The 140,553-nt window shown below is 36.3% G+C and overlaps 14 protein-coding genes, 1 non-coding gene and 5 pseudogenes across 20 annotated transcripts; 13 read left to right on the top strand and 7 right to left on the bottom strand.

Moving 5' to 3' along the window:
* Nucleotides 1-20,772: 20,772 nt before the first annotated feature.
* On the bottom strand, nt 20,773-23,259 carry LOC143558733 (2-oxoglutarate-dependent dioxygenase DAO-like). Its single transcript, XM_077047512.1, has 3 exons — nt 22,866-23,259; nt 21,233-21,554; nt 20,773-21,154 (listed from the first exon to the last, which is right to left on the bottom strand). The coding sequence occupies exons 1-3, from the start codon at nt 23,204-23,206 to the stop codon at nt 20,900-20,902; spliced, it is 918 nt and encodes a 305-aa protein (XP_076903627.1). The 5' UTR covers nt 23,207-23,259; the 3' UTR covers nt 20,773-20,899.
* Nucleotides 23,260-24,468: 1,209 nt separating this feature from the next.
* Nucleotides 24,469-24,540, top strand: TRNAH-GUG (transfer RNA histidin (anticodon GUG)). Its single transcript has one exon. It is a non-coding gene; the product is annotated as a tRNA-His (tRNA).
* Nucleotides 24,541-27,535: 2,995 nt separating this feature from the next.
* LOC143558732 (uncharacterized) lies at nt 27,536-28,466 on the bottom strand. Its single transcript, XM_077047511.1, has 4 exons — nt 28,247-28,466; nt 28,054-28,141; nt 27,851-27,917; nt 27,536-27,779 (listed from the first exon to the last, which is right to left on the bottom strand). The coding sequence occupies exons 1-4, from the start codon at nt 28,368-28,370 to the stop codon at nt 27,726-27,728; spliced, it is 333 nt and encodes a 110-aa protein (XP_076903626.1). The 5' UTR covers nt 28,371-28,466; the 3' UTR covers nt 27,536-27,725.
* Nucleotides 28,467-30,775: 2,309 nt separating this feature from the next.
* Nucleotides 30,776-34,228, top strand: LOC143558750 (uncharacterized). Its single transcript, XM_077047524.1, has 14 exons — nt 30,776-31,372; nt 31,440-31,752; nt 31,821-31,967; nt 32,060-32,148; nt 32,238-32,330; nt 32,434-32,560; nt 32,652-32,716; nt 32,814-32,988; nt 33,072-33,257; nt 33,337-33,384; nt 33,465-33,611; nt 33,694-33,776; nt 33,911-34,026; nt 34,111-34,228. Exons 1-14 carry the CDS (start codon nt 30,912-30,914, stop codon nt 34,182-34,184), a joined length of 2,124 nt encoding a protein of 707 aa, XP_076903639.1. The 5' UTR covers nt 30,776-30,911; the 3' UTR covers nt 34,185-34,228.
* Nucleotides 34,229-35,561: 1,333 nt separating this feature from the next.
* On the top strand, nt 35,562-36,112 carry LOC143558731 (multifunctional methyltransferase subunit TRM112 homolog A-like). Its single transcript, XM_077047510.1, has one exon. It carries the CDS (start codon nt 35,679-35,681, stop codon nt 36,048-36,050), a length of 372 nt encoding a protein of 123 aa, XP_076903625.1. The 5' UTR covers nt 35,562-35,678; the 3' UTR covers nt 36,051-36,112.
* A 2,828-nt stretch (nt 36,113-38,940) lies between these two features.
* LOC143558751 (acetolactate synthase small subunit 2, chloroplastic-like) lies at nt 38,941-42,377 on the top strand. The gene is made up of 10 exons (XM_077047526.1): nt 38,941-39,208; nt 40,249-40,462; nt 40,540-40,623; nt 40,736-40,804; nt 40,894-40,977; nt 41,048-41,197; nt 41,270-41,359; nt 41,442-41,546; nt 41,640-41,915; nt 42,006-42,377. Exons 1-10 carry the CDS (start codon nt 38,958-38,960, stop codon nt 42,153-42,155), a joined length of 1,473 nt encoding a protein of 490 aa, XP_076903641.1. The 5' UTR covers nt 38,941-38,957; the 3' UTR covers nt 42,156-42,377.
* Nucleotides 42,378-43,926: 1,549 nt separating this feature from the next.
* LOC143558749 (protease Do-like 10, mitochondrial) lies at nt 43,927-47,796 on the top strand. The gene is made up of 7 exons (XM_077047523.1): nt 43,927-44,322; nt 45,841-46,086; nt 46,171-46,366; nt 46,446-46,705; nt 46,782-46,909; nt 46,986-47,240; nt 47,316-47,796. Exons 1-7 carry the CDS (start codon nt 43,929-43,931, stop codon nt 47,547-47,549), a joined length of 1,713 nt encoding a protein of 570 aa, XP_076903638.1. The 5' UTR covers nt 43,927-43,928; the 3' UTR covers nt 47,550-47,796.
* A 1,023-nt stretch (nt 47,797-48,819) lies between these two features.
* On the top strand, nt 48,820-50,712 carry LOC143558730 (uncharacterized). Its single transcript, XM_077047508.1, has 5 exons — nt 48,820-48,892; nt 49,891-49,956; nt 50,063-50,203; nt 50,288-50,361; nt 50,427-50,712. The coding sequence occupies exons 2-5, from the start codon at nt 49,912-49,914 to the stop codon at nt 50,560-50,562; spliced, it is 396 nt and encodes a 131-aa protein (XP_076903623.1). The 5' UTR covers nt 48,820-48,892; nt 49,891-49,911; the 3' UTR covers nt 50,563-50,712.
* An 82-nt stretch (nt 50,713-50,794) lies between these two features.
* LOC143558729 (protein FAR-RED ELONGATED HYPOCOTYL 3 pseudogene) lies at nt 50,795-52,572 on the bottom strand (annotated as a pseudogene). Its single transcript, XR_013139787.1, has 2 exons — nt 51,068-52,572; nt 50,795-50,833 (listed from the first exon to the last, which is right to left on the bottom strand). The product of XR_013139787.1 is annotated as a protein FAR-RED ELONGATED HYPOCOTYL 3 pseudogene (transcript).
* Nucleotides 52,573-53,928: 1,356 nt separating this feature from the next.
* Nucleotides 53,929-56,669, bottom strand: LOC143558746 (uncharacterized). 2 transcript variants are annotated; one of them, XM_077047522.1, is made up of 9 exons: nt 56,594-56,669; nt 56,256-56,539; nt 55,703-55,840; nt 55,082-55,207; nt 54,887-54,954; nt 54,705-54,774; nt 54,564-54,629; nt 54,404-54,481; nt 53,929-54,261 (listed from the first exon to the last, which is right to left on the bottom strand). In XM_077047522.1, exons 2-9 carry the CDS (start codon nt 56,505-56,507, stop codon nt 54,220-54,222), a joined length of 840 nt encoding a protein of 279 aa, XP_076903637.1. In that variant the 5' UTR covers nt 56,508-56,539; nt 56,594-56,669; the 3' UTR covers nt 53,929-54,219. The 2 variants fall into 2 exon arrangements, with proteins under 2 accessions (XP_076903637.1, XP_076903636.1); XM_077047521.1 differs by lacking the exon at nt 53,929-54,261 and having other exon boundaries at nt 54,268-54,481.
* A 1,719-nt stretch (nt 56,670-58,388) lies between these two features.
* LOC143558748 (uncharacterized) lies at nt 58,389-61,906 on the bottom strand (annotated as a pseudogene). The gene is made up of 7 exons (XR_013139795.1): nt 61,792-61,906; nt 61,446-61,469; nt 60,381-60,486; nt 59,732-60,294; nt 58,954-59,215; nt 58,667-58,875; nt 58,389-58,583 (listed from the first exon to the last, which is right to left on the bottom strand). The product of XR_013139795.1 is annotated as an uncharacterized LOC143558748 (transcript).
* A 2,996-nt stretch (nt 61,907-64,902) lies between these two features.
* LOC143558745 (serine/threonine protein phosphatase 2A regulatory subunit B''beta-like) lies at nt 64,903-71,675 on the top strand. Its single transcript, XM_077047520.1, has 13 exons — nt 64,903-65,340; nt 66,391-66,633; nt 66,739-66,844; nt 66,955-67,054; nt 68,047-68,152; nt 68,421-68,511; nt 69,360-69,501; nt 69,576-69,723; nt 70,407-70,516; nt 70,603-70,759; nt 70,840-70,965; nt 71,043-71,195; nt 71,284-71,675. Exons 1-12 carry the CDS (start codon nt 65,191-65,193, stop codon nt 71,181-71,183), a joined length of 1,620 nt encoding a protein of 539 aa, XP_076903635.1. The 5' UTR covers nt 64,903-65,190; the 3' UTR covers nt 71,184-71,195; nt 71,284-71,675.
* Nucleotides 71,676-74,393: 2,718 nt separating this feature from the next.
* Nucleotides 74,394-76,976, top strand: LOC143558744 (uncharacterized). The gene is made up of 3 exons (XM_077047519.1): nt 74,394-74,558; nt 74,659-76,305; nt 76,395-76,976. The coding sequence occupies exons 2-3, from the start codon at nt 74,755-74,757 to the stop codon at nt 76,779-76,781; spliced, it is 1,938 nt and encodes a 645-aa protein (XP_076903634.1). The 5' UTR covers nt 74,394-74,558; nt 74,659-74,754; the 3' UTR covers nt 76,782-76,976.
* A 7,456-nt stretch (nt 76,977-84,432) lies between these two features.
* Nucleotides 84,433-89,800, top strand: LOC143558743 (putative lysine-specific demethylase JMJ16; annotated as a pseudogene). The gene is made up of 13 exons (XR_013139793.1): nt 84,433-84,663; nt 85,300-85,646; nt 85,723-85,796; nt 85,867-85,944; nt 86,014-86,517; nt 86,783-87,004; nt 87,097-87,258; nt 87,343-87,710; nt 87,785-88,628; nt 88,702-88,805; nt 88,877-89,074; nt 89,144-89,284; nt 89,493-89,800. The product of XR_013139793.1 is annotated as a putative lysine-specific demethylase JMJ16 (transcript).
* Nucleotides 89,801-92,219: 2,419 nt separating this feature from the next.
* Nucleotides 92,220-95,671, top strand: LOC143558742 (histidine--tRNA ligase, cytoplasmic-like). Of its 2 annotated transcripts, none has more exons than XM_077047517.1 (8): nt 92,220-92,240; nt 92,388-93,696; nt 93,769-93,948; nt 94,023-94,277; nt 94,425-94,559; nt 94,660-94,941; nt 95,016-95,156; nt 95,248-95,671. In XM_077047517.1, exons 2-8 carry the CDS (start codon nt 92,395-92,397, stop codon nt 95,542-95,544), a joined length of 2,592 nt encoding a protein of 863 aa, XP_076903632.1. In that variant the 5' UTR covers nt 92,220-92,240; nt 92,388-92,394; the 3' UTR covers nt 95,545-95,671. The 2 variants fall into 2 exon arrangements, with proteins under 2 accessions (XP_076903632.1, XP_076903633.1); XM_077047518.1 differs by having other exon boundaries at nt 92,222-92,240; nt 92,393-93,696.
* A 1,331-nt stretch (nt 95,672-97,002) lies between these two features.
* Nucleotides 97,003-99,198, bottom strand: LOC143558728 (low-specificity L-threonine aldolase 1-like). The gene is made up of 9 exons (XM_077047507.1): nt 98,729-99,198; nt 98,156-98,267; nt 98,028-98,078; nt 97,895-97,966; nt 97,678-97,810; nt 97,543-97,601; nt 97,352-97,452; nt 97,209-97,275; nt 97,003-97,140 (listed from the first exon to the last, which is right to left on the bottom strand). Exons 1-9 carry the CDS (start codon nt 99,169-99,171, stop codon nt 97,099-97,101), a joined length of 1,080 nt encoding a protein of 359 aa, XP_076903622.1. The 5' UTR covers nt 99,172-99,198; the 3' UTR covers nt 97,003-97,098.
* Nucleotides 99,199-103,853: 4,655 nt separating this feature from the next.
* On the bottom strand, nt 103,854-106,024 carry LOC143558727 (pentatricopeptide repeat-containing protein At1g62260, mitochondrial pseudogene; annotated as a pseudogene).
* Nucleotides 106,025-112,132: 6,108 nt separating this feature from the next.
* On the top strand, nt 112,133-114,467 carry LOC143558726 (F-box/LRR-repeat protein 25-like). The gene is made up of 2 exons (XM_077047506.1): nt 112,133-113,290; nt 113,732-114,467. The coding sequence occupies exon 1, from the start codon at nt 112,133-112,135 to the stop codon at nt 113,246-113,248; it is 1,116 nt and encodes a 371-aa protein (XP_076903621.1). The 3' UTR covers nt 113,249-113,290; nt 113,732-114,467.
* Nucleotides 114,468-119,246: 4,779 nt separating this feature from the next.
* On the top strand, nt 119,247-122,311 carry LOC143558737 (F-box/LRR-repeat protein At4g14103-like; annotated as a pseudogene).
* A 1,931-nt stretch (nt 122,312-124,242) lies between these two features.
* Nucleotides 124,243-127,186, top strand: LOC143558725 (inositol phosphorylceramide glucuronosyltransferase 1-like). The gene is made up of 10 exons (XM_077047505.1): nt 124,243-124,473; nt 124,563-124,683; nt 125,324-125,509; nt 125,583-125,746; nt 125,824-125,931; nt 125,999-126,136; nt 126,213-126,320; nt 126,411-126,690; nt 126,780-126,897; nt 126,978-127,186. The coding sequence occupies exons 1-10, from the start codon at nt 124,243-124,245 to the stop codon at nt 127,120-127,122; spliced, it is 1,599 nt and encodes a 532-aa protein (XP_076903620.1). The 3' UTR covers nt 127,123-127,186.
* Nucleotides 127,187-140,553: the final 13,367 nt, after the last annotated feature.

Genomic DNA, 140,553 nt, shown 5'->3' with positions numbered 1-140,553 from the left:
ATTGCCCGGTCTACCTAAAAGAGCTAAAAGACAAGAGGAATGCGGCGCATACCTCGGGTAATGTCTTTATGATTAATGTTGAGCTAAATCTTATTTCTTCTAACACATGGGTATTGGATACCGGATGTGGAACTCATATTTGCAATTGGTTGCAGGGGTTCAAAAAGAATGAAGACTTAAAGAAGGGCGAAGTGAATCTTTTCATGGGCAACGGTGCAAGGGTGCACGTGGTCGCTAGAGGAGACTTCACTTTATCGCTTCCAAGTGGTTTGGAAGTTGTTTTGAGAAATGTTTTGTATGCTCCTAGTTTGACTAGGAACATTATTTCTGTGCACCTTCTTAGACAATGTAATTTTGATTTTAAATTTGTAAGATCAGAAATGCATGTATCATCTAATGGTATCTTTTATTTTAAAGCTGTACCAAACAACGGTATTTATGAATTGGTTCATGATAATACCTTAAATAGCTCATTATATCAAACTTCTACTAAAAGACTCAAAAAGGATTTGAGTGATTCCTACATTTGGCATTGTCGCCTTGGACACATAAACAAGAATCGTATAAATACTCTCCAAAAGAAAGGTCTTTTGAAAACAAACGAGTTAGGTTCGTTTGATGAGTGTGAATCTTGTATTCAAGGCAAGATGACCAAAGAGCCTTTCAAAGGTACAAATGAAAGGGCTAAGGATTTGTTAGGTATAATACATACGGATGTATGCGGACCTTTCAAGCCAACTAGTAGGAATAGTGAAAGGTACTTCATTACCTTTACCGACGATTTTAGTCGATATGGGTATGTTTATCTAATGAAACACAAACATGAAGCCTTTGAAATGTTCAAAGAATTTCAAAATGAAGTACAAAATCAGCTCGACCGAACAATCAAGGTACTCCGCTCCGATAGAGGAGGCGAATACCTAAGTGAAGCTTTTCAAAGTCATCTTAGAGATTGTGGAATTATTTCACAGCTCACTCCTCCTGGAACTCCTCAACATAACGGAGTATCCGAGAGGAGGAATCGAACACTGTTGGACATGGTTCGATCAATGATGGCACGAAGCTCACTACCGCCATCATTTTGGGGATATGCGTTACTTACAGCGGCTCGTATTTTGAATATGGCCCCGACCAAAAAGGTGGATCGAATACCCTATGAAGTGTGGCATGGAAAGGTTCCATCCTTTTCATATTTAAGGGTATGGGGATGCATAGTTTATGTTAAACGTGACACCCCAAATAAGCTTGAGGCTCGATCCATCAGGTGTATCTTCATAGGATACCCAAAGGATGATATAGGATATATATTCTATGATCCTAGTGAACAAAAGGTGTTTGTTTCACGCAAAGGATACTTCTTAGAAACTAGGTTCCTTATGGAAGGACCTAGTGAAAGGAGAGTGGAACTTGAAGAGGTTCAAGAATCACTGGATGATACACAATTGGTCGATACTAGCTTTCAACACGAGGATGTTGAAGATGATCAAATGGTTGATCATACACACGTTGCTCGCAGATCTAATAGGATTAGTCGACCTCCCAAGAAATATGGATTTCTTGTGGATGATTGCTACTTGGTCGATTCGGATGAACCGATCTCCTACAAAGATGCTATGTCACAACCTGATTGTGAAAAATGGCTTGAAGCCATGAGCGCCGAGATGCAATCCATGCACGATAACCAAGTTTGGGAATTGGTTAATCGTCCACTTAACTCCAAACTGGTTGGATGTAAGTGGGTCTTCAAAAGGAAAACTGATATGCATGGAAATTTAGATACTTACAAAGCACGACTTGTAGCAAAAGGTTTCACGCAAACTCAAGGGATTGATTATGATGAAACCTTCTCGCCGGTCGCGATGCTTAAGTCGATCAGGATATTATTTGCCATTGCAGCTCATTTTGATTATGAGATATGGCAAATGGATGTCAAGACCGCTTTTCTAAATGGATATCTTGAGGAAGATGTCCATATGGTTCAGCCTGAAGGTTTTGTCGATCCATCTAATCCTGATAAAGTTTGTAAGTTAAAGAAATCAATCTACGGGTTGAAACAAGCATCACGGATGTGGAATCATCGTTTTAATGAAGAAATCAAAGCGTTTGGTTTCGTCCAAAACGGTGATGAGGCGTGTGTGTATAAATGGGCTAGTGGGAGTATAATCATTTTCCTTATTTTGTATGTCGATGATATACTTTTATTTGGAAATGATATACCAAGTATGGAAAACGTTAAAGCGTGGTTAAGTAGTCGTTTCTCAATTAAGGATCTTGGAGAAGCGACATATATCTTGGGAATAAAGGTCTATAGGGATAGACAAAGGAAATTGATCGGACTCAATCAAAGTGCGTACATTGATAAAATCCTGAAAAGGTTCAGGATGGAAAACTCTAAGAAAGGTTTGGTACCTATTCCTAGAGGAACCGTGTTAAGCTCATCCCAAAGTCCTAGCTCTAAGGAAGAGCAGGATAGGATGAAGCATGTTCCTTATGCTTCGGCAATAGGATCTATTATGTATGCAATGATATGCACCAGACCGGACGTCTCGTATGCTTTAAGCATAACGAGTAGATACCAGCACAACCCAGGTGACAGTCATTGGATGGCTGTCAAGAATATATTAAAATACCTTAGAAGGACTAAGGATATGTTTTTAATATATGGGTCTGGTGAGGAGGAACTCGTCGTAAAGGGTTACGTGGATGCGAGTTTCCAAACTGACCGAGATGATTCTCGATCACAGTCGGGATATGTCTTCATTTTGAATGGAGGCGCTGTCTCTTGGAAGAGTTCGAAGCAGGATGTTGTCGCGTTATCCACTACAGAATCTGAGTACATCGCCGCTTCAATGGCAGCCCAAGAGGCTGCATGGATGAAAAAGTTCATCATGGATCTAGGGATTATCTCTTCCATTCAGGAGCCCCTAGAGATATTCTGTGACAATGAGGGTGCTATTGCACAGATCAAGGAGCCTCGTGCTCATCAGAAAACGAGGCACATTGAGCGCAGATTCAACTACATAAGGGATGAAGTTGAAAAGAGAAAGATATGTATTCATAAAGTTCATACCGATCAAAATATTGCGGACCCACTCACGAAGCTCCTCGATAGGCCAAAGCATGAGGGTCATGTTTGTGCATTAGGACTTCGGTATTCTAGTGAGTGGATTTGATCTGTGTTTAGTGTTTATATAAGAACGAATGTAATGGGTATCTCATGAAAATTAATTATGTTTTAATTATTCAATGATTTATGTTCTATATTTGCATGTTTAATCCATGAATGACTTATGTTGTTCTAAACGTCCGTAGTCGATTATGCTTGTGGGAACAAGTATGAAGGTAAGACTATTATGAACCCGGATTGGTTGATATTCATGTGATGAATATAGGGCATAGGTTTGCCACCAAGGTTCATAGATATTTGTGGGATACAAATATTGGACATGATCCGCTCTCAAGGATCACTGCATGGAGTTAGTGCAACTGATCATAAGTAATCCTTGAGTAAAGGCGAGTATCATTGTGTCCTTTGACCTGAGATGCATATTGGATCTGGTTTCTCATCAAGTCTGATAACTTGACTCTCTTCTTTGTTTTTCGGTAACACGATGACGTAAAAGAAAGAGCTCAGATATCATACGAGATGTCAACAAGGATGTATGCAGTCAAGATGGGATTTGTTCCTCTTATGTGTTGAGAGTTTAGATGTCTAAGGCCTGTTAAGTTAAATCATTGAGAGAATGATCACTCTGTGTCTCTTCGATTTGACAGGACATCTAGTAACAAAGAGATGTAATGATAAGACTTACCTATATCATATCAAGTATGGACTTGAAGGGGATGATGTTATTGAATGGCACTTAGTCAAACACACTAGGGGTGGTGACCTGTTGTTAGGCGGTATTCACCATTAGCATTAACTTCTTATGAGTCACGTGCAAGTGGGAGATTGTTGGAATACCGTATGCCCGAGACACATAATTAGGTTAATGTGGCTAGTCATGTTTGATCCAAGTCGGGTCATACCCAATAACGAGTTAGACACACACCAATTATGTATTTGTTAAGATAAGATCTATAAGACAAATACAGAACACGATACATTCAGAAATTCGGGTTTCTGAATATTTACTTGAAAGTGTTAAATAAATTAATCGGTTAATTTATTTATTCAAATAATTATTATTGGAATGATTATTTAACTATGTATTCTTTTATAAAATGGTTTATAAAAGATGGGGTGTTTATATATTTTATAAAGTATAAAATAAATAAAATAAAAAAAAAAAAAAAAAAAAAAATTATTATTATTGGGGCCGGTTTTAGGGTGGGCCCCACACCCCATATCTTGGTCAATTTCTTGTCACAAGGTTGAGTGTATTTTACTTAACCAAAACCTAACCAAAACCTAACACCATGTTAGTATGATGGTATGTGATGATGAGAAAAGATCATGATCAAAAATATATAAACACTTTCAAGTAACATAAAAAACACAACTTCTTCCTTTCTTTCTTTCTTGTTTACGGCCAAAAAGAAAAAGAAAGGCTCGGGTCTCGGGTTTTTCGTGTTCAAGCTTCCTAGCATAGCTCGGTGTGTGTTGGAGGCTCGGGGTATATTCCGTTTGAGGGTTTTCCTTTGAAAGTCTAACATTCACATCATCATCTTCTTCAACCATCTACTAAACTCTTAAAGGGTTAAGAATGTAAGTGTTTACTAGCTTGATAGTTTAGCTTTTCCGTATCATTTGATCCTTGCTTCGGGTTTCTAGTAAATAGATTATTGGTAATCTTATAACATGAATAAACTAGGTTATTCATGAACATATACATATATAAACACATGGATACATATGTTTAGTTTGTAAATATCACGCTTCCGCCTTAATTGTGACTAGTTAAATGGTTAACTAAGTTTATAAATTCTATGGAAACCCAACAGATCCATCACGCGTGATGGCACCACTCAACACCGCCGCCGGTGGGCTATCACGCGCGTGATGGCAATGTTGAGTGATGGAGGGTGATGGTGGGGTTGTCGAGGAAAAAATGACCGTTGAGCGAGATGGAAGTAGCCGTTGGGTACCGGATCCTCCGACTCAAGTTCCCGTTCCAGATGATGTCCAATTAGACTTGCGGGATGAAGATATTCATCATCGGTTGAGATGGGATATAGTTGAGCTTATAGGTTCTTTAGGTTTGGAATTTCCGGATTTAGACGAGGAGTAGACGTTTATTGTAACTTTTATTTTTTATTTCTAATTTTTAAGTTGAATTATGTTCTAGTAAACTATTGTTTTTATTTTTTAAGTTTTAGTAAAATATTGTTTTAATTTTTTAAGTTGCAAAAAAAACAAAACAAAACAAAAACCCTAATCCTTTCCATTTTCATACATCTCCACACCATAGCCTACACCATCAAAACACACACTTAACCCAATTTCCGTTTTTGAGAAAAACACCCACAAAGACACAAAGATTCCCGGAGATCTAGCCGTCGGATCGGTCTCAAATTTTAACCAAGTATTCCTGGAATATAAACGAAGTTTTCCACCGAAAAGATCTTCGATCAGAGGTAAGGAAGTCCAGTTTTTATCAGTAAAACCACAGCAGCTCAAAAATGAAGATTTCCGGCCACTGTAGCGGCAGTTTCCGGCGAAGGCGAGCTGATGGGTTTGTAGATCTAGCCAAGGCGGTTCCGTGGCCGCTTGAATCACTCAAATCGGAGTTCGTTTGATATGGTTTTGAGCCTCTCGAGTGATTTCAAACAAAAACTTCAAAGGTACGTTTTTGTTAAAAATGTTTACTTTTCATGAACAGATTTACATGAAAATTGGTAGGATGATAGATCGGGCCTAGACAAATCGTAAAGTTGCAAACCTGAAGATTTAAAATGGACTTAACGTACTCATGGTTAAGAACGGCTCGTTTAAAATAAACCTTAGATCTAGTATTGAACGTTTTAAGCTTAAAGGTCCAAACTTTATGTGTTTTCGGGCCGAGTCTTATCCGAAAATGACCATGGGAATGTTACGGGATTGGTTAACATCATATCAAAGGGTTACACGTTGAAACGGAGATGATTATGGGGGATGAGAACGAACCCGTAGCTGCTGCTACAAGTTCGCCTACTGTGAACTTCGCCTGATATCTAAGTTCGCGTGCAGCCAAGTTCGTCTGTAGCTAAGTTCGCTGCTGATTAACTCCGCCCAATAAGTTCGCGATGCATATAAGTTCGCTACTGTTAAGTTCGCCTACATGTAAGTTCGCTTACAGTTAAGTTCGCCTACAGTTAAGTTCGCCTACATGTAAGTTCGCTTACAGCTAAGTTCGCCTACATGTAAGTTCGCTTACAGTTAAGTTCGCCTACATGTAAGTTCGCCTACATGTAAGTTCGCCTACAGTATGTTCGCTTGCATTATGTTCGCTTACACTTGAAATTCGCTTACAAATACAAGACTCGGCTACATTAAGGCTCGATTTCTTTGGATTACCTTAATGATTCGAATACAAGGGAATAAAAAGGGAGATTACAAAAGAAAGAAAGATATTAAAGTAAACGAAAACCATGAATTCTTAAATAAAAATAATCTAATACCAGGCCCTTAAATTAGACCTGACTTAGCCATTCTTGGCTGACCTACAAATAGGAAGAGTATTGATACGTGTAACTATTATACAGTTAGCAGAGCTCAATTAAAGAAGGGATTAACAGTTAACGGAGAAAGAAACAGGATCCAGGTGAGTTTCTAGCCCCATTCCTTGTTATGTTTTCGGGGCTGTGTGCATACTCAATGTGATTTGTTAATACACTTACCCTAAGTGATAAGTGTATGCCATATGTGATATATGTGAACGGAATGAATGATTGCTTGTCGGCACGTGAACGATCTTCGTATATTGCACGTACTGTCAAGTTATAGTTATGAATATGAATGCTATGTATAATGTATGAATGATTGCTTGTCGGTATGTCACACCCGGCCCTGAGCGGCGGAAACAGCCGGGCGCGCGCGAGTGGGAATTGATACTTAAGCACGGGCCATTGCAAACATTCAAAGTAAGATTTTCATTGCGCATGAAAAGTTTAATACAAATACATTACATCGTTTAAAAATTACATAAAAACATCCAAGTATAAAAATTGTTGAAGATTTCCACGCCATATCCCCATGCGCGGCGGGAACAACCACGCGCATCGAAGGGATAGAACTAAAATCTTCCAAAAAGCTAGTTTAGATGTTCAGCGTGAGGTGCTCTAAGTGTGACTCCATGCGCTACCTAGTTATCTCCTGAAAGACACGTAAAAACATTTGAATCAGTATAAACTGAGTGAGTTCACAAGTCTTAGTAACTTGATAAATCGTATTGCATCATAATCTTGATACAAATCATTCTGAAACATAATTCTGATAGCATCATTAAAACACATGCTTGGTAAGACATAGTTATATCAACATATTCTGATAAAATCGTTCCGCGGGTTACGCGCGAACATTTCTGGGAACTGTGCTCGTCTATGCAAAGTGGCGCTGCCACTACGAGCTAAAATAAGTAATACCGTCCCGCGGGTTACGCGCGAACGTTTCAGGAACATGTGCTCGTCCATGCAAAGTGGCGCTGCCACTACGAGCTAAAATAATAATTCCGTCCCGCGGGTTACGCGCGGACGTTGTGCCGGAAAACAAGGCGCTCGTCCATGCAAAGAGGCGCGACCCCTACGAGCGGGTTCAAACCCATAGTACTGCCCCATGACCATACTAGGCACTCGTCCATGCAAAGAGGTGCGACCCCTACGAGTGGGTGGATCAAACCAGCAGTCCCTACCCTTAGAGTTCCAATGGTAAAGTGATCACTTACTCGAGTTCTAGCGCACATACATCGAAAACCTTAGATAACCGTTTGCATTGCTCATCATGAAACATAACTTAAACACATAATCGCTTGCATAGCTTGTAAGTATACCATGATAAAACATTATTTAAGTACGTGTCCCTCGCCCCGAAAACAGTTTAAAAATAGTGAAAACAGTGAAAATAGGGGCTGTGAGACTCACCTGTGGTTCTTGTTAAGGGATTAATCGAGATTCGGGTTTTCTTGGTGTTGGCCTCGGAATCGAAGGTCTAGAATACGATTAAATAACAAGTATATATATTAAGATCAAGAAATAGGAGAATATAAGGGTTGGATAGTAGGTCTCAAGGTTATATTCTCGGCTTACCTAGTAACAGGATCGGAGCTGGAAACAACGGATGCTTGGGAGAGGATTAGTGCAAGTTTGTAGTTCTTTGAAGTGTGTTTTGGGTGATAATTTAGGTTACAAATTTATAGGCAAACTCAAGGGAACACAATCCCTTGCTTTAGGGGATTGAAATCTTTTCATATCTAGGGGTAATGATGATAAAGTATGGAAATTATTATTGTTTATTGTTTACTTAAAAGTGGAGGAGTGGACAAAAGATCTTGATTTGATTTGGACAGGACATGCAGGTCTGGGGTTGGTGAGAATAGGGTGGCTGACAGTTGACTTTTCATGTTACAGTGTGCTTTTTCAGGTACTTTTGTCAGTGTACAGTAAAAAAAAGTGGAAAATCTCTGAAACACGCTACTGTTTCCTTTTGGGCGGGAGTAATCTCCTTATGTCTGGAGAATAGACTGTTCTGTGCGCATCACTTTGTGCGCATAGCTTTCTGCGTGAAGGACATTTCTTTGCTGCGGGTAGGTGCGTAACCTTCTCGCAGTTAGGGATATTGAGTTTCATTTGTAGATTCTCCAGGTGGTCTTGGTATTTCAACATAGTGATCAGTCATGTTGAAGTCAATTCCATCTTGGAGCTTCAGACAAACTAGCTCTCAATGTTCCCGCCATGCGGGGAGGTTAGTTCCCTTCCGCACGCGCATAAACGATGTAGGATGCACCCGCCTTAGCATCATGCGGGATGGTCAACCCATAGACAACATAACGTTTAAGTTACATGAAAACATAAAGCCAAAACATTCACGCATGGCGCATATAACATATGCTCACGCTGGTTCTTAACATGGTGCGCTCGCGCAGGGCGTACATAACAAATGCACGCGCTGACTAACATGGCGCGCTCGCGCAGGGCGCACATAACAAATGCACGCGCTGACTAACATGGCGCGCTCGCGCAGGGCGCACATAACAAATGCACGCGCTGACTAACATGGCGCGCATCATATTTACAATCACCTAATTATTAGGTTGATTACTTAGTTTAAGGGATTGGGAATTTACCGGGTGTCACATTCTCCCCTCGTTAAACGAATTTCGTCCTGAAATTTAGGAGACGTTGCTGGCAGAAGCCATGTTCTGAAAGAGGTGTGGGTATTTCTTGCGCATTTGGTCTTCTCTTTCCCAAGTGAATTCAGGCCCACGCCTCGAGTTCCATTGAACCTTTACTAACTTGATTTTGCTCCTGCGTAACTTCTGTTCTTTCCAATCGGTTACTGCTATAGGTTCTTCTATGAAGTGCAGCTGTTTGTCGATGTGAATCTCTTCCATCGGCAAAATCAACGTTTCGTCAGATAAGCACTTTTTGAGGTTGGACACATGAAACGTATCATGAACTCCACTGAGTTCGGCGGGTAAACGGAGTTTATAAGCAACCGGACCGATCCTTTCCAGGATCTCGAATGGTCCAATGTAGCGCGGATTCAACTTTCCTCGCTTGCCGAAACGGGGGACTCCTTTCCATGGAGAGACTTTCAAAAGTACTTTATCCCCTACTTGAAACTCCAATGGTTTCCTTCGCACATCTGCGTAGCTCTTCTGTCTGTCGCGCGCTGTCTTAAGGCGATCCCTTATCTGAAAAATCTTGTCTGTTGTTTCTTGGATCAACTCTGGACCAGTCATTTGCTTGTCACCTACTTCAGCCCAGCACAGTGGGGATCTACACTTGCGCCCATACAAAGCTTCGAACGGCGCAGCCTTAATGCTTGTGTGATAGCTGTTGTTGTAAGAAAATTCAACCAATGGGAGATGAGTATCCCAGCTACCTTCGAAATCGATTGCGCACGCGCGTAGCATATCTTCCAGTGTCTGGATTGTTCGTTCGCTTTGCCCATCCGTTTGAGGATGATATGCCGTACTCATGTCAAGACGAGTACCTAAAGCCCCTTGTAACGATCTCCAAAACCTTGATGTGAACCGACTATCTCTATCAGAAATGATGGACACTGGGACTCCATGTTTTGAAACTACTTCTCGAATATACAGTCGGGCTAACTTTTCCATCTTATCGGTTTCCTTGATAGGCAGGAAGTGCGCTGACTTAGTTAGCCGATCCACAATAACCCATATTGTGTCATAACCCCCAGGTGTCCTTGGCAGTTTGGTGATGAAGTCCATAGAGATTTGTTCCCACTTCCACATGGGAATTTCTGGCTGTTGAAGCAACCCTGATGGTTTCTGGTATTCAGCCTTTACCTTCGAACACGTCAGGCACTTACTGACATACGTCGCGATGGCGCCTTTAAGATTGGGCCACCAATACAGCGTTTTAACATCTTGGTACATCTTGTCTGCGCCAGGATGTACGGAATACCGCGTCTTGTGAGCTTCGTTCAATACCTGCTCGCGCAATCCTCCCTTGAGAGGGACCCATATGCGGTTAGCGAAATATAGATTGCCGTTCTCTTTAAGTTCCAAATTCTTAACCATACCCCCAAGGCATTCGTTTTTAACAAACTCTGGTTTCAAGGCTTCTTGCTGAGCGTCTCGGATGCGGGTAGAGAGATCTGCGTGAATGGTCAACCTTAGAGCCTTGACTCGTAGCGTTTTTATTCGCTCCTTCCTACTTAGCGCGTCTGCTACCACATTCGCCTTTCCAGGGTGGTACTTAATCTCACAATCATAATCGTTCAACAACTCCACCCATCTTCGTTGCCTCATGTTTAAATCCTTTTGATCAAATATATGTTGAAGGCTCTTGTGATCCGTAAAGATTATACACTTTGTACCATAGAGGTAATGGCGCCAAATCTTTAGCGCGAAGACAACCGCTCCAAGTTCTAAATCATGCGTTGTGTAGTTCTTTTCATTGGTCTTGAGTTGGCGTGAGGCATACGCTATGACTTTGTCTCGTTGCATAAGGACACATCCAAGTCCCTGATGTGAAGCGTCGCAGTAAACAACAATGTCATCCATCCCCTCGGGCAAAGACAAAATTGGCGCACTACATAACTTCTGTTTCAACATTTGAAATGCTGTTTCCTGATTCTCGCCCCAAACAAACTTCTTGTCTTTCTGAGTTAGCGCGGTCAGAGGTAGAGCTATTTTGGAGAAGTTCTCAATGAAGCGTCGATAGTAGCCAGCTAGTCCTAGGAATTGCCTCACCTCAGTTGGGGTTTTTGGCGCTTCCCAGTTTTCGATGGCCTTGACTTTGGAAGGATCAACGTGAATTCCTTTCTCGTTTACAACGTGACCGAGAAAGTGAACTTCTCTAAGCCAAAACTCGCACTTGGAAAACTTCGCATACAACTTTTCTTTCCTCAACAATTCCAAAATCAATCTCAGGTGTTGCTCATGCTCGGCCTTGGTCCGTGAGTAAATCAGAATATCATCTATAAACACAATCACAAATTTGTCCAAGTATGGTTTGCACACACGGTTCATCAGATCCATGAACACAGCCGGCGCATTAGTTAGCCCGAAAGGCATCACTAAGAACTCATAATGGCCGTATCTAGTTCGGAAGGCTGTTTTCGGCACATCTTCCTCATGGACCCTAAGTTGGTGGTATCCTGACCGTAGATCTATCTTCGAATAATAACTGGATCCCTGCAACTGGTCAAATAAGTCGTCAATCCTCGGTAAGGGGTACCGATTTTTGACTGTCAGCTTGTTCAGTTCCCTGTAGTCAATACACATCCTGAACGAACCATCCTTCTTCTTAACAAACAGTACTGGAGCTCCCCAAGGTGAAAAGCTTGGGCGTATGAAACCTTTATCCAATAGTTCCTGTAACTGATTGGATAGCTCTTGCATCTCAGATGGAGCTAGTCGATAAGGCGCTCGAGCTACTGGCGCAGCTCCTGGGACTAAATCAATACGAAACTCGACTTGTCGCGGCGGCGGTAATCCGGGCAAATCTTCAGGAAAAACTTCTGGAAATTCGCGCACTACTGGTAAGTCTTCAATTCTTCGCTCATCTCCTTTCTTTTCTACGACATGCGCCAGGAAGGCGTAGCACCCTTTCCTTAGGCACTTTCGCGCCTTTAGGCACGAAATCAGTTTCGTCGCAACTCCCCTTCTTTCCCCTTGAATTACCAAGGTTTCTCCGTTCAACAGTGGGATCCGAACCTGCTTCTCATGGCAAATAACTTCCGCGCGGTTCTCGACTAACCAATCCATACCTACCACAATGTCAAAACTTCCCAAGTCTATTGGCAACAAGTTAATATTGAACCCGTGACCTCCCATGACTATAACACATTGTTCAGTTCTTTCGTTCGCGCATAACTGCCTACCATTGGCTAGTTCTATAGTATATGGCGTGTCTAGCCTACTGGTTGCTAGGCCTAGGGAGTCTTTAAACTCAGCGGATATAAAACTTAGGTCAGCGCCAGTATCAAATAAGACAGATGCAAAATGTCCGTTAAGCAAAAACGTACCGGTTACCACATTCGGCTCTTCTTTAGCTTCGCCTGCGCCGATCACAAAAGCTCTCCCGCGAGCTTGGTTCCCCTTTTGCGGGCAATCCCGACTAAAATGCCCTGGCTTCCCGCATGCGTAGCAGTTGTCGCTTGCTCCAGCTTCTCTGATACGGCAATTCATCGTCTTGTGCCCTGGTCTGCCACATTTGGCACATTCGATTCTTGCGCATTCACCCTCGTGGTGATACTTGCATTTGTTGCACCATGGGCGAGGCCCGCTGTATCCTTTTCGTGGTGGCTCCGCGGCCTGAATCGCGTAAACCCTTGCGCTTTCCTGCTTCTTGAACGGTGGCTGCTTGGAGTCGGACCCTCGGTGGTGAGAGTTCCATTTCCTCTTGGGATCAGAGGTTCGCTGCTCGATTCCGCGCGTAGTCAACATACCCGCACGGATCGTATCCCTTGTAAGGGTGATGGCCCGCGCTACCGCCTCATCAAAGGTTGGAGGCGCTGCGGCGTTGAGCGGAACCCTAACAACAGGAGGTAACCCAAAAATATACCTCTCGATCTTCTTTTCCTCCGTGTTTGCCATGTCTGGCACCAACTGGCAAAGTTCGTTGAACCGGTTGTTGTAGGCGTCGATATCCGTTCCTACCATGGTGTGGTTCCAGAATTCCTGTTGTAGACTCTGGATTTCTGCGCGAGAGCAGAACTTCCTCATCATCATCTCCTTCAGTTCCTCCCAGGTCTTGTGGAGAGCAACTTCTCGCCCCAATGTTTTCGTTTGAAGCTTCCACCAAGACGAAGCTGCCTCTTGGAACATACAGGTCGCGTAAAGGACCTTCTGGTTCTCACTACATCCGCTAATGGAGAGAACTGTCTCCATCTTGTCAATCCAGTTGTAGAGCCCAATGGCCCCTTCGGTTCCCTTGAATGGCCAAGGCTTACAGGCCATGAATGTCTTATAGGAGCATCCTTTGTCCAAGGCTCCTGATTCGGGTTCTGGGGTCTCATTCTGACGACCCTGACTTGATTCGGCCTTGCTGGCCTCATGTGTCGCAATCGCCTGCGCGATTATTTCCGCGAGTTCCTCGGGTGTCATGGTAATTCCCTTGGCTTTAGTTGGAGGCATTCTCGCTTTAAAAGAGTGAAAATATCAGACTTAGCGCATGTACTCTGAGCACATAATGTTATCATTATTTACTAGACAGTGTGACCCGTGTTCCTAAGTGTGTGTATAGTTTCTTTTGAAAGTATTTTCTTTGAAAAATATTTCATGCGATTCCCCAACGGTTATAGTCTAGGTTAAAACTTCTTTTCCTAGTTCGCTATAACCAGTGCTCTGATACCAATCTGTCACACCCGGCCCTGAGCGGCGGAAACAGCCGGGCGCGCGCGAGTGGGAATTGATACTTAAGCACGGGCCATTGCAAACATTCAAAGTAAGATTTTCATTGCGCATGAAAAGTTTAATACAAATACATTACATCGTTTAAAAATTACATAAAAACATCCAAGTATAAAAATTGTTGAAGATTTCCACGCCATATCCCCATGCGCGGCGGGAACAACCACGCGCATCGAAGGGATAGAACTAAAATCTTCCAAAAAGCTAGTTTAGATGTTCAGCGTGAGGTGCTCTAAGTGTGACTCCATGCGCTACCTAGTTATCTCCTGAAAGACACGTAAAAACATTTGAATCAGTATAAACTGAGTGAGTTCACAAGTCTTAGTAACTTGATAAATCGTATTGCATCATAATCTTGATACAAATCATTCTGAAACATAATTCTGATAGCATCATTAAAACACATGCTTGGTAAGACATAGTTATATCAACATATTCTGATAAAATCGTTCCGCGGGTTACGCGCGAACATTTCTGGGAACTGTGCTCGTCTATGCAAAGTGGCGCTGCCACTACGAGCTAAAATAAGTAATACCGTCCCGCGGGTTACGCGCGAACGTTTCAGGAACATGTGCTCGTCCATGCAAAGTGGCGCTGCCACTACGAGCTAAAATAATAATTCCGTCCCGCGGGTTACGCGCGGACGTTGTGCCGGAAAACAAGGCGCTCGTCCATGCAAAGAGGCGCGACCCCTACGAGCGGGTTCAAACCCATAGTACTGCCCCATGACCATACTAGGCACTCGTCCATGCAAAGAGGTGCGACCCCTACGAGTGGGTGGATCAAACCAGCAGTCCCTACCCTTAGAGTTCCAATGGTAAAGTGATCACTTACTCGAGTTCTAGCGCACATACATCGAAAACCTTAGATAACCGTTTGCATTGCTCATCATGAAACATAACTTAAACACATAATCGCTTGCATAGCTTGTAAGTATACCATGATAAAACATTATTTAAGTACGTGTCCCTCGCCCCGAAAACAGTTTAAAAATAGTGAAAACAGTGAAAATAGGGGCTGTGAGACTCACCTGTGGTTCTTGTTAAGGGATTAATCGAGATTCGGGTTTTCTTGGTGTTGGCCTCGGAATCGAAGGTCTAGAATACGATTAAATAACAAGTATATATATTAAGATCAAGAAATAGGAGAATATAAGGGTTGGATAGTAGGTCTCAAGGTTATATTCTCGGCTTACCTAGTAACAGGATCGGAGCTGGAAACAACGGATGCTTGGGAGAGGATTAGTGCAAGTTTGTAGTTCTTTGAAGTGTGTTTTGGGTGATAATTTAGGTTACAAATTTATAGGCAAACTCAAGGGAACACAATCCCTTGCTTTAGGGGATTGAAATCTTTTCATATCTAGGGGTAATGATGATAAAGTATGGAAATTATTATTGTTTATTGTTTACTTAAAAGTGGAGGAGTGGACAAAAGATCTTGATTTGATTTGGACAGGACATGCAGGTCTGGGGTTGGTGAGAATAGGGTGGCTGACAGTTGACTTTTCATGTTACAGTGTGCTTTTTCAGGTACTTTTGTCAGTGTACAGTAAAAAAAAGTGGAAAATCTCTGAAACACGCTACTGTTTCCTTTTGGGCGGGAGTAATCTCCTTATGTCTGGAGAATAGACTGTTCTGTGCGCATCACTTTGTGCGCATAGCTTTCTGCGTGAAGGACATTTCTTTGCTGCGGGTAGGTGCGTAACCTTCTCGCAGTTAGGGATATTGAGTTTCATTTGTAGATTCTCCAAGTGGTCTTGGTATTTCAACATAGTGATCAGTCATGTTGAAGTCAATTCCATCTTGGAGCTTCAGACAAACTAGCTCTCAATGTTCCCGCCATGCGGGGAGGTTAGTTCCCTTCCGCACGCGCATAAACGATGTAGGATGCACCCGCCTTAGCATCATGCGGGATGGTCAACCCATAGACAACATAACGTTTAAGTTACATGAAAACATAAAGCCAAAACATTCACGCATGGCGCATATAACATATGCTCACGCTGGTTCTTAACATGGTGCGCTCGCGCAGGGCGCACATAACAAATGCACGCGCTGACTAACATGGCGCGCTCGCGCAGGGCGCACATAACAAATGCACGCGCTGACTAACATGGCGCGCTCGCGCAGGGCGCACATAACAAATGCACGCGCTGACTAACATGGCGCGCATCATATTTACAATCACCTAATTATTAGGTTGATTACTTAGTTTAAGGGATTGGGAATTTACCGGGTGTCACACGGTACGTGAACGATCTTCAGATATTGCACGTACTGTCAAGTTATAGTTATGAATATGAATGCCATGTATAATGTATGAATGATTGCTTGTTGGTACGTGAACGATCTTCGGATATTGCATGTACTGTCAAGTTATAATTATGAATATGAATGCTATTTATAATGTATGAATGATATGTATGTATGTTATGAATGAATGTAAGAGTTAGAAAGGTAGAAAAGGGACTGGACCCTAATAATATCCAAGGCAGAAAAGGGACCGAGCCCTTTAATAATATCGAGGCAGAAAAGGGACTGGACCCTAATAATATCCAAGGCAGAAAAAGGGACCGGACCCTAATAATATCTGAGGCAGAATAGAATAACGTAAAGTAGAAATCTGAATAAAGTATGAAGGTAAGTATATATATATATATATATATATATATATATATATACTATGAATGAAGTATAGAAGTATGAATGAAAGTATGTAAGTATGTATGTAATGTATGTATGTAATGTATGTTATGTGATTAACTAGAACTCACTCAGCGTAGCTGACTTTTAGTATGCACGCAGGTGAGTAGGATGAGACAGCTCGCTTAAGGGGAACATGTGGCATTGAATAAGAGGCTGGCATCTGAAGACTTAAGACGTTTAAGTTTAATGCTTTGGTTATTTTGAAAGACGAGAAGTTGTTTAAGACAAGTTATGGTTTGTTATAAAATGTTTTATGAAAGTTTTATATTCCGCGTAAAGTTTTAACTAACTCTGATATTAAGAACTGTGTTTATGAGTAAATCCAACGTCTAAAGTAGGGCACCGGTAAAGGGGTCTTACAATTTGATTGAGTGGGGTGTGTGATAAGAAAGTTCATTACATCCCCCCCCCCCCTCTTACAAAAGCCATGGAAATAGTGATATTGGTCACGACAAACTCCATTGATGGTTGGTCGCTCCAACTACCTTAATGATTCTGGTGAATTTTTATTGTCTAATTCAAATTGTATGAGCTCATATTGTTACATATAACTCATATTCCTTACTAGTCTACAGATAGCAATACCCTATTTGTTATTTATTGAATGCATACCAAGACATTTATTTGAGACTATGAAGTCATCCAAAAGTGACTTATTTGCCCGGATGATTCTGGGTATCCGAATTTCACTATTAAAAAGAACTAGTAATTTACCCGCGGTTTGTGCGGCTTCCAGGTGTTGAGTCGTTAACTCGACATGAATTCGGTCATTTTTGTGTTACATTCATTACAATACCATAACATAAACAAAAACAAAAACAAAAACAAAAAAAAATTAAAAATCAAAGAGGACTAATGAGGTGATGTCGGTCGGTAAAACTCGGGCATTGGTAAACTCCAAGCGGTGTCGGTCTCATACGTTGAGACGGTTAGTCTGTGCAAATTTGATGTGTTCCGGCATGTTCATTACGCTTTTGGTTACATTTGTTACGGTGACGGAACAAAAACAAACACAAACAATATAAATATTGATGTGGGCCAATAAGGTGACGTTTGTTGGTAAATCGAATGTTCGTAAAACCCGAGCAACGTCGGTCTCAGGCGTTGATGCGGGTGAGTCTACGTGAAGATTTCGATTTCCATGATCTTCGTTACGGTACCGTAACTAAAACAAAAAAATTCGTTCGGTTACGTTGGTTACGGTACCAGAAGTAAAACAAATAATATATATAAGTTGAGGTTGGCCTATGGGGTGACGTTGGTCTAACTCAGGCGTTGAGGCGGTTAGTCTACACAAATTCGGCCGGTTTCATCACATTCATTATGGTACCGAAACTAAAACAAAAGAGTTCGGTCGGTTAGCGTTACGTTTTGGTTGGTTTCGTCACATTCATTATGTTACCGAACCTAAAACAAAAGAGTTCTATCTATTAGCGTTATCTTTTTTGTTATGATACCAAAACATAACAAAATGATAAAAAAGAAAAACAAAACAAAAAGAGAAAACAAAAAGAAAAAAAAACAAAAAGAAAAAAGAAAAAAGAAAACAAATCAAAAAGAAAAAAACAAAAAATAGAAAAACCAAATAAATGGTCGGTGCGGCGCCAGATGTTTACTTCTATTAGATAATTGAAGCTAATTTAATTTTAACTAAAATAAATATTATCCTGTTAATATTTAAGTTTTGGTAAAGGTTGATATCTTCTAGAAGAATAATAGAACTATGAAAGCAAAGAATAAAATAATAAAAAAGTTAGAAATGCCAACATAATTATATGAATTGCTGAATTGGTAATAACTAGTGGAATTACCCTATGAGCGGGGGAGTTGGGTAGGTTTTGGTTTAGTGCGTTCCTCTATCGACACCCATTATAGCAACTGAAAAAGAAACGAAAATTTTTGTAAGGTTTTACACATACCGATAAGTATAAAGACTCAAAGACCTAGACGTCGTAAATGGTATATTCGGAATACTATTATGCTTCAATCATTTGACTTATTCCATTCCTAACAAAACTTTTGTCGTAGCGCTAAAGAAAAGAGACAATCATATTTGAGAAAATTTTAACAAAGCTTTTATGAAAGCATATATAAAAATAAACACGTTTCAAAGACACAGAGAACAACAAAATTAGTTTAAATTAATTTTTATAAGAGAAAAAAAAATCTTGAAACACAGCTTTAGAAAATAAAATAGAAAATACTAACAGTCATTGGATGGATGATATGGAAGTGTCTTTATTTACAAAGGGGTAAATTAAAAAAGAAATTTGATACAGTGTGAAAAAACAACATTAATAATACATGAAGTGCTTAAGAACCATATATTTTTCTTCATAACTGAAAAATAAATAGAGCGGTCGAGAATACTAGAGATAGACAAAAACATGTTTTAGAAACTTGTAACCTGTGTCTAAGAGATAGTAGTAGTAGAATGGTGTCTTATTAGACCATGTATAGTGATTTGGTGAGAGAGTTGTGGGTGGCGTTTCAGCCCAAAACTCTCTCCTACCCCCCCCCCCCCCCAGGTTATGTACATAACTTTGAAAGATGTGGCGTTGTAGGTTGTTTGTGAGAGACAGAAGGGGAAAGGGATGGAGGATAATAATGATTACATGAGAGTTATGGGTTTTTATTACTTTACTACCTTTTATAAAACTCTCTTAACGCTAACTGAACCGTCAAGTGCGCAAAACGCATAAGTGTGAAAAGTTTTAACTACGTATAGTCTTAAAAGTAAACTAGCATCTCACAGTTAATTTAATATTTATACATTAACTTCCCCGTGTTAATATATAGATATAATTTTCCAGCCACCCAACTTTAGCATTTAGTTGTTTTAATCATTTTTTTATAACACATGATTACTTTAGTACTGTAACATATGTATGATTTTATAATGCATTTTTTTTAACACAAATAATATTATATTAAAACTAGAAACAAATATAAGAAAATCATATCCTATTTTTCTATTAAAATATAATCTTTATGAACACATGTCAAGTTTACGTTGCTTCTCATGATTAAAATCCTGCTAAACTTTTTAACTTTGTCTACCCATGAAACATAGCACGACGGATCTAAAATATGATTTGACCCTCAGCCACTCTTCAATCGGTCGTCCTTTATGATATTAAAGATATGATTAATAATGGCGAAATCATTTTGTTAATTTTGTAAATTCGAAGTTAATCAGCCCTCCTCATCTGGTTTAATATGTATTATTATTGTTCCCAACGCGTTTTCATGTTTTGAAAATGATTCATGATATCTTCAATCTCGACTTTCAAAAGCACATCTTTTCAATATAACAAATGCAAGCATCATTCATATAGTGGATTGAAGCCTTGAAGTCTTGAAATAATCAAAGAAAGAGTTGACCGTCAGTTATTGTTGCATGGTTGAAGCCTTGAGGTGATGTTTGAAGCCTTGAAGTGAACTGCCGAATAGTCGAAGACGAGTAGACAGCGTCTAGACTCTGGACGATAGAAACGGAAATTGGTCATTCTTTTTGTTTTTTAAATTTAATTTTTTAGGTATTATGTTTAGTTAAGAATGTTAATTGGATTGGGCTTACTCACCATGAATATATTGACATTTAATGTTCGTTAATAATTTTGTTTTAGTTTTCTTAAAGCTATCTATATTTTATAATTTATAAAAAAATATATTTTATAAAAAATTTACATTACTAAAAGAATTTTAACTAAATTTTGCATAATCAATGGGCTCGAATGTTTTTTTAAAAATGATATTGGGTGCATTCGTCGAAAGAGAATAAGTTCGCTCGTTAAGTCGATACTATAGTTTATATATAAAACCGTAAAAAGACCAAGTTCGGCCGAACATTGTGTTTTCTATGTGGCTCCGCACTGGTTAGGATTGCTATCTTTGACATTCCTAAGTATATATATATATATGTCCATGTTCGGTTCGCTAGCATCAACCGAAACTATGCCAAATTAACACCATTGGTACCCCCTGGTTAAGTCTATATATTGGCACACCTTGTTGAGTGATTGAGTCTATTAAGGTTACTAAAAAAAATCATGCACTAGATATGATACTGTTTTTAAACTATTACTCCTCAGTCCTCACCATAGAAACCATAAATCAATCCCAAATCCAAAATTATTTATCTTGACATTTTGATTCTCCAACTTTCTATCACTTGTCCGACCCGGGTGTGTGCAAGAGAGCAAGAGCTTCACCTGCATGCAACTTTGTTGAGAACCTCATCTTCCTGACCTCTTCATAGGTGGTGGGGACATACTGCCGCGGATGGTCATCGTCCACCAGTTCTGGTGGCGCTACCACCGTCTCTCTTGGTCCCAAAAGGAACGACGCAATCGACACTCGTATCTTAGCTTCTTTGCATTGCACCCTGTGTTTCACATTACAAAACCTCCCATTGCTCCACACCTTCAAGTACAACCAAACACCATATTCTCAACATTGATCAAGCAAAAAAAACTTGAAATAGGTTGTATGAAAACAAACCGTTGCTAGGTCACCAAGGTTAACAAGAAGGGTGTTAGGCCATGGATCAACGGGGATGAATTCTTCGGACTTGTTCATGACTTCCAAACCACCGACGCCTTCATCATCTTGGAGGATGGTGAGGAAACCCGAGTCTGTGTGTAATTGGACACCGGAGGATCCAACGCTTTCAGGGGTGAACTGGTATTGGTTTATTCTGAATTGACATGGCCAATTGTCAAATACTGCATTTTCACTTTTCACTCCTAAACCTTCAACAAGCTTATTTCCAATACTTATAAAAAGCTTGTGTACTGCTTCGGCGTATCTCATAATTGTGTCTCTGTTATAAAAAGAAAACGAAACAACAAAAGCGAAAAATAATTATTCTTAAAGTACATAGTTATGACTTATGAGATATGTTAACCTTTAGCCGGGCATTTACGTTTACTTACGAGTTACGATCATAGAACATAATGCACAATTCTATACATGAAAATGATTGTTTAAACAGCTCGTGACTCGGAATTTAATAAAAAGTAGCTCGATTGAAGTTGTCAAGAAAACATACGAGCTGAGCTCAATTGGCTCGTTTAAATTTCAAGCCGAGCTCGAGCCATACGTGATACGCCCGCTTTTCTTGTTTGGCTTATTTAAATCAAGTAGGTTGCTTAAGAAACACATTGCCTGTTATATATTCATATGTAAAATTAACAATTTTCTATTGTAACGATAAAAATAATCGAGTTGGGTTGGGTTTTACTTGAGCTTCGATTGAACTCAAACTTCGGCTTGTTAAAGTTTTTGAGTCGAGCCAAGTTGACAAAATTAACTTCAAGCCCGAACTCAAACTAGAGTCTAGAGTTAAGGTGGCTCGCTTGTTAAGCATATGCATACTTAAGTACCGATAAACCACGAGTAGTATTAGCAATACTAAAGTAATATATAATATGAATATTGTGTATAGGAATTGTAATTTTCTTATATTATGCGTACTGTTTAGTATATATATATATATAAAACTCTTAACACAACAATTGGTGTAGAGAATTCACATTAACAAGTACGGTGCAAACGAGCCGAGCCTGAGTTCGACTAGGCTCGTTTAACTTACGCAGAGCTCAAGCTCGGCACGTTTAGATCTTCATTACTAAAGCTCAAGCTCGGCTCGTGAGTAGGTCTTCAAGTTCGAGCTCGGGTCGGGCCAAACTCGTTTACTCTTTATTACTTAATTGTTATACATTATAATTATTTTTTTTTTCAATTACAATTTTATATATAACATAATATATATTATTTAGTTATTTTTTCATAACTATATGTATATTTATTAAATTTAGGCTCATGAAAAAGCTTGACTGAGCCGAGCTTTAACATATTTTTCACGAGCTGATCTCGAGTAGCTTGGCTAGTTTACACCCCAAACTTCGAGCCCGAACTCAAGATAGAGCATATACATACTTAGATATATACAGCAGTTTAAAACTTTAAATCATTAAATAAAACTTTTTTTAACGGTAAAAATTAAAAAAAAAAATTAATAGTAGCCAACGACAAACAGTCAAACACTTTCTATATCCACGTGTCACATAGAGAAAAGAAAACCGTTGACTGAAATCCACGGTCAACGGTACTGATCGTTACTAAAATCTACCTTTTATGTGGCGATAGATCCAACTGAGAACAGAAGCTGTCGACGTCAGCAGGAGATGCCATATCGTACACTCCTAGGGCTTCGTACAGAGGATTTATGGGCGTGGGGGCCACATAGCCGCTGCCGGTGATGACGTGGAGGTTCCGGCGCTTGATCTCCTCCGGCAGGTCGAAGAGAGACCGGACGACGGCCTTCATGTCGGACATGAGAGCCGCCGGAAGGACGTGGTGGAAGTTGAGCAGCCGGAAACAGCCCCAGTCTTCACTTGCTGCGATCAGTTTCGATGATTCGTTGGGGAAATTGAGATAATCGATCACCGGAATATTACCCTGGGCGGACATTTTTGTGTGTTGATTGATAACTTGCGTAGAGAAGTAGTACTTTTATTAAAGTGGTGTAAAGTGAGCTGTTTTCAAGCGAACTGAAACTCATTTTAATATAAACAGATTCCTTTAAATAAGAAAGTAAGTAAATTTTACACGTCCATGAGGTGGGCAAATAATCTGGTTAACTGAACTGATTTGAAAATTAAACTGAAATCAAAACGGTTTGAAACCGATTATGTAGAAACCGGAAGGGCCGGCCTAAGGGTGTGGCAGGGTAGTCGACCGCCACATGCCCAACACCCAGCTAGGCCCAAATTTTTTATTTTTATTTATATGTATTTTTATTAATGTTTCAACACAATTACATAACCACTAACTTAGTCAAGTGGCAAAAAGATATGACCTCTAATCAAGAGCTTGTGAGTTCCTGTCTTATTTGAGACATTTTTATGTTTATTTTTATACAAAACTTATTAAACAACTCAAATTATAACCAAGTAAGTTCACTTAAAATTAAATTGTTTAAACTTTAAACCCAACAAAATGTTCGTTTTACTTAAGGTACAAAAAAATTTCGCCTTTGGTCTAAAAAAATTTTCGTTTTCTTGGAGCCGGCCCTGGAAACCGGTTTGGAATCGATTGAAACCGTAGATTTGGAACCGGTTTGTAATTTTCTCCACCAAAACCGGTTTCAAACCAGTTAACCGAAACCGATCATAACCGAACAAAAACCGATGGTAACATGGTAAGTAACCAGTTTCAACCTGAACCGAAATCAATCATAAATCGGTTTTGACTTTTGTTAACCAAACCGGACCGGTTTTAACCCAAACCAGTTTGTGCACCTCTAAGCTAGGGATTGGCACCGAGAGCAAAAATTCGGAAAAATAAAATATTGGTACCGTATTGAACCTTTCGAAACCTTAAAAAGTCTGTACTGAATCATTACTGACGGTACTCGATACCATTTGCTCATCCCTACAATTAGGTGAGTTGGTTTGTTTAACACTCGAGTTGACATTGAACGAAGGTGAGCTCTCTCAGGTGATTTTTATTTTAGCAAATATATGGTTGAGGATTTTTTGTTGAACCCGGCTCGCTTACAACTCGAGCTCGATTGTGACTTGACGGGTGGGCTTGAAATTAAAAAAAAAAAGAATAAATATTTGGTTGTTTGTATATCAAAGAAGAAGCGGATCTCATTGTTGATTGATGGTCGACAAGTGAGAGATCTGGCTCAAAGGTAATTAATTACTACATTGGATATCTATCATTAAGTGGCTGTAGTTTAGTGGTAAGAATTCCACGTTGTGGCCGTGGAGACCTGGGCTCGAATCCCAGCAGCCACACTTCATTTTTTTCTTGTTCTTGAAGCTTTGCAGCTTTTTAAGTAACGAACTCAAGTAGCTCACCATTCATATATCCAAAGAATTCAAATATATTTTGTGAACAAAAACTCCAATCAGAATATTTATTATGTGTATTGTCGATTAACCTTGCTTAACTGTGAATTGCATCGTCCATTGTGGCTGTTTTCTTAGCCATCAAGAGTAATATGGATCGTTGCATCCTGAACCGTCCATACTCCATTGGATAGCCAATTTTAAACCAGGATCGGATGATAGGAACGAACACACTTCCCTTTTTTGTTTTCTTTTTCTTTTAACAAAATAAACGCATAATTGGCTTTTCGTTTTTTTTTATAATTAATACTTTATTTAAGGACACTCTTTTTGGAAAAAAAAATCTCCTTTTACACAAATATCATATACACTTTCTGCAAATATCCTACCCCATGCAAATATCACTTGCTGCCAATAATTTGACCTTCAAAAGCTTGTATAAAGAGCCATAAAATCGGAATCAGTTCACATAACAAAATCAATATTTCAATTTTCCATACCAAATTGTCGATTTCTCACCGCGAAACCATGATCAAGGTGCGCTTCTATTTCTATACATGCAACTTTATAATTAACAGCTCCACAAAAGTAGCGTGAGTTTAAATCCTTGCAAATGCAAGTTAATTATGTGATATTTAATTTGAAATGGACGCCCTGCTTGCGGTGCGCGCATATAATGTATATATGTGTGAACCCTCGGGTGGGCAAAAGTAAAATTGCACTAATTTTGACGTTATTTTACTAATCTCGTGAAAATAACGTTAAAAGTGGCGGAAGGTTAATCAGGCATCATGTGGTGGCGTTGATAGCCGAAAGACAAGGGCACATGCACCGATCAGCCGGTGTACCGATGATTGAGTGCTATGTGCCTTATGTCCAAGGCTTGATGCAAAACTACTATCGAGCCGGGGGTCTCACCGGAAGCAGCCTCTCTATCCCTATGGGATAGAGGTAAGGCTGTCTACATCTTACCCTCCTCAGACCCTACCATAGCATTGCTATTGGTGGGATATACTGAGTACGATGATGATGATGATGATTAATTTGAAATGGTTAGTGGAATAGATATATTTTATTGAATTTATTTAATGTATGTATCATCAAACAGCTAAATCTGGTGCAGCATATGGAGGAGAAACCAAATGATGAAGTGCTTCATGGATGTCAAATGATCAGGGCTGTTGAAAGAGACCGTTTGATCAATGGTCTAGCAACGCCAAGGTTTGCTACTTATGTTGAGAATATGATGAAATATGAAACTAAGAAGTCAGAGAAGGCGTTGAGTTATGATCATAACGCAAATACTCTACAAAGACCGACTAAAGTAGAACGCAATTGAATAACACTTTCAGAGTTGTTCAAAAAAACTAAAACAACAGACGAAAAAACTAAATGTAACAAGGATTCTGCTTCACCTGATGAAAAACTGCACAAGGTACATTTTCATATCATGTCGCATCGAATAAATTTGAACTGATTGATGTAATCTAAGTTTGGTTCATATGTACAAATGCAGATACTCCAAATGGTTCATCTTGAAGCCTTGGCTATTGCTCAAAACATGCGAAAATATGTGAAGAAAAGCATTGCGGTCACCAATGAGGAGCTGGAGGGGTATAGAAACCGACATAATAATATGCTACCCAAAGATATTATTATTTTTCCTTATGGGTCTATTTCTGAAAACCGGACAAAGGGTAAGGTGTCCCATCCCACGTATGCCGTGAAAAGAGAACGTTGGATCAAATCAGGTGCAGAATGTAAGTATAACTGCACACCATTACACCATCTAAGACACTTAATTTCCTGCTTGTTATGTAATATATAGTGAGATTTATTAGCAAACATATTTTGTGTGCAGACCTGATATTGGAACTATAGAAGGATAATAGTATGTGACCAGTAAACAGTGAGTGAGTCTGCTGGAAACCACCAAGCCACCATTAGACACTTGGGCCTCTAGGATCTTACTTTATATATAAAATGTATGTGCTAGCTATCTCTAAAATGTAATTTGTTTGTGGTTTTATTTTTCGCAGCAATATATGAACACAAAATTAATGCTGCGAATACAAGAAAAGACAAGCATAACAGACACCTAAATTAAGCATCCAAAGCGGATATACCGGACTAAACACAAACATAACCGAATTAGCACCTTAAAACACCCTAACATTCTTAGCTTTCCATATAAACCAAAATGTTGTGTACAAGATAGCATAGAAAGTTAAGCTTCCTTGAGTTTGTCGAGGCGCACCAGCAATTATGTCTAGCACACTTTGTTGAATCTGTTTAAGATACCAAATGAGTTAGAAAACATTTGTTGAATAGGGTAGATGAAAAAAATCAGTAACTTACAATTATGCATTTTAGAAATCGAACTGACAGATTGGGACAAATAAAACTAACTATGACATGGACAATACAGTTTAGGACCGAGGGATCGAGGAGTAGGGATGCTTGATCATTTAGCATCACTACTTTAGGTCCAAAATAGTAATTTTTGTTATAATTCAAACAAGCACAAAGCGACGGGCTAGCTAAAAGATACGTGTTTGGATGAGAGTTACCATCATTGTGTTCTACATCCAGGGCATAGCCTATATATGTAGTAGATTGAAAAGCTCCAAAAGAAAAAGAAAAAAAAGTACGAAAAAACAAAAGGAACTTGACAACCTTGAGTCATGATCAAACTATAAATCTTCAAGGGAAGAAATTGGCTCTTCCCTTTGGATTGAGCATGAAAAAGATTCATCACAGGTAATGATACAGGAGCATCCGATCCGACATTACAACCCGACTCGATGGGTGACCTGTGTAGAGAATAAGTTATAGATTTATTTGAAATTTAAACTCATTTTTGGCTAGCTTTAGTTGTTTCTATTTTATGTGTAAGGGACAAATCACATAAATAAAAGTTGTTGAAACCTATAATCAAGATGGTAGAGCTGAATCGCTGATAAGTCATTTACCATCAAAAGTATATAAATGTTACAGCAATTGTATTTGATATTTTCACATAAGCTGCATACATAATCAGAATGTATTTAAATCTATTGTTTAAAGTAAAGAATGATATGTTCTATCATCTTTCCAATGCTCTCGGTGTCGAAATGTACGTGGTCTTGCATCTAGTTGTAAAACCCTTCTTCGACCCAAACGTCAACTAAAAGATTCACCACATCCTGCAAAAGTCAACCGTCACTTAGCAGACACGTTTGTTAGAAGAATCACATATAGAACACAAAGAACTTACAGTTAATGGAATTGGGTCCGGGAATGGTTCACCAGATGAGAGCAAATCTTCAAAACTTGTGGTCCAACTGTAGCAGATAGCATAACAAATTAACAACCAATTGTCAACTGATTATACTAAACAACTTCTTATGCAGATATCTTATTTTTATCATGGACGTGCACTTTCTTATCGTACCAAAAAGTCAAATAGAAAAGTTAAACCTCAGAATTGGCTGTCTAAACTTGGAGTGTGACTTTTGAGAACTGTCACCAACCCAAGCTCTTCTCATCTCACGCCAAGCCAACTCCGCTATGTGGTACGTAATAATAAATTCATAAATATTTAAAAAAAAATTGTTGGCTTATAAAATTAATGAATAAAAGAAGATAAAAATGCAGTGGCTAAAGGACTAACCGTGGTTAACAAAGAGAGGATTTGAAGCATCTCTTTTCGTAGACTTGTTTTCTTCTTTGACTATTTTAGAACCCTTTGAACTCTGGCTACTGTTAATGACAAGTTTGCTTTCATCAATATCCATCTTTGATGGTTAATAAAAAACCGTAAGTACGCCTGCAATTAGCTGCATTATGACATAGTAAGAATAACAATAATAAAGGTTACATAACAGACACAATTACTTTTAACAACCGTGCCTTTAGAGAAACTAACGACTGCTATCCTGTGTAACCAAAAGTCCACTCAAAAATGTCACAAAATTAAACCTAAAAAAATATATTCTACATGTTCACCTAAAGGATCAACATCTTCTTGCTTCTTATCAGTGGTGTAGAACTCGCTAGCTGCTAGTCGGGCGACGCTGACTAGCAATTAATAGGAATAGGGATTAATCAGATTGGAAATTTATATGTAATTTTTCAAAATCATATATATATACACAAAAAGGTTTGTATATAATTTTTCAAATACTTCAAAGATTTTGAAGGATATTCGACCAATATTTACCGATTTTGACCAATTTTGATCGAAACTTGACCGGTAGCGAATTTAAGGGCCGGTCAGGTGAAATCGAATGGGTAGACCTCCGATTTCAGATAAAGTGCGGATTAATCATAACTTTTACAACTTTGCTTATAAAAATAGCATAGAATTTGCTGTTTCAGTTTCAACTAATTTGAAACTGTACTTATACAAAATAATGAATTAGATTCTAGTTATACATTACAGACATAAAGCATCATTCAGTTACTAGCAATCCTTATCATAACGCACAAACAGTCAAAGTTTGACTTTTAACTTTAAATTTAACAAGAGAATAAGCATTTTGGAAGTAAATAAGTACAAGTGTTGGTGAAAATCAGATGTATCTGAAATGTTTACCTCTGTCTGAAGCTTCAATGGTGTTCACGATCTCCACTCATGTAGATGTAGGGGTGCACTTGTATACTTTAATATTATTATTATTATTATTATTATTATTATTATTATTATTATTATTATTATTGCCAGTGGATGGATGGATGGATGGATGGATGTTTTTTGGACTTTGGTGGAGTGTTAATTAGAGGGTTTTTTCTTCTTTTTTCTAGAAATTGATGTCTTAATTTATTTATTGTTATTATTATTATTATTATTATTATTTATTTTTTTTTCTGAATGTATTTTTTTAATAATTGTTACTATTTTAGGTGTATGTTTGATATTGAATAACCTATATCATCCAATCAATCGTACCCAATAAAATCTTACCATATAATATTGCTTAAAATAGAAGTTGTTATTGAGAATTCACTTTTATTTTTCTTATAACAAAAGATAATATCATTTTTTTATTCGAATATGATGACAAATGACATAGTTTGCTCTTAACAACTAAAAGTTAGGGAATAATAACTTTTTCAACTAAAATATTAGGGAATAATAACTTTTTCAACTCGTTTCTTATCGTGTTTAACAAGTTAAAAACGACATGATTAACATAAATATCAAACATGAAATAACTCGTTTAAACCTTGGCTTTGATTATTTGAGTGCGCCAGTATATGTTTTATGTATCAGGGAGTGATGAATCATAGCCTCCTAGTCTTAATTATTTTTAAAAACTACAAAATTGCATAACATACTTTTTTTTACTAAACATGTATTATCGTGTCTAAACAAGTACCCAATTTATCAGTTGAACATTGCAATAATTTTAGAGTGATACTATACAGCTTATTTCGAATACCAAAGCAATAATTTGTAAACTAAACGAGTTGATGAATTTGAGTGAATAATTTTGTGTAGTGTATTTTAATTATTTTAGCAACGAGCATATGCTTGGGTTCGAACTTGAAACTAACAATCTGGAATCATCGAGGAAACACTACACGTACGTATCTTCTATACTTTTCTACAGAATCTTATTGATTCCGATGAGATCCCACACAATCCACGGGTCTTCAAATTGTTAACAGATTGTGTATGTATTGTATACTACTCTCAATTACATATATAACTTATCTGTTTCTTCAACTCACTTGATTTGGTTTCTTATGTTTTACATCTATCTACTTAACATTTGTTTTTGGATTCAATAAAGCTCGTTTAGTTATCGAGCTCAAGTTGACTTGTTTAGGTTCGTTGAATTTAGCGGGCCTTGTGTATTATTTTTAAATTTTTAACTATATTGGAATTCTACATATTATTTTCACACCACACAGTCAACTTGAGCCGAGGCTCGTTTTAGCTTTTTCTCAAAATATTTAAAAATAATTTAAAATTGTATATAGATTAATTAATATTAACTAATAAACAATAATCAAGCAGAGCCCGAGTTTGAAAAAACGAGTCACGAGCCGAGATCTAGCTTTAGAAGAGAAGCTCAAAACTAGCTGAACTCGAACTCTCGTAAGTCAAAATGAGCCGGGCTCAGCTCGTTTAAACCATTCTTGTTCTTCTGGAGTGTTGACTTTCAGCATTATTTTGACTTATTGCCATATACTTTTTGTTTGAATTTCAGATTTTGAATGATTCTACCTGACTGCAGGGACATGATATTGCTACTAGAATTCAAATATATGATAATGTATTCCTCTAGGTGCTTGTGATTGTATGAAGCATTGTAATTAAGGTTTCGAAAATGGCTTCTGGATTAATACTCAGAAGGAAAAGATATACATTCAATTCCCTAAAGCAACCTGCATACTTTCTGCAAGGATTTTTACACTCTGACCTTAAGGGATCGCCGCATACTCGTCCAACTGTAAATAGAACCAATAATGAATTTGTAGCTTTTTCGGTGAGAGATTATCTTGCTCAGAATGTGTCCAGGGTTCCTAGAACTAGTTTATGGAATGTTCACACACCGTTTAAGGTAGCGGAATCCGTAAGATATTCATCCGCAGTTCCACAAAAGCAAGTAAAGGAGGCTTCACCTGCGGATTGTGACGAAGCGGTTGAAGATTTGAGCATGGTAAAAGCGAAAGCAAAGTCGAAACAGGTTCAAGAATCTGGAAAAGATGTTAAATTTATTGTGAATAAAGTGAAGGGTATGCTTTTATGGATCGGTCAAACTCTAAGAACTATTGCTTCAATGAGCAGGTTCACGATTTTTCTTTTGTCGTTTTCCTATTTTACCCTTTCGGTTTACTCACGTTATACAGCACAGGAAGGATTGGGTGATAAAGTTGCATCATTGGAAAGATGAAATCAAGATCACGGTTCAGCATTACTGGTTAGGTATGAGGCTTCTATGGGCCGATGTCAGAATAAGCTCTCGATTGCTGTTGAAGTTAAGCAGTGGAAGAAGTCTAACTAGAAGGGAAAGACAACAACTCACGAGAACTACTGCTGATATATTCAGGCTAGTTCCTTTTGCGGTTTTTGTTATTGTACCGTTTATGGAATTCTTGCTGCCAGTGTTCTTGAAATTGTTTCCAAATATGCTGCCATCGACGTTCCAGGATAAGATGAAAGAACAGGTAATGATAAATTGTATACTTTTAGTAATATATGTTTATATTTGTCTGATGTAAGTTTTACAATATAGGAGGCTTTGAAAAAAAGATTGAATGCACGGATAGAGTATGCAAAGTTTCTACAAGAAACGGTGCAAGAAATGGCTAAAGAAGTTCAAAACTCACGTAGCGGTGACATAAAGAGAACAGCAAAAGATCTTGATGAGTTTATGAACAAGGTAGTATCGGTTTCAGTGTTCTTGGTTTTAGTTAACATATTTACTTTTTGAGTAAGTACTAGGTATCATACGTGTTATGTGACATATATCAGGTTAGACGTGGTGCACGCGTTTCCAATGAGGAAATATTAGGATTTGCTAAGTTGTTCAATGATGAGCTCACTTTGGATAATATTAGTAGGTTGGTTGTTGTCGGTATTTACATTTTATTCAATGGATGCATTTTGTATTTTTTTCTTATAAGTATATACTTTGATATTATTATTGCAGACCTAGGTTGGTGAATATGTGCAAATATATGGGCATCAGCCCGTATGGAACAGATGCATATTTGCGTTATATGCTTCGCAAGAGACTACGCGAGTAAGTTACCAGAATACCATATCCATATCTTAAATTTATTATATAAATTTGAGTGTGTGAAACAGTAATAACTTACTGAAGACGAGCTTCGTAATTGTTGTAGAATAAAAGAGGATGACAAGATGATCCAAGCAGAGGGTGTGGAGTCCCTTACTGAAGACGAGCTTCGTCAAGCATGTCGGGATCGTGGGTTACTTGGATTGCTCTCGGTTGATGAAATGAGGCAGCAGGTAAACTTAAAGTCTTAAATATTTGAATTATTTTAGCAAGTTCAATGCGTATAAACTCGATACTAATGTACTCATATACTCATAATTTTAGATTCGTGATTGGTTGGACTTGTCACTTAACCATTCAGTACCATCTTCATTATTGATTCTTTCTAGGTAAAACACTAATTCTATGATGTTATCTTTTTTTATAAATTTGTTGAGTCATCTATAATATTGCTGTTTGTTTGGAACTTTGGAATGCATGTTGCAGAGCTTTTAGTGTGTCTGGTAAGGTCAAACCAGAGGAAGCCGTGCAGGCTACACTATCCTCATTGCCCGATGAGGTGGTTGATACAGTTGGAGTTACCGCCTTACCATCTGAAGATTCGGTTGCAGAAAAGAGGCGGAAGTTGGAGTTCTTAAAAAAAGAAGAAGAACTAATCAAGGTCTGTTTATATTTTTTCGTTACCTTTGATGCTATAAAACAACAAAATTATAATTTCGTTATTATTAATATTATCAATTTCAGGAAGAAGAAAAAGAAGAAGCCGAGCAAGTCAGGATGCATGCCTCTATCGAGAAACAAAAGGATGTTGCTTTAGAGGAAATGGTTACTTCCACCACAAAAGAAATAAAAGAACATTCTAGAAAATCATATAAACAAGAACAGCTTAGCGAGCTTAGTCGCGCTCTGGCTGTTTTAGCTTCAGCTTCTGTATGAATTATTTCATAAGTTTTATATAAACTGTTTTTTGTTGTCTAAATCAACATGATTACGATTAGCTTCGTTTCAGTCTGTTAGCAGGGAACGTGAAGAGTTCTTGAGACTCGTCAATAAGGAGGTATTTAAAGTTACGACCCTCGTAACTATCTAAACTTACGTAACGTGTATACATTTTGTTTGATGATTTTATGATTGTAGATAGAGTTGTACAATAGCATGGTGGAAAAAGAGGGTACTGATAGTGAAGAAGAATACAAGAAAGCATATCGAGCTGCCAGATCAGACACTGACCATGCTGCTGAGGTGGCACTTGGTCAAAAACTATCTTCATCTCTTATAGAAAAGGTCCTCCACTAGTTTTCAACTTTTCATATCAGTTCGTCGATCATTATCGACCCGTTAATTACTTTTTGTTACTCGTTTTAAGGTTGACGCGATGATCCAAAAGCTAGAAAAAGAGATCGATGACGTGGATGCCAAAATTGGGGACCGGTGGCGGCTGCTTGATAGGTATGTCTTGGATTTTTTTTATTTTTATTTTTTGGTTTATTTCACTTATTTGAATGCAAATAATGCTGTTATCCTTTTTTTTTATTTAAAAAAAATAAATAATAATAATAATAATGTTGTTATCCATGCAACAGGGACTATGATGGGAAGGTAACACCTGAGGAGGTTGCATCTGCAGCAATGTACATAAAAGATACATTGGGCAAGAAGGGGCTTCAAGAACTTATCAACAATCTGTCTAAAGATAGCGGTCTGCAACATATTTTAATAATACGCGCCCTTTTGTTTATGAAAACTGTTACTTTTATTTTGATAATATGTTTGTGTGTTTCAGATGGGAAAATCAATGTGGAAGACATCATCAAATTAGGAGGTCAGAAGGATGAAAGTGAAGAAGGAAGAATATAGAGGTGATGCTCAAAATTTGCTTGCAATGTGAAAGGGTGTTTTTATTATATATACAACACCTACCCATTATGGCTATCATTTAGTGATTTATACATCAAAGTTTAATAAAAAGATAGGCACATATATGTACCAATAGATTGCATATTGTCTTTGATATTTGTATTATTTATATACGTTGGTTCAATTCATAGTTTTGATTCTGGGAAAAACTGGAGCAGCATACACCTTTATGGATAAATAAATAAAAAAACTTATTATACAACATTTATTTTCTAGTTATGAGGGTTTCATTTTTTGAGGTTGTAATGTAATATCATAAAGTATTGTGTAAAGCAAAAAATCGTGTGCGACACGTTTAACATGACAAGTGATCATGAACACGACACATTTTTTTACCTAAATTCTAACACGAACATATTTAACGGATGGATTATGCCATATAACATAGTTAAATTTAAACCAATTCAATAACACAAATTTTTACATGACTTACTTAACTTTGTCAACAAATATTAAGATTATGAGAAGCCAACAAGGTAGAAGTTTTAAATGCAGCTTGGTCTACCGGGGGAAATTTAGTTATGAGACTACATCGTTTTGAAAACAATATATTAGGAGTGTCGTGTCGACCTATTAACTAATTTAATGCAATTAGTTAAACATGTTATGTGTGTTATAAATGTGTTAGATGGATTGACATCAAATCATTTATTGTCAGAGAGTTGTATTAAAAATTGTAGATTATGAAGTAATATGTTTAAAGTTATATGTAGTAGATGGACAATGACAGTTTATCATAAAAAAAAACTGCTATTCATAAGATAAACAAAATTAACTTATTATACGTGTGTAAAACATAATACGAGAGTTACAATTTGTTGGTTTTTGAGCCACCTGTGAGGAATTAGTATGGTTTTAAAGTTATAATACATAGTAAATGAAAAATGACAGTTTACTCACAAAAATCTACTATTCATAAGATAAACGTATTAACTTCTTACATGTGTGCAAACTATAAGATGAGAGTTATAATTTATTGGTTCTTAAGCCACATGTGGGCTGTGAGAAGTATTGGTTTAACTTTTTTTTTTTAATCTTTTTCAAGGTATAAACAACAATGCTTATGGTACAACCTGATGGTCCACCATCGTAGTTATCTCCGGTAACGTCCGGAAATGTTGGTTACCACCACATGATGTTAGCAGATCGACCATGAGTGAAAGCAAGCGGAAAGATGGAAACATCGTCGGGGGTCCTGTACAGAGGACCTAAGCAGTTCTCTATTTATTGGCCGTTTAAAAAATACGAAATGAGTAAATGTAAATTTAAAATATTTAAAGATGTTAATTTATAGTATTTAAAAAGTTTTAAAAAATTGATTATTTGAGCCAAAATAAATTACGAAACAGAAACTCTGACCACTCTCTAAACCCTAAAAACCCAATTTTCTCCTTCACCATCGCCGCCGCAAAACCCTAATCACCACCGTACACAATGAGACTCTTAACCCACAACATGCTCTCATCAAACATCAAAGGCGTAATCAACGGCTTCCCACTGCGTATCGAACCGGAAAGCGTGGTCGTCAAGCAAGTCGACTTCAACCCGGACTTCCTCAAAAACATGTTCTCGAAGATCGACTGGAAGGCCCTGGTGGACGGGTCAAAGGTCATGGGGTACGCTGAGCTTCCGGACGAGGTGCCGGACCAGTCCGTGGTGGAATCGGACGAGTTTTTGAAGAAGTTTCATCACGCGTTGCTTGAGCTGCACCTTGAAGAAGGCGCCCTTGTGTGTCCGGAGACTGCACGAAGGTTTCCGGTTAACAAGGGGATACCGAATATGCTGCTTCATGAAGATGAGGTCTGATTGTTGGTTGTTAATTGTTCGGTTTGGTGTAATTTGTGGTTTAATACTTTCTAGGGGTTTTGATATTATGAAATAATCATATTGTTATTATTATTATTATTATTTGATGATTATGTTTATATTACGAGAGCTCGGGCTAGTTTCGAGCTCAGGCTTGTTTCGAGCTTTTTTTCTAAAGCTTGAGCTTGGCTCGTGAGTTGTTTTTCAAGTTTGGCTGGGGCTGTTCAAAAAACTTGAAGCTCGGGCTCGTGGATCGCTTCATTTTTTGTAAAAGCTTGAATAAAGCTAGCTAAAAAAAGCTTGATTTGAAATAACCTGAGTCGACTCATTTTTGTAACCGAGCCAAACTTGTCCCAAGCTCGGCTTGGGTCATGGCTTGGCTCGTTGGCTTGATCTCAGGCTGGTTTAACTTCAAAATCGATCTAGAACCTAGCTAAGTTGCCTCGTTTAGTTTCGTGCTTGAGCTCGAACCCTGGCTTGGCTCGTGAACAGCCCTAAGCTTGGCTGGACTTGTTTGTTAGTTAATTTACGTAAGTTTTTAATTATTTTTGTATTTTTAATGAACCATTTAACGAGCCTAGGCTTGAGCTCATGTAGTACCTTAAACGAGCTACAGCTCAACTCGAGCTCGGTTGTGCTGTTGTGCAATGTAAAATTAATACATAGAAGTATTTAAAACTCGTTAGGGCTAAGGCTCAGGCTAGGCTAGGCTAGGCTCAAGATTGAAAAGCTTTGCTCGTTTTAAGCTTTTTATCGATCTGGGCTCAAGTAGCTCGCACTAGCTCGGCTCGTTTGCATCCTTAATAATTATTATTAACTTGGACTTCCGATTCTGACCATTTATTTTTACTGATTTAGTTGATGCATAATGGAGAAGTAGAACAATCTCTTTGAAGTGTTTTAAGGTCTAATTTTGATATTTGTTGGCTTCCTTGTGCAGTAATCAAGGTTTTTATTTTAAGTTTTAGTGTTGGTTTTTACTAGTTTTATCCTTAACATGTTTGTTTCAGCTGGTTTTATCCTTTTGGTAGCTTTGGTGTTCCTTTTAATACATGTGTGCATACTATACTTGTTAAACCAGGCAGATCGGGTTGTGCGAGGTGACGGGTTATAAACCGCTTACAAACAAATGCTGTTTTTGGTTTTGGTCGAAATCTGTTTTGATAGAAGCGGTATGGGAAAACGAGCCCATTAAAAAGATGGAATTCAGTTTTTAATGCTTAGGACACTGGCTAGACTTAATTCGTTAGGTAGTGTTCAATTCGTATCCCATTGTTACATTGGTAGGACATAATGGTAGTGTTCCAAGTGATCACATTTCTTGGAGACATATAGCCAAACACCTTGTGTGTACTATTTGATGCTTTCCTTCTCTCTTGTCAATCAAGAAACCCAAGTCACAGATTTTTCAGAGTATCTATTCCGGTTCCTGAAACCAGTTTTATTGATTAATATTGTCACTTTACACAGAAGGCTTGAATCTCCATTAAAATATTCAAAAACAGGCCTAAACTTGAGAATTATTGATTAACCTATAACAACTTTCTAGATTAAAAGTAGACACAAGAGTCATAGAGCCACAGACGGAATTAAAGGTTTGTTGATCGAAAGTAAACGACAGAGTCTTTGAGTCATAGATGGGACGAATTGTTTGTCGATCGAAAGTAGGCGACACAAGAGTCATTGAGTCACGATTGAGGAGTGAGTAATGGCATTGGTTAGAAGGCCACTCACATTAGTAAAAGAATGCTCAAAATTGTAAAAACAGAATAAATTGAAAAGAAAGTCTAAAATTGGCTTAAACTATTGATGGCTATCTTTTAGACTCCAAAGTCTAAACAATCTCACTGTAGAATAGGCTTAACCTCGTTAAGTTATTGAGCTTCTAGTGATGGTCTCGTTTACACCTCTAATATTAATTACAACTGTATTTATAATAAAATTTATATCGAAATACAATTATATGAAAAATGCATCACTTAGTAACTAAATTTATTCGGTAACCATGATCGGTTGCCTACTTAACCTTTTTAATAACATAAAGCAAAATGAGGTTTTTCCAGAGCTCTTTTTGAATTTCATATTACCATATTACCCCATTTAGCATAAGCATTAAATGTGAATTAGTTAATCACAACGCACATCTTGAAGAATTTTGAAATGCTAGTATACGTGAGAGGTGAGAAAGATCCAGCAACCACTACTTCTAAAGCGTCATTTTCGAACATAAAAGATAAAAAGAAAAACACTCATAAATAAATTTCTAGGGGTAGCAAATAAAGTGCACGACCATAGCCCGTTTATGTTGAATGTAAACAAAGCAATCTCGTCATCTGAAAATAAAGTGATCAACTTGAATCATTAAACTCAGAATCAACTTTAACCGACAAGGTTAAAGCATTTTATCATATATAATCATTGGAATCAATTAAGTTAACTATTAACACACAATATTAACTTAAATCCACTAGCAATCTATGCTTTTAACATAGATAAATGATTATATTGGAGAAAGTATTCAAGTTAAATTGGGTGACTGATTCTGACCCAAGCGGTCGCTTTCGATCAACCAGCATATCAGTCTAATTAACCGAATATAAGCAAGCAACGACACAAACCCTAATCCACATCAATCGAGTACCGTGCTCAAACAACCAATACCATTGGCAAAGTGGTACATAAAATAAAGTAAAAATAATTTATTTTTTTATAAAAACTGGTCACATCAAATTATGAAAAAATATCTATCTATAAGTCTATAACAAATACAGATTTGGGTACACATTAAAACATTTACAGTATTATTTAATAACATGAATGTCACGTGGACCATTAACAAGCATATGGTACCCGACACTCACACTCCTTCCGCCGCTTCAACTCATCCTTGAAAAGTAAAAACCACCAATGACAAAAACAGCCACCACTTGCACTCTCTTCACGGCGGCCGAAACGCCGTTAAGCTGCAGTAACCGGAGCAGAGTGCAACCGTTGGCAGTTCAACTCACAAATCTGAAACTATTAAATCGAAAATGTAAAGGTCTGGAAGTAGTGAATGCTGTTTCCGGTGCCGGTAATGGAACCGTCGGTGACGGATCTCCGGCGACGTTGCTAGGTATTCGCACGGGTAATGGAGCTGCCACGTCACTTAATTCCAAGTAATAACCCTCTTATTTATTTATCGCCTCAGTTACTTAGTTTAGTTGTTATTATTATTATCAATGATTTCTTCCATCCTTTGTAAATGGGGTTCAATTGTCAATTTCAGTTAAGTGTTTAATTGATTAATCAGTTAGTTACCTGTTAATATCAACAATTTATTCAAGGGGGTTCAGTTTGAGTCGGTTTTGGGCTAAAACCGAAACTTTTGGTTTTTAAATATTTAAAACCGTTTGGTTTTGCTTTTTAGGTTTTTTAATTGGGTTCGGTTTTGGTTTTTTTGGTTTGCTGTTTGAGCATGAAAATTTTAGGCAGAGAAACAAAATTTGGCCCAAAATAATAAATTTGGTCTAAATTATTTTTTTAATTAATTACTTATTATACATTTTGTGCTAAAATATGTAAGTTTCATGTATATTAAATATTTTTAAATTACCTAAAATAAAATTTTTAAATTCGGTTATGTTTTTTTTTTTTTTGTTGTTATTACATGCAAAACCAAAACTGTTCAGTTTTAACATTCGGTTTGATTTTTTTAAGTGTTTTTGGTTTCTTGCACACCCCTAAACTTTCAATTTGTAATATCATCATCATCATCATCGTACTCAGTATATCCCACCAATAGCAAGGCTATGGTAGGGTCTGAGGAGGGTAAGATGTAGACAGCCTTACCTCTACCCTATAAGGATAGAGAGGCTGCTTTCGGTGAGACCCCCGGCTCGATAGTAGTTTTGCATCAAGCCTTGGACATAAGGCACATAGCACTCAATCATCGGGACACCGGCTGATCGGTGCATGTACCCTTGTCTTTCGGCTATCAACGCCACTACATGATGCCTGATTAACCGTCCGTCACTTTTAACGTTATTTTCACGAGATTAGTAAAATAACGTCAAAATTAGTGCAATTTCACTTTTGCCCACCCGAGGGTTCACACATATATACATCATATGTGCGCACCACAAGCAGGGCTATCAATTTGTAATATATTAGTATTATATTGTCAATTTCAATGGATTGACTGGTGACCTTTGACCAGGGTGAAGCGCCACACAATCTCGGTGTTTGTTGGAGATGAAAGTGGTATTATTAACCGAATTGCAGGGGTTTTCGCGAGAAGAGGTTACAACATTGAGTCACTTGCTGTTGGTTTAAACAAGGATAAAGCTTTGTTCACTATCGTCGTCTCGGGAACAGAGAAGGTCTTGCAGCAAGTTGTAGAGCAACTCAACAAGCTTGTGAATGTCTTGAAGGTTGTATTCTGTTATCATTCAATAAGCTTGTTAGTTGTTATAATTGCAGAGTTATTAAATTATGTTTGGTGTGCTAGGTGGAAGATCTTTCCAAGGATCCACAAGTGGAACGTGAAATGATGCTTGTAAAGCTTAATGTTGATCCGAGTACAAGAGCCGAGGTGTTGGCAATTTACATACTTTTATGATGTTTCTTGCAATTTATCAGTCAATTATACAGCTTAGAAAAAGTAATGTATTTAAGTTTGATAAACTTTTGTTTTTTACTTTCAGATTATGTGGCTAGGAGACATCTTTAGAGGCAATGTGGTGGATACATCAGAATACTCTTTGACTATAGAGGTGAGTTCCTATCAATCAAGATTCATAATAAATGCATGTTTATGTCGTAATAATTAATAATGCTAATCTATCTCATCTGGTTAATTAAGGTTACTGGAGATCCCGGGAAGATGGTTGCTGTTCAGAGGAATTTAGCTAAGTTTGGAATCAAAGAACTCACAAGAACCGGAAAGGTAATTGTTCAAAAGGCAATATAATTTATAAAATGATTAAAACCTGTAACTGAATTTACTGCATTTTTAGATTGCTTTAAGGCGGGAAAAACTAGGTGAAACGGCTCCATTTTGGAACTTCTCTGCAGCTTCTTATCCAGATCTAGAAGCCCCGAGCCCAGTTGCTGCTGTTTCTAGTATTCCTAAAATTGTTGATGAGAATCCTATTACAATGTCAGGGGTAAGTTGTATCTTTGCAAGCCTCCTTTATAATCAATCATTTTCTCTAATTTTATAATTTATTTGAATGCAGGGTGATGTTTATCCTGTGGAGTCCTATGATGATAATTATATAATGGATCAAGTTCTTGATGCCCATTGGGGAGTGCTCTACGATGAAGATGTAATATATCACATTATCCCTATATTTACACTTCAATTCTTTATTATTATAAAAGTCAACTACACTTTTCAAATTAATGCAGTCAACCGGTCGTCAATCTCACACTATAAACATTCTTGTGAATAATGTTCCTGGAGTTCTCAACCTGGTTACTGGAGTTATATCAAGAAGGGGTTATAACATTCAGGTAATATAATAGTATAATTTGTTTTAAATTATTTTAATAGAATAATATCTGGTTGAGATGTAGCTAACCCTTTTGGCAATTAACCGGTTACAGAGTCTGGCTGTGGGTCCAGCAGAAATTGAAGGTTTATCTCGCATTACAACTGTGATTGCTGGCACAGATGAATCTATTGGCAAGTTGGTTCAGCAGTTCTACAAATTGATAGATGTTCATGAAGTCAAAGATATTACACACTTGCCATTTTCGGAGCGTGAGTTAATGTTGATCAAAGTTGCTGCAAGTGCTGCTGCTAGAAGAGATGTTCTAGACATTGCCACCATCTTTCGGGCCAAGCCTGTCGATGTTTCTGATCATACCATTACACTTGAAGTAATTGTTTTTCTTTTTTCAATTCTTGTTTTGTTCTCTCTCTATTTATTTATTTATCTATTTATTTATTTATCATCTTTCATGTTTCAGCTTACTGGAGACTTTAATAAGTTATTCGCCCTGCAAACGTTATTGGAGTCCTATGGAATTTGTGAGGTGGCAAGGACTGGTCGAGTGGCATTGGTGAGAGAGTCAGGAGTCGATTCTACTTCCTTACGTGGGTACTCTCTTCCATTGTAATACAGGCAGAGGCGCCATAAGATTACTAGCTTAAAGTTAATCTAACTTGGTTCGATTCTTGTGCGCCAATAGTTTCTAGGGTCCCCTTTCTGGCGGGCTACTTTTTGTTGTACTATGTGACATGGAAATTGCAACAGTCTTTACGTTTTGTTGTTTCTTATTTTCATGTTTAAAAGACAGTTTCGAGTAATTGTATGGATAATTGGTTCCTTGTAAAATATTGTTGGCTGAATTAGCGAGCACTTGAAGTGCCGTACAAAAGAATGTTGGTGTCCTGTCTTCTGATATAATATCTAGTGAAGAGATTATGTAGTCGCCATTTTTTGCTGTCGTGAAAGGGCTGAAACATATGTGAAGACTTGAAGAGTAGGGTGGTTAGTCATACAAATTTATGGCAAAACTGTTGATATATATTTAGGCCATTTTATAACGTTTACAAACTGTCATAACTGATACTGTGTGCCATGACTGCTGCCAATAGGAGAGTCTTCACGAACGTTTGCGACCACACCACCATCAAGGTGTGATGAAATGAGAACTAGAACCCAGAATTGGAAGACAAAAGGAACAAATGTGTTCCCATCAAAGCACACATTATCTTCATCACTCAATAACTCATCATGCTAACAACTCTTTCATTTGTTATGAAATTAATAATCAAGACGTTTGGATCATATGTGGGACAAAAGATTATATGTTTTTTTTGTTGAAGTTATATGGAGAACAACCATAAAGAGGCCCAAGTCACTGGAAGAAAGACGCCGAAAGAACAAATCCACAGGCGCACACCCTTAAAAGTCCAATCTAGAGACAAAACTTGGATAGAATGTACACGCGAGGACCACTAGACAATTGTACATTGGAGAGAAAACCCAACGGGGTAGCACCATAATTCAGGGCCGGCCCAACTCTTTTAAAGATCTAAAACGAAGCAAGAATTAGAGGCATTTTGAAATTTTGTTGTTTCAAAGCAAAACAAGTCACTACGAATATGTTTGTCTTTTCAAATAACTTAAGAGTCATTCCATAACCGAGTATATTTTTGGTTTAAATTGGAGGCCCTACGTCACATGAACATAAGGTACACGCAAGGACCACCATGACTGTTGTATACGAGAGACAATTCTACTACACAGTGAGAAAACGGCCTCCACGATCTCCACCGCGTAGGTCACAGAGGGTACAACTTGGATATTCCAATTGACATATGGCCCAATAACAATTCAAACATTCATCTATAAATAGGAGACTTCTCCAAACGGTAAAATGATTCGACCCTCTCGACTTTCACTCCATATTACTCATAACTTTCGGTACTTATCATATTGATTTCTCACGCCAAATGATTGTTATAGGAAGCCAGTTTCAGATGACAAGGCTAACGACATTGTTAGTTTTGCACATCCAGTTCACTCACTCGGATTCAAGGTCTTCAGTATCCATTTACCTAATACCCATCGGGACTCCAGTTTATACTTTATTTGTCTTCAGTTTCTTTATTTGTCATTTGAAAATGAAAATACTTTGTTTAGGTATACGTATAATATAATCTTTAATTATAATTTTACAAAGAAGTTACTACAAGTCTACAAGTATGTCAATTTCTTGTCAAGCAAACTAGAATAAGATTACTAGTGTTTGCCTTAAAAAAAAAGACAACCGAAGTAAGCCCATTAACAACTAACAAGCTTGTTTTTGCATAATAGCAGGAAGCTTTATTGGAGCGAGCGATTGATTGATTGATTCAAAAGTCAAAACCCTTTGGCTTTTGCTATGCTCCGACCAATCGGCCGGGCTCTTCGGCAGGCCACTTCCTCTTTATCCCACAACCTCCGCCGCCGTACCTTCTCCGGCGCCTCTGCCAGACACTTCAACACCACACCTCATCCACGTCACTCACAACTAAACCTAAGACCATGCTCTTCAGTTCTAACTTATTCAACAAGTTTTAATTTGAATCAATGCAGATACGTCACAACCGCCGCCTTCGCGTCCACCGCCGTGGAACAGTCAACTGGCCGGATTGACGCCGTCGCGGATACGATCGATGCGTATTCGGCAATAGAGCTTGCACTGGATTCAGTTGTTAAGATATTTACAGTTGCTAGTAGCCCTAATTACTTCCTTCCGTGGCAAAACAAGTCTCAGCGTGAATCCATGGGCTCAGGTTTCTTAATTAATTTATTAACTTATTATTATTATTATTATTATTATTATTATTAACAATTAACAACTGCTGCTTTTAATATGAATAAAATTCTCATAAATTAATATTGGGCTCGTTTTGACCGACTAGAGCTCTCATTTTGAGCTATTCTTTTAAAGCTCGAGCTTGTCTCGTGAGGCTTCTTTATTATTTATTATCTAATATCTAATTTATAGATGTTTTTAATTATTTTATATGTTTTGAGAAAAATCGTAAATGAGACTAAAGTTTGCTCTGCTCGGCTGTGCGATGTGAAATTAATATATAGAAGTCTAAAAGAGTTGAAACTAAATATACACAAGGCTCGTTAAGGTGTAACGAGACTAAATGAGCTTCCTTTACAAGGCTTGAGTTCGGGCTTGATAACCAAACAAGCTTTATTTAAGACTTGGGCTCGGCTAGTTGCGAGCTTTTTAGTGATCTGAGTTCAAGTAGCTCGTGAGCCGCTCGGCTCGTTTGCACCCCTACGCATAATATTTGTAAATTGGGAATTTGGGATACATTCAGCAATAATTCGGCACTTTTTTTTTGTTCATAACTGAAACTGCAGTTTTGTTAGGGTTTGTTATTTCTGGCAAGAGGATTGTGCTTATTATTTAAAATGTTGCTTCTAATATGAACTAGGTTAGTATCTCGTGTATTACTAAGGTTGAATAAACTTGTGTAGTACAAGATATATTTCTTTAAAAAAGTGAACTTTGACGTGATAGTTATAAATTCTATTAAGTTAATTTGTTAAACATATTTTTAATCTCTTATAAAATACAATTATTAATTTGTTATCATTATTCTTCTTTTCTGTTTTAATATTTCAACAACCATAATTTTGAACTTGGAGATTTTTGGAGACTTGAATAGAGGCTTTTAAGTAAAAAAAAAAGTAAAATTTTATCGATTATATCGGTGTCAACTCGGTAATTATATTCTTATTCATTGATTAGAATTGAATTAATGTTTAATTATGAGATTTGAAATATTTGAATTTTGAAATGCTTTATCAAAAAGAAAAGATTTAAATGATGAATTTTCGTTAATATTTACGGAAAATGAATTTTAATTTAAATTTTAATTTGAAACTTGGAAGTTATACATAATTATACTTGTTTGATGGAACTAAGAATATTTCAAAAAGAAATGTTGAGAATGATTGTGGTGGTGACAAGTGGAAAAATCCTAGGTGGATACCCTAGGAAGAGGACATGTAGCATCCAAGTTATTTATTAGAATAGGTAGATTATTCGCATAATATTTATAATTGGGATACATTCATCAGTAATTAGGCAATTTTTGTTCATAACTGAAACTGCATTTTTGTAAAACCTGTAGGGTTTGTTAGGTTTGGCAAGAGAATTGTGCTTATTATTTAGACTATTATTTTTAATATCAGTTATTCAATTAGTATTTATAAATGGGTACATTTAGCGATAAATTGGCATTTTTTGTTCATAAATGACACTGCATCTTTGTGAAAACCTGTAGGGTTTGTTATTTCCGGTAAGAGGATTGTGACAAATGCTCATGTAGTAGCTGATCACACATTTGTACTTGTTAGAAAGCATGGTTCTCCTACCAAATATAAAGCAGAAGTTAAAGCTGTTGGTCATGAATGTGACCTTGCTATTCTCACCATTGAAAGTGATGAGTTTTGGGAGGGTATGAAGTTTTTAGAGCTTGGTGACATCCCATTTATGCAAGAAGCTGTTGCAGTTGTTGGATATCCTCAAGGTATCAGTAATAATATTAGTCCTTTTAGCTATATGTTCTTGAAAATTGAAATAAAGGTTGATTTAACCGAATAACTATGTTTAGGCGGTGATAATATATCTGTTACAAAAGGAGTAGTTTCAAGAGTTGAGCCTACACAATATGTTCATGGAGCCACTCAGCTGTTAGCAATACAGATAGATGCAGCCATAAATCCAGGAAATAGTGGTGGGCCCGCTATCATGGGCGATAAGGTTGCTGGTGTAGCATTTCAAAACCTCTCTGGAGCAGAAAATATAGGGTGAGTCATATTCCATAAGTTAGACGTATTAATTAGAAGATATGTTCTTTTCACTTTGTGTGTTTGACTCGTTTTGTAGTTACATAATTCCTGTGCCTGTGATAAAACATTTTGTTGATGGTGTTGAAGCTAGTGGAAACTATTCTGGTTTCTGTTCTCTTGGCTTGTCATGCCAACCTACTGAAAATGTCCAACTTCGTGAATACTTTCGCATGCGCCCTGAGTTAACCGGGGTGCTTGTGAGCAGGATTAATCCACTTTCTAATGCGTATGATGTCTTAAAGAAAGACGATATTGTCCTTGCGTTTGATGGTGTTCCTATAGCCAATGATGGAACAGGTAAATTTCATCTTCTATTACATGTTTTGCATTCATATATCTAATTTTCTATATGTATATATGTTAAATTTTGCAGTTCCTTTTCGGAACCGGGAGCGAATAACCTTTGATCATCTGGTTTCCATGAAGAAGCCAAATGAAACCGCTATAGTGAAAATATTAAGAGATGGTGAAGAGCTTGAGTTGACAGTTACTCTTCGTCCAGTAAGTCATTTAATCTTTTTATATCATTTGCTTCACAATAGTGCGTACGGTGTCTAAACATGTTATTATTTTGCAGTTGAAGCCTCTTGTACCTATTCAACAGTTTGATAAGGCTCCAAGTTATTATGTTTTTGCTGGTCTGGTATTTGTTCCATTGAGCCAGCCATACCTTCATGAATATGGTGAAGATTGGTACAATACGTCTCCACGCCGACTCTGTGAACGCGCATTGAGAGAATTACCACAAAAACCTGGTCAAGAGCTTGTTATTTTATCTCAGGTTCTGATGGATGATATCAATGTGGGATATGAGCGCCTTTCTGAGTTGCAGGTATTATTTTAAACGAAAAATATTAGTTTGTGGTTCTTAATATGATTTTATGATTTGACTTCTTGTCGTGAGCAGGTTAAGAAGGTGAATGGTATTGAAATTGACAACTTGAAACATATGTGCCAATTAGTTGAAGATTGCAAAGAAGATAACCTGAGGTTTGATTTGGATGATGATAGAGTGATAGTTTTGAATTATAATAAAGCAAGAACAGCTACGTCTCATATCTTAAAGCGCCATAGAATACCCTCTGCCATGTCAAATGACTTACTAACCCCTGATACTTTATCTCAGGCGGTTTCCGCTTGAGCTGAGTTTCAAGTGCTATGTACCTTTTAAGTTATTTTCTCACATTGTAATACTTAGTCATTCATTATTTTAGATAGCAAATTTTGCTGGATGTGTGCTGTAATTTGTATGATTGCTGCAGTAATTTTGGGAATGGGGTGGAAGTGGTTTTACACTTTTACTCAAGGATGCAGTTGAAATGGATCCCCTTTTGGGTCCAAACCGGTTTTAAAAGACGTGTTTGCGGTTTGGTTTAGTTTGGTTTGGTTTGGTTTTAGGTCAAACTTTGAATCTAAACAAGTTTTAAATTGTTGTTTGCAAAATTAGAACTTGATCAAAATGAATGTTTTTGCCCACCTTGGGATACCAATTCTATTTTTGGGGAAAGAACAACTTCAATTTAGTAGAAAATAAATTTACATCAACAATTTCTAACTATATGTGATTTTAATATATTATTGTCTCTTTAAATTATAAGGATCAATAGTTCTCCATTTCCTACTAATAATTTTGCTATGGGTGAAATTTATTAGGTAAGTTTGTTAAATAGAGAAAAAAATAAAAGAGCCACTTGTGAAAAAATTATGTTAATTTTACCGTATGAATATCAAGGATCCTATAATAAAGATAGAGGGTGTGGGTTATTTATACACGACTGGTAAAAATGACTAAACGTTCAAAAAGACCAAGAGAGACTAGGAGAGAGTTTGAAGAGAGATCTATAGAAAGAAAATTTTATTTCTTTAGGAGGATTTACAAAATGGAGGCTATAAAACTAAGACATTATTAATTAAGCCTTACATATAAAAATAATACATAGAAAAGCGCTTGTCTTAATCTAGAGTGACTTGATGTTTACATTATTCTCACGTTACACTTGTAGACTTATACTAAGGCTATAAGTTGTGGGAAGATATGTTGCTGGCATTAAACCCACGTGGCCGCCAATGTAGCATCACTTTTGCTAAACACCGCGTCGAAACGTTGGTATCGAGGGGGTCCTTATTCTTATACTTAAAACGATTAGTGTATGTTATAAGAAAAGCGAAATACATGGTTTGTTTTGTTTTGGTTTTAAAAAATATAAACCTTATGTAGAAAAGTTTGTTATTGGATTGAAAAAGGTCTCCCTAGTCACATATATGAATTTTTTTGCTCCTCATAAGACGTCAATATGTTATATTTCATTTTCGTCAACCCCAACATGAAATGAATTTTAATTCCTTAGTTACAACAGATTAAAAAAAATAATAAACAATTGTTTTTTACGTATATAACCCACATAGAATGCGCGGTGCCGAGAAGCAACCAACTCTCAGTGGAAGTGGAAGCCGTCAATTCGATTTCTCCGTTCTCTGACTGAGGTACGCCTTAACATTTAATTTAAATTTCGAAACCGCCATTGTATCCGTATGTTATCTGATTATCATTCTGTTTGTGTTGCCGTACTCGTGAGTTTTGTTCAACGAATTTGTTGCTTTCACTAGTTTATCATGATACCTACTACTGATATTCTTAAATTCACGCCTAACATAAAATCGTACGATACATGATTTAGCCTTATTCTGATGTAATGCTGCTTGTGTACTGTTTTCCGCTCTATAATTCTATTCCGTTCACAACTTAAACTGCCTGTTGACCGAAGATCCGAAATGTTGACCGTCTAATGCAGATTCCTGTCGACGCGTGTGTACTGATTTGCTTTTCGGTTAGGAAATTTGGTAGATGTCGATGCCAATGGATTGTGTAGTGTAAGATCTAAGTAGCTATTACGGATTCGTTTAGCAGCTAGTCCTTACTGCTCAATGATCTAGAGGTTTTTAGTTTTCTAATAATAATTATCTAATCTGTGGTTACTATTTAGAGGTTAATTCTGGTGAGAAATTTTGTGTCTGTGATTTGCGCAGTTAATGTCACGTTTCAATTATCAATTTAAGAGATGTCGCGTCTCCGTTTTTTTACATATATATTTCATGCTGCTGTAAAACTTATTTTGTCGTGTTAGCCTCTGTTATTTCGGATTAGGATAATAAACAAGAGTTGTGCATTCTTGTTACTTGTAGCCAAAACCGTGAGACTCGCTAATTCAACTATAACTTTCAATACTTTTATTGAGACAAAGCGTAAATCGGTACCTATGTGGATCACTATCATATGGCCATGACCTGGCCCCTGTATACATGTAAAGTCCTGTTAATATGTCTGGTTTATAAGCCTATTTGTGCGTAGAACTTGTTGATGAATTTGTATATGCTAAATTATTTTATGTTGCTGCTAGCTTCTTTTGATGTGATTTTTCATTGTTGACAATTCATATGTTCTTGATCTCGTGTTTGTACTGTGGTTATCCAGTCTTTGACAGACAGATACAGATACATTTGAAATGGAAATTGAAAGGACAGAGTCTACAAGGAAACGTACCAAACTTGTACGTCTTTTTGGATCTTAATTTTGATTGTTTCCATCGTTTACCAAAGTGAAAAAAGAGGCATTATTTGCTCTAAGGTATTAGTGATGCATTATTCAATTTTCAGGTTGAAGAGAATGTACCAGTGACAGAAGGAGCAATAGTGGAGGTTGCAGAAGAAGATGCTGAAGCAAATCCACCGGTATCTGAGCACATGGAGGCGTACATGAATCAAATTCTTGAAAAGATTGATAGCTTTACTCAGCAGGTAATTTTCTCAAGGTTCATATCATCCAATATGATCTGCATTCTAAACTCGCTATTATAAGTTTATTTTTGTTCTATTATGAAGGTGTCTGAACTTCTTGAAACCGGAAAAGCATACTTCAGAGATTTGAGTGCTGAGTTTGAAGAACGGGTGATAGCGTGAGTAAAATTAAACATTTAAACATCTAAAATTGTTGCTAATTAATGAAACTTGATGCCCACAGGATACACAAGGAACAAATGGAGAAGTGGCAGGATGAAATCAAAAAGCTTCGGTTCTTAGATGCTTCAAATGAGGAGATCCATGCCATGCTGCAAAATGCTCAGCTTGTGCTTCACAATGTTCATAATGATTCTTGAAGGTAGAATTTATATCAATCATTTAAACCCATATGCTTCAAGACTTCCTTTAATCTTGTTATAGATAAACTAGTTAAACTAGTTACAAAAACTGAAGGTTTACAAAAGACGGTTCGGTTTTACTAGTTAATAAAACTTCATGTTTAAAGACATTACAATGTTTCTAGTAGGGATTTACCACATTTATCCGTTATACAAGCCAAGCCCTCTCAGTTTTACAAGTATGGCTATCATCAAATCGTTTCCAAATAATTATGTTAGGATTTATGTTCTTTCAATCATCATAGTTTAACTAACTTCTTGCTTTAAATACGTGGAGTTTGGATTGTACTGATTTGATTTTAGGCTTACACGTCGTTCTTAATTGAACAATTGCTGTTCGTTTACACACACAGTTACCAATTCTAGTTCAAGTTTAGAAGGGCTTCAACTCGATTATTGATGTCCAAAAGACAGCATGCTCAGCTGAGTGATCAACATTAGGAGCAATAGGACAAGGCAAAACTAAATTGACAAGAATAATTTTTGCTTCATTTTGCATAATAGATTCACGAAAATGTTGGCATTCTCGACCTTCTAAATCAATATACTAGATTAATCAAAACATTCACAAAAATGTTGGCATTCTTCAAGTGCATGAATCACCAAATTGTAGCTCTCTTGAGACATCGATCCTTCTTCACCCAGTTTTAACGGCTTTTTGAGTTAATCATTGAACCCGATGTTTTACGTCTTTTGTCCACCGCTTTAGAATATACTGAGATGGGATTGCAGAAGGACCAGAATAGAGTTGAAGAACAAGCAATGCATGTCTACAAAGATAACCCTTTAGTTCAAACAACCGACAACTACACGATACTTCAGAACTTGATTCATTATAACAAACATTGAAATCCAAATTCTTTACAGAATCAGAAACCCTATATGCAATAATCATATCCATTTGCGACTCCTTTTTAGGCATACAAGCAGAGGAACCCAAAACCTCGGTTTGAAATTTTGTGAAAACCGCATGCGTGTATACACCCGACATGTGTTTTTCAAACGGCGATGGTGATTTTAAAGTAGGCAGTTTTTTCAATGTATCAGAATCCCCTTTTGCTTCCTCTTCATATTGATCTTGAAGAATAGATTCATATTGTTTAACAAATTCTCGTGCGCTCGTTTCCTCATGTACATATTTGTCAAAGAAACGGTTTACACTCTCGGACCGTCGAAGAGTCGACATTCCTGCCAAACAAACATCCCTCATGTAAACCGGGGCCCACTGCTTACGGGTTTTGTATAACGAATTCACCCAATCAGAATCTCTGAGCCCGGGCCTATCCACCATTTCAAACCATCTTTTATCAAACTGCTCATCGGTAAAGGATCCATAAACGCATTTTTCAAACATTTCCATAAAATCACCCTGCTTTGAAGCGTCAGGCATCCTGTCAAAGAAAAGCAGTGTTTTGAAGACGGGAACACTTGTGAAACAGCAGTTTCCAAATTCTCATGTTTATCAGTAATAACAACTTTGGGAGCCCGCCCGCCCATCGCATTTAGCCACACCTGCATTGCACAGGAATAAGCAGACATACTGTCGTCATTAAGCAAAGCACACCCGAGCAGCATGAACTGATAATGTTGATTCACCCCAATAAAAAGAGCAAGTGGCATTCGATAACCGTTTACATTATAAGTTGTATCAAACGATACAACATCACAAAAATTGACATAATTATATCTGGCTTTTGGATCAACCCATATTATGTTTTTCAACCGTAGGTCTATCGCAAAAACGAAATGCGGATGAACAATCTGCATCTGTGTGAAAAAACTGCATAAAATATTCACTTCGCCTGCTTCTAACGCCATATTACCTACAAAAGAAGTCGAAATTTAACAAATAAAAAAACAATGGTGAACCTTTGCTTTAGAAACTGGTTGTCACTTATCAAAATTTTTGAATAATAATATCAAATGTCTAGCATGGCACTGAGTTAGCAGAAAATAAACCATGCTAATATAACCAATAATATTATCTAACATCATAAGTCATAAGACTCATAACTATAAAATAACCTACGAAACTACAAAAGTACAAAATTCAGGCATGTGTTTACCTAAAAACGATGGTAATGCTGAATTATATCACACGAGGGTTTGTAGAAGTATTTTTTTATAGATGTAACGTTAACTTGGTAACCAAGACATTACTATATTAATCATATTGCAAATAAGGAAACTAAACCAACATATTAATTAGGTCCTTCCATATTCACCAACTTGTGATTTAGTCCAGAATTTTGGTCCGGAATTACCGACAAATATGATTAGCCGAAAATTCCGTTAAGGTTAAGGTGTCTTCGTTTACTGGGTTTAACCGAACCGACAAATATTTACTTTTGGTGGAAGTATTTTCCGTATTTAAATGTTTACTTTTATCATGTGTATATATGTTAGTCAATGTGATAGAAGTATTTGTTGGAGTATTCTGTTATACAATTGAATAAACGAAAGCAATAATGAAAATAAACGAAAGCAATAATGAAAATTGAACATGTTAGTCAATGTGTAATCAAACTGCCTTAAAAGCGATTTAAGCACTACCAAGGTAAAAAATAGATGTTGTCAATCACTCTCCAATGTTAACACGTAGATTAATTGAAGTATTCTTGAATAAATAAATGATAAAAGCGTATAAAGAAACATGTGCTTTCGAATTACACTTACGACTTTGAATCGGATCACCCTTTTAACTTAAATCTGATTCTAACTATTGATAGCCGCCGGTTTAACCATACCATGGTTAACCAGCCATCGGTTATGGTTATGGTTAGCACTTTTCGATTAACTGAGACCCTCGGTTAATTGACTTTGCACACCCCTAAACGACATATTCCAAACAAGTTATGTTTTCCCACCATCCATTTAATTGGGTCGGGCTAACCCGAATATTTCATTAGTTTCATAATTAACTAATTAATAAAAAGTTAAATCACATCCTAGTGGGACAAGCCAACTCGTTTAAACTAAATTTAGCATTTAATCTAAGTAAAAATAATTATTGAAGCTGTCTTTAGTGAGATCATGGACCATATTATTTCAACTAATTTATAAATGGATGTGTTATAACTTTTTAAACATTAAAATGTGGGTTAACACGCGAGCTTCTCCTGGTTCAAGGTCAGCTTGGCTCGGCTTGTCTATAAACAATCCGATTTCAAATGAGCCTCAAGCCAAGAGGTTTTTAAACATCCCTAGTTCAGGATGTTTTCAACACATAATATAATTTATAGTGGTTCATGATGAAGTTTAAAAGTGTCATGAATTCAATAATGTGTCATTTGATCTATCCCTGAAAATGACCAATCCTGTTAATCACCATCAAAAGACAGTTACGTTTTAATGGTCAATAAAACTTAATGTTTAAAGGCATTACAATGATTCTATAAGGGTTACATAACCATCTCCTATTCTCGCTTTTTCCCCATTTAATCGACTATGGCCACCAAACCCAAACTGAAGCACTGGTAAGTGAAGTGGTAATACACCCGAGTCATGAAACCCAGTGACCGATGAGATTGCTGGAGTCAACAGAACTTCAACAGGTATATTTTATGCCAAGATCCTTTGAGATTTGATGATAGTTTTTTTAAGCGTGTGAAGAAATCATCTCTTGCGACATATTGTCATACCATCACCAACTGGTACCTAGCAAATTAACGGGATTGCACTAATTAGATTATGTGTGTAACACATTTAATACATAAAACAAAACAGTCAAAACTATGTTTCAAGTCAAACACTGCAACCTTTTATCGAATGCAGGAGGTTCAATAGCGAGGAGACGTACCATACTAATGCTAACACGCTCGTCGTCCATTAAAGCTCTGTTAAAACTTCTGATGCTCTCGGTTTTTTTGTCATCAACCTGTACACAAAAAGAACCTGTTATCTTTTTTGAACTTCAAATCTATTCACATTATGTGGTCAAGCTAGTTTATTAAATTTACCAGTGGGTCAGCAACTTTTCCATGCCAAAGCACGTTATCAATTACTATAACACCACCCGGTCTCACCTACAATATCAAACAAGTAACACTTAATATCACATTCCAAAACCCTGCATCAAACAACTGTATTGTGTTGCTAACCAGTTTTAGCAGCAACTCAAAGTACTCCTGATACATTCTTTTCTCGGCATCAACAAAAGCAAAGTCATAGCTGCGGAAAGAAGGGCAAAAATGTAATTACACTCCACCAAGCTTCACATGTCAATTAGAACGAAGATTTTAATATGTTAAACTAACAATGGTATTGGATGATCAATATTCACCTGCAGCCTTCCCCGTTAGCTATCATTGAGTTTAGAGTATCCACGGCTAGTCCGTGTCTTGGATCCACCTAATTATCAAACAAATATATTAATCATTAGCATCAGGTAACAAACGAACAACAAAAATAATATAATTCCTTTAATGTGAAGGGACATGAATTCCAAAAATATGTAAAACGAAAGACACGTCGTCACCTTGTGTGAAACACCAGCACGAACATAATACCTCTTTGCAACCTCGAGTGAGTTCATGTCCCTCTCACAAGCAACTAGGATCCCGGAATCCGGTAGGACTAGAGCAACAGCCAATGATGAGTATCCCTACAGCATAGAAATAACAGTTGGCAACTTGGCATTAGTAGTTAGGTACGTGCCCGGTGTAAGCTGCACTTCACCTAGTCAATGGCAAAGGTTACTTAGGGCCCGGGGTCCACCCCCCCCCCCCCCCCCCCCGTTTTTTTACGCAATAGTGTAAATTTACCCGTTTTCGTCCGAAATTTTTTATGCGTAGTGTAAAATTAGCCATTTTCAGCCCAAAATTTTTATACGTAGTGTAAAATTAAGCCGTTTTCGGCTGAAATTTTTTATACGTAGTGTAAAATTAAGCCGTTTTCGGCCGTAAATTTGAACCCGGCCCTTTTGTGAGTGAAATTTTGTATGCATTTTGAGTCACCCCCCCGGTGTCTTAGTCCAAGCTTCGTCGCTGCACCTAGTCCCACTTGACACCTGTTAGCTGCGTATTGGTGGGACCCTAACTGGTTCTCATGATAACAAAAAAATACATGTAAATGTCAAAATAGCGAAAATACTACATACAGTGTAGACTCCAACTTCTATGCATCTGTTTGCCCTGAGAATCTGGACAAGCATCGCAAGTAGTTGCGCTTGATCGGGAGACACCTGCATTTGACTTCCGCGCATGCTCGCAGTCTCCTCTCTAAGTTCTCTTAGAATCTGTAAACCGTATAAATATATTCACTCGTATTCAATTAATCAACTGAACATTTAACACAACACTCGAAGTAAAATGGTTTGACCCCTAGTCAGGGGCGGCTCAGAGGGTGTGCGAGCCCCACCATCGGCCGGGGCACATAAGTTTCAGGGGCGCAAACTTTTTTTATACATATTACATATATGTGTTTTTTGTTGTTAAAATAAGGTTATTTGCAATGGTTTAAGAGATAATTACATGCTCAGAATGGTTTATGCTTATAATAGATCATTAGATAAAAGTTTTATCCATGTACGCTAGCGAATAAAAAAATTTCTTTAAGGTCTACGGGCCTTTTTATTTTGGCTCGGCCGGGGTATTTAAATTATTGGAGACGGCTCTGCCCCTAGTTATTAAGTCTAGGTTCAGAAAGCTTACCGGTGGTTCTCTAACATTGGTGAGCAAGTAGTCGTATAACCGCGGGGTCACACTGATGACCTGCTTATTGCCATAGGTATAATCAGTGGCTACAGTGGTCACAGCAGTTTCACTCAAGCAATTGGCAGTCAAATGTAACAAGTTCTGGTGTCCAAATGGCCTAAAACTAGGGCTAGCAAAGGCAGTGGGTAATCGGTTCGATACCGAGGGGAACGGGCATCCGGTGACTCCATGAATAACAGAACTAGTCATGAATTACAGTTACAGCACCAGCTACCAAGCAACTGTGTTAAATTATATATAACTGACAGATTAAAAGAGTGTAGCTGCAAAATTACCTTGAAACGATTAATTAACTTATACAGGTTGAATAAAACCAAATTGAAATGAATTAAGGAAACTTGGAAGTGGTAGATAGATTTGTTCAAGTTCTGATATGTTGAACAACGGCTCAAAGACTGTATGCAAGCTTCGGTTCCTGGATTATTTGTTTTTTTTTTTATTTTTGTTAATTTTAGGGTTAAATGAAAAATACTAATATTGTTTAACGGTAGGAATGTTTGGGTTCTCCAATGCCCACTTGTATTAGTACGGGTGGGAAAATAATGGATTTGAGTTATGTCTTGTACAATGCTCTCAGTTTGAGTTTTGAGCTTACTCAGGTTTTCGTCTCACCGTGTGTTACGTTAGAGAGTTATGTCTTGTGGCGGCACATCGACTATCAAGTGGCAGCCGACGTTATTGTTTCTTGGAGGAACGCCCAAACCAAACTCTAAAGTCAGTGTGAGCCCGGTTAAGACATCATAGTCTGGCCATAGTGGGGCAACGGTGCTCTCCAATTTAGAGAGTGTGTTGGCCTAAACACAAAAAGAAAGTCGTTCATTTAAAAAAGATTTTGAATTTTTATATGTGACTCATATAATAAACTTCGTGAATAACTTTGACCAATTTAACTGTTTTCTTTTTTATTTTTGTTAGTCCATTAACTTAATTAACACGTTAACAACTTGATTATTGTTTGTTAATCTCTTTGACAAGCTCAGATTAATGAGTTAGATAGGTTGTGTTCGGCTACACTGTTTTAACTCATTAGAAATTAATGAGTTAGATGCACTTTTTTTATTTGAACGACCAACAAAGCTCAGCCACCCAGGTATACCCATTGACAAAAGGTCACTCACAAACGCAATCACTGAGATAGCACTAGTGACCCAGCCCATCACTCGAAGATATAGGGAGAGGTAAACTGTTATCAGCATATCATAAGTCAAGCCTTGTCTCTTATCGACACAAAAAAGAATGGGTATTATCATCAACTCGTTTTCAAAACATTATGGGGGTTTGGTTTGAGCTTCTTTCACTTATCAGAGTTTGGATTTAGTGTTTCAAAATCAGGAATGTGACACGTCTGATGAGGCTGTTCTTTTAAAGTTTGGCAACACATCATATCATTATGGTATCGTACATACAACATTTATATATGAGACCTGACAACTCATTCATTTAATGATGACAATATTTATACAAAGAAAACTTGGAGCACAAACTCTTCTACATATACTTAAATGAGTTGTTTTAATATTTTGTATGTTTGCAGAAGTGGAAGATATGATTATTCGAATCAAGACTCTTTGTGTTTTAATTTGTCCAATTTATCTTTATTGATAATAAATATTAGGGGTGTGCAAATTAACCATCATAACCAATAATAGAACCGACTTTAACCAATAACCAACATAACCAATGGGTTGATTTAGTGAATTTTTTTAAAACCCCCAAATACAGGTTGGTTTTGGTAATGATAATTTCAAATCCGTCAAAACCGAACCGCCCCATTTACAAAATTCTCAATTTTATGGAGTATAACTAGACACACGGTTGATACCACGGTTAACCGACTCGCTATAACTTTCAAAACCGATTAACCGAAACCACCATAACGGATCGGTTATGGTGATGGTTATATATTAACCAGCATATTGGTTATGGACTTGTTATGGGTTTGACTTAAAACCGACCCATGCACACCCCTAATAAATATCATGGGCTCCAGGATTTATGGTACATCTAAAATAAACTTTTGCTTAATCAAATACCATGAAGCCACATAACAAGACATTCAAGAACAAACAAACAAATACAGGTTATTAAAATCAATCCAACATCATAAAACTTTTGACAAATGACAACAGTTAAAACAAGATTAAAAGTAAACAGAAAATTTCAAGTTTCAAACACTCGGATTAAGGTGAAAAGATAGGCTATTCCTCCTCTTCCGCCTCTTCCAGCCACTTCACAAATGGCTCCAACGCCTTCACAAAGCTTTGCCTGCGATATTAAAACTCCAAGATTACACATTCAAGATCTCTAAATTCTTGTAAATTTTGCATAAAACTATCAAAATTACATACCTTCCTTTAGGATTGGTTCCTTTAGCGAACCAATGAAGAATAGTGTCTTCAGCAAGAACATCTTGATCATAAAGAGACCTCACAACTTCCGGAAACAACTTCATCAACTTCGTATCTTCATAACATTGAACTTGAACTTTGTAAAGCAGTTCCAACTCAAGCTTTCCGCTAGTGCAGAATGTGTTCTATAACTTTGCCCATGTTTTCACCTGCAAAAAACAAATATCCCCAAATTAAAATCAAAGTTACTCTTTTTTCGTGCAAAATCTTATGAATGAATGAATTACCTGGCGAAGAGCCAAATTAGCATTCTGCTGTTGGTTCTTGCCCGACCATTGAACAGCATCCATCAAAACATCCCAAAGAATCCTGATGACCTCAATGTCTGGCAATTTAGCATCTTTCACATGCTGTCTCACTGTTTCTATCACTTCTTCAATATCAGCGTCTTCTGATATCTGAGTCGTTAAGGCTGATTTCATTTCCTTCACTTTCACCTCAAAGATTTTCTTGTCATTATACTCAACCAATTGCACCAACCCTGCTTTGCTGCAGTTTCAACAGTACAAATAATGTAACTTGAATGGTTGAAACAAGATGTGTAAACAAGCCAAGCCACTCTTGAGCTACTCATTATCGGCCAGAAAATAGCTCATATCAGGCCGAGCTTAAACGAGCTCGGACAGCAAACGAGCCCGAGCTTCAGTTATCGAGCTCAAGCCAGCTCGCAAGCTTAAACAAGCCTGTTATTTAGATCATTTTATTTATAATATTTAGTACATATTTGTTTAGCCATTATTAATATATAGTTATAAAAAAATAACTACATAATATTATTATGTTATATATACCACATAATTATAATTAAAAAAATTTATATAAAATTAACTATGGATATATATAAAGTAATTAATAAACAATAAAGGAGCCTAGCTCGAGCTTGAAAAACTACTAGCCGAGCTCGATCTCTCAGTAGGTTAAACGAGCCTAGTCGAGCTCAAGCTCGGCTCATTGACACCCCTAGTTGAAAAATTAAAACCGTTTCAAAACAAACGGTTAACTTACGTGAAATGCTCAGAGAAAGCTTCTGCAGATCGTTTCCCGGACGGAAAGAACTCAAGCAAATTATCCTCCATTTTGCCACGTTTCAAGATGGATATAAGATCATCAAGGCTATTATCAAGCAAATATTCCTTGAAAAAATCTGTTATAAAAGTAAGAACAAGCCCTTTTCCAACTAGGTTATCCTTAAGAAGCGGGTGGAACACCGTCTCGGGTGGCAGACCCGATAGTTTCTGGGAAAATGCGAGTGCTGTGAAAATCGCCAACTTGATTCTTTCATTTTCCTCAAAAAACTCAAGCGATTGAAGAAACCTTCGCATAACATTTTCAAGATTCTTAATAAGAAAAGGCCTCCGCCTCAAAATCTTCTGTATGTAAATGACAGATGGCAAAATGAGGTCCCGTTTGGCTTCACAGTCTAAAATTGAGTACGGGTGGCGCTCGCCCTCATCAGGCTTAGTTGTTCCAGGTTGAGTACGCCCTCCGGTGAAAACGACCTCGAAAAATGTGTCACCGTATCTGTTGAAGTTAAGGTCTGAAGATTCGATGCTCTTAGCAACTACTTCCTGCAAATGGGAATATGTATGATGAAGCTGATATAATAATACCAGAAAATATAGTTGATGAAAGTTAACTGTTGATATGATAATACCAGATCGCCATCATTATCCAGGTAAATTTGAACCACTGCATCTGCAAATGCTGCAGGGTCTAGAGGGGCTGCAATGTTCCGTTTGCGGGTCTTGATCCGCTGACCACTTTAAGTACAAATAACGAAAACATAAGAGTTAATGAATTTCAGGTAATGAAGTGCAAATAATATATAGATATTGTATGCGGTAAATGAAAAAGAAGAGACACTGTGTGCGGGAAACAAAAAAAATTGTGTGCAGGTGTGTGTTGTCACGACGCCATTCAATTGATTAACAAAAAATAACATAAATTAGAGCATTGCTAATTTTATGCCACCACTAAAACGAGTTCTTGTTTCTTTGATTTAGAAAAAATAAAAACAAAAAACTTGAGCTAAAGCATAGTGAAGTGATGGTAAAAATTACTAATGAGGTCAAAATTGCTCTGGTTTCCTTTGTAAACAAGAATGATTACGAGAATCCTGAAGTTTTATGCAAACTGAGTAATTAATTAAAAACGAAGGCAAAAAATTTACGACTCTAGCCTCTCAAATTTGATTTAATAATATAGTTTTTAGCTTTCTTATGTAAGAAAACAAAAAAGAAAACTTTTTGGCTTCCAATCAGCTTTGTCTATAAAAAAATGACTAACAGAATACAAAAACATTAAAATATATATATAGAAAGAGAGAGACCAAATAAAAGAAAGAACATTTGAACTCAAAATATGATCTATTTAACTTCATAGCCTAAGACCATTACCATTGCATTATTCTAAAATCAATCTAATAAAGATTCCATCTTGTACAAAAAAAAATAATAATCTATAACTCACAATATTAACATTTACCTAACCAGATTTGTCACTAATCAAAATTTGAACAATATAAAATATACTTAAAAGATGTGTAACTATGAAACCACACCAAGAGTGAATGCCAAATTTGAATTTAACACATTCAAGAACTCATGTATTTATTAACCCTTAACAATAAACAACACAAAAAAACATTAAAATCAATTTATCTAGGTCTAAATATCATATCAAATAACTATAATAATAATAAAACAACAGTAACACTTACCCTAGAGTGGGCTTCTCCTTCGAGCTGCAAAATGAAAAAATATATATATATATATATATATATATATATATATATATATATATATATATATATCAAAAACATTGCATTAGGTCAAGAAAATGAATATTAATTCAACCCATCATCTCAATTCATGAAAAAGATTAAAACTTTATACATAATACCCACAAACAAAATCAAACCCACGTTCCGATTTTACCCAGAAACAAACCCCGTGTACCAAAAAGTTTGGATTTTTTTTTTTAAATAAAAAATCAATAATGAAAAAGCAGATCTGGGTATTGAAAAAGAACCAAGAAAGAATAAAGATTTGATTTGAATTTGATACCTCATAAACCAAGTCGGAGATAAATCGAAGATGGGGCGAGTCTCTCCGGCGATTATTATATGAATCGGAAAGAGGAGAGAGAGATAAAAGAAAGGTGTTTGGGGGTTGGGAGATATTTATTGATGACAAGGGTTGTAAACAAAGTACACACCCATGTCCAATTTTTCACCTTTTTTATTTTTTTTATTTCTTTTTAGTTGTCTATCTTTGGGTTACTTTCTTTCAACATCGGATTACTTTTATACGGCTGTGAAAAGTTAATGTATACACTACTTAGTTATTACATTTAGCATGTTAATTTAAATTGTATTTTATTCAAACTCTATATGTTTTTGTTTTAGATGTGTTTATTTTTTACATATTTATTTTGATTATCGATATAGATTTAAAAGTAGGATTAAATTTGTTTTGAAAAGAAAGTTAAGACGTTTTTTGTTTTAGTTATGTTGACTTGTCGTTGTATTTATTATTCAGATTAATTTGTAGTGTCCATATGAAGTCATTCTACCATTTCTTTAATCACTCATGTAACTCTTATGAATGAAGTAATTGGTTCTTTCATGAGTTTATCTATCTAACAATGTGGGGCTATGTTACTAATGTCTCTAGCTATGATGTGGTTTCGGATCCTTTGTGCTAAAAGCAGCAACTGTCACGAGAAAGTAAGTGACTGATTTAAGAATCCAATTGTCACAAACCATGAGATGGTTACTCGTTATGCCAACTTAATTATCCTTTATACTTTGGTTCCTCTCGTCAAACAATTAGATTGGCTACATTCTCATAACCACCTACAGTTTGTCGAGGTGACACGATTGTATGGTCCACTCCCCCCCCCCACCACCATTACCCTTAGTCATCGTGAGGAAATGCTAGTTAACTTCTCCCCGTCACCTCCAATTGTCTTTTAAACATTCGAGTTTGTTTACTTCATGATGTTTGAAGGCACAACTCGTCGTGATGCTTTATCATTGGGTCAAGTTGCACTCTTTCAACAACATTCAACTTCTTTGAAGGTGTGTCTAAGCATTCAACCTTCCATCTTTGAAGCTGCACCTTCTTTCAGCTTTGTCCTAATTAAGGAGCACATTTGAGTTAATGTGTTGTTATCATGTGGTTGTGATATCATCATATGACATGCATGTCAAGTTCACGTGGTTTAAATTACGAAAGTTGAAACTTGACAAAGTTGTAACTAAACAACAAAAGTTCAATAAGTTGAAACTTAACAGGATAAAGATAACAAGTTGAAGCCCGTTGTCCTAAAGTTTAACATACCAAGGCTAGCTAGGAAAAGAAAAGACATTTATCTAACTTAAATGATTTTTAGCTATTGTTAAGGCATAACTAGCCGCATGGCTTATTATTAACTGTTAAACTAAGCAAAGCTCACTATATCACCTTCGAACTGCCGAATATTCAAGTGGTGTGATTGTTTAAGCCATCGGTGGTCCATAACAGTTGAAGGATGAGCACACTTAATGTGTTATTAATGAAATTAGGTGCCCGTATTGATGATACTTGTTTATCATACTGTTTTTTATCCATGGGTAAACTTACATTTAATTTTGACAAGTGCAGAGATACTAAACTCCTAAACACTTTGTTTGATTGTTGTTGGTGGTTGCAATACTATCAAAATTTAAGAATCCACAAATTCTAGCCTATGAAGAGGCATACTATCCAAAAAAGAATCTACGAACTTCTTTGATAATAAAAAAATAATTCACAAGCACCTTTCACCCGGGTCATCCCCAAAAATATTTAAAAATTCAAGGACTCGGGTTAAATGAAAAAATAGGCTTTAAAAATAAAGACTTAATAACATGTATATAAAAGGTCAATATTACAACGATATTTATGATAAAACTAACAAAATAAAGTTTTTGTAACATTGATCTAATTATAACTCGTATACTTAAATAAATCGTGAGTCTCTTCTAGCGTTTTTTTTTTTATTTTAATGAAAAGTCATTTTGGTTTTTAAATACAAATATAAAATAATATGATAAAAAAAAAACATTAACAAAATATAAGACACAATGACTAGATAAAAGAAGGGCATATTAAATTAACTAACAAGCCTTCATAGTTAAGACCCCAAATTTAAGTGAGGCATGTGCTTCCCAAAAAATAAATCATAAAAACTAACAAATGCAAGAATCGAACCTGAGCAGGGAGCATGACATAATGGAATCCTACCAGTTGAACCAAGTTTTACTTATGAACCTACTACATTGGTTTGTTTTTATATTGTATAAAAAGTGCAAAAAATATGTATGGGCCCTAAATGATATTGGGTCTTGGGCTGTTGCCCTCCCTGTCCACCCTATAGGCCGGGCCTGTCTATCACTACGACATGACTGCTTGTGAATTTGGGGTTGATGACATGAGTACCCGAACCCCACTCACACAATATAGCTTAGAAACGAAAAAGATATAAAAAATAAAACTCAAAAATGCAAGAAGCTATAAGTAGTAGCTTATGAGCTCAAAAGCTCAAAAGATAGGAAGCTCATCATACAACGACTTATAGTTAATAAGCTTAATATCATCTTGCTAAAGTAATGCTACATTAACACAAAGTCATAAAAGACAAACAAACGGGACTTAAAGTAAATATCTTTAAAAGTAAATATGGGAAATACCTCCCTTGATTTATATAAACATGATACCTTTAACAAAAAATGGTAAAGTCATCCGCACAAGTAAAACAAAAGTGATGACCTTTACTACTTATATAGGCTAAGCTATCGGAAGAAAGCTCACATCTGCATATAAAAGAAGTATCCTCGCACTCGATAACATTCTTGATCGCTCTCGTACTTTCACACTACACTCCCTCATGTTTTTTACACTTATTACCTCTAGAGAATCGTTCATCTTACTCTCACATCGAAGGCTAGACTTCTTCCTACCGTGTTTTGTTGCTCTTAGCAAGTAGGTTAACGCTCAGAGCCGAGGACATCCTCCATACAGTCTTATCATCGTTAATTTAAAAATTAATTAAAAAAGTAAAAACAATGCTTGATTAAACGAGTTGCCGAACATAGTTACCAGCACACCGATAATTAAATTCTAACATCAATCCTTTAATTTCATTTCTTTGTTCGTCTGCCATTTGAGCTGCTTGTTTGCTTTCTGTAACCCTAACATCAATCACATCATATTATTATATCATACCTGCAATAATCTCTAAACTAATATTAATAATAATATCCTCAGTCAACATTACCATCCAAAACCCCAATTATTCACGGACTTATAATCCGTTACGATTTTATTCATTCTAAACCCTAACAACACTCGATTTGCTTTCCTACGGTTATTCACTTTCAGATTTCAGATCTGCTGCTGGATGATAGTTTGAATCAATCCCTAGGTGTTAATAACAATAATATGGATGTGGATTATGGCGGTGATTTGGCCTGTCTTGACCCGGACTTGTTGCAGTTGAATGAAGTGTCTCCGTTGGCCATTAAATCCAATCCGTATGTGCCCGAGAAGCTCTTCGACCAATGGCTTTCGCTACCGGAAACCACAACTTTGGTGAGTACTGTTGTTGTTCATGTGTATGCATTTGTGTTATAGGTTATTGGTGGTTAGGTTTAAGTGAGCAAATGCTAGTCGGTTGGTGCTTCTAGGTAGTTTGTAGTAGCTTATCTGGCCTAAACTAGGGTTCGTATGAATGGTTTACGTTGAATATTTAACCATGGTGGTTGGTTTCATTAAAATCAGATATTTATATAAGAAACTTTAATAATATGCATATGCAATTTGAGCAGAAGGTGTGAATGTAGGGGTGTAAATGAGTCGAGCTCAACTCATTTAGAGTTCTGTTTTTAAGCTGGCTGCTCATAAGAAGGTTTTCAAGCTTGAGCTCGGCTCGTAAGTAGGTTTTCAAGCTTGAGCTTGGCTTGTAAGTAGGTTTTCAAGCTCGAGCTCGGCTCGTAAGTAGGTTTTTAAGCTCGAGCTCGGCTCGTAAGTAGGTTTTTAAGCTCAAGCTCAAGCTCAAGTTCAGCTTGTAAGTAGGTTTTCAAGCTCGAGCTCAGCTCTTAAGTAGTTTTTCGAGCTCGAGCTCGAGCTCGCTTGATTATTGTTTCTTAGTTACTTAATATATGTATTTGTATAACTAATTACATATATATTTATAGTTATAATTCTTATATGTATTATAATATATACTATTTAAATTATTTTTATCATAGTTTTGTATATAATATTTATAATAATATTAAATGAAAAGTTTGTTTAGGCCCGCGACCAGGCTCGAGCTCGATATGTGAAGGTTGGGTTTGATCTCGTTTATTAAACAAGTCTCAATAAAAGCTTGAGCTCGGGCTCGAGCTCATTAAGCTTGGCTCGCTTCAAGTTTTTAACGAGCCGATCTCGAGTAGCTCACGAGTGGCTTAGCTCATTTGCACCCCTAAGTGTGATAGTTTTAACTAGTAGCTAATGTGTTTGGCTGGTTAAGCATTGTTTTGGTACTCTTTTTATTGTATGCACTTTTGTCTTGCTTTCTTATTTCATTTCACTTTCATAAGCTTAGTTTGTTAATTATACTGGAGAGCATTGATGTTGTTTATTCTTTAAATATAGGTTAAATCTTTGATTAACAATGCTAAGGCAGGCATTCCATTAAACGTGTCTGGATCAACTAACAGCCCAAAGGCGACATCTGGCAATGTGCTACCTTCCATGTTTCCTGCTGGCAGTGCACCTCCACTCTCACCAAGAAGTTCATCTGGCTCTCCCCGTCTTTCAAAACAGAGGACAGGCCCCTCGTTTTTAGCTTCGCCTTTGAGGTCGGTTAGCGAGCCAGCAAAAGAGTTAATACCACAGGTTTGACAGCAAAAGTCAGTTTAGTCAAAAGTAGTTAATGTGTTTGAATTATGGGTCCTTTTTAATGATCTAGTTTTGACTGAAGTAAATATGCAATGGTTGCAGTTTTACTTTCAGAATGGTCGCCCACCACCAAGTGAAATAAAAGAACGATGTTTGTTTAGAAGTAATCAGTTTTTCTATGGTCATGCGGATGGACTGCAATTGCTTGGTAAAGGGGCTACCTAATTTTAGTTATGCATATTATATAATGAATCATAAGGTAATTCTTTAACTGGATATGGATAGTTTAATTGTGCTAATTTTGCGTTGAATGATTAGAGTTCAAACCGGTTACGAAGGAAATTTGCAAGCTGCCATCATTTTTCTCTACTGCGCTTTTCAAAAGGATTGATGTTAATGGAACTGGTGTTGTGACAAGGTATATATTTATCTAATCTTTTGGGGCCTTGGGGGTAGTTAATTGTTATTTGGATATCCATATACATAGTTGGTGTCATGTATAGTGGTCGATTTAAACTACACGATCAGCAGCTTATCTGGTCATTTATTTTGAGTCATTTTTTATCAACAAGTAGTTGCTGATTGCTGCTAACTTTATGTCTCTATTTTATCTCTAATATGAGTATATTTGTGTGTTTATATGCATGTCTGCTGTTCTTTAAGGATTGGGTATAGCATAGAGAATATAGGAAAATAGTAATCTTAGCAATGTCGTCAACTGGTCATAGGTGAAAGAACTTTTGAGAATAATAACTACTTTTAATATTGCTAGCAAGCTAATCTTAAGCATGCTAAGTATTATTCCCATATTCTGGCTTTGGTGGCTGGTCTCTATTGCAAGCATTTTTCATAGAATAAGCATGATACAGTTTAGATTTACATGACTTGATATGTTGACTTAGACTTGGCAAGCACATTAAGTAGAGTATTTGATATTAGCCCTTGTATCTTAGCTTTTGGACTGTTATCTATGCTAGTGATTGCACCTACTCTATGACATGATAGAGGACCTAACATGTTATGCACCTCACAGCTCACGGTAAGTAAATGCAAATCAGTTATCAGTGAAGTTAATTTTAAAGAAAATTTACACAGGAAAACACATAGTTACTCTTTCCGGAGTGAAAATACTAAGTACAATAATAGAGGAAAGAAGTTGTATGCTTGGTTACAAACAGTCTCTGCTTTGTTTGTTCATATGCTACGTTTACCTGAAACACTAATGGATAATAGGTCGATTTTAAAGTCCTTGAGATATGTCCGTGTCTGTAATTTGTATTTGATTGATAAATTTGAGTTGGAACATTGTTATTAAATACTATATTGCATAATCTTCTAGCTTTTGACTGATATTGTGTCATTTATTTTGTGTTTCTGAACTTGGTTTAAACAATTAAACATGCCTTGCAGGGAAGCATTTGTTGAGTATTGGGTCCACAACAACATGCTTACGAAAGATATAGCTACACAGATATTTACAATATTGAAGCAGCCTGATTTGAGATACCTAACTCATGTATACGTCCTTACTTAAACCCCATATTGTCTCAAAAAGGATTATAAAAACCTTCCTTTTAAAATTGATGTTACAATGTGAATTACAAAAACTTTATTTTTGTTATGTTCATACCATGGTATTCTTGGTAACGTTGTTTCAACACAAAAGTCATCTCTGCTTTTGGAGTGAATGGGCCAATAATAAAAAATGTACATTTTTTTGGATTCCTATACCTGGTATAAGTTTAAGTGTTTAATGATGTGGTGGTTAAACAATATTGAAATAGGAGGACTTCAAACCCATACTTCGTGAACTTTTGGCAACTCATCCAGGTCTGGAGTTCTTACAAGGCACACCTGAATTTCAGGAGAGATATGGTAGGCCTCTTATTTCTTCATTTATTTAATTTTACATGTCATAAGATTGAAAAGGTGATGGTAAATGCTATTTTTTTTTGTACTTTAGTCTGGTGTGCCTATGTTTAACACTATGAGGTATGCTATATATATCACTGCATGCTCTTTAAAGTCCATGTAAAAGTTCTGTTGATTACTTGTAGGAATATGGAAAGAGTTGCATGTAATGTGGGTGTAGGAATTGCTTTCAAAGAGCGCTCTTAGTCTCATTTAAGTTTGCTTTACTTGTATTGCGTTTCACTTTTGCTGCTTAAATACCACATTAGATTGAATATTTTGATTATATATAACTTTATTAGCTCCGGTGTGGCTTTAGGGCCTACAAACGTGCATTAGGATCTTCTCAGAGGTACTGGATTACAACACAATGAATAACCACATTATACATAAAAGCTGTCAGTAGTTTTGTTTATTATATTGTTTTATGTTTTTGAAATATGGGTCAAGATAAATTAGATGTTTGATTGTCTATCTAGTGGTTTGAAAGGTTCTAGTTATTAGAATTTGGATTTAGCAAGTATTTTCAGTCATAGAAGGTTTAAGTTTGGGCCAGGTCGCTAGGTACAAATAGTTGATGGGGTTTATTTTTATGGCACGGTATTAATTATTAATAAGAATCGTGAGAGTGACCTCAAATATCCGATTGTGCACTGTATAGGTTGATTGTTTTTCATGTACGTACATCGGGCATCTGCAGTTCAAACTATTATGCAGCTTGCGTTAATGTTGTTCTTTATATACTCAAACTGGCAAGAAAAAAAAGGCATATTAAAGTAGCTATTAACATATAATTTAATTGCAATTGTCAGCTGAAACGGTAATATACAGAATATTTTACTACATGAATAGAGCGGGTAATGGTCGTCTAACCCTCAGGGAGCTAAAACGTGGAAATTTAATTGCTGCAATGCTGCATGCAGACGAAGAAGAGGACATAAATAAAGTTTTGAGGTAATGAAATTTTTTATTGCTGTTGTTGATGCAATAACAAGTGAGAATCTTAACATCATCATTTCTTTCCACAGATATTTCTCATATGAACACTTCTATGTGATATATTGCAAATTTTGGGAGCTCGACGCAGATCATGATTTCTTGATTGATAAAGAGAACCTTATAAGATATGGCAACCATGCATTGACCTACAGGATTGTTGATAGAATATTTTCTCAGGTTCGTGTAACCAAGATAATATATATATATATATGTGTGTGTGTGTGTGTGTGTGTGTATGTATATGTATAGACACACACACACATACAGACAGGAACACATTCCTTTCAGAACTAGTTTTCTATTGACAAGTGAGAACTGCGAGAGCCCCATAATGCACTTATACATTTTGTTTTAATGACTTAATGAGATAGTGGGTAAGCGGTTATGTAACCGTTTTCTGTATAACACTTAACACAAGAGGTACAAGTGCATTATGTAGTTCTCGCAGTTCTTAACATATTTCTTGGATCTGATTTGAACAATCGGCTATACACACATGTGCACATACATATACATATATATGTACATATAGGGTGAGGTTCGTTACAGAACAATGGATTACTGCGAGAACAAAAAGGATAAAACTACATATTTATACGTGCACACATGCATGTATATTGGGTGAGGCTTTTTACAGAACATAATATTATTCTGAGAACAAAAAGGACAAAGCTAGATCATCTAGCTCTTTTAAAACAACATTTAACTGCACACATGAAGGAATATAACTTACATTCGACTTGCATATGTGTAACTTCTATAAAGAAACGAAATTTGAAATTCAGGAGAGATGAATATAGATTGCATTTCAACCATTTTCTTATATGTTTTTTTAATATTAAGATTGAAAAAATGACCAGGTTCCAAGAAAATTCACGAGTAAGGTTGAAGGGAAAATGGGATATGAAGATTTTGTTTACTTCATTTTGTCTGAAGAGGATAAGTCATCTGAACCCAGCCTCGAGTACTGGTATGCATTAGGTTCATCCTTTCTCTATAAGTACATGTGTTTTGTAAGATAAAAACAAAAATGACAATTGCATATATGGTTTTAAGGTTCAAGTGCATAGATTTGGATGGAAACGGAGTGCTGACAAAAAATGAGATGCAATTCTTCTATGAAGAGCAGCTGCATCGCATGGAATGCATGGCTCAAGAGCCTGTTCTTTTTGAGGACATATTATGTCAGATAGTTGACATGGTTGGACCAAAGGTATTTTCTTTTTACTCAGATTATTGTTATTTATAACATTTTCTTTTGTTTAAGGTATTGAAATTGTATAATTGGTGCAGGACGAGGGATACTTTACTCTTCGTGACTTGAAAGGTAGCAAACTTTCTGGCAGTGTTTTCAATATCTTGTTTAACCTGAACAAGTTCATGGCCTATGAAAGCCGTGACCCCTTCCTTATCCGTCAGGTATCATACTATAATATCAGTTAGTTAACAATTTTATTTATTTAAAATACAAAATTAAAACATTATTCTGTGAACAGGAACGTGAGAACCCGACATTGACAGAGTGGGACCGGTTTGCACATAGGGAATATATTCGGCTTTCAATGGAGGAAGATGCTGAAGAAGCCTCTAATGGTAGTGCAGATGTATGGGATGAATCTCTAGAAGCCCCCTTCTAGTTACTAATTCAGGTAGTTACCTATATATGTAATTAAAAAAAATACATTGTAAGTTAAATCCCAAAATAACTGACAGTTCTTCAATCTTGTTTTGCTGCAGACAGGTTCAAACATTCTTTAATGAAGTTGGGGCGCTGAACCGAAGGCTTACCGAGTGTGATCAACGCTGAAAGGATTAACCTGCACAAGATGAATCTAAAATAGCCAAAAAAAATGAATTTTTCAGCAGCCAGTTTCCAAGTTTCATAAGATCAAGTCAGTCAGATTCTCAGGTGATTATGTTTGAATCATTTAGTGTTCTTGAGAAACTGCTTTCACAAAACATTTGTTATGTTCATAAGATCTTTAAAAAAAATATGTGCATTAACATGTTCTAAATGGCATAGGCTGGTGGTGTAGTTTTGATTTTGACTTTGGTTTTGATTCCCTGGACATATTTGTTTTGATGTCGATTTAGATTTTTGTATGTAATAGAATGACTTGATTCTGCAATGTTTCTTGTTTTAAGTTTGTAGTTTCGATTTCATTCTACCAACACATTGGCAGTGGCAGGATCTGGATCTAGATCTGGATTCAGATCTTTAATAGTGTATAGTTTTTCAAACTTATTTTAGGTTTATAACTTAAGAGCACTTGTTTTTTTAATTAAATCTGAAAATAAAGTAGAAGGAAGAGCGGGCGTAGCGATTAGAGGCGGGCATAAAACCCGGTTTCAGACTCGACCCAGTGTACCCAACCCGCGGGCATAAACCTGGATCTGGAACCGACCCGGGCCTGCTGGAACCAGTTCCCACCTCTAGTCAGGCAAAACTCGGACCTGACCCAGCCAAAACCAAACCATACCTAAAACCGGTTCCGGTTCCTGAAAAAACCCTATTTGCCCACCTATAGTGGCAATTAATACTTTCGTGATTTGTTCTGTTTTTTTGGCTTCGTTATGGTTTGATTATGTGGACTGTTATCAAGTTTGTCTGTTACAATTTGATGTGAGATAATCATAGGTAGTTACTGTTTCTTGTTTTTTAATGTCAGACTATTAGTTCTGTTTCAGGCTTTCAGGGGTTTAAAGTCTTCATTTTTCTGTAGAATTCATGAGTGTTAAGTGTGAAGTACTCTCTTTACTTCATCTTTTTGTAGGTTTGACTTTGTAGTTGATCATGATCCAAAACCATCATTCAAAACTGTAGTGAAGTTAGACAACCACCTGCATTTGATGATTATCAACTTTTTTCAACCATATTTGGGGCTAAAATAATCATTTTTTTAAAGCAAAAATCATCTTGGTTCAAAATTCATTTTGCATGCATGGTCTTTTCTCGGCAAGATAATACTAAGGCCATCATCAGTGCGCATTTGGTGAGGTGGAGGGTGATGTGGAAGAGAGAGATGGAAATGTTAAGGAGAGAAATAGTTCGAGTTAGGTATTTAATATACATGAAAAGGATGGTTTTATGGTTAAGTTGTGAAAATCGTTTGAACGTTGTATTGGTAATGGTCTAACGGATTGTTTCTAGGATAGCAATAAGTTTTTCCCTCTTCCAAAAATTACTATTAGTTGTCCAGCTCGGTGGACATCTAGAATTAGTGGTTATGTAAAAGTTTTCGGTTGATAAAACTATATATTCATTAGATTCAAAATACTCTTTAAGTTGTAACTTCTATTTAATCAACTTTGATGGTATGCTTAATTAAATTGTTTATATATTTAAGTTTGTTGAGTTTGACTATATTGTTCATGCCTGATATGCTACTAAACAAAGATTTTGCTGTTTGATGTTGTATCCCCACGTTTATAAAAGTAGTGTACATACATAATCAAATATGAAAAAACTATCAAATTCCAAAAAAGTGAAAAAGATGGATTATTAATGAACTCAATTCAATGTAAAAAGATGATGTGATATTCCAAAAGTTGTATTATATACAATACCATATGAATTTCTAGAAACATGTTAATGTCTATAACTAACAACTAAAGTTTCCTTAAAGGGCACTAGCACTAGACTTACCACGATGCTCGATGACTACCTATTTTATAATTAACCGAAATTTAGTCATGTTGGAAAACACAAAAGATTAAACGTTACAATGTCACATCTTAGACTTAACGCAATTAAGTATTAACTCTCGTCTTAAAATGCACGTGTCACGTCTTATTGTATAATCCTTGGACATACTCGCGCTAAAATGCATCATTAACAAACAAATAAGAGTTAATTTTTATCTGAGTCTATGATGTTTATCCGGTTAAACTACTATATTACATTTTTTTTTGGTCAAATCATGGCTTTGGGTTTTATTTTTTTTAACAGCTTTGGCTAACCTATTAAATTTATCTATCAAGTGGAGTGACATTTTAGATACATCTTAGTGGCAATTTATGCAAATTGCTAGTGATAACAAAAATAAACCTAAGCTGTAAAATGACTGAAATGCCCCTCCATCTAATAGAAATATTTAAAAAAGATGATCAAAAGGACTCAATTAGTTAAAAAATTAAATATGAAGCCATCAATATAGGAAAAAAAGAATCTTCATACTTAGATAATTTAATTAGATTAACTCATTAACTCAAACAGAAATTGTCTCTAAAATAATCATAACAGAAGACATAAACATATACATATGGTAAATGTTAGGGATGTAAATGAGTTGAACCTCAGCTCAACTAGACTCAAGCACGGCTCGTTTTAAATTACCAAGGCTCGAGTTCGGCTTGTTTCAGGCTACTTTTCTAAAGCTCGAGTTCGGCTTGTGAGTTTTTTCTCAAGCTCGGGCTCGGCTCATTAATTATCTATTATTTAAATAATTTACATACATTTTTTTATTTATCTTGAGAAAAAAAACTTTAAACGAGCCAAAGCTCGGTTGTAAAGTGTTAAGTTAATATACAGAAGTCCAAAAAAAGATAAAAACTTGAAAATATACCAGACTCTTTTACACTCGACAAGCCTAAACTAGCTTTCCATACAATGCTCGAGGTCAGGCTTATTTGAGCCGAAAAGACTTAACTCGTTTCAAGCCTTTTATCTATCCGACTTCCGAGCTCAGCTCAACCGGTTTTTACCCCTAGTAAATGTCTGTCCGGTCCGGTTGCCATCGTTGTCCTTTGAAGTTTGACCTCTGGAAAACAAAAAATTAAACCAAGTAATAATAATATTATTATTCTGCTTTTCAGCTTCTTCGTAACATTTATAAATTTATTATTATTATTATTATTATTATTATTATTATTATTAATCCAAATCCAGAAGAGAGAGAATCATAGAAAGAGATCTGAGCTGCTTTTGAAGAACACCAACACCAACATGATTCATAATTGCATATGCATCTTTTGAAACCCTAACTCTTTACACATCAATTCATCTTCTTCAGGTATACATCTATCTTTTGTTTGTTTGAATTCTAATTTAGTAAGTTACACGGATCTGTTGTACATGATGTACTTATAAACTTGTTTTATTTATATGTCCAGATTTGGGGGAATTGAGCCCTAATTTTGTTTTTCCCCCAATGTTGGTGTTTAGAAATTAGGTGAATTGATAGATTTGTAATTAGTCACATAGAATTGATGGAGGATTATTCGAAATACTCGCATAGTCCCGCTCATCTAGCCGTAGCTCAACGAGACCATGCCGGTCTTAAGAAGCTCATCGCCGCGCTCCCACGGTTAGCCAAGGCCGGTACGGTTAACACCGAGGCGGAATCGGTAGCTGCTGAGCTGGAGGCTGATGCGGTTTCGGCTGTTATTGACCGGCGTGATGTTCCGGGGCGGGAAACGCCGCTTCATCTTGCGGTTAGGCTTAAGGATCCGGTCTCGGCGGATATTTTAATGGCTGCTGGTGCGGATTGGAGTCTTCAGAATGAGAATGGGTGGAGTGCGCTGCAAGAGGCGGTTTGTAATCGGGAAGAGAATATAGCTATGATTATTGCGCGTCATTATCAGCCGTTGGCGTGGGCTAAGTGGTGTCGGAGGCTGCCGCGTATTGTTGCGTCGGCGAACCGGATTTGGGATTTTTACATGGAGATAACTTTTCATTTTGAAAGTTCGGTTATCCCGTTTATAGGACGGATTGCTCCTTCGGATACTTACCGGATTTGGAAACGTGGGTCGAATCTACGTGCTGATATGACTCTTGCGGGCTTTGACGGGTTTAGAATCCAACGTTCGGATCAAACTTTTATGTTTCTTGGAGACGGGTATTCACAAGGAGACGTGTGTTTACCTCCTGGTTCTTTGATTGTTCTTTCACATAAAGAAAAGGAAATAACAAATGCATTAGAGGGTGCGGGTGCACAACCCTCAGAAGCTGAGGTGGCACATGAAGTAGCCTTGATGTCTCAAACCAACATGTACAGGCCTGGGATTGATGTGACTCAAGCCGAGCTTGTTCCTCATTTGAACTGGAGGAGACAAGAGAGGACCGAGTTTGTGGGCTCGTGGAAAAGTAAGGTGTATGATATGCTGCATGTGATGGTGAGTGTGAAATCGAGGCGGGTCCCGGGTGCTATGACGGATGAGGAACTTTTTGCCAATGAAAACGGAGGCGAAAATGTTGACCATGATGAGTATGATGATGTTTTGACACCCGAAGAGAAGATGCAGTTAAATTCGGCTCTTAAAATGGGGAATTCTGAAAATGCTTGTGAAGATGAAGATCAAACCCACAATGGAAATACGGATTCTGGTTCGTTTGAAAATTCTGAATCCAACACGAAAGATAAGAAAAGTTGGTTCAGTTGGAACAAAAAGGGCTCAAAAACTAATGATCCCGAAGATTCAAAGATTTTAAAAAAGTTTTCAAAACTGAATGAAACTCAAAAACCATCAGCTGAATCTGTAACAACTGTAACGGTAACAGACGATAACATTACCGATTCTAAGAAAGGAAAAGATAAGGGCACTAAGAAGAAGAAGAAAAAGGGAGCGTCAACCGACACTAAACACGAAAGCGAGTACAAAAAAGGGTTAAGACCCGTTCTTTGGTTAACACCCGATTTCCCTTTGAAAACAGACGAGCTTCTTCCATTACTTGACATCTTAGCCAATAAGGTGAAGGCCATTAGAAGATTAAGGGAGCTTTTAACCACTAAACTACCTACCGGTACTTTCCCAGTAAAGGTACAATATTTTCGTCTTTAATATGTTGTTTCAACTGCCATTACTTTTTGCTGTTTTTAATGTTTATTAACATCTGTGTGCGAGTGCAGATCGCGATTCCAATTGTGCCAACAATCAGAGTACTTGTAACATTTACAAAATTTGAGGAGTTACAACCCGCATCAGAAGAGTTTTCAACACCATTATCGAGTCCAGCTCATTTTCAAGATTCAAAATCTAAAGAAGCGGAAGGATCAACATCATGGATCTCATGGATGAAAGGTAACCGTGGTGACCAATCAAGTGACAGTGAGGGTCGAAGTTTCAGGGATGAAACGGACCCGTTTCACATACCAACAGATTACACGTGGGTCGATGCGAACGAGAAGAAACGCAGGATGAAGGCCAAGAAAGCCAAGATCAGGAAACACAAGAAGAAATCTGCAGAAAAAAGTAACGAAAATGGAGCGAGACAGGTGAGTGAAGATTTGGAGTGATTTGTTGTTGGATTCGGGTTATGACATTTGTGTGGTAATATTTGATTTTTAGGGTTCTTGTTCGTTCGTTGGTTCTATTGATTGTTGTAACTTGTATGCAATCTTTGTTTCTTTGTTCCAATGGTTTTGGTAGTTCTCTCAGGAACAGTTCAACATGTTGTATTAATGTTTTAATTATTTATTACTGCTCTTAAATTTTCTTTACTTTTGAAATGTGACATTCTTTCATTGATTTAACATCTAGTTTTTACATACCCAGAAAATAAACTTCAACTGATGCATTAAATGATTAGAAATTGAGTCAAAAAGCACTAATATTTAATTAATTATCAGATTATGGGTGTGTTTGGGATTGCTTATTTAAATGAAAAAGGACTTTTGATTAAAAGGACTTATAAACTTATGAAATTTTGAAAAGAAGTTTTTAAAAGAATGTTTGGATTAGCTTATGTGTTGGAAAAACTAAAATGACCAAAATTGACACTTTTTTTTTAAATGAGTTTAATGGGGTTTAAGGGTGAGAGGGGTGTAATAGGTAAATCAAATTCATTAAGTTAATAAGTTGCATATTCCTAGCTTTTCAAAACCCCTCTATTTTGCCTTCACCATAAATTAAAATCCAAAAACCTTATGGTTTGCCAAACACCTTATACACCTTATTAACTTTTCAAAAAGTTTATAGGTTATAAGTTGATGAAAATAAGGAATCACAAACACCCCCTATAAACAAGCCCGATCTTATAAAATAACTTACGAGTCAAGCTCGAGCTTTAGAAACATAACTCGGAATGAGCCTCGTTGAGGTCGGTCTCGACTTGATTACACCCCTAATATTTCAAATCTAATTCACTTAAATAAGATAACGGTCGCTTAATTCAAAAATGTGAATCTGAAAACCCTAATTAACCAGCAGCTTCATTGGACCATCAATTCATCAGCAGCAGTAACTCTGGAATTGATGGGTCGATTCTTAATCTTTCCGTGTCTTCCATCTTCTTCCAAGCATTCAAAACTAACCAAAGCCGCTTCATCTTCTTCCTTCAAAACCCTAGTTTCCAAATTGAGGTAATTGATTGCCTTCTTTTGAATTGTTATTGATTTTATGTAAATGTTGGTATTGTGGTTGTAGAAATTGAGGTCTTTTATTGTAGTTTGTGTGATTTTGTTTTGGGGCTTTTTGTCAAACACCTTGCCTTCATGTAGGACTGTAAACCTTTTCGTGAACTGTTTGACTGGAAGATCGTTTACTTTCATTCGGTTATTAAATGGACGGACATGAACAAGAGACCGTGTTCGTTTAAATGTGTTCGTGAACATTCGATCATTTGTTAGTTTACGTCCATTTATGTTCGTTAATGTTTGCTCATTATAGGTTATGTATATTTTTAATGACTTTTTCTAATCTTATCATATAGAGTTAAGCAAAATTATTAACTGAAAAACAAAAATGTACATTTGAGTATTAGGTGATTAATTTATAAGTAAATTAATATATATATGGGGAGGGTTAACGTACAAATGAAATTAACGTGCTAAACGTGAGAATCAAGTAGAGTAATTATATATACAAGTAGTATAATTATCTAATTACATGATTTACATCATAGAGTAATTATATAATTACTCTACTTGATTTTCACGTTTAGCACGTTAATTTCATTTGTATTTGATCCAAACCTTGTATATATATATATATATATGAATGCAAATGTTAGCCAGACCGAACTGTTGACAGTTGGCACTGACCATTCTCAGTTAGCCAAATCAAATAAAGCATTGTTTGTGTTCGTGTTACCATTCATAAACAAGTTCATTTCCTTAATGAATGAACGCGAACAATAATTTTCGTTTGGTTAGGTGTTCGTAAACTGTTTGGTTCTCTGATAAAAACTTAGCGGACGAACATGAACAAGTCCTTGTTTGGTTCGATTCGTTTACAGTCGTGTTTCATTTTTCGTGTTATTGAACTTGTAGGTTTAATGGTGAAGATCAAGGGAGTGGGAAATTGGGCGCTCTTGTGGAACTTGAGAGTGCAAAAGAGAGGGAGGATGAAAAGAACAAAGAAAGTGGAAAATTGGGTGTTCTTGTGCAGATTGAGACTGAAAATGAAAGAGATGAAGCAAAACAAAATGATTTAGGTGTTCATGTGGAAACTGAGAATGAAAGTGGAGCCATCTCAGATTCTACTGTTTCAAGCTACATATCTTATCCACCAATGCATAGATACCATAATTCTGTAACCCGTGAAGATGAAGAATATGTACTGGTTCAAGCAGATTCACCCGAGTCCTTATTTTCTTTGTCAGTCGATCCAACGAGGCAATCAAAGTCTTCTCCAGTTGGAGCCGATGATAAAGAAGTCGTTGTCAATAATCATGATCATGATAAAAGCGTTGATTCTTTGTTAAATCCAATTGAGAATCTTGCAGATCGGAAAACAATGAAGGCAAGATCACCAATGTCTAGTTTAAATTTTCTCCTCCAAGAAAAAGAAAATTTGTCGTTAGAACAAGGAGTCTCTAAAGTTTCAGACCGAAAGGAGAGACTAGAAAACAACACTGTTGTGGCTGCAAGCCTTGCAAGTTGGTTGGTTAAGTCCGAGAAGTCAGCAACACCGAGCAAGGAAGAAAGTCAAACTTCTTTGAAGAGCGTTGAAGATAGACCCATTTTAGGAGCTTGGAGCATTGACGAAGTCAAACAGATATCTGCAAGGTCAACTCCAAGAAAGTCACCGTGCCACAACCCTGATGACACACCGATCATAGGAACCGTCGGGAGTTACTGGATCCATACTGGGCAAGCTACAGATTCTGCAAAATCCACAAGAAACAGAAAGGTATTATACGCTTTTTTCTATTCATTTTTAAAGTTTAAAACTTTATATAAGTAATTAATGTTTTACATATGACTACAGAAACTATATTATTACAAATAGTAAGAGTAAGCTTCTTTTTTTTAATTAAAACTGTTTAAGAGGTTTTATGCGTTTAATAAATTTAGACTTGTTTATATGTATATAGGTAGAAACTGACACCTTTTAAAGTTCACAGTAAGTGAATTTAGATAAATTTCTGATCAACTATATCGTTTTTTGTAGAATAATGGTTTAAGCTGTCACTCTTCCTCTAAGAGAAGGTTGGAAAGAGCATTCGACAAGAGTGATGTTTAGTTACTTTATAAATTGCATCTGGCCGACTTCGAAATTGATTCTCTATTGGATGGCCCTCTCTATCTCAGTATACATGTTCCCTTTTTTGAAACCTGTGAATACTAGAAGTTGGTTTATGCTTACTCTTGTTCTCTTTAGAGAATTATGTTTCGAATAATAAAGTCTTCCGTATGAGAAACGTTTTTCGTTGGCCTGTTTTTCTGTGTATACATTTTTGTAAAGGCTGTTTTGGTTATTTGGGAACAAAAGATTCCACAATGGTTCCAAAAGCTAACCATAAGATAGTGCACTTTTTGACATATTAGTCCCCATGCAAAAAGTTATGAAGATAGTCATTTTAGGGGTTGTCAAAAAGATTTTGGAAACCAACAAAAGCTGTAAATAAATGTCCATAACAAGGTTCTATATGCATTCATTAGTGGGAACTGAAAAACCATGGGGTGAAGAAGTATCACATTTAATAAGTGACTCTTGGGTTCAACAGAATCAAGTCACATTTAACTCACAATGTAAAATGAAGATAACATTTTTATCTTTCAACATGTAAAGATTCATCATTTTGTTGATGATTTGAGAGGGAAACACACTATATTGCTGTAATGTTGTTATTGTAATTTGTATTGGTTGGGAAACTCTATCTTAATATAGAGTTTATTATAGTTGAGTGAGTTCACTATCTTGACATGAACATATTTTGAAGAATTGTAAATCTAAGCATTTGATGTGCTTGCTAAAGAAGATGATCACTTCTTTTGAAGAGTGAGACAATTGTATCAGTGATCCCTACCCTTTAGAAAGACGACTAGTGAAGAAAACTCTCGATCGGTGAATCAGGGAGAAGATGTAGAGTGAATTAGTATGTTACATTCACTTGAACCTCTATAACCTATATCCCTAAACTTTTTGCTTATTTGCATTTATTTTTACTTATTTGTATATATTTTTATAAGTTGTGAAATAATCTAACAAAGTTATTTGCTCATTAAAACTGGATTAAATCTAAGAAAAACTATTCACCCCCCTTTAGTTTTCTACATAAAACAAGATTCAAATTCAAAGACCTAATGTATCTAAATCTTCATGCAAATAATGTAAAAACATGAAATTAATGAGAACATGATAAACAATTGATGGAAACGACGCAGCAAGAGGGATTTAATAGATAACCTATAAAATGAGGTTCGACTAAGTTAACCCTAATCAAGTAAATCAAAGGCACGGAAAAAAGTCACATGCCCTAAAATTAAACAAAAGGAAAACCAATAGTCTGTGATTGCGGATGAACTGAACATCACCGATGACTGGAGAAATCGAAAAAAAAAAAATCTGTTGGTCTACGCACGAGACGATGGTGGATTCAAATCGTAAGACGTGGTTTGACGACAATGAGTGGTAGATTAAAGCACCAATTTGAAAAATTATGTCACAAATGATGATGATGGATCATCCATTAGGAAACGATTAACGAATGTTCAATAGGATTATATCCGCAACTTAACCATAGGTGAGAACGAAAAAAACAATAAAAAGGATGAAGAACAAAAATATGACATAAAGGGTAGAAGGTCAGGAAATTAAGACACATCATATGCATCGTGACAAGAAACAAACAAAAAAAAAAGTTGTACAACACATGGTAAAGGTTGTAAAATCTTCAATAATGTAAATCACATATATATTCTAACAAATAATCAAATTGGCTGATTATTTGAAATTTGATTATTCAAAATTTAAATATAAGAAAAAGGTTAAAATACAAATGAAGAAATAATTGAGAAGTGTAAGAAGTATTCGTGGCATAAAAAACCCTAAAAACTTTAAGAAAAATAATATAAAAATTATAACTCAAAATATAAATAAAAAAAGAATTGCTTCCCCAGTCTTTTTCGTTAAAAAAAACACAATGTGAAGGAAATAAGACACAATGACGTAAATAAATAAAAAACACACCGATAAATAAAATAAAAAGACATAATAGACCCTAAAAAATAACACAATGTCGAGCAATGTATAACACAAAGTTGAACAATATAACACAACTAGCTTTATAACTTGTGTGATGCACATGATTCTTAAAATAAATACAATTAAGCTATAGAATTAAATGATTAAATTAAAAAAACATGTATTATATCAAATTAAATGGTTTTATAAGTTTAAATTATAATTTCTAATGTAATATTCATACGAATATGTGGTGTATCAAGCAATTTCTTCATAATTACGAAAATGATGCACCTAGTGATTTTGTAAGTTGCAATTATATTTTTTAATGGAATAGCAAATTCTAAGAAAATATGATAAGAAATTTCATTATGAATGACCTAAAAACGAACATTATATATAAATTAGCATGAATATTACATAAAGATAGATGAAAACTCTATGGATTCATTAAGGTTGATTAAATATGTGAGAATAAATTGTTATTCATTCATGGTTTATTATTGTTTTTATCATCTTGGGCCTATAAATATTGTTTATTGAAGTTCACACATTCGATCATCCCCTGCACTCAAAAGTGTATATAAATTGATTTAATAAAAAAATAGATTTGATTTCATTAAAGATAAGTATATATTATATTGACATAAATACCTGCCTATTTTCAATCCTTATAATTTAGGTAGTTAATTATTTGATTAAAGTATAGATTGATATGTTTTGATTACACTGACGTAAACATATTTTCATTAAAAACAGAATAATAGATTGAGTGAGTAATTTAGGCTAGGAATGAATCTCCAGTGATATATGTTAAAGTTATTTTATTTTATTAGAATAAGTATGTATCAAGAAAAAAAATACACGATATCAAGAAAAAGAAAACACGATCAATGACGATAAAAAAATACAATGATAAATTAAAAAAACACAATGTTTTTTTTTTTAAATTTGAAATTCAAATTTTATGAAACTTAATAAATAAATAAAAGATTATGAGATATACATGGAATGTATTTGTTTGTTTAAAACACAATTACTATTTGATATTAATCAAATGTTTGGAATCTAAAAATATATAATTCCAAAGAATATTAGGGTTGCTAAACAACTTAGAAACCCTAATCCCCTCTGAGCCGTCGTTGATCTGCCGTAGTCAATTCGATTTGGTGTTTCAGTTTATATTCAACTAAACCGAAAGTCGTTTAAGGTTTTAGTGTTCGAGTAGAGTACGTGTAATCCGAAAAGGAGTTTTTGGGTTTGATTTATGTAGGTGTTTTGGTTTACTTGATCTAGCGACTAAGTCATTGTCTCACAGTGTCTTAGTTGGTTCAGTCCACCAAACTTTACAAGGTAAACATTTGATCTCATATATAGTTTAACTTTTTATTTTATTCGTATCTGGTATCTTAGAGAACGTTCTTGAATTTGTCAATAATAGTTCATACATATCCATCCCTTACTATTAAATTAACTTTCTTTATTTAAAAAACACGTGTATAAAATCCAACCACTTCATCGGTGCTAGACATTATCGTCTCCTAAAACTCGAAACAATTAAAACTAATAATTTTTTTTATTAGTTACATTATCTTTAATTTAATTTCGACCTAAATCCCTATCCTAAAAATATGATAAACCCGAATAAATAAAAACCTTGACTAATATTATTATTATTATTTTAAAATCCATGAATTAATTCTTTTAAGGTTAAAAATACACACACCCCTTGCTTTATCTTTTGATTCTTGACACATAATATATATATATATATATATATATATATATATATATATATATATATTGCCCATGGTATTGCTATTGCACATGGGATATATACAATACAAATATTAAAGGTTCTTGAAACACTCATCGGGGATCGTGGCTCCATCTTGACCGTCGAAAAAGCAGATACATTTGGAGTAATGTAATGTCACAAGAAAGATTCAATTCCTTATTTCCTTTCACGCGTCCAAACTCATAATCACAACACAGGTAAACCAAATATTATTATTATTATTATTATTATTATCAAGAAAGAAAAAAATAAAATAACATAAACCATAAAAAACGTTACTACCCTCAATTCATGACTTATATTATTATTCTATTATATCAACAAACAAAATTAAAAGGTAATTAAAGATCTTGATTAAATTAATGCTTTATTAAGTTGTTGGACCAGTATACTATAGTATACCTTTGTTATTGTTATTGTTATTGTAAAAACATTTTTCAGTTTCTTTTTTATTTATTTTTTATTTTGTTCTCTAAAATTATAAAAAATCCAATCTAACCCCCCTCAAATTTTCAGTTTCCTACATATTATTATTATTATTATTATTATTATGTTCTTGATATCATCTACCATACCATAAATTAATTCATACCCAGGTATTATATTAAAAACAAGTTTTGTAAAGAGGGTTGGTTGTTGTGACTTTATGTGATGATAATAATTCATAGATATTATCTAGCTAGGGTTATATTATAATTATATTATAACTCTGGGGTCTATAACTATAACCCCTAAGTTAATTGATTGATTGATTGATGTTTACTGGGTAAATTTGGGGATCTGGGTTTGTTTCTGTTAGATCAGACTTATGTCTTTCTGATTTTAATTAACCATAAATTGATTGATGGTTTTGAGTGTCAGATTTTTAATTATTTATTTATCCATTTTTAGGGTTCTTGAAGTTTGCAAGTGTATTCAACATCTGGGATTGACCTGCATTTGGTCAAGAAACATTGACCTAATTTTTGAGGGTAATGTTTATTCATCTTTTTTGAACTTTCGGTTTCTTTGAAGTCGCGCATGCGTATATACATATCTTCGATCCGATCCGATGTAGCGAGATGAACAAAACTAGGGGTGCAAACCATCCTCGCCGCTTCGCGAGCTACTCGAGATCGGATCGATGAAAAGCTTGAAGCGAGCCGAGCCGCTCGCAAGCTACTCGAGATCGAATCGATAAAATGCTTGAAGCGAGCCGAGCTTGAGAGTTGAGTCTTGTATCAGAAGCTGGTTTAGTTATTGAGCCTGAGCTCGAGTCTTGTATAAGAAGCTCGTTTATGCTCGTCGAGCCTTAACACGCGTTGTGTATTTTTAAGTTTGACCTCTTTTTGGACTTCTATGTAATAATTTCACACCGGACAGCCGAGCTTGACCTGAGCTATGGCTTGTTTATGGTACTACACAAGCTAGAGCCGAGCTTAGGCTTGTTTAAGTTTTTTCTTTTTAGATATATAAAAATAATTAAAAATGTATATAAATTAATTTATAAATAATAAACGATCCGGGCTCGAGCCTGGTCACGTCCGGGCTCGGCTTGGCTCATTTGCACCCCTAAACAAAATGCATTATGAAACTCTAAATTATTTAAAACTTGTTGGACATTGCAGACAATTTATTCAGAATATCAGAGAATCTTGATTTTGTGAAGTTTGTATATACATGATGGGGACCAAATTCATCATGCATCATGTCAAAGAAGAGAGCATAGATATCCCTTCAATTCCACCCGGGTTAGAGTCATTTGCAGCCGTTCCTCTAAAACGGGTTGATGACATCACAAACGGGTCTAATTCTTCGGTTTCCACTAGTCCTGACCCACAACCACTCAAGAAAGAAGCCGAGGTTGAGCCCGGTAATAATGAAAAGATTAAACGGTCTGTTAGGCCCAGACCCGGGATAAACTATGGCTGGCTCGGTTGCAGTTCGGGAGACGAGTCTGACTCTGAACAGGTTAGTCTCATAATATTATCTTTTACCAAATCTTTATTTGTATCCTATTTATCTTTCTTGACTTACAGTTTACACTTCAGAATCACAAACTTCAAGCACTCAAATGTCTAAAGGGGTTATTCGTGGATGTGAAACGTGTCATAACTGCCAAAAGGTTGTTCAGTTTGTTACACTTTGTTATTTGAGGTTTGAATTATTATATTGTTTTATACTTTTGCTTTCAGGTTATTGCAAGATGGCGTCCAGAAGAAGCTCGGTTGCCTGATCTTCTAGACGCTCCTGTATTTTACCCGACCGAAGAGGTAATAAAAATCAACTGAAAACTCAATAATTTGATTATTAATTTGTGATTGACTTTAACTGGTTTACAGGAATTTGAAGATACATTAAAGTACATTTCAAGCATACGTGATAAAGCCGAAGCGTACGGGATTTGTCGTATTGTACCGCCTCCATCATGGAAACCACCGTGTGCCCTTAAGGATAATAATAGTATATGGGAAAATTCAACGTTTGCTACACGTGTCCAACGGGTTGATAAACTTCAAAAACGGGGGGCGTTGAGTCAAATGTTGAGATCTAATTTCCATAAGAAAGGGAAAAGGAGAAGAGACCAAAAGACCCACGGGTCAGAAACCGTAGCTCCGGTTGAACTGGTGGTTCGCGAACCTGATTTTGGGTTTGAACCCGGTCCAAGGTTCACGCTTAAAGAGTTTCACAAGTATGCAGATGATTTTAAGAATCAGTATTTTAGAAGAAATGATATGGTTACTGATGCGTCCGGTGACTCGGTTATGAAAGATCGGGAACCGTCTTTAGAAAATATAGAGGGTGAATATTGGCGTATGATAGAGAGACCCACTGAAGAAATTGAGGTATCTTGCTAATACTAGGCTTGTAAACAAACTAAGCTTGTTTGTGCTTGTTCGTTTAACTTAGCTGAACAAACAAATGAACACAAAGCAGTTGTACGAACAAATTATCTTGTTCATGTTCGTTTATTAAGAAGATGAATGCGTTTGTGTTCATTTATGTTTGTTCATTAATATTAAAACGATCGGTTCACGAACATACACGAACAAAAAAGCAATTTACTACAAATACAATAACAACACCGTGGTTTGTCTTGTGACAATGTAGGTGCTTTATGGTGCTGACCTGGAAACCGGTACATTTGGCAGCGGGTTTCCAAAAGAGGCTTACCAGGTGGCAGGTTCAGATACAAAGTACACTAAATCCGGTTGGAACTTAAATAACTTACCGAGGCTTCAGGGATCACTACTCACTTATGAAAGCAGTGATATATCGGGTGTTCTTGTCCCGTGGTTGTACATTGGCATGTGTTTTTCATCATTCTGTTGGGTGAGTAGATCTTGCTTCTATTATTCATTTAAATGCGTCACTAGATGTTACAATATATAATAATTATTATTTTTATTATTTTTTAAAAACAGCATGTTGAAGATCATCATTTATATTCAATGAATTATATGCATTTTGGTGCTCCAAAGATGTGGTACGGTGTACCCGGGAAAGATGCCATTAAATTAGAGGCTGCCATGAGAAAACATATACCCGATCTTTTTGCTGAACAACCCGACTTGCTTCACAAACTTGTGAGAAATATATCTATTTCGAAAATAAGAGATAAATATATAGTTCTAAATGAATACTAAGTGAACTTGTTTATTGTAATCTAGGTCACACAACTTTCACCATCGATACTTAAATCAGAAGGGGTCCCGGTTTATCGGTGTGTTCAGAATCCCGGGGAGTTTATTCTGACGTTTCCCCGAGCGTATCACTCAGGGTTCAATTGCGGGTTCAACTGTGCAGAGGCGGTAAATGTAGCACCCGTTGACTGGCTACCACACGGTCATAATGCCATTGAGCTTTATCGTGAACAGGCCCGAAAGACATCAATTCTCATGATAAATTGTTGCTTGGAGCCGCACGAGACGCTGTGAAAGCTCATTGGGAGCTTAATTTGCTTAGGAAACACACTCCCGATAACTTAAGATGGAAGGACGTTTGTGGGAAAGACGGGATACTAACACAAACACTTAAGGTAATAGAAAACGATAACAAGAATTTCAAATAATGTTTTGCTATCGCTTATTCAAAATTTGTGCAATTTGACAGGCGCGTGTGGAAATTGAGCGTGTGAGACGGGATTTTCTTTGTAATACAACGCAGGCGTTAAAGATGGAGGCGAGTTTTGATGAAACAAATGAAAGAGAATGCAGTGTTTGTTTCTTTGACTTGCACTTATCAGCAGCAGGGTGCCGACAGTGTTCACCCGACAAATATTCATGTTTAAATCATGCGAAGCAGTTTTGTTCTTGTGTTTGGGGTTCAAAGTTTTTTCTTCTTCGGCATGATATTAAAGATTTAGCTATTTTGGTTGAAGCATTAGAGGGAAAATTGAGTGCTATTTACAGATGGGCAAAGCTTGATCTTGGACTTTCGTTATCATCTTATGTATCTAAAGATAACAAACAACCGGGCTCAGTTTCTGAACCACCAACCGAAGAACAAAAGGGGCAAGAAACGGTTCATGATTTGTTGAAATCAAAGGAATCGTCGATTTCACATGAATCGTCACGTAAAGATGTTATTCTACTTAGTGATGACGAGGGTGATGACTCATCAAAACCGCTTAAACAAGTCATCAAAAGTGAAGTTCAAGTGAAAAATGATACGGATTCTTCTACCAAACCGCAAGATCTCATGGTTACAAAAGGGTCTAGTAGTGGAAGTTTGGAAGTACCCAAAAACGACGAGAAAGTTGTAATTATTGGATTGTATGCAAAATCCGGACAGGGGAACAACACACAAACCAACTCAGGGAAACAAAAAGGTCCTCAAAAAGGCCCTCGGATGGCAAAAGTGGTTAGAAGGATAAGCTGCAATGTTGAGCCGTTGGAATATGGTGTGGTCCAAGCGGGAAAGTTATGGTGTGACAATCGTGCCATTTACCCTAAAGGTACAATAGTTACCACATCAATTGTTGTATAATACCTGACGAGTGTGAGTTTGAATATTTTGTCTTGTTGCAGGTTTTAAGAGTCGGGTTAAGTATATTAACGTGTCAGATCTTACGGATTCGTGCTATTACCTTTCAGAAATCGTTGACGCGGGAAAGAATAGACCTCTGTTTATGGTAATTGAAAATCATCTCATATTTTAATCTATTAATAATTCAAAGTTAAAAGCATGTTTGTTTTCTTCCAGGTTTCGTTGGAGAAGGATCCGAGTGAAACGTTTATTCATTTCTCGCCAGTAAAATGTTGGGAAATGATTAGGGAGAGAGTTAATAGTGAGATATCAAAGAAACATAAGTTGAAAGTACCGAATCTTCCTCCTTTGCAGCCTCCCGGGAGTCTTGATGGCATGGAAATGTTTGGTTTTTCGTCACCATCCATCTTGCAGGTAAATCTTAAACCCTAACTTCATCAGCTCTGTATATCTAAACAAGACGGTATGATGTTGGTTTGGTAGGGTATCCTGTCAATGGATACGAATCGAGTATGCACGGATTACTGGGAATCGCGGCCTTTTCACTCTCAATCCCATAACAAAGAGGATAACATATTAAAGATTCAGGAGTCAAACACTAGATAAGGGTACATGCACCAATCAGCCGGTGTCCCGATGATTGAGTGCTATGTGCCTTATGTCCAAGGCTTGATGCAAAACTACTATCGAGCCGGGGGTCTCACCGGAAGCAGCCTCTCTATCCCTATGGGGTAGAGGTAAGGCTGCCTACATCTTACCCTCCTCAGACCCTACCATAGCTTTGCTATTGGTGGGATATACTGAGTACGATGATGATGATGATGATGATGAGTCAAACACTGCTTCGGATACCATCATTGCGGGCCTGTTTAAAAAGGCGAGTTTGGAGGAGTTAAATGCGTTTTTGAGTGTTTTGAATAATGAGGGCTCAACGAGCAGTCAACAAGAGGTAACAAAGCTTCTCAATGACGAGATTCTTAAACGACCCGGATGACTAAAGTTTCTAGTTTAACATTGTAAATACTTTCATCTCATTTTAGTTTCGGGTTTTTTGATCCAGTTTTAACGGTTCTTCACTCTAGGTGTTTTTGGTAGGGTTTAAAGTAGAGAGAAACCGGAAAAATTTTCCTTTTTGAAGATTAACATTCATTTAGTATGGGATAAGAGAAACCAAGATTCATTTTTTAGGTTTTATAATTGTTGTTAGATTGTTTTATTTTTGTATTTCTGTTTCATCTTTACTTTTATTAGTCTTATAAATATCTTTAATTCATTACAATAGACATACTGATGCAGGAGCATCCGATCCATTAAGTTGTCCGGTCCAATGCTTGTTTTAATTTATAAATAAGGTTGTTAGGTCTTTTGTTTAAGCAGCTGAATGATTTTAATAAAGAATTTGTAAGCTTTTAAGCTTGTTAACCGAATCATTCGGGTTGAATCGTTTGAATGAAATCATTGTTTTATTGAGCCATTTGATTGCTAGTCAAAACTGCTTCAGTTGGTATCAGAGCTTTTGTCGTCACCTTCATCCCACGCAACGGTGTTTGACTCGGTTTCCGCCTTACGCATCTCTTGTTGCAACTTGAGATCGCGGACACGTTGTGGGAGTCGTTTGATCTCCTCAAGATCGTGGACTCGTTGTCAGAGTCGTTTGATCTTTTCAACATCCCATGGGTCATGACAAACTCCATTGTTGCCTCGGGCGGCAAATCTACGAGTAGGTAGTCGATCTTCTCCACGGGCACGTGAAACACCAATGTTCTTTTTGATCCCTCGGTCGGCGACTCTTCGAATTAGAAAACACTCGCCTTCACGTAGAGCCATTTGAACAACCAAAAGCTTTGATACCAACTGATGCAGTTTCGGAAGCGATCAATGGCTCAAGAGACTCATGATAATCAAAGACGATAAAATCGAACCGAAGTTCCAAGAACAATGTTATTTATGTTAAAACTCAATCAACAACTAAATAAACAGTAAACTTGATAGCTCTATCTATACTAAATAAAAAAATAAAATAAAATAGGAAATTCAAATTCAAATAAATAATAAAAGATTTGATCTTCATATCTCTTCCCGCATCACATCCTTTAATAACTTTTTTATTCAGTCACAACAAAAATAATAGGTCGTGCTAAGCCTATATGTCCTAGAAAACCTGCTACTGTAGCACTGTAAGACTATATGTTATGAAGATAGGTTAGTCTATAAAAAGTGAGACCACACTAGCATGTAGGCGGTGGGGCATTAACTAATCTATATATTATTTGGTAACATGAGTTTTGGTCGTGTAATTACTATTTATTGTTACAACATGAGCAGCCCAAGTTACAAACTAGTCATGCAGCTTTTGTTGTTTCTCTCCATGGTATGTTTAACAATTTAAACACCAACATAAACGCATAAGCTTCCTAGCATCCAATCTTTATGCAAAGTGTCAAAAGAGTACAATGTAACAAATTTTTCACCGGTGGTCATCAAAGCATAAATTCCCATCTACCGCACTATGATATCTTTATAAAGTTTATAAATATCATTTTTGTTTTAGTTTTATTCACCAAAATTATTTGAAGCTATAATAAATACTAGTTTGTCAAATCACACTAAAAAGTCGAACAATAAAAATTTTATTTATTTATTTATTATTAATTATTAATTGTGTGCTCTAAAGTTCATGTTAAATGCATTTGAATGAATTCCCACTTGTGGCCTGGTGGTATGTGACATGAGAATTTGATCCCCGGTTATATCATTTTTGGTGGATTATGTTGATGAATGATTTGAACTCAGCCTTGCGAGGTTGTCAGTTCGAATCACGAGTCCATCCTGTTTTAGTCCAACATGTGTTACACTAGAGAGTTATGCCTCTTGTGGTGGCACAACGGCTGTCATGTGGTAGCCGACGATATGGTTTCCTAGGGAAATGGCAAGCCAAACTCTGAAGCCAGCGCAGGTCCGGTTAAGACAACATAGTCTAGCCGGATTAGGTCAACGAGGCTCTCAAAATATTAAAATTACGGTGGCCTAACACACAATAAAGCCGTCGTTATAAAACACACACAAATATATATAATAATAAAGTTACTTTGAAAAGCTTTATACATAAAAAAAATATTAAAATATATAAATATAGATAAAATTAATTATAACAATGTGATATTAAAAAAATACAAGTAACCAGCCAAACAAGTCGTGAAAGACACATTGAAGGCTAACATGTCGTGAAAGGCGCGTTTGACGGTTAAACAGGTCGTGAAAGACGCATTGACCCAAAAAAGTCTTGAAAAACACGTTGAGATCAAACATATCGTCAAAACCAAACGTGGTTATTGAGAATCATTCATTTTGTTTAGAGTTTTTTTTATAAAAAGGTTATATAACAAACTAAAATTAGAATCTTTCATATATTAGTTTTTTACAATAAAAACAATACAGAAACCCTACAAACATCTTTTCTTCACCGTAACTCACAACTACTACTACCGCCGCCGCAGCCGTCGTCTCCGATTGACCACGGCACTTTCTCCGATTGACCACCACTTCCGTCGACTCCACTGACAAAATAACATCTTTACAGGTAATTTCATTTCTAGGGTTTGCAATACAATATTTCAAAGTAATCATTATCACTACTTTCTCTACAACAATGAACTTAAATTGAGCTCATTTAATAATCCTATACACGAATTAACTTTTAATAATTTTACAATTTCAATTGACACAGTGCAGAAATGGCGGGTGAAAGACGAGTAATAACCCTAGGTGGAAAAGGCTTCTCATTATCTTCGTCTTCGGTATTCGAACTCGCTACTGCTTCGCCTCCTCCGGTTCTCCAACTAGATCTTTCCGCTCTTTCGAGTCGAAAACCGGACCCGAAGTTGTCTCCAATTAAGATTCAATTATCAGTACCTGAGTTACTAACTCCTGAGGAAGTTAGGGCTTCTATTGTTTTACTATTGTACAAGCTATTGCTCGGTGGACCGTCATTGGCCACGACTGCTTCTCAGTTATTGGATGTTGTAAATAGTGAATCGGGAACGGGAACGATTGACCTTGACTTTGACCGGAAAGAGGATGCTGAGTTGATAAGACAATGCTGGCCGGATACTGTTCTTTATGCGATAACTGCTTTGTTGGATTACGCTGCCACGGCGTTGAGTACTGTTGCTGATGCGGTTGCGGCTTTGTCTTGTGAGGCTTTGAAAGCGGATACATCAACGTTTAATTTGTTTGCGGACTCGGGTGATGGTTTTTCTGACAAGGATAGAGCTTCGGTTGCTAGTGATTTCAAGGTCTTGCTTAATGGATCGAAAATGAAAAGTGATTTGAAGTTTGACGAGGTGTTTGATATTCCCGAAGTTCACGGTCGGTTGAGGTCTTTATGCAAGTCGGTCCACTCGTCAACTCGGGTGGAGCTGAATTCTGCTCCCTTGGTACGTAGAGCTGCAGGCAAAAACTTGACCACGCTTTTGTCGTCATTTGCTTCTGCTCTTCAAGATCTTGGTGAGAGTAGTTGGCTCAGAGCAAAACATGTTGAAGGTTTTAAGAAAGACGGCAAATTTCCTAGTTTGGTTGATGAATTCATTGTTGGATGCCCGGATATTGATAATTTGAATTCATCCGCTGCATCTTTTCAAACATTCAAAACAGGAAAAGAGTACATACGGGCTGTGCATGAAGTTTATAGCTTATTTGAGGCTGTGAGAAAGATTCTTTCTTGGGAAGCAACAGTTTCTTTCATCTCGCTTGAGGGTGGTGAGGTGACACAGTCGCAGAATAATACTAATGGAGGAAGTGTGGTACCCGAGAAGAAAAAGGACAAGAAAAAGAAGGTTATGGGAAAAGGCACTACTGTGTTGATGCAGTTTTTTGCAGCAAGTATTGTAAATGATAGTTCATCGTTCACACAGAAAGTTGCGCAGGGGTTTCTTTCATTGTTGGACGTGAAATCTTCTGGATTTGAAACTCTATTGCAGAAAGTTAAAGATGCTGTTGAAAGCAATGAAAGCAGACGGCTTCCCAAGATTCCCAAGGTAACATCTTTGGTTGTTTTATTGTATGAATGTAAATAATTTGTATTATAATGCATCTTTGTGGTATTACAGGGGACTCGTGATTTTGCGAAAGAACAAATGGCTATAAGAGAAAAAGCATTCTCAATCATTGCCAATGTTTTTAAGAGGCACGGTGCCATGGCACTGGACACCCCTGTATTTGAATTAAGAGAAACTTTAACAGGAAAATATGGGGAAGACTCAAAGTTGATTTATGATCTGGCGGACCAGGTGACATATCTGTAAATAAGTATTTTAATTTATGTTGCTGTACTATGTTTGCTTATGTGATATTCTCTTTTTAGGGTGGTGAGCTTTGTTCCCTGCGGTATGACTTAACAGTTCCATTTGCTAGATATGTTGCTATGAATGGTATTACATCGTTCAGACGGTACCAGATTGCAAAAGTGTATAGAAGGGATAACCCATCTAAAGGAAGATACCGTGAGTTTTATCAATGTGATTTTGACATTGCTGGTGATGACAGTAGCGGGGCAGACTTTGAGGTGGTTAAAATTTTGACTGAGTTACTGGATGAGTTAAACATCGGTAAATATGAGGTAAGTTTTCTGTAGAGACTACACATATGCAATTCAACACTTAGGATTCTTGTAAAACAAATCTCATTCCATCTTGATGCTTACGTGTTGTGTTATACATTTTTTTCATCTGTTTTTACCAATTAAATATTCTACTTTTGCCTGCAGATAAAGTTGAACCATCGGAAGTTACTGGATGGAATGCTGGAAATATGTGGCGTGCCGGCCCCCAAATTTCGAACCGTTTGTTCTAGTATAGACAAACTAGACAAGCAAACATTTGAGCAAATTAAAAACGAATTGGTAGGTAAACTAAATTGTTTAAATACTATTCCATTGAATTAAGTCTGCAAGCATAGTATCCAAGATGAATAAATGGTACAACATTCTTTTTTGTTATTAGATTGTAGAGAAGGGATTAAACGTTGAAACAGTGGAGAAAATTGGTAAATATGTGACAAAAAGAGGTCACCCTTTGGGACTATTATCAGAACTTAAAAAAGAAGGAAGTGAATTTGTGGCAAACAATTCGTCAGGTCAAGCGTTGAATGATTTAGATAAGTTATTCCAAGCTTTGGACAATGCAAGATGTGTGGACAAAGTAGTTCTTGATTTGAGTTTAGCAAGAGGCCTTGATTATTACACTGGTGTCATATATGAAGCTGTTTTCAAAGGGTCTACACAGGTATTTTTGACTTTATTTAACGAGTTCTATTTCTTTATTTTTGACTTTATTATTATGTTTATTATGCTTCCCAGGTTGGTTCAATTGCTGCTGGTGGACGTTATGACAATCTTATTGAAATGTTTTGTAAAAAACACGTCGCTGCAATCGGTGTTAGTCTGGGAATAGAACGTGTGTTTGCAATAATGGAAGAAAACCAAAAGGAAGGGAACCAGGTAAAACAAATAAAAAACATGGGTCAGCCATAAATTAATCTGTGTATTGTGTCGGATGTCGTTTTAAAAGCATGTTTGTCTGGTTTTATAGGTTAGAGCCAGTGAGACACAAGTTTTAGTTAGCATATTGGGGGATGATTTATCTTTAGCAGCTAAACTGGTGAGCATGTGTTGGGATGCAAATCTGAAAGCGGAGTTCATGGTGAATAAAAGGTTGAACAAGCACTTTGACAAAGCCACAGAGTTTGGGATCCCATGGATGGTGATTGTAGGTGACAAAGAAATTAGAGAAGGAATTGTGAAGCTAAAAAATAAGGAGGCTAATGTTGAGAAAGAGATTCCTACAAGCAGTTTTGTTGATGAGCTTATCAGACTTATGAACAACTAGGTAAGCCATTAAGGACACTGTTTTATATTGGTTATTTTATATATTTGCTGAATGGTCCAACTTTTTTTGTATTGAACCATGTATTTAGTCACATGTTTCATTTGTTTTGAAAAGAAAGGATTATAATTTAAAGATATGAGTAAGATAGTGATTCTTATTTCAGTACCGTTTAAAAACTCATTGCGTGTTTTTGTTCGAAGGGTTTAAGTTGAGCTGTGTTAGTTTTTCAAAATTTTATTTTCATGAACACATACGCTAAATTGTGAATCCTGCAAGGGGCTAGTTTTCTACGTTCAACTTTGTTTGATCCATCTGTTAACGATGATAGGAAGTTAACAATTTGATCGTCTTCTGCATAAACCATTGTCGTCAAAGCTTTAACTCTCATTTACGTCAAAGCTGTGACTCATCTTATTATTGCAATCTAGAAAACTTTACCTATTTTTCATACCCTACCCAAAAAACAAACCATGTGAAAGTTGATTAATATAAAAACTGCTAATATCTTTATAAATTTATTACCAACTCCAGGATTTCTCTCTTTACAACTTGTTTCCTCTACTTATATTGTGAAGGTGTTATATACACCCAACTTAAACCTAAACTGGTACATGTTCACTTTAAATGACAAATGAGTATTTGATTCAAGACCATTTACCCATATCAAATATATGATTTCATTAACCAAATTTAGCTCATATCAGGATCAAAGATTTGGAGAATTTGGTTCTTGTATTAAGTTAGCTTACAATTAATCTTAGCATTAATGGTTCAATATTGAATGTTGACAATGGATTGTCTATAAAATGTATTTTGATCATATAGAAAACCTGTAAAGACATTTTGATTATATTTTGATAATTGAGTGCTAACAATGAATGTTCCATTAAAGAAATTGAATGCTATAAGAAAATGGATTTTTAATTGCAAATATTATAAAAAGAAATTTAAATAGAAAGTGAGGAGGTTAAACTTAAAAGTAACTTGCTTTTAATGCAATGAGTAATAAATTTTTTATTTTAAGAAAAATATAATTAATAGGTAAATATAAAAGGGTAAAATGGATAAATATGAAAATTTAAAGTTAAGAAGACATTATAGGTTTAGGTTGGGTATATACCATATTTTAAAAGTTTTTATATAAAAATCTACCATAAAGTTGGTATTTAATTGTTGTTATCATGGCATACAAGGTTTCTATGTGTAATATTAAACTTTATATAACCCTTATTATATCTTTTTTTTATAAACTATCATCAAACCTTGTATAACCTTTTTTTAAAAAACTTTTTTTATACACAATAAATATACAATTACCCCTTGGTTAATGCCAGTATATGTATACTTGGTAATCTTTATTGACGAGTTATATTATTAGTCGGTCTAAGCTTCAACGGTATAAATAACCAATAACGATATTAAAGTTAAAACAATAGACAACACGGTTTTAAAAACAAATTTAACAGGAAACTAATTTCAACACAAATTCAAATGATAAAATCACATTTACAGATGAAAGTGTAAATGATCTTCAGCGCTTGGATTCGCCTCAATTCAACTGCCACCATTTTCATCTGTCACTCCAGTCATAGCTTGCTGCAACCAAAGGCCAACCAGTCAACATAAAGAACCAAAAAAATAGCTTATTTAGTGACATATTGTACCTTTATGCATGACAATGTGTACTGCACATCACTTGCAGATACTTGGTGGTGAATAACAATTCTAACCCTGCACCATATTTTCTTGACTTTATTTACATTATACTTAACAACTGTAACTAGCAAGATAATAGATTGATACACACCTGGATGAGCTATCTGGCATCAAAAGTATTCCATGTTCCTCCATGATTTTACCCAACTTCAGCGCGGTAATATGGGACCCTTTTAATATTTCAAAATAAACCTGACCATGATCCAATATTGTTAAAATGTAATCATGAAGTTACACTTATCATATTATTCATATTACTATATGAGCAAGTTGACTGCTTACAATATTTGTCTCCACTGCAGCTATATCCACACTCAGACCCTTGATTTTGTTTAGCCCTTCTGCAAAAACAAGATGCATACTCAACATTGTTAATATGCAACCCGTCACTACGAAAAAAAAAATGTTATTCTTTACCGGCTAAAGTCTTGGCATTTTTGTGATCAATCTCAAGCTTTTGAACATTTTCTTGTAAGGCAACAAGAGCAGCAGCACATAAGATGCCAACCTGTCTCATTCCGCCACCTAATGTTTTCCTCAAAATCCTTGCCTATAGAAACAGAGTTTGATATTTGTAATTATAATGACATAATTGATAATTAACCAAAAGTTAAAAACTAATGTTTCAAGATACCCTGGCAATGAAGGCTTTTGTCCCAACAATAACACTTCCTACTGGTGCACCGAGCCCTTTCGACAAACATACCTGCAGACGCTTAATAAGTGAATCTGTATTCATCTTATTACAAAAAGTAAAGCAGCCCTACCGAAACTGAATCAGCAGCTTGTACAAGCCGATCAACAGGCACTTTGAGAGCCTGAAATAAATACAATAAAGATAAGTTTCTTTTCCTAAAAACTCAAAAAAGACGAGTGTAACATATGAAAAACTCACAGCAGCCGCATTAAAGATACGAGCCCCATCGATATGAAGCTTCAAACCATGTTTTTTCGCAAGCTCCCCAACCCGGTCCGTGTACTCTACAGAAAGACATCGCCCACCGGTGCTGCATTCATTAACTAATCTCTGTTAGACATTTCATCAAACAACATGTGAACTAGGGGTGTGCAGGAAACCGAAAAAAACAAACCAAAAGAAAAATAGACGGTTTGGTTTTATGTTTTTGTAAAAATCTAACTTACAGTTCGGTTTTGGTTTTCCATGAAATAAAAATCTAAAAAAACCGAACCAAACCGAATTTATAGATATTCAGTTTTTATTTTAAGTAATTTATAAGAATTTAATAGATATGTAAACACATTTTGCCCCAAATGTATAATAACCGATTAGTTATTTGGGGTCAAAATTTTTCGGCACAAAGTTTAAATCTCAAGTAATAAAACCAGAAACCAAACGGTTCTAAAAATTCAAAAACCGAATTTCGGTTTCCAGTTTGGTTTCAGCCCAAACCGAACCGTTCACACCCCTAACCCATAAGCATCAACAAAACAAACTCAAAACTCATACTTAGCATGCGAATTCTCAAGACAAATAAGTCTAGTTTTCGGGTAACAAATCTCAAAATTCGGGTTCCGAATGGCAGCCTCAATCAACTCAACATCCATAGTCCCATCATCATTATTCCTTATCGTCCGAGGATGAACACCGCCAATCGTCGAAATCCCACCATTCTCATAAATATGAATATGAGAATTATCACCAAGGATCACTTCACTGCCTCTAACTTCACAATGAACAAGTACACTTATTAAGTTGCCCATGGTCCCAGAAGGAACAAATAGTGCAGCCTCTTTGCCCGTTATCCGGGCCATTTCGGTCTCTAGTTGTCTAGCAGTCGGGTCGTGGATTAACACGTCGTCGTCCACCTCCGCTTTCGCCATTGCTAGCCTCATTGTTTCGGTTGGTTTCGTTACGGTATCGGACCGGAGATCTATTGTTCTTGTCACCATGGCAGAAAATATATCTACAAAATTTAATTATTTGATCAAACTGAATCAAAGAAAATAAACTTACAACAGATAGAATCCAAAATATGGTTAAGTAGAATTACGTCAGATGGATACTAAAAGATATAAAGGTGAATAGATGGCTCACAAATTAAATGGAGACATATATGAATATATATATATATATATATATATATATATATGTACACCCAGTGCATGCAGAGCTGCAATTAGCACCTTTTTGTGGAACTTTTTATTATATTTTAGGGTAAGTTACTATTTTGGTCCATGTGGTTTGATATATTTAATCATTTCAGCCGGAAAAAGAAATCTTTTGACATTTTAATCTCGAATTTTTTTTAAACCATTTTAGCTCCTAACAGTAACTTTGTTAATTCTAGAGGTATTTAAGTCATTTTGCACGTAAGGATTTGTGGTTACATAAAAAACGCCTAAAAATTTTTTTAAAAAAGAAAAAAAGCATAACTCAATAAATAAATAAAAAAAGAAAAAAATTAAAAAAACCAAAATGTTTCCCCCGACATTCCTGTTCCGAAAAAAAAAACCCGACGAATAGACACAATTCCGAGAGAAAAAGACAATGCCGAAAATGAACAAACAACACAATGATAAATAAAAAAGACACAACATATCGCAATATATAACACGATGCGAACAAAATATAACACAATATCAAGAAAAAAAGACACAATGTAAAGAAAAATAGATACAATCAATGACGAAAATAAACACAACACACAATTATAAACAAAATTCTTTTTCACTCAGCAGTGTGTCTTTTTCAAGTTTTTTTAAAGAATAAGGAAGACGGTGAAAACATTTTTGTGTTTTTACATATTTCGTTTTTATATTAAAATTTGAGTTGTGATTTATTTATTAATTTTTCATTATTTTTTTGAGAGGTTTTTTTTTGTCTACAAATTCTACTCGTTTTCTCATTTTTGTTCCTCTTTATTGAATAACTTGACACTCCAAACTATTATATAGGGTTACTAATTTGTAATTTATGCAAATAGTGTTTGTGTAAAATAACTCAAATACATGTAGACTTAGTACAGTTAATGTTGGAAGCTGAAATGGTTAAAAAATTCAAATATTTTTGGGCTGAAACGGTAAGGTGGCCAAACCACATGAGCTAAAATAGTAATTTTTATATTTAATTGAACAATGGGTATGATGGTCTTTTTAAAATATTAGTTTACGTGAATCATGTAGAATAGAAGTGAATAAATATATACTATTTTTATATACATCATTTTTAGAAAATGAACTGATTAGTAAAAGATGTAAATTAAACGTAACGAACTACTAACCTAAAAGAGAAATTTTAAAACTTGATCGTTACTAAAATTGTATATTTTGCTGTCTTATTAAATGCCATGATTTAAATTTAAAAATAAATAAATAAATAAATTTATAAAAGTGATAAAGATGCGTGGGCCAACTTCCACCTATGGATGAATCACCCAAGCTCATCTTTTGGACCTATGATCAACAAATGGGTGATGATCATATCTTCCTTTTGATATAAATCTTTAGGCTTTGGAAAGTTGCTTCGGCTAAAGTTCAAATGTCTGGTTTCAGTTCTATCAACATTAATATTAATATTATAAGTAAAGATACAAACTCAAAGTTGGAATATTTATAGGAATATTATCTACACATTCATCTAATATATGAATCATTCATCATTGTAATGTTTTAACAAATTCAAAGTTGCAGTGTTTTTAAAATTCAAAGTTGCAATGTTTTAAAACGTATGAATTGTCAATCCACATTGCATGGTCAATTAAAAACATTATTTAAAAAGTTATATAGCAAGACCCATATTAAACTAAACTAGTAGATTTCATATAAAAAAAGCTAAATATTATAAATATTTGAGACTAAAGAACTGTTTGGAAATTATTTTTGACTCATATTTGAAATAAAAAGAAGAAGAAGAATAAGAAAGAAATGCATCAAAGACCAATTATTTTTAGATTTCACTTTTGCTCTTTCATGAATTTATAGATTCCACGATTACAATTTCGAGTAACAAAATCCCTTTGAGCTGCTCAAAAAATAAAACAAAATTCTTTTGAAGCTTATTTTCTTTTTTGAAAAAAAGTTGTAAAAACAGGTTCCACTATTTATATTTCATGACTCATGATGTAGGTTATAAAGTAGTCAAGTAGAATTCGCCTAAAGTGAAGCTCGGCTTGTTTCAAATTTTATTTTGAAGACTCGTTTATTATTTACCATTTATTTATGTATATTATATTATATATATTACAATTGTGGGGTAGGTGGTGCAACAGAGTTGTACATTATGTATGAAGCTTTGTACATTAGAAAATAAACAATGGCTTCTCACTCCTTCAATACGTGTTCTCAAACCTACATTGTGGTCACTCTCTTTAACGCATGACACCACCGTCCTTTGGCTCCAAGCCACCTCTACTAGAATTATTTGGTCTAGCATAATCATCTTGGTCAAGCAACATTTATAAAAGGTACTAGTTTTCATACACCATTGGAGATAAAGATAAAAAAAACCGTTTACTTTTATGTATAGTACAATTTACATAAAAAGAGGGTGTATGAAAACTAATTCCCTTATAAAAACTTGAATAAACGGTGGCCCTTAAAGGACATTAACCTCCTAAATTAGATACTTAATTAAAGTGGTTAACTATTTTGTAAATCCACTCTATGGGTTGAGTTATAATAAGAAGATTAGTTTTCTTAGGAGGGATAGGAAATAATCTTGTCCATTCATTTAATAATTGAATGGTTGAGATTAGATTAAAGAGATCATCAAGTGTAAAACAAGGGTAAGGGCATAATAGGGATAACACATTTGTTGACTTTCTCTCTTCACATGCAAGGCACATGTCAAATACCCCCATCATTTTAAAACGCCCATGACTTTTTTATACGACATTTTTTTTTCAAAACAATTTCACCATAAAAACGAGTGTTTTTTTTATCTTTTATATGAGTACCATATTGCTTTATAAAAATAAAAAAAAAAATTCGTGGGTTTTTACAATGTGTGTTTTATCATAACTATGTTTTACAAAATTGTGTTATAGAATTGTGTTTTATTTTTTCATAGTGTTTTTTGCATTGTGTTTTTTACATTGTGTTATTTAATTGTCTTTTCATTGTGTTTTTGTCATTGTGATTTTATTTTCATAGTGTTTTTTCCATTGTGTTTTTTACATTGTGTCTTTTTCATTGTGTTTTATTTTCCGGCGAAATTTCCGAAGACTTTTCCGGCAAGGTGGTGGCGGTGGGTGGCGGTGGGCGATGGTAGTTGTAGGAGATGAGTGAAAATTTAAGTGGGTTTTAACTAAGTGTGTTTTAATTAAGTGGGTTGTTAGAAATTAAATTAAGTGGGTTTCAATATTAAAGTAGTAGACTAAAATACCCTCCTTCCTAGCCTTCTTAGGAAAACCAAACTTCTTATTTGATCCTTTCTCTCCATTCTATTATTAGATGAAAAAAGAAACAAATTTCGCAAATAAATAAATAAAAATAAAAATTACATAATGAAAGGAATCACATTTACCTTTGTTGTAACTTGTATGAGCAAACCTAGTTCACATGGGCACACTGATTAATCATACATTCATACACACCACTCTGCAATAACAAACAAACAGATCAAAGGAACCCTACAATGTTTTTGACAAATTCTCAACCCAAAATGGCCTATTTTAACATTTATTGAATAATATTTTTTTATAGTCAAATATGTATAAGACTATAAATTATAAGTTGAACTAACCTCTCTGCAGCGGACACTTGGAGTCTGGCCTTGCATACTCGAGCCCTTCAATGATCAAAACTGAAGTCGGCTGGCTTTATCATATTTCTATGAGGAGTTCGTATTAGTCTTTTGTTTATCAGTTCTTCAACTTCTTTGAAACACTGCAACATGCATGATAAGAATCTTGGAATACCAGAAGTAAAATGAAGATGAACAAGTTGCTTGACTTTAAATTAATATAATCAGCCATCTTTGAAGCTGCCATTGTTAACTCACAGAACATCTAGTCACATCCTATACAAGCATTTCTTGTATCAAATATATCAGCCTAGTAGATCATCTTATGTTTGGCATCGTCCAATCACATCCTATAGCAATATCAGCATCCCCATAATACGAACCGTGCATACTGTCGTGAGTACTATCCTGGTTTACAGGAGAACATTCAGCAGCAGGTTTCCAAACAGCAGCAAGTTCACACCAGAGTTATTCTTTTTGAATAGAATTGTCAATGATGTAAAGCAAATCATCTAAATAGATCGAACAATGAAAAAGAAATATCATTGTTAAATATTTAAATTTTATACAAGCACAGCTGCTGTAGCAGGCTCATAGGTATGGGTGGCAATTGTGACCCAATTTTCAGAAAATGGGTTGAATCATATTGTTCAAAGGAGTCATTTTATTTGTGAAACAACTCACTTTAACACGATTCCATTTGGTAAACCAATTACCAACCCAACCAAATTGATTAATTTTTCAGAACGTCCCGGATTGACCCAATTTATTTTGCTTAGAACGGGTTCTCACCAATGCTACTCACGTCACAATGTTCTCACACCCTTTTCCCTCCCATACCTAACACTCATGCATAAAGTAAACAGAGAAACTGGATTTATGAGCCAAAATATTTTCATTTGAATCAGATCAATCTTGTAAAATGAATACGGTATTAGACTTCGCAAATGACAACCTCAAAATTTTGAAAAAAAAAATCTATAAATTATTATTAGCATATAGTTGAATCATTACAGTACCTCAGTAAGATGTTGCAACAACTAACATAATCAACTGTGTCAAAATCAACTGGAACTTGAATCCACCAGACTATACCCTGCCGCCTTTTTAATATTATGCTTCTCCATTAAACTTCTCATTTCTGTTGCATCATCCCATTGTCCAATATCAACATACATATTATGTAACAACACATATGCAGTCGAGCTTTCAGGTTCAAGACGTATTAATGCTTCGGCTGCAACCCGAGCTAACTTAATATTATTATGCACTTTACAAGCACCCAATAACGCACCCCACACTGCCTTATCGGGTTCAATTGGCATAGCTTGAATCACATCCATAGCCTCATCAAGTTGTCCAGCCCGACCCATAATATCCACAAGTATGGCATAATGTTCAACCCTAGGTTCAATACCACAATCATTAACCATAGATTTAAAATGCATACGCCCTTCGTCCGCTAAGCCTTTGTTTGCACACGCGTTTAAAACAGATATAAATGTCATATACGTTGGCTTGACTAATTTCTCCTTCATCACACCAAAAAGTTCCAAGGCCTTATTTGCATATCCATGAGATGCATATCCACCAATCATAGCATTCCATGAAATAACATCTTTACGAGATTTCATCTCCTCAAAGATAGCCCTAGCCTCTGTTATAGCTCCACACCGCGCATACATGGTAATAAGTGAGTTATTTAATGGTACATCCGGATCAACAATCTTTATGACCTGTTGATGTATTTGTATACCGAGTTTGATATCAACAATTTCACTACAAGCACTCAGAATTGAAGACAAAGTGTGTCTGTCTGGTTTCTCTCCTTCTAACTGCATCTTGATGAATAACTCTATTGCTGTTTTATACTGCTTATTTTTCTCGCAAGCAGCTATCATGGAATTCCAAGAAACCCGGTTTCTTTCAGGCATTTTCTCAAAAAATTCTCGAGCTTTTTTCACTTTACCCATCTGGGCATACCCCGAAATCATTGAATTCCATGTATATACATCCGGGGTTGGCATTTTATTAAACAACTTAAAAGCTTCTTCCATGTCAGACACTTCAATGTAACCATTTATCATTGTATTCCATGTACACGTGTCCCGTTCCATCATCTCATCAAATAAAACTCTGGCAGATAAAACATCTTTTGCTTTCACATAGCACATGATCATAGAATTCCACGACACCACGTTTCTTTTAAACCTCACGGGTCTGTTGCAATCTTTCCGATACGGTATTTGATCAAAAAGACGTCTGGCGTCTTCTACCCTTCCTCTTTGACCGTACCCAGCGATCAAAGTATTATACGCATGAACCATATCTACTCTATCATCATTCTCACATAAAGTTTCAAGCAAAATCTTTCCGGCTTTATCCAACTCTCCATTACGAATAAGACCGGACACAAGCGCACTAACCGACGCAGGATCCCGCTCCGGCATTTTCTTAAAAAACCAAACCGCTTTCCCCAAATCACCATTCTGTAAAAACCCGGTAACCATCGCATTCCAAGTAACAACATTCTTAACCGGTGCCTGATCAAATAACCTCAAAGCTTCATCCATCCGTCCATTCTTCGCGTACCCGCTAATAAACGTGTTCCAGGAAACAATATCTCGACACGGCATTGTATCAAACAAGAGTTTTCCTTCTTCTGTACACCCGCAACCGACATACCCCGAAATCATAGTGTTCCAAGACACGGTATCTCTTTCAGGCATTTCATCGAACAGTTGGCGTGCATTTGCTAAATCTTTCCGTCTTACATACCCACTTAGCATTGAGTTCCAGGTTATTGTGTTTCTGTGTTTGGAGTTGTCAAACAGCATTCTTGCGTCATCCAGTTTACTGTTTCTAATCAAGTGTGTGATTTTGTTATTCAGTATGCGGATGTTGGAGGTGATTTGGGGGTTAAGTTTTGAATAAGGTCTGGTGTAAATGTAAATGTGCAGGTGGGGTAGTAGAATTGTGCGAAAATTGCACATTAATCTGCTCCATTGGATCATGACTTGGAAACTGAATCACCATCAAGTTGGACTTTCTTTTATATATAAAAGTTGTTTTTTTAAGAAAGACATACTTTTATGTCTTTAAGCTGCAGCACAACTCAAATTTGGATAGCCTTTTTTGCAGCTCTGGTTAGATTATAGATTACGCCCTGCTTGAGGTGCGCGCATATTATGTATATATGTGTAAACCCTCGGGTGGGCAAAAGTGAAATTGCACTAATATTGACGTTATTTTACTAATCTCGTGAAAATAACGTTAAAAGTGGCGGAAGGTTAATCAGGCATCATGTGGTGGCGTTGATAGCCGAAAGACGAGGGTACATGCACCAATCAGCTGGTATCCCGATGATTGAGTGCTATGTGCTTTATGTCCAAGGCTTGATGCAAAACTACTATCGAGCCGGGGGTCTCACCGGAAGCAGCCTCTCTATCCCTATGGGGTAGAGGTAAGGCTGTGTACATCTTACCCTCCTCAGACCCTAACATAGCTTTGTTATTGGTGGGATATACTGAGTACGATGATGATGATGATGGTTAGATTATAGATTATGTTATTTTAGCCAAGTTCACGATGGTTTTAGAGTTTGACTTGGACGTTTATCTGAGAAACTACTTGACGGTCGTTGTGCTGTCACAAGAGTGTAACTCTCTGACATAACACACGTCGGGATAAAAACTCGGGTGAGCCCGGGATTTGAACCGGCAACTTTGCAAAAGGCCTAACTCAAACCATTCATTGACATAATCCACCAAAAATAACACAAGTGAAAATCGAACTTGAGTTTTAAAGAAAAAAACAAAAGGGGCGTTTTATCACCAAATGCCTTCACACCGCAACGATGTGGGTGTTTTCAACTTATTTTTGGCTTACACGTTTTTGTGGTGACGTGTGAAGAGAGAAAAGGTTTAAACGAAATATGTATTATGCTATTTTACCGACCTATTTTCAATACTTTTTCAGGATCCATTATGTATAATGTTTTCTAAGAGACATCTTTAACGGATCTTCACTTTACCATCTTTATTAGCTACTCTAGTTCTCGAGAAAAGTTTACCTTTGAAATTGACTGATTTACCATACTTTAGACGTATCATTGACTCATCACCAATACGTGGTTGTTCTTCCAAAACACTTATTAGTTGGGAGCATAAGAAGTTGATTTATGTGTAGGATTGGCCCAACCCTTTTGGAGGCCTGGAACGAAATGAGAAATTAGGTCTTTTTCGAATTTTATTGTTACAAATCAAAACAACTAATTACGCATATGTTTGTCTTTCAAATAACTTAAGGTTCATTTATATCATTTAGTATTTTTTATTATTTTTTTGTCTATCTTTGGTTTAAACTAGAGGCATGTCCAAGTGGGATTTTAAAGCTCTAGCTTTAGTTTACTCTCCCTAAAACCGACCTTGTATGTAACTTACTTAGTCATTATGTTTAGGTCAATGAACACATCTAATAATTGATTCGAGAATATTTGTAAATGAATTATCCTTTGAACTTTTGGCTAACATCATTTTGTTTGATGATTAATGATAATTAGTAAATCTATTTAATAAATTTTATATTCCGGTTATTCGGTTCCATGTCTAGCACTGTCGGTTTTACTCGAACCGAACCGAGAACCGTTTAATGCAAGCACTGAGTACCGAGAATTGTAAGGTAACACACGTTAGCGGTTCTGAGGCATCGGTTCGATTCTGGCGATTCCGAACCGTTTCTTACTTAACTCCTGGTTTTTCTTCTTCTTCTTGTTGTTGTTATTATTATTATTGTGATTATAGGATTTAGGCATAAATGGATTTAAAAGAATAAATTAATTAAAAAGTGACTAAATAGACCAAAATACTCCCTGACTTAACGTTAAAAACTGATGGAGTTAGCGAGTTGTATATAATTGGCAAGAAACAGGAATCCGAATCCTCGATGATCTAGTTAAAAAAAACATTCTAAATGAAGGTCGCTTAAATGACCAAACCTCAGGATGATTTTGACACTTTATTCAATATCGGGGGTAAATATAGCTGGACAAGGCTTTGACGATAAACCCTAATCCATCACACCCCACTTTGACTTCCCTGCCGCTGGTAATCCTCACAGGTAGAAAATTTGTGTATCTCATGTTCTCTTTATGTGGTAGTTAATATCTTTACCTAAACGAACATGGTCAAATAATGTTACTATTTTTCTTTCAGTTTTGATTTTCGTTTTGTAGGTGGAGGAGTGATGGATCGGATTTCGCAGCTTCCTGGAAATACTATTGATCACATACTCTCGTTTCTTGATACTCCGGGAGAGCTTGTTCGAATGAGCGTGCTGTCTAAGACCTGGTCTCACCTAACGGCTTCTTTCAGGATTCTAGATTTCGATATCGATGAGTTTAGATCCCGAAAAAGCTTTTTTAAGTATGTCGAGGATACCACGTCTAGATTTTGCCGTCATAACTCCACTGCAAGCAGCCTCTATCTCGTTACAACTGTCGAAAAACATGCAGAATTAGATATCGTTAACAGCTGCATTGAATCACTTCTTAAGAATGGCGTGGAGAAGTTGCTGGTTGATATTACTTACATGACAAATCTCCCAAAGTACCTTAACTCGTTGTGAACTGCCTTCTCACTTTATGCTTGAAGCTCTCAAGTTTAAGTCTTTGATTTTTTTGGAACTATGGTACGTTCATATAGACGATGAAGTGATCAAATATCTCACAACTAGTTGCCCTTTTCTACGGACATTTTTTATTATCAAGTGTAATGGTTTCAACAACTTTCGTGTTTACGGGCATCAAAATTGAATATGTTCGGATTGACTATGACACTCTAGTTGAGAGAATAGATATTGAAATGTCAAATTTATCTAGACTTGTAGTAGTGGATTGTAATGAAATAGGGGAACCGCGAATGAACGTGGCTTCATGCAAGAAACTAAAAACAGTGACTTACTATGGGCATCTTTTACCAAACACGAATGGTTTACCAACTTCTTACCCAACTTCCCGTTTGTTGAAGATTTTAGTTTGTTTCCTTCATGTGTAAGCAACAACATGAAGTTGTCAAGTCATTCTTTGAGGAGATTGATAGTACACTCATATTGTGATTTGGAAGATATTGAGCTCAATACCCCCAACTTAGATTTATTTGTTTACACTGGTTGTCTCTATTATTTGTTTATGGAAAGGCATTTAACCCATTTAAAAGCATCTATGGAATGTGATCTCGATGACTATGTAAGTGCGCTTTGGTTCCACAAGTTGAGGCGGTTCTTGGGCAAGAAAAATGGATTTAAAGTTATGAACTTGTATATTAACACCACTGAGGTTGAGGCTCGTTTCCTTGATCAAATCATTCATGTATAATTTTGTTGTGAAAAGTTATATAAAATAATCAGGTTTCGGGTGTGGTTAGAGCTTGTTTTAGTTTGAAAGCGTATTATCTTTTTCTATGGTTCAACAGTCTCAATTTACATATACTGATTTTAACACCGAGTTACAATCAAGCAAAGTTGTATTCCAATTGTCTTGCAGAAATTCACAGAGTTAGAGGAACTAAAGGAAATTAAGTTGCCACCTTATGAACTCGAGCATGTTGAGCTACAACTAGGCTACCGTCGCCATGATCATATAGCTTTTGTGGATGCTGTACTCTGGTGTTGCCGTCCCCGATCTCTAACTTTAATATCATCCTCTCGTTTAACTGATTTTGGACAACAAAGTGATCTTGTCACGGTAAAAGTTATATTTAACAAAGATTATATGTTATTTTCACTTTCATTGCACTTCAACATAGTTTAGAATTTGGTCTACCCTGCAATTAAGTATATCTACCATTTTTTTTCATGTTTGTTTATTTCTTCAGTTTACATACAAGAAGCTACTTCAACAGGAAGATGAAGGCCATACCAATATTAAGATCGTGTCTTCTTTGTCGTCTTCTTCATTGTTGATGGAATTACCTCACAAAGGAAAAGTAGTTAGCTTCATAAAGGAAGAAGGTACACCTTTTTATTAGGTTAAGTTTATAGACACATGTATAACACGTTCTTTTTGTCCCTTGTTATATCGAAACAGTTCTCCAAGAAGCAGCAGACAATCAAAGGTTTGCGGGTTTGAAGATCTTCTGATGCGTTGGATTTAAGAATCTGTCTGTTAAGATGAGGTATGAAAGTTATGAGAAAAGATTAGACTTTTAACAAATTGCAGTTTCTGTTTTATAAATATTATGATGTAGGTATGGTTTTGAATTATGACAATCATGTATAGACAATATATATATATATATATATTGGTGGCTTTTGCTCCGTTACTCATTGTTCGATTTATTTGGCGTTCGGCCTTATTTGATGGTTTTTGAATCATGACAATGATATCTTGCAACTTCGGTTTATATCAGTTTCCTGTATATTTATATGTTAATAATACCCTTTCAATTTGGTTTAAATGACTGCTGACTTTTACCTTTGGATAAAAAAAAAGAGAAAATTACTATTTTAGTCCATGTGTTTTTTAAGCGGAGTCACTTTTATTTCCTGAACAAAAACTTTAACTGTTTTACTCTCCGAGGTTTTTAATCGCAGTCACTTTTAGTCCCTCCATCAATTTCACGTTATCTTTTCCATTCGAAGATGCTTGCATTTACAATTTTGCCCCTGCTTGATTTTTTGCAATTTTTTTGTTCAGGCATGTTTGTTCATGCACGCCTAAAAGAAGTAAAAAGTTCTAATATTTTCATGCATGTCTAAAAGACGTAAAAAGTTATATTGATAAAGGAGATTTTATAAAAATATTATAACTTTTTACGTCTTTTAGACATGTATGAACAAAAAAAAATTGCAAAAAACTTAATCATGGGCAAAATTGTAAATGCAAGCATATTTGGATGGAAAAGATAACGTGAAATTGACGGAGGGACTAAAAGTGACTCCACTTAAAAACTACGGGGACTAAAACAATATTTTTTTTTAAAAAAAATTATCAGTTTTAAGTTAATAATTTAGAAATGGTTAAAAGATCAAACTCAAAACTTTTAAACAAGTTAATATTATTAGCTCTCTTTCAAATTTTTATTTCCGTTTATAAGTGAAGTGAGGAAGGTTTTTATCTGAAGGGTAAAGTGTTATTTTCGTCCACGTGGTTTGATAAATAATGCGAATTTAGTTAAAAAAATATATTTTTTTGCATATAGACTCTCCACGTTTCCCAGTTCTTGCCAATTACATCCAAATCACTAACCCCGTTAAATTTAATCGTTAAGTCAGAGATAGACATGTCTTTTCACTATTCCTTTATTATAATACTTATTTCAGTGAACTGCGGTTTTCGTTCATGTGATTTGTCCAAATATGTGTTTTTAGACTGCAGATGTTTGGTCCATATGTTCTTCTACAGATATCTGCAGATACGATTCGCATACTGCAGACATTTTACCTCTTAAAAAGAAATATAGTTCAAATAACTAATATGATATCTTCTAATAATAATATATATTGTTTTGTTTTTGTTCTATGCAGCGGTTTCGTAACAATTAGAAGTTTTTCTTATTTTATTAATTTACAACAAACGAACCTTTTGGGAATGGAGCGGTTTTCTAAACGTTGCATATGCTTCCTTTGTGTTGTCACCGCTCTAAAACTCAATTTTTCTAGTAGTGGAGCCAACCTAATCGTTGCATCGGCTTCCTTTATGTTGTCACAGACAGTAAGACAACCATTAATTAAGTTACAACCATTAATTTAAGGTTATAAATTGCACAAAATAATATAAACCGAGAATTAATTAAGTTTACCTTTCAATTAGCCATCTGTATTTACCAAAACTTACGGGAGTAGACGAGCCGAGATGTTCGTGAGCTACTTGAGATCGATTCGTGAATAAACTCGATTGAGCTGAGCATAAACGAGTCCGACCTTAAAAGTAAGCTCATTTATCGAGCTTGAGCCGACTCGTGAGTCTAAACGAGCCTGTCATTAACATAATTTTTATAACATAAAATTTTTAATTAATACTGATTAATCTATTTGATATTATGAAAAAATAACCATCTTATATATATTATCTTAAATACAAAAATTATAATTGAAAAAATGTATAAAATATAGTTATGAACATATAAAAATAAATTAAGAAATAGCAAATGAGATGAGCTGAGCTTGCAGATGGATCGGATTTCACACCTTCCTGATTTCATTGTTCATCACATCCTCTCATTTCTTAATACCAGGTATGACCTTCCGAAAGAGCTTGTTCGAATGAGTGTACTCTCTAAGACCTGGTTTCACCTCACCGCTACTTTCCCGATTCTAGATTTCAATATCCATTATTTTGGATATCGAGAACGTTTTTTCAAGTATGTCGACTATACCACGTCTAGATTTTGCCGTCAAAATCTCACCGCCCGCAGGCTCACTCTCATTACAACCATCCACGAGCCTACGGAATTAGATGTTGTTACTAGATGCCTTGAACTAGTTCTTAAGAACGGTGTGGAGGAGTTGGTAATTGACGTTACCGATTCACCAGACTCCCTGAAGTACCGTTTGCCGAACACACTCTTATCTGTTTCCGTGTTAAAATTGCTGAACATTAGTGGATGTGAGTTGCCTTCTTCCTTGTTGGTTGATGTTGTCAGGTTTAAGTCGTTGATTGTTTTGAAACTCCGTGGCGTAAATATAGACGATGAAGTGATCAAGTGTCTCAGCATTAGTTGCCCACTTCTACAAACATTAGTTATTATCAAATGTATTGGTCTCAATAGCTTTTGTGTTTCTAGGCATCAGAGTCTTAGATGTGTTCGAATTGACTATAACACTCCAGTTAAGAGAATAGATATTGAAGCGCCAAATCTATCTTATCTTGACGTAACAAATACGAATAAAGAAGGGGCCCCACAAATGAAATTGGCTTCATGTCAAAGACTAGCAAACGTGTCTTACGGCTCCTGCGCCCCTCTCTTACGAAACTTGAATCGTTTTACCGACTTCTTATCCAACTTCCCATTCGTTGAAAATTTTCGTTTGATGGCTCCAAGTAAAGGCAACAGCCTGAAGTTGTCAAGTCATTCTTTGAGGAGATTGATGGTACACTCAGTTTGTAATTTGGAAGATATTGAGCTCAATACCTCCAATTTGGAATTATTTGTTTACTCTTGTAGTCTTTTGGATCTGTCTATGGTACGAAATTTAGCCCATCTGAAAGCATCTATGCAATGTTATCCCCATGACTCTGCAGATACTCTTTGGTTTCACAAGCTGAGACTGTTTTTGGGTAAGTAAGGTGGGTTCAAAGCTTTGAACTTGTATATTCGCACTACTCAGGTTCGTTTCTTTGCTCAAATCGTTCATGTATTAGTTTGTTGTGTACAATTGCATAAAATAATCAAGTTTCGGGTCGGGTTAGGGCTTGTTTGACTAAGCAAGATTTTATGCTATCAAACAAGTTTTAACTACAAAGTATTTTTTCAAGCACATACATGGATGTTTAATGTTTATAGAGAAGTTTAATAGAACTAAAATTGAATAGCAGCCAGCAACCATTTGTGGGTCAGTACCAAAACGAGCAAATGGGTCATCAAGATCTTGTTGTTTTACATAACTGATTAAAGATGGGCTTTCTAAACAAAATCTTAAAGTCATTTATTTTAGAAGTTCAAAATAAAGTCATCTGTTTACGTTGTTCATTAATCTCGTTTTATATATTGATTTTAACATTGAATTAGAATTAAACAAAGTTGAATATTCATTCCAATTCTCTTGCAGAAATTCACTGAGTTAGGGAGACTAAAGGCAATTGAGTTGCCACCTTATAAACTAGAGCATGTTGAGCTACAACTAGACACCTGTAGTCAGATAGCTTTTGTGGATGCTGTACTCTGGTGTTTCCGTCCTCGAATTTTAACTTTAATATCATCCTCTCTTTTAACTTATTTTGAAGGAAAAAGTGAACTTCTCATGGTAAAAGTTATATTTCACTTCCACTGCACTTAACCTTGTACTAGATTTACGCTGCGATTAAGTAAATTTTCCATTTTTTTTCCTGTTTATATTTCTTCAGTTTACATACAAGAAGCTACTTCACCAAGAAGATTAAGGCCATACCAATATTAAGATCGTGCATCCTTCATTGTTGACGACATTACCTCACGAAGGAAAAGCAATTAGCTTTATAAAGGAAGAAGGTACACTTTTTTATCAGGTTAACTTTATAGACACATGTATAACATATTCTTTATTTCACGTGTTAATATCCAAACAGTTCTCCAATAAGCATAGCATACAATCAAAAGTTCCCGGGTTTGAAGATTTTCTGATGTGTTTGATTTAGGAATCTATCTGTCAGGACGAGGGTATGAAAGTTACGAGTAAAGATTAGAGTTTTAACAAATTGTAGTTTAGAGTTTTAACAAATTGTAGTTTCTGTTTTATAAATATTATGATGTAGGGAGGTTTGCTTTATTACTCACTGTTCAGTTTATTTATCTTTAAGCCTTTATTTATTGTGTTTTTGCAATGCACGCAGCCTCTTAAATTGTGTTGGTTATCATGCAAATTCAAATAGAGACTTATGACCCATGACCCAGTTTGACCCGTCAAGATTAACCCGACAAATTGTTATATTTCAGTATATATGGTTATGAATGTAATAATATTGTGTTTTTAATCATAGTCAACTTATTCATTTTTATGCTTTTTTTAGCGGTCGTAGCAGGCCAACTCATGTGTCCCCCATTTAGACCCGCTCAAACTCACCCGACTCGGCCATCTTGCTGATTATTTCATGTGTTAATAGCCTTTTAACTTGGTTTAAATGATTGCTGACTTTTACCTGTGAGTTAAAGTTCAAAAAGAAATGTTTGTTTAAATAATAAGTTGGTTTATTATTTCGGATCAAGTGTGATTTTGTTATTCAATATGTGGATGTTGGAGCCTCCAACTTGGAGGCAATCGAAGGGGATGCTTTTAATTGAGGTGGTAGAATTCTATAAAAGTGGTGGAACTGCACATTAATCTGCTCCTTGGATCACAATGAGTTGCTTTGATAACATTTTAACTTATAAAAAGTGTGATAAAAAAGCTACTTTAATTTTATAAAGTGGTAGAATTGCACATTAGTATGCTCCATTGGTTTTCTTTTGTTACATGGTACATTTGATTTGGTTTGGCCTACTTATCATTTATGATAGACAGAATTACAAATTTTGTCCTTTAAAAAAAGCCAAAAATCGGTTCGTGTCCTTTTCTAAGTTTCCTTACAGGCGGTGTCCTTTAAACTTTTTTTTTCTACACGTTATGTCCTTTACGCTAACTGGGTTAGAAAAACTCAGTTAAATGCCCTCACGTGAGACGCATGTGAGGGCATTTTTGTCTTTTTGCCTACCCTGCAACAACAACTTCTTCTTCTTCTGCTGTTTCTATACCTTCACTAACATCATCACCTGCCATCACCCTTCCTCAACCACCACCCAACCTTAACCATCACCTGCCACAATCGAATCTAGCACCACCCTCCCATCTCCGATTAACCACCACCGGTATGCATCGTGACCACCACTGATTCACGGCCACCAGAACACCGGAGCTACCAACCACCGTCACCTAGGGTTTCCAAACAGAAACCCGACCCAAAATTAATCCCCAAAATTCCCCAAAATTAACATGTAACCCTTAAATCCCCAAATTGGACTTACTCGTAAGTTGTTAACGGAAGCAGTGGTGGTAGGTAGTTGTCGTCGGAAGTCAGAAGTAGCCGGCTATGGTTGTGGTTGGAATTAAGATGGATTTCGACGATGGTGGCAGAATCATTTGGGGTTTTCACGGCCACCAGAACACCGCCGCTACCAACCACCGTCACCTAGGGTTTCCAAACAGAAACCCGACCCAAAATTAATCCCCAAAATTCCCCAAAATTAACATGTAACCCTTAAATCCCAAAATTAGACTTACTCGTAAGTTGTTAACGGAAGCAGTGGTGGTAGGTAGTTGTCGTCGGAAGTCAGAAGTGGCCGGCTATGGTTGTGGTTGGAATTAAGATGGATTTCGACGATGGTGGCAGAATCATTTGGGGTTTTCACGGCCACCAGAACACCGCCGCTACCAACCACCGTCACCTAGGGTTTCCAAACAGAAACCCGACCCAAAATTAATCCCCAAAATTCCCCAAAATTAACATGTAACCCTTAAATCCCCAAATTGGACTTACTCGTAAGTTGTTAACGGAAGCAGTGGTGGTAGGTAGTTGTCGTCGGAAGTCAGAAGTGGCCGGCTATGGTTGTGGTTGGAATTAAGATGGATTTCGACGATGGTGGCAGAATCAGTGGTGGTCACGATGCATACCGGTGGTGGTTAATCGGAGATGGGAGGGTGGTGCTAGATTCGATTGTGGCAGGTGATGGTTAAGGTTGGGTGGTGGTTGAGGAAGGGTGATGGCAGGTGATGATGTTAGTGAAGGTATAGAAACAGCAGAAGAAGAAGAAGTTGTTGTTGCAGGGTAGGCAAAAAGACAAAAATGCCCTCACATGCGTCTCACGTGAGGGCATTTAACTGAGTTTTTCTAACCCAGTTAGCGTAAAGGACATAACGTGTAGAAAAAAAAAGTTTAAAGGACACCGCCTGCAAGGAAAGGACACGAACCGTAATTTGGCTTTTTTTAAAGGACAAAATTTGTAATTGGGTCTTTATGATATGCATCAAATTTTATGTACAAAGGTAACTCAAGATTTATGGACAATTATTGTTGTATCTTTTCATCTTGAGTTTTCGTTCGTTGGTTTGTTTAAATCTGCGGTTTAGTCCAATAGTTTTAACTATGTGATTTTTATTCCTATGGTTTCATTTTACTTGCGATTAAACGTGACTACACTAACCCCGTTAAGCTTTGTCGTTAGACCTATCAACATGCCTCTCATGTAAGGGGTTGGGTGTATTTGAAAAAAAAAAGAAAAATTTTGTTTAAGAAATAATTACAAGTTTGATACTTCAATTTCAGTCAAATTTTGTTAATTTAAGAAATAATTACAACTTTCATCTCTCATGTTTACCTAATTTTTACTCTAATGTTATTCTTTTTGGTTTTCTTGTTATATTTTTTACAAAAATATGATTAACACTAAATCTAAAAATACCCATTTAACGAGCTTATTTTTATTGACGTGTCAATATAAATTAAAAAAAAACAGATAAATGGTTTAAATTGTACATGTCATTAGTGCAAGGATATATGTATGAATGTACAAGATATTTTTACAATTATAAATTAATTACAGCTATAGTACCTCAACTTTATTCAAATTTTATTATTTTAAGGATTATTTACAACTTTGACCCTTTATGTTTATGTAAATATTATTATCTTTTGATATGTTTTACAAAAATGTGATTAAAAATACTCTAATCATTTAAATATCAAAATAATCAAGGCGAACTTGAGTTTAAGATTTTATCTTTAATTTCGATCTGAGCTGAGTCGGCTTAGCTAGGCTTGGCTCGCTAACAACCTTTTAAGTGTTGTTTCCCGTTACATCGTGTAGGCATCTGACTAGTTTTGTAATATATATTAGGTATGGCTTGTTGTAATTAAATTTTTGGAAGTTGTTGCACATTACATTAATTAGTTTGCGTTTTAGTTGTAATCCATTCGTTTCTTTAAAACTCTGATGGTTGAATACTTGAATTACAATTTACAACTAGGACCCTTCCGTAGTTCCGTTCACTTTTCTTATGGTCCATTAACTAAAGTTTCATTTTTAATGCGTCTTTGGGCTAAAAATGTTGGTTTATTGGGTTGAGTCATAAGTTACTTCTTCAACTTACCTTGTATCTCCTTCTAGACAAGAGTGTAAATGAGTCGAGCCCAAAGGCTCGAGTTTAACTCGTTTCGAGCTCTATTTTTGAAACCCGAGCTCAACTTGTAAGTAGTTTTTCTAGTTCGAGTTTATCACGGGTTTGACTCGTTTACTATGTATAGTTATTTTAATAGTATTTATACTTATTTTTCTATATATATTTTAATTATATTTTACGTACTACGTAAGACATATTATTTACTTATTAATTTCCGTCACAACTTTTATATATCACACAAATTATTATAAAACTATATTTAGTATGGTAAAGGATAAAATACAAAAATTGATTATCATACCTTAAGTACGCGACACCATCAACTCTATATTTCAAAAAACACGCGGTGGCAAATTTGTAAATTATATCGTTTCCATCCTAATTAACCGTTGCATCGATTCAACCATCATCACCGGCGTCATTTGCAGACACACACTTCAATTAATTTGAATTGAAATATGCCATTTGCAGAATCCCATTTGTAGACGCTCCATATTTGTTCATATGATGCAACCGATGATCAAATTGACGGTCGATTGATAATTATTTGATGATTATGAAGTGATTTGAGTGTATAATTTCATGTTACAGGTGCTTAATTTTATATATGAACTTCTAAACTTTTTAAACACCCAGAACTTCTAATAATTTGAACGTATTAGATGAACGTTTAAAGATGTCCATTTTTGTCAAAACGTTTAAATGTTCATTTTGGTCAGAACGTTTAAAGGTCTTCAGTTTTGTTCAGAACGTTTAAACGCAATATTTTGAACCCTAATCAGAGCTCGATTGAGTGCATTATTTCTGCAATTTCATAATCGATTGATGAATCTAAATACTTCTACACATCAATTTGATTGATTAAATCATCATTTTTGATCAATTTTGAAGATTTTTTTATGTTCAACGACGTTTGATTTTGATTTTGTTTTTGACTTTAGAGATTTCATACTTTAAATTGTGATTAGAGTTTAGAAATTGAATGAGATAGAGCGATAAATTCCGAATTTGGATCAGAGTCGATTTGTAATTAATGAATTTGATCGCGAGCTGCTATTGGGTTATTTACGAAACTGTTACCGCGTTTTTTAATCTAATGCTCTGAAAGATCGCGTACGTAATGTACAATAAACCATTATTGTATGTAACTCAACCCCTATTTAGTATATTAAATAAAAGTAAGATATGTGATAAGCTCTTTAGGCTGGCGAGATGACTCGAACACAACAAGTGAAGCTTGAGCTAGGGCTCATTTATCAAATAAACTTACATTTAAACTTGACCTCGAGCGCTTAAATAGGCTCAATTTAAGTTTTAATGAGCCATTATTTAGCAACTCGTGAGCATCTTAACTCATTCACACTCGTACGTCTACACCAAATTAACCCATAACCCTAACGAACTGATTTCCACCGCCGTACCACTATCTGTTTCTATGGATGATGCCGTACCACTATCTGATACTATGGATGATCGGATTTCGAAGCTTCCTACAAACATTGTTGATCACATCCTCTCGTTTCTTAATACTCCGAAAGAGCTTGTTCGAATGAGCGTATTGTCTAAGACCTGGTTTCACCTCACCGCTTCTTTCCCAGATTTATATTTCGATGACTATTATTTTATATCTGGAGAAAGTTTCTTAAAGTACTTCGACTACACCACGTCTAGATTTTGCCATCATAATGTCAGTGCACGAAGACTCCGTCTCGTTACAACTATTGAAGAGTATGCGGAATTAGATATTGTTAACAAATGCCTTGAACGAGTTCTTAAGAATGGCGTGAAGGAGTTGGATATTGATGTTAATATTATTAACCAATACCATACAAATGTCCTAAATTACCGTTTGCCAAACACTCTGTTATCTGTTTCTACGTTAAAATCTTTAACCGTACGTGGTTGCGAGTTGGACCCGCAAGACTCACCTCAAACAGGGACGTCTGCGCAGAAACCAACTGGATCCGCAGGACCAACCATGCTCAGAGACGTGACGTCCTTACGCGCAGTACGCAAGCTGGTCCCGCAGGAAATGCCTCCCAATGGTGAAGGACTCCGCCTGTCCCCGCAGCCTCGGATACAAGCCATTAGGGAAGGCCACCCGCGCAGCAAGGCTACACGCACAAGGCACTTAGCTCTCAATCGTTCAGTGTCACCTGAAGGAATGAGCGAAGCCGGGAACAATCCCGCACAAGGGCGGGAGGGGGAATACTCCCGCCCAAATAAGCCAGTCCGTACGATACGGGAAGATCTTCTGTACTGTACCTGACGAGGTATGGGAAAAAGATCTGACTAAAGATACGACAGCTTATAGACAACAGTATGGCGAGCAGCATGCTCCTACACCGTATGTCACTATTAGCCGCTGCCTACTCACCAACTCTTGTCATACCACGTGCGTAGCTGGCAGTTGGTGGAAAAGGAATAGTATACAGCAGGCCTGGTCGCTATCAGCCGCTGCCTACCCACCAACTACCAGCAGGGCACGTGCGTAGGCTACTGTTGGTGGAACAGGAACACTGTTGCAGCCGGCCATACCTCCTTGGAAACCTACCTTCGGCTATAAATACCACAAATGGTATGATCATCTCATCTTATCATATCTTATCACATTATCATCATATTATACCTGATATCTGCTCTAGCAATCTCTTAATATACTTTTATATTTAAAGAGCAATCTAGTCTGATTCTCACGCCGGAGGGTGGTCACAAGGAGGAACCCCCCCCCCCCCTTCTCAGTGACGAGCTCACGGTGTCTGTTTTGCAGGTTATCAGAAGAACCATCTTCCAAGGGTCTAACCCCTCGTGGGAAACATCTATCTAACCCCCAGGTTACCAGTAATCTGTCCGGGGTCTGGTTAGTGTTTCTTCACCAAACACTCTGTTATCTGTTTCTACGTTAAAATCTTTAACCGTACGTGGTTGCGAGTTGCCATCTTCCTTGATGGTTGATGGTGTCAGGTTTAACTCTTTGATAGTTTTGAAACTCTATAAAGTTGATATAGATAATGAAGTGATCAAGCATCTGACCGCTAGTTGTCCTATGCTACAAACATTTGGTATAGTCGAGTGTAATGGCTTCGACAGTTTTTGTGCTTTTGGGCATCAAAATCTTAGAAATGTTTGGATTTGGTATAACACTCCAGTTGAGAGAATAGATATTGAAGCTCCGAATCTATATACTCTTATACTAATAGATTGGTTTGGAACAGGAGCACCACGGTGAATTTTGATTCAAGCAAAAAACAAACAATAGTTACTTACATGGGGTGTCTGTCTGCGAAACCAAATAACTTTACCGACTTCTTATCCGACTTCCCGTTCATTGATATTTTGAGGTTGGTTTCGTTACGTCCGTGCAAGAACGTGAAGCTGTCAAGTCATTCTTTGAGAAGATTGATGATAGACTGTGATTTGGAAGATATTGAGCTCAATACCCCCAATTTGGATTTATTTGTTTACTCTGGTAGTCCTTCGGATCAGTCTATTCTACAACATTTAACCCATTCAAAAGCGTCTATGCTATGCTATCCCAATGGCTATGTAGGTTCTCTTTGGTTCAGTAAGTTGAGGCGGTTTTTGGGTAAGAAAAATGGGTTCAAGGCTTTGAACTTGTATATTCGCACCGCTAAGGTTTGTTTCTTTGGTCAAATCATTCATGTATTAGCTTGTTGTGTATAGTTACATAAATTAATCAAGTTTCGTGTCGGGTTTGGGCTGGCTTGTTCGACTATACAAAACCTAATGCGACCAAACAAGTTTTATCTAAAAAGTGTATTTTCAAACACATAAATGGATTCTCAGTTTTTTCCAAAAGTTTAAAAGAACAAATGTTAATTGATTGTTTCACAGAACTTACATAACTGATTACAACAAGGGCTTTCTAAACAACATCTAAGTCATTTATTCTAGAAGTCCAATATTAAAAAAATGTTTGTAATAGGTTTTAAAAGCCCTATTTTGTGTTTATGTGGTTCATAAATATCGTGTTACATATTGCATTTAACACTGAATTACAATCAAACAAAGTTGTATATTCATTCCAATTTCCTTGCAGAAATTCACTGAGTTGGGAAAACTAAAGGCAGTTGAGTTGCCACCTTATGAACTCGAGCATGTTGAGCTACAACTAGATGCCCATGAAGAGTCATCAGCTCAGATAGCTTTTGTGGATGTTGTACTTTGGTGTTGCCGTCCTCGATCTCTAACTTTAATATCAACCTCTCCTTTAACTGAGTTTGAAGAACAAAGTGATCTTGTTATGGTAAAAGTTTATCCGTTATTTCACTTAACATTGTTTTAGAGTCTGTTGTACACTGCAATTAAGTAGAGATATTATCCTTTTTTCTGTTTGTTATTTTTTTTTAGTTTACATATGAAAAGCTACTTCAACAAGAAGATCAAGGCCATACCAATATCAAGATCGTGTCGCCTTCTTCTTCATTGTTTGTGGCATTACCTAGCAAAGGAAAAGCAATTAGCTTCAGAAAGGAATAAGGTTCACTTTTCTATAACTAACCCCCCCCCCCCCCCTCCTTTCTTTTTCTTTTTTTTTTAAGTCGGTTGTTAACATCTAGCAGTTCTTCAAGAAGAGTACTGGTTTGAAGGTATTCTAATGCGTTGGATTTTGGAATCTATCGGTTAGGACGAGTATGAAGTCACGAGTAAAGATTAGAGTTTTAAAAAATTGCAGTTTTCATTTTTTATAAACATTATGATGCAAGGAGGTTTTGCTAAGTTACCCATTGTTCAATGTATTTATTTTTGAGACTTACATGATGGTTTATACTGCATGAGATGGTATTTTACAAATACTCAAATCAACCCAAACCAACACCATATGTATGCCAAATCCAAAGTCTATTTTTGATGCACACAACTGCCTACATTGTCGTGTTTCAAAATATATGGTTATGACTTATGAAGGTAATAATTAATATTGTGTTTTAAACGAAGATTAAAGTTTCAGCAGGCATACTAATGTGTCTCTCATTTAGACCTGTCCAAACTAAGAAACCTTAATCATTATATCATATAAAATAAAAAAGATTAAGTGATTAAAAATAAATATTTTAACCAGCTAAACTGCTAGTCATAATATCAAGTGGTTTTAAGTCAACTCGGCTAGAACTAGAAGCATTTTTTTCACTTAGTCGTGATTCGATTGAATATACATTCGTTCTTCGAGCTTCTATTGGTTCATTACCCCCCTAAGAAAACGAGACACAAGATTATTACTCATAACTCTATATAGCAAGATTTGCAACATCATTCATGCAAGTAAATACAATTTAGTGTCTTTTATATATGCCTTGTAAAACCAACTGCTATAAGTACAAATTTAGAACTGCAAAGGTTCTAAAAATTTTTAGATTAGGATTCAAACAATATAACAAAAATACTTTTCAACCTAGCCATTTATATATTTACCGGGACCTTACAAACATGTATTTCCTTTATGTATAAGAGCATCTTCAATAACGTTTGGGATTCTCAAAAACATGTTAGGTCATCACTGCCCAAGCCAATCCCAAAACAGTATTGTTATTGTGGAGGCTTGGGCTTGGTTTTAAGCCAGGTTAGTTGAAGACATGTTTTGAGTTTAATGAAGATTGAAGACGTATCAAGGTATATTTATGTTTTTTGTTGCTTAAGCTATAAACTCTTTAGTCTTAACTACTTTCTGTATGTTCATATCTTGTACTTTTTGATGTAGGTCACGAAGATCGAACCCGTAAATCATTGTGTGTGTGTTTTGCTAAAACCAAGATCCTAACAAGTATGTCTCTCTCAAAACACTCTTTCCGCTCCCACAATAATCCGTTTGAAGTCGCTCCTACACAAGAACGTCATCAATCCCACACACTATCACTCCATTTCGCCTACTCTTTCCTCTATGTCACCCTCTCTTTCCTTCGCAAACCCTTAACAAACATTCTATTGGAGATGGTCTAAGCATCTTAATGCACGTTTTTGGGACTTTTTATAGCTCACATAGAGGAGAGAGGGATGAAGCCCGAGCACGAAATCACGAATTTACGTAATTAACAATTAAAATTTAAAATTTAGTATTCCCTTTATGGTGCTCTATGACCATTTTCAAGGCAGTTTTAAACTTTTAATATTTACTAAGTAATAAACAATTAAAATTTAAATAGGAAAAACATGTAGAACGTCGGACAAATTAATGTTTTTTTCTTTTTTTGGTTTGCAGATACGAAGAACAAAAATCAAACGAAGAACATATATTCCAACATTAATTTCCCATACAAATTATAAAACTGTTGCTGATATTCGTGATTTTGGACAAGCCTCTTTAAAAATCTATCAAATGAACGTGACGTACGTTGCATGCAGTTATTAAAAACCTATAAAAAAAACTTCATTATTACGTTTCTGTTAAGAGTAGATTCTGATCGATAGATAATATGAAATTGAGGTCTATTTCGAGAACCCTTTTTGGTTTGATTATTATCTTGTCAGCTTTGAATTCGGCTTCTTCCGAATCAAAGGAAGCGTATGTAACGCTTCTATATGGAGATGAATTCGTGTTGGGAGCACGCGTTCTCGGGAAGTCGATTTGGGACACCGGATCCACCAAAGAGATGGTTGTTTTGGTCTCCGATGGTGTTTCGGATTACGCGAAAACTCTTCTCCAGGTTTTGCCTTGATTCCCTTTATTTATTTTCAATTTAATTAGGGGTTTCAGTCTTTTTAAAATAATTAACTTGTTACAATTGATTTGCAGGCTGATGGTTGGATTGTGAAGCCAATTAGTCTAATGGAGAACCCTAATCAAGTGCGACCGACACGGTTTTGGGGTGTCTATACAAAGCTAAAGATATTCAACATGACTGATTATGAAAAAGGTGATTCACAACTCTTTTTTACTGCATTTGTGAAGGAAATTGAATAGATATTCAAATATGATTTAAAACCCTAGCTTCTCGGCTATGTTAGCATGTCGGATTTGCCTAGAGTGACATGTAGAATGTTTTTTGGACGATGTTAGAAATACACATGGTGCGGGATGAGTATGCTTTGGTGTCTAGCTGATCTTCCATTTCAAATGGCAAATCTTGACATCGTTGCATAATGTGTCAGTATTTGTCAGGTCAGTTGGACAATTCCTCTGTGTTCCACCATTTTAAATGAAGGAACCACTGTGAAACACACGGGATCCGCCATTTCAAATGGCAGATCGTGAACAGTGCAAAGTTAGATAAGATGCTCGATGGGATGTGACTTGTACAATTTAATTATTACTTTAGTGGTTCCTTCATTTAAAAGACGGATTAGGTGTGTCTTATAGCGATTCCTCCATTTGAAATGTGTGAATTGTCCAACTTAACTAACAATTCTTGACATAGTCTCAACAATATTATTAGGATTCGCCATTTTAAATTGTGGATCGCCTGGAAACCAAAACAGTTTCATCTCTCTCCTAGAAATCATGAAGTTTAAAAAAATCAACATATATACTGATTACATATACTGAAACTACTGCAGTGGTGTATCTTGATGCTGATACAATAGTTATCAAGAACATTGATGTGTTATTCAAATGCGGAAAATTCTGTGCAAACTTAAAACATTCAGAAAGACTAAACTCAGGTGTTATGGTAGTCGAACCATCTGAAGAGCTTTTTAAGGATATGGTGAGCAAAGTGACAACATTGTACTCTTATACTGGAGGTATAATGTTCCCCTTATCCTCATATGTTGATATGTTGGTCCCATTTTGTTGAGTTTCTTGTTGTTTTGTTAGGTGATCAAGGTTTTCTCAATGCCTATTATGCTGGATTTCCAAGTGCGCGTGTTTTCGACCCTAATATTTCTACCGAAGAGTTGAGTAATAAACCGGTTGCAGAAATGGAGAGACTTTCCACTATATACAATGCAGATGTTGGACTTTACATGCTCGCTAACAAGGTATCGATCGTTTTAATTTCGTGACAAATTTAGTAGTTTTTGTTAACTTTTTTATCATCATATTGTGCATTATACAGTGGATGGTAGATGAAAAAGAACTTTGTGTTATACACTACACACTTGGCCCTTTAAAACCATGGGATTGGTGGACATCATGGCTGTTAAAACCTGTTGATATATGGCAGGTATTCTTTTCTACTGTAAATTAAAAATATTTACATGATAATATTCTAATGCTACCTTAGTTAACAGGAGGTTAGAGAGCATTTAGAAGAATCTCTACCGGGAACTCGAGGAGGAAGAAATCCTCGTGATGATCTTTTAGTTAACTTCTTGTTTTTGCTTCCGGTTTTCATTTTACTGTTTTGTTATTACAGATCTTTTATACAGGTCAGCATTGTCAATTCTTTTCTATGTTAAACTTTATGTTCATTATCTAAATCTTGATCGGTTTCCTTGTGTGTAGACGCGTTCGTTATGTGATCATGCTAGACATATATATTATAAGTTCAGATCAGTAGGTGCACTTGCTTATTCGACAGTATCTTCATCCACTAATAATTCTAATCAACAGGTTTAATTCAGAAAACTATAAATATTATCATATAAATGTATGTAAAAAGTATGTTACTATATGTAACATTTCTGTAATTGTGGTGTATAGTTTGCTAATGGTGCACACTCGATGGTACCGGGCTATCTTGGTGGGATGTCTGTATTGGTTTGTTTCGTGGCTGCAGTCGTGTCACTTGGGTTTGGTATTTCGGTTGTGCCTCGACAAGTGAAGCCGTGGACTGGTTTGATTCTGATGTATGAATGGATTTTCACAATATTCTTTTTATTATTTGGATGTTACTTGCACATGATATACAAATGGGGAAAAATGGTGGCAAATCAAACCGGAAATCGCGGTCCTGGAGCTTCAGATTATGATTCCGAAAAAGGTTTGTTTATTTATTCATAAAAAAGATTCCAACTTTTAATGCCTGTAAATAATAAATCATCTTTAAGTTGATTTAAATTGGTTATGCAGGTCATCAGAGGGTATCTTGTGATGTTGCACCATGGTATTATGGGCTAGTGATGGCGGTTCTGGCGGTTGCCGCCCCTCTAACGCCTGGCATTTTTGGGATTACCGCTTTATTTTTGAGGTAGATATTGAAGTGTGACATAGTTTTGAGTTTTATGTTATGAAATATATGCTTAAGGTTGTTATTTTTACTTTTGATAGGTTGAGTTTGATGGTTGCTGGAGGTTTAGTTTTGGCATCTTTTATGACATATGCCTCGGAACACCTAGCGATTAGGTCGTTCGTGCGAGGGCTTGAAGATAGGGATACTTCAAGAACAAGGAACACTTGTTTGTTATGCTGCTAATTAGGTTTTCAAAATGAAAATGTTAGTTGTTTACTTGTAGATCTTTATGTTGAATTTGATTTCATTAGTCCAAGTTTCTTTGGAAGGAATTTGTTTCATTGACAACTACTGGTAGAATTTTTCTACAGTCAACGTTTGACTTTTGACCATCCTCATGCTTAATTTGGTTTCATTAGTCCAGTTTTGAATTTTGATTTATTATTCCCGTGACAACTTTTTTTAATTAGTCCAGTTTTGAATTTTGAGTTATTTTTCTCGTGACAACTTTTTTTTCATTTTTTTAAACGGAGACTTTCATTAAAGATGCATGAATAGCAAGACACTATAAGCAAAAAAAGACAGCAAACAGTTAAGCTGAAAAATTACAGCAATTAATCTTTCCACGTAAGAGACTTAAGATTAAGGGGATCTATTTTTAATTTAAGGATAGCCGAAGTTTTTATTTTCTCTAACACTTTTCGAACCAAATATAATTTGTTTGAGAAAACGGTCTTGTTTCTGGCCTTCCAAATGCACCAACAAGCTGTCATGATAATCTCTTACAAGATCTTTTTATTATTATTATTTTTTTTTTGGAATGGAATAAATTTTATCTTTTTTGTTAAAATTATAAATTAGTACATGAAACTGTATATAATATTTATTAATATTATTTACCTTTTCCAAATCTTATGGACTAACTAGCCTTTAGTTAACTGATTACAGTTTATCTAACTTAGATTATCTAATCTAGATATGAGATTGATAGTATAACTGTACCAAAAATTAGTAAAATTAGGTAGCGTACCGAATTTTATGGTACGTGTATTCTAGTATAATATCCACTTTGGTACCACTTTGTAATTTTCATTTCAAATCTCAATTGAACTGGTATCGTTACTGCTATGAGTAACAAATAAACTGAACCCGTCCGGATACCGGTACGTGACAGATACCAAATTGACTAAATTGGTGCCGGTACTGGTATGGTACCAGCATTCAATTAACTCTATACCAAAACCATAATACCACAATCAAAACATAATACCAAAACCAAAAAAAATCAATAAACCATAACCATAAATCATAATATGAAACGGACACCAAGCACCATAATACCCTCGTGAAAATACACGCGAGTTGAACTTTCTATTAAACTCCTACATATTTCAAACGGGTCCGCGTACCGAAATACCTGTAACTATACCCGTAGCCGAACATCCTAATGTATATATGACATCGACATTAACCTATAGATATTTTGTGATTTTTTATTTTGTTTAACATTCTTCATTGTTATCATTGTTATGTGGATTGTGTTTGTTTATGGCCACCGGTGTCACACAAGACAAATACTTTATTAGTTGTTTTTAAGACGAAAAGGAAACAAAAATGTTAGACAACAATGTCGGATATTTTAACAAAACAACATTAGTAAAGTCCGAAAGGGGACTACACATTATAATAAATTAATAATCATCAAAAGCTTTATATATCTCTTTTATTAAGGCATAATTGGACCACATAACGGCAATTATTAGGTTTTATCTTATTTTATTAATTTTTAATATTAAATATTTAATAAAGATGGCCATTCGAAGAAAAATCAAGCCTTTCAAGACAAAATTTGAGGTGGCCACTACCACAAATTCATGCAATTTGGATTCAATCATATAAAAAATATCATTAATCATTTAATGTTATGGATAATTAATTAATTGCATAACATGTAACTATATCCACTAAATTAATTGAGTCCTTACAGTTACGGACTTGCCCGAAGCTTGACAGATATGCATTTGACAAATGTTTAATAAAGTCTGGTTTGAAACCTAGAGTATATGTAATAGGAGATTTTTCAATCCAATGACACAAGTTGGAAGGAAAAAAATAAAGATATAACAAATACATCACAATATCACATGTTTCTAAGTAAAAATTAGATTAAAGCCCCGTTTTAAAATTTAGAGTGAATTTATATGTAAGATGGAGGGAAAAAACAAGGTTTTTAGCAGCATATTGAAAAGTGGACCGAAGAAGGTGGACATACTAGGGACCAGACATAAGGGGGGCTCTTTGGACCATTTTTGAATGGTCTGTCCGATTTGGGCGATTGGATAGTTGAACCAATAAGCAGGTTTGATGATCAGACCGGGTTTAAGCATGTATATGTAAAAGCCTTAGAACGCCCGTAGGCGGCAAGTTATCCAGCTGTATTGAGGCCAAAACGCCAGGAAACAACCCCCCCCCCCCCCACCTTCCTGGCGTTTTGGATGGTATTTTTGAGGTGCAACGTTATGTACACAATGTTGGTGATGGCTCACATTTTAAGGGTTTTGTGAGAGGTACAGTGAGGGGAGGAGAGAGAGACGGATTTTTTATTTATTTATTTTTTTAGAGGGGGGGGGGATATTCCTACTACACCCACTTTTGTAAAATGCTTAAAAGCTGATTAGACGTCACATGACGCAAAATGCCCAGATGTGTCTGATTTTCACTACGTATGGCCTTACCAATTATTTTACAATATTTATGTTTTATATCTACATATATTACCTTTTAAAGTACTTTTAAACATTTTTTTTTTGAAAACATGTTTGTATAGAGACCAATACCTTTAATTCTTTACTTTTTAAAATATAACATATCACCATAGTTGTGTTAAAATTTCAAATTTAATATAGTATTAAATTTAATGTAATATTACAACACATATAGTTAAATTAATTATAACGTTATCTAGTTATTCAATTCGATCTAAACAGACGAATTGATCTAACCATTGTATCAGTAAGACATTCAATTCAACGCCCATGACGCTTATAAAAATATTGAATTTTAGAGGGCTAGGAGAGGCTTATGAACCCTTCCATTGCATATACTTACAATTTGAACTTATGTTATCTCAATGGGAATAGAATTACTTATGTCATGTATGAAACTGAAAAGTTGATAATCATCCATTGTGGATTGGTGGATGAGTTCTTAGTGGTTTTTTGGTTTATTTTTCTTTTTTGAGTTTATGAAAAAGAAAATTATAAAAATTAAAAGGTGAGCTTATTAACTTAACTTATTTAGTTATTGTGGTTTATTTTTAGTTTTCTTTGATAAACTTTTAGTCATATTTATGTATTTTAGATTTATATAAACTTAATAAAAATAAATATATTAGTTTATAACAATTAACTTAATTTATAAGATCTACGTAAATAGGAAAAAAGGATCATTTCGGGTTACACGATTTAGTGTGGGTGAGTTAGCATAAATAGCGAATACATATAAGGGTTGTGTTCAAGTTGAACAATTTAACCTAAAAACCCATCAATTCGTTAACAAGGGAATAAATTAAGGTTTTAATTTTAGATTATTACTTTCTCCGTCCCATTTTAAATGTCCATTTTTTCATTTTTGGTTTTCCCAATTTAAATGTCATTTCTATACATATAAATTCAATTTCCAATTGTGTTCTTACATTATATATACTAGAAGAAAAATGGTTTTAGCCATAATAACTTAAAGAACATTATTGTCATTATACAGCTCATAAAATAAATTGATCAAACATTTATTAATTTGTGTGTTTTGGGTCCCATGATATTTAAAATGGAACGGAGGGAGTATAAGGTTTAATTTATTGTCATACTAAACTTTAAATTTTGTCAAAATTATATAATATATGATAATATACGAGTATTTTATACGGCAACTAAATATAATAAAATAATATTTTTGATCACATTTGTATTAAAACTTTTATACCAGATTTAAAACTAATAAAGATACTTATTAAAATACTAACACTGATTATGATAAATGCATGTAATAGTAAAAATTATGTGAAAAAATTAAGGTGATTTATAGGAATATTGGAATGGATTGCTTGAGAAAGGTTTGTAAGAAAGATTATCGGTGTTCCTTAGGTGCCAGATCGGTTCCGACAACTTTAAAAAATGAAAAAACTAAAAACACCATCAGACCACAGCGACATACATGTACGATCGGAAACACTGTCGGTCCAACTTTTTTTTGTTGATACATCATTGGCTCACTCTTGTTTTGGCACGTGATGGCTTAAAATTTGTTAAGAACGTCAGTATTTGATTATATTATAGAGTCAGATCTGTCTTTTCTTTTTTAATATCTAGCAAGAAAAACTCAAATGAGTATATTGAGAAAATCAAAAGGTAATATGGCCATTTTGAGGATTTTTTCCCGTTTGAAATAACTAGCATTGAAGACGTGAACAACTAATCTGATTTGACATTTTTTGTGAGTCAACTAAGAAATAAAGTTTTGACTTTTTTTGAATTATTGAGTCTTTGTTCTTATGGATTGGGCTACTGAAACTGGGACAAATTTGCAGATTACCAAATTTTAAGAAGCAAAAGTGAGAATATATATTTAAATATTTGCACTTGCATCATTATTAGATATAAGAATATCCTATATTTAATGTAAATGAAACAAAATGGCAGTTACATATCAACTGTCCAAAGTAACATCTTGTGTATTTGAAAACAATTGAGCGATATTCTTTATTCTTTTATAAAATAGAATAAATAAAAAGAGTAAACTTGCATGAAAATTTTTAATTTTTTTCTGACTAACTTGTTTAATTGTTTTACATCAATTTATTAACTTGATGTGCAAATTCTTGTAAAGCTTTAAGAAAATGACTTATCTCTTAACACGGTTAAAATTGTATAGGATAACGTGTTGAAATTTTTTTATCACATTTTTTCTTATGGGATTTCAACCGTCCCCAATTATTTGACACTTCATGTTCAACTTGAAAACTCTTCGTGGCCGGAAAATCCCAACAACCGGGTAACCCTTGGCGTAGGCGTCAAGGCTCAAAGTGGTGACCTTTCTCTTAGGATAAACAACCGGGCTACCATTAAGTCAAAAGAGGGAACAAGATTTTCAAACGAGGGAGAACAAGAAAACGTTCCACATAAAGTGTATATGATATCCATGTTAAAAGAAAATCACGAACATAGCATTCAGGGATTATGATTATTGATTTTACAAGTTTGCATGTCTTAAAAGGATTTCAATGTATAATTATATAAAGACAATATTGGGACATAAAATACAAAAATGGTCCACCTCTGAATCCACCATAACAATGACAATACAATGAATCAAGACCCATGACCCATCTTGTAATTCTCAATACCGATTTTCTTGTTAATTCTTTAATATGTTCAAAAACGTAAAGTAAGGGAGGTTTAGACCCATTTGTCTTGTGTGTTGTTTGTAGACATGCCAGTTGCCACCACACACATATATATAATAAAATTTTCCTTGATGAAATATTTTATCATTGTATATTGTGAATTTCTATATATCGATTACTAAGCAAACTTTCAAATGATACAAAATGTGAGATACTCAGCATGTAAAAAATTATTATTTAATCGTTGTTGTAAACCTTTTGATGGTGCAAAAGCCATATGATTATATTAAATGGTGTCACATTATTTTTAAATTATATTTAAAATAAAATTATTTTTTTAATTATATTAGGAGCAGGCTAGTCGCAGTTTGAAAGATATAGAAACCATGATAACCTATTCATCGTCTACATATCTCAATGTTGATTGCGCCCTTATCAAACTCAGAGGCGACCACACCTTATATGACTCCATGACTTACGACTCACCCCACACCATTGTTAATAACTAGTTTTTCTAACCGGCGCTTTGCGCCGGGTAGCTGGCAAACCAAAGCATTGAAACATGAGCGTTGGTAAAACTCGAGTATTATGACCATGGGTCGACACGAATTTGGTCAGTATTGACTGCGTTCGTTACGACATAGACACCATATTGATAAAATTTCAGCGTTAAAACCCAAAAAATTAATTCGTTAACTGAACATACAAAAGCATTAACATATAAGAAAACAAATATTTAAAACGATGTTTATTTCGTTGGCAAACCCGGGCAGTGGTAAACCCAAGCGTTGTAGTACCAAGCATTGAGGCGGTTACTTGCCACAAATTCGACATGTTTTGATTACGTACGTTACGGTACCAGAACTCAAAAACATATAAATTGAGGTGGATCAACGACCTTTTGTGTGTGTGTGTGGGGGGGGGGGGGGTCGGTTGGTAAACTTACGCATTGGTAAAACTAGAGCGTTGTCAGCTATGGGCTTTAAATAAGGCCGCAAGTCTGCGCGAACTCGGTCGGTTTCTTTCAAGTTTAAAAAAATTGACGTTTGATTGGTTTGCATTACATTTATTAAAGTAACCGAACTAAAAAACAAAATAAAATTCATCAATCAATACGGTGCCGCCAAGTGCGGCACCAAACTCCTTATTTATATATAGTATTTATTTTCAAAATAAAATTATTTTTTAATTATATTACGAGCAGGCTAGCTGCAGTATGAAAGATATAGAAACCATGATAACCTATTCGTCGTCTACATACAAATATCTAAACAATTCCATCTTGATAATGACACACGTCTTTAAATTATAGAGGCAAAGACAACGATTGAGAAACAAAATCAACAATACAAACGTACAAACTTTAACTTATAAGCGCTTAAACTCAAAGGTAAATATTTTTCATAATTCTATTCACAAAATACATGGAGTACATATAGAGAGAGATCCACAATTACAGGAAACAATAAAGGAAAAATATATGAAAAATACAACAACCTTGACTATGTGTTTTATCTAGAATATTCTACTTGTTTAAATTAAGTGGCGGGAATTGATATTGTTGCACATGTGTTAATACGCCCCCGCAAGATGGAGGTTCCGTTGGAAACACCAATCTTGGACCGTAACTTTAAAAAAGGAGCTCTAGACAAAGGTTTGGTAAGAGCATCAGCTAGTTGATCTGTTGAATTGATGCGATGAACTCGTAGGGTGCCGGCTGCAACCTTTTCACGTACGAAATGATAATCTAAAGCCACATGTTTCATGCGCGAGCGATACACGGGATTAGCACACAAGTAAGTCGCCCCGGTGTTGTCACAATAGAGTCTAGGTGTGTGACACCCGGTAAATTCCCAACCCCTTAAAACCAAGTAATCAACCTAAATATTAGGTAATTATGTTATATGCGCCTTGCGCGAGCGCGCCATGTTAGTCAGCGCGTGCATTTGTTATGTGCGCCCTGCGCGAGCGCGCCATGTTAGTCAGCGCGTGCATTTGTTATGTGCGCCCTGCGCGAGCGCGCCATGTTAGTCAGCGCGTGCATTTGTTATGTGCGCCCTGCGCGAGCGCGCCATGTTAGTCAGCGCGTGCATTTGTTATGTGCGCCCTGCGCGAGCGCGCCATGATAGTCAGCGCGTGCATTTGTTATGTGCGCCCTGCGCGAGCGCGCCATGTTAAGAACCAGCGTGGGCATATGTTATATGCGCCATGCGCGAATGTTTTGGCTTTATGTTTTCATGTACCTTAACGTTATGTTGTCTAATGGGTTGACCATCCCGCATGATGCTAAGGCGGGTGCATCCTAAATCGTTTATGCGCGTGCGGAAGGGAACTAACCTCCCCGCATGGCGGGAACATTGAGAGCTAGTTTGTCTGAAGCTCCAAGATGGAATTGACTTCAACATAACTGATCACTATGTTGAAATACCAAGACCACCTGGAGAATCTACAAATGAAACTCAATGTCCCTAACTGCGAGAAGGTTACGCACTTACCCGCAGCAAAGAAATGTCCTTCACGCTGAAAGCTATGCGCACAAAGTAATACGCACAGAACACTTAGTCTATTCTCCAGGCGTAAGGAGATTACTCCCGCCCAAAAGGAAACAGTAGCGTGTTTCAGAGATTTTCCACTTTTTACTGTACACTAACAAAAGTACCTGAAAAAGCACTGTAACACGAAAAGTCAACTATCAGCCACCCTATTCTCACCAACCCCAGACCTGCATGCCCTGACCAAATCAAATCAAAATCTTTTATCCACTACTCCACTTTTAAATAAATAATAATAATTTCCATACTTTATCATCATTACCCCTAGATATGAAAAGATTACAATCCCCTAAAGCAAGGGATTGTGTTCCCTCGAGTTTGCCTATAAATATGTAACCTAAGTTATCACCCAAAACACACTTCAAAGAACTACAAACTTGCACTAATCCTCTCCCAAGCATCCGTTGTTTTCAGCTCCGATCCTGTTACTAGGTAAGCCGAGAATATAACCTTGAGATCTACTTTCCAACCCTTATATTCTCCTATTTCTTGATCTTAATATATATACTTCTTGTTATTTAATCGTATTCTAGACCTTCAATTCCGAGGCCAACACCAAGAAAACCCGAATCTCGATTTAATCCCTTAACAAGAACCACAGGTGAGTCTCACAGCCCCTATTCTCGCTGTTTTCACTGTTTTTAAACTGCTTTCGGGGCGAGGGACACGTACTTAAATAATGTTTTATCATGGTATACTTACAAGCTATGCAAGCGATTATGTGTTTAAATTATATTTCATGATGAGCAATGCGAACGGTTATCTAAGGTTTTCGATGTATGTGCGCTAGAACTCGAGTAAGTGATCACTTTACCATTGGAACTCTAAGGGTAGGGACTGCTGGTTTGATCCACCCACTCGTAGGGGTCGCGCCTCTTTGCATAGACGAGTGCCTAGTATGGTCATGGGGCAGTACTATGGGTTTGAGCCCGCTCGTAGGGGTCGCGCCTCTTTGCATGGACGAGCGCCTTGTTTTCCGGCACAACGTCCGCGCGTAACCCGCGGGACGGAATTATTGATTAGCTCGTAGGGGCAGCGCCTCTTTGCATAGACGAGCACGGTTTTTCAGAAATGTCCACGCGTAAACCGCGGGACGGCATTATGTTATTTAGCTCGTAGTGGCAGCGCCACTTTGCATGGACGAGCACACTTCCAGTAATGATCGCGCGTAGCCCGCGGAACGACTTTTATCAGAAATATGTGTCAGATCTATGTTTTCATACGGATTATCAAGTATATGTTTAGACATGAAATCATAAATGTGTTTCAATATGATTTTATCAAGACTATGATGCAATGCGATTTATCAAGTTACTAAAACTTGTGAACTCACTCAGTTTATACTGATTCAAATGTTTTTACGTGTCTTTCAGGAGATAACTAGATAGCGTATGGAGTCACACTTAGAGCACCTCACGCTGAACATCTAAAACTAGCTTTTTGGAAGATTTTAGTTCTATCCCTTCGATGCGCGTGGTTGTTCCCACCGCGCAAGGGGATATGGCGTGGAAATCTTCAACAGTTTTTGTACTTGGATGTTTTTATGTAATTTTTAAACAATGTAATGTATTTGTATTAAACATTTCATGCGCAATGAAAATCTTTGAATGTTTGCAATGGCCCGTGCTTAATTATCAATCCCCACTCGCGCGCGCCCGGCTGATTCCGCCGCTCAGGGCCGGGTGTGACAGATTGGTATCAGAGCACTGGTTATAGCGAACTAGGAAAAGAAGTTTTAACCTAGACTATAACCGTTGGGGGAAATCGCATGAAATATTTTTCAAAGAAAATATTTTCAAAAGAAACTATACACACACTTAGGAACACGGGTCACACAGTGTAGTAAATAATGATAACATTATGTGCTCAAAGTACATGCGCTAAGTTTGATATATTTTCACTCTTTTAAAGCGAGAATGCCTCCAACTAAAGCCAAAGGAATTACCATGACACCCGAGGAACTCGCGGAAATAATCGCGCAAGCAATCGCAACACATGAGGCCAACAAGGCCGAATCAAGTCAGGGTCGTCAGAATGAGACCCCAGAACCCGAATCAGGAGCCTTGGACAAAGGATGCTCCTACAAGACATTCATGGCCTGTAAGCCTTGGCCATTCAAGGGTACCGAAGGGGCCATTGGGCTCTACAACTGGATTGACAAGATGGAGACAGTTCTCTCCATTAGCGGATGTAGTGAGAACCAGAAGGTCCTTTACGCGACCTGCATGTTCCAAGAAGCAGCTTCGTCTTGGTGGAAGCTTCAAACGAAAACATTGGGGCGAGAAGTTGCTCTCCACAAGACCTGGGAGGAACTGAAGGAAATGATGATGAGAAAGTTCTGCTCTCGCGCAGAAATCCAGAGTTTACAACAGGAATTCTGGAACCACACCATGGTAGGAACGGATATCGACGCCTACAACAACCGGTTCAACGAGCTTTGCCAATTGGTACTAGACATGGCAAACACGGAGGAAAAGAAGATCGAGAGGTATATTTTTGGGTTACCTCCTGTTGTTAGGGTTCCGCTCAACGCCGCAGCGCCTCCAACTTTTGATGAGGCGGTAGCGCGGGCCATCACCCTTACAAGGGATACGGTCCGTGCGGGTATGTTAACTACACGCGGAATCGAGCAGCGAACCTCTGATCCCAAGAGGAAATGGAACTCTCACCACCGAGGGTCCGACTCCAAGCAGCCACCGTTCAAGAAGCAGGAGAGCGTAAGGGCTTACGCGATTCAGGCCGCGGAGCCACCACGAAAAGGATACAGCGGGCCTCGCCCATGGTGCAACAAATGCAAGTATCACCACGAGGGTGAATGCGCAAGAATCGAATGTGCCAAATGTGGCAGACCAGGGCACAAGACGATGAATTGCCGTGTCAGAGAAGCGGGAGCAAGCGACAACTGCTACGCATGCGGGAAGCCAGGGCATTTTAGTCGGGATTGCCCGCAAAAGGGAAACAAGCTCGCGGGAGAGCTTTTGTGATCGGCGCAGGCGAAGCTAAAGAAGAGCCGAATGTGGTAACCGGTACGTTTTTGCTTAACGGACATTTTGCATCTGTCTTATTTGATACTGGCGCTGACCTAAGTTTTATATCCGCCGAGTTTAAAGACTCCCTAGGCCTAGCAACCAGTAGGCTAGACACGCCTTATACTATAGAACTAGCCAATGGCAGGCAGTTATGCGCGAACGAAAGAACTGAACAATGTGTAATAGTCATGGGAGGTCACGGGTTCAATATTAATTTGTTGCCAATAGACTTGGGAAGTTTTGACATTGTGGTAGGTATGGATTGGTTAGTCGAGAACCACGCGGAAGTTATTTGCCATGAGAAGCAGGTTCGGATCCCACTGTTGAACGGAGAAACCTTGGTAATTCAAGGGGAAAGAAGGGGAGTTGCGACGAAACTGATTTCGTGCCTAAAGGCGCGTAAGTGCCTAAGGAAAGGGTGCTACGCCTTCCTGGCGCATGTCGTAGAGAAGAAAGGAGATGAGCGAAGAATTGAAGACTTACCAGTAGTGCGCGAATTTCCAGAAGTTTTTCCTGAAGATTTGCCCGGATTACCGCCGCCGCGACAAGTCGAGTTTCGTATTGATTTGGTCCCCGGAGCTGCGCCAGTAGCTCGAGCGCCTTATCGATTAGCTCCATCTGAGATGCAAGAGCTATCCAATCAGTTACAGGAACTATTGGATAAGGGTTTCATACGCCCAAGCTTTTCACCTTGGGGAGCTCCAGTACTGTTTGTTAAGAAGAAGGATGGTTCGTTCAGAATGTGTATTGACTACAGGGAACTGAACAAGCTGACAGTCAAAAATCGGTACCTCTTACCGAGGATTGACGACTTATTTGACCAGTTGCAGGGATCCAGTTATTATTCAAAGATAGATCTACGGTCAGGATACCACCAACTTAGGGTCCATGAGGAAGATGTGCCGAAAACAGCCTTCCGAACTAGATACGGCCATTATGAGTTCTTAGTGATGCCTTTCGGGCTAACTAATGCGCCGGCTGTATTCATGGATCTGATGAACCGGGTATGCAAACCATACTTGGACAAGTTTGTGATTGTGTTTATAGATGATATTCTGATTTACTCACGGACCAAGGCCGAGCATGAGCAACACCTGAGATTGATTTTGGAATTGTTGAGGAAAGAAAAGTTGTATGCGAAGTTTTCCAAGTGCGAGTTTTGGCTTAGAGAAGTTCACTTTCTCGGTCACGTTGTAAACGAGAAAGGAATACACGTTGATCCTTCCAAAGTCAAGGCCATCGAAAACTGGGAAGCGCCAAAAACCCCAACTGAGGTGAGGCAATTCCTAGGACTAGCTGGCTACTATCGACGCTTCATTGAGAACTTCTCCAAGATAGCTCTACCTCTGACCGCGCTAACTCAGAAAGACAAGAGGTTTGTTTGGGACAAAAATCAGGAAGCAGCGTTTCAAATGTTGAAACAAAAATTATGTAGTGCGCCAATTTTGTCTCTGCCCGAAGGGACGGACGACATCGTCGTTTACTGCGACGCTTCACATCAAGGACTCGGATGTGTCCTTATGCAGCGAGACAAAGTCATAGCATATGCCTCACGCCAACTCAAGACCAATGAAAAGAACTACACAACGCATGATCTGGAACTTGGAGCGGTTGTCTTCGCGCTAAAGATTTGGCGCCATTACCTCTATGGTACAAAGTGTATAATCTTTACGGATCACAAGAGCCTTCAGCATATATTTGATCAAAAGGATTTAAACATGAGGCAACGAAGATGGGTGGAGTTGTTGAATGATTATGATTGTGAAATTAAGTACCACCCTGGAAAGGCGAATGTGGTAGCAGACGCGTTAAGTAGGAAGGAGCGAATAAAAACACTACGAGTCAAGGCTCTAAGGCTGACCATTCGCGCAGATCTCTTTGCCAACATCCGAGACGCTCAGCAAGAAGCCTTGAAACCAGAGTTCGTTAAAAACGAATCCCTTGGGGGTATGATTAAGAATTTGGAACTTAAAGAGAACGGCAATCTATATTTCGCTAACCGCATATGGGTCCCTCTCAAGGGAGGATTGCGCGAGCAAGTACTAAACGAAGCTCACAAGACACGGTATTCCGTACATCCTGGCGCAGACAAGATGTACCAAGATGTTAAAACGCTGTATTGGTGGCCCAATCTTAAAGGCGCCATCGCGACGTATGTCAGTAAATGCCTGACGTGTTCGAAGGTAAAGGCTGAATACCAGAAACCATCAGGGTTGCTTCAACAGCCAGAAATTCCCATGTGGAAGTGGGAACAAATCTCTATGGACTTCATCACCAAACTGCCAAGGACACCTGGGGGTTACGACACGATCTGGGTTATTGTGGATCGGCTAACTAAGTCAGCGCACTTCCTGCCGATCAAGGAAACCGATAAGATGGAAAAGTTAGCCCGATTGTATATTCGAGAAGTAGTTTCAAAACATGGAGTCCCAGTGTCCATCATTTCTGATAGAGATAGTCGGTTCACATCAAGGTTTTGGAGATCGTTACAAGGAGCTCTAGGTACTCGCCTTGATATGAGTACAGCTTATCATCCTCAAACGGATGGGCAAAGCGAGCGAACAATCCAGACATTGGAAGACATGCTACGCGCGTGCGCAATCGATTTCGGAGGTAGCTGGGATACTCATCTCCCATTGGTTGAATTTTCTTACAACAACAGTTATCACACAAGCATCAAGGCTGCGCCGTT

The sequence above is a fragment of the Bidens hawaiensis genome, unplaced genomic scaffold (genome assembly GCF_021521415.1).
Source record: "Bidens hawaiensis isolate Kalapana, Puna unplaced genomic scaffold, B.hawaiensis_p1.1 tig00019639_1, whole genome shotgun sequence".
In the NCBI taxonomy this organism is placed as follows: Eukaryota; Viridiplantae; Streptophyta; class Magnoliopsida; order Asterales; family Asteraceae; genus Bidens; species Bidens hawaiensis.
The sequence above is the reverse complement of the archived record's forward strand: the minus strand, read 5'-3'. Positions and strand labels throughout refer to the sequence as shown.

What these genes read in the sequence shown, in the direction of transcription:
- LOC143558733 (XM_077047512.1), bottom strand. Translation starts at nt 23,206, where the DNA reads ATGTCCGCCCAGGGTAATATTCCGGTGATCGATTATCTCAATTTCCCC. An exon ending in GATCTATCGCCACATAAAAG is followed by an intron (nt 21,555 to 22,865) that starts GTAGATTTTAGT and finishes TTTTTATAACAG; the next exon opens with AGACACAATTATGAGATACG. An exon ending in ACCTTGGTGACCTAGCAACG is followed by an intron (nt 21,155 to 21,232) that starts GTTTGTTTTCAT and finishes TTGTACTTGAAG; the next exon opens with GTGTGGAGCAATGGGAGGTT.
- LOC143558732 (XM_077047511.1), bottom strand. Translation starts at nt 28,370, where the DNA reads ATGGATATTGATGAAAGCAAACTTGTCATTAACAGTAGCCAGAGTTCA. An exon ending in TTTAGACAGCCAATTCTGAG is followed by an intron (nt 27,918 to 28,053) that starts GTTTAACTTTTC and finishes TATCTGCTACAG; the next exon opens with TTGGACCACAAGTTTTGAAG. An exon ending in CGGACCCAATTCCATTAACT is followed by an intron (nt 27,780 to 27,850) that starts GTAAGTTCTTTG and finishes TGACTTTTGCAG; the next exon opens with GATGTGGTGAATCTTTTAGT.
- LOC143558750 (XM_077047524.1), top strand. Translation starts at nt 30,912, where the DNA reads ATGGCTTCTGGATTAATACTCAGAAGGAAAAGATATACATTCAATTCC. An exon ending in TTGATGAGTTTATGAACAAG is followed by an intron (nt 31,968 to 32,059) that starts GTAGTATCGGTT and finishes GACATATATCAG; the next exon opens with GTTAGACGTGGTGCACGCGT. An exon ending in TTGATGAAATGAGGCAGCAG is followed by an intron (nt 32,561 to 32,651) that starts GTAAACTTAAAG and finishes TCATAATTTTAG; the next exon opens with ATTCGTGATTGGTTGGACTT.
- LOC143558731 (XM_077047510.1), top strand. Translation starts at nt 35,679, where the DNA reads ATGAGACTCTTAACCCACAACATGCTCTCATCAAACATCAAAGGCGTA.
- LOC143558751 (XM_077047526.1), top strand. Translation starts at nt 38,958, where the DNA reads ATGACAAAAACAGCCACCACTTGCACTCTCTTCACGGCGGCCGAAACG. An exon ending in AACTCACAAGAACCGGAAAG is followed by an intron (nt 40,978 to 41,047) that starts GTAATTGTTCAA and finishes CTGCATTTTTAG; the next exon opens with ATTGCTTTAAGGCGGGAAAA. An exon ending in ATCCTATTACAATGTCAGGG is followed by an intron (nt 41,198 to 41,269) that starts GTAAGTTGTATC and finishes ATTTGAATGCAG; the next exon opens with GGTGATGTTTATCCTGTGGA.
- LOC143558749 (XM_077047523.1), top strand. Translation starts at nt 43,929, where the DNA reads ATGCTCCGACCAATCGGCCGGGCTCTTCGGCAGGCCACTTCCTCTTTA. An exon ending in TATAGCCAATGATGGAACAG is followed by an intron (nt 46,706 to 46,781) that starts GTAAATTTCATC and finishes TAAATTTTGCAG; the next exon opens with TTCCTTTTCGGAACCGGGAG. An exon ending in AGCGCCTTTCTGAGTTGCAG is followed by an intron (nt 47,241 to 47,315) that starts GTATTATTTTAA and finishes TGTCGTGAGCAG; the next exon opens with GTTAAGAAGGTGAATGGTAT.
- LOC143558730 (XM_077047508.1), top strand. Translation starts at nt 49,912, where the DNA reads ATGGAAATTGAAAGGACAGAGTCTACAAGGAAACGTACCAAACTT. An exon ending in CAAGGAAACGTACCAAACTT is followed by an intron (nt 49,957 to 50,062) that starts GTACGTCTTTTT and finishes TTCAATTTTCAG; the next exon opens with GTTGAAGAGAATGTACCAGT. An exon ending in TTGATAGCTTTACTCAGCAG is followed by an intron (nt 50,204 to 50,287) that starts GTAATTTTCTCA and finishes TCTATTATGAAG; the next exon opens with GTGTCTGAACTTCTTGAAAC.
- LOC143558746 (XM_077047521.1), bottom strand. Translation starts at nt 56,507, where the DNA reads ATGACTAGTTCTGTTATTCATGGAGTCACCGGATGCCCGTTCCCCTCG. An exon ending in CCAATGTTAGAGAACCACCG is followed by an intron (nt 55,841 to 56,255) that starts GTAAGCTTTCTG and finishes TACGGTTTACAG; the next exon opens with ATTCTAAGAGAACTTAGAGA. An exon ending in GTGCTGGTGTTTCACACAAG is followed by an intron (nt 54,955 to 55,081) that starts GTGACGACGTGT and finishes TTTGATAATTAG; the next exon opens with GTGGATCCAAGACACGGACT.
- LOC143558745 (XM_077047520.1), top strand. Translation starts at nt 65,191, where the DNA reads ATGGATGTGGATTATGGCGGTGATTTGGCCTGTCTTGACCCGGACTTG. An exon ending in CAAAAGAGTTAATACCACAG is followed by an intron (nt 66,634 to 66,738) that starts GTTTGACAGCAA and finishes CAATGGTTGCAG; the next exon opens with TTTTACTTTCAGAATGGTCG. An exon ending in GGAACTGGTGTTGTGACAAG is followed by an intron (nt 67,055 to 68,046) that starts GTATATATTTAT and finishes CATGCCTTGCAG; the next exon opens with GGAAGCATTTGTTGAGTATT.
- LOC143558744 (XM_077047519.1), top strand. Translation starts at nt 74,755, where the DNA reads ATGGAGGATTATTCGAAATACTCGCATAGTCCCGCTCATCTAGCCGTA. An exon ending in CCGGTACTTTCCCAGTAAAG is followed by an intron (nt 76,306 to 76,394) that starts GTACAATATTTT and finishes GTGCGAGTGCAG; the next exon opens with ATCGCGATTCCAATTGTGCC.
- LOC143558742 (XM_077047517.1), top strand. Translation starts at nt 92,395, where the DNA reads ATGGCGGGTGAAAGACGAGTAATAACCCTAGGTGGAAAAGGCTTCTCA. An exon ending in GGCTTCCCAAGATTCCCAAG is followed by an intron (nt 93,697 to 93,768) that starts GTAACATCTTTG and finishes GTGGTATTACAG; the next exon opens with GGGACTCGTGATTTTGCGAA. An exon ending in TAAACATCGGTAAATATGAG is followed by an intron (nt 94,278 to 94,424) that starts GTAAGTTTTCTG and finishes TTTTGCCTGCAG; the next exon opens with ATAAAGTTGAACCATCGGAA.
- LOC143558728 (XM_077047507.1), bottom strand. Translation starts at nt 99,171, where the DNA reads ATGGTGACAAGAACAATAGATCTCCGGTCCGATACCGTAACGAAACCA. An exon ending in CTTGAGAATTCGCATGCTAA is followed by an intron (nt 98,268 to 98,728) that starts GTATGAGTTTTG and finishes TAATGAATGCAG; the next exon opens with CACCGGTGGGCGATGTCTTT. An exon ending in AAATGCCAAGACTTTAGCCG is followed by an intron (nt 97,602 to 97,677) that starts GTAAAGAATAAC and finishes TTGTTTTTGCAG; the next exon opens with AAGGGCTAAACAAAATCAAG.
- LOC143558726 (XM_077047506.1), top strand. Translation starts at nt 112,133, where the DNA reads ATGGATCGGATTTCACACCTTCCTGATTTCATTGTTCATCACATCCTC.
- LOC143558725 (XM_077047505.1), top strand. Translation starts at nt 124,243, where the DNA reads ATGAAATTGAGGTCTATTTCGAGAACCCTTTTTGGTTTGATTATTATC. An exon ending in CATGACTGATTATGAAAAAG is followed by an intron (nt 124,684 to 125,323) that starts GTGATTCACAAC and finishes AAACTACTGCAG; the next exon opens with TGGTGTATCTTGATGCTGAT. An exon ending in ATTACCGCTTTATTTTTGAG is followed by an intron (nt 126,898 to 126,977) that starts GTAGATATTGAA and finishes TACTTTTGATAG; the next exon opens with GTTGAGTTTGATGGTTGCTG.